The sequence below is a fragment of the Amborella trichopoda genome, chromosome 1 (genome assembly GCF_054954075.1).
Source record: "Amborella trichopoda isolate Santa Cruz 75 chromosome 1, AtrichopodaSantaCruz75HAP2 v2.0, whole genome shotgun sequence".
Classification (NCBI taxonomy): Eukaryota; Viridiplantae; Streptophyta; class Magnoliopsida; order Amborellales; family Amborellaceae; genus Amborella; species Amborella trichopoda.
Window position 1 is genome coordinate 51,413,146 of NC_142336.1, and position 144,179 is coordinate 51,557,324.

Here is a 144,179-nt window from a genome sequence, read left to right on the forward strand (position 1 = left end):
GTCGTGCAGTCGCATGAGAGGTCTCCGTCGTGCGGTTGTCGAATCCTCCTTGTTAAGATGGGTCACAGGAATAATTAAGAAAGGTTATCTTCTATTTAAGGTTCAAATCAGACTAAATGAGCACTTATCCTGTTGTCCCTACATATGTTTCAGTTTTAGTGTCTCTCTCACGTGGGATGCATATGTAATGTGTACATTAAAGTGGAAGCTTTTATCTCACATGGGCTGTATATGTTCATATTTAAGTTGCAATGTTTCTCTCACATGCTGACAATGCTTACAAGAATTCTTCTTAAAGGAGGAAATGTATGAGGCCACGTCTCTCACTGCAACAAGGAAATAGCAAGTTGAAACAATTGTTTTAAACTTTTCTTTATATTCAACCATTTCTTTTGAGAGTGAGAGTGAGAGAGATCTTATCCCTTGCCCTTTTCCTTTTGCTTTTCTACCGGTCCCTATCTTACGGACGGTTGAACTTTAATCAAATTTCTTAAGGACCGAGTTTCTATAAGGCCCGGGCCCTATGAAAACAAAGTAAAGCCTCCTTTTGTAAACCTCGTTCAGAAAAAAAAGAAGAAAAAAACACTTCGGGCATTGGAAAATCCCTATGGTGATTCCAAAGTCTATTTCCACCACCGATTACAAAATCTATAGCTCAAAAAATGGTTAAGATCCGGGAGATATGTGAACACTTAAAAATAAACTGTCTAGTTCATATATTACATTATCTAAGGCTTGAGATCCATTTTTTTTCTCACAACCACAATGGTCAAGGTCGAGATGGTCGATCTGAAGCTTATCTAGAACTGCAATTTTTTGTGACTTTCGTTATGACGCCTCATTTTTTTCCATAAAGCCTAGGCCTTCTTTTAACTTTTTTTATTTCTAAAAATGGTGTGGTTTGTATAGAGCTGAGGCTTTAAACAATCAAATTAGAGCCTACCTTCAAATAATGTCGAGAAATGTGGTTTCAATATTGGAAACCTTTGGGATAGCCTTGAAATATATTTTCATATTTAATTATCAAAATTAAAATATTCAAAAATAGTGTGGATCAAGTAGATCTATGAAAACTTGAAAACCTTGAAAATTAACGGTCAAAAAATGCGTTACAAGATGCACTATTTTTAAAACTAGAAATCTATTTCTTTTCTTATGTCCATGCATCTTGATATTGAAATGATCAATTTGAGGATATTTAAATATCAAAACAACTTATTCTAGTGAAATTTTTTAGGTGAGCTTCAGCTCTATGTAAACTTTTTCCTTCTAAAAGACATTAATCTAAGAGAGAGAGGAGAGAGATATATTATGCTGGCCTTTTGCTTTTGTCCAAATCCTACCTTCGATTAGTGACTATAATACTAACAATTTTGACCAGTCTCTATCTTAGAGACGGTTGAAGCTTGATCAAATTTCTTAAAAAGATTAATCCAAATTTGACGTTGGTAGGTGCCATGTGGTCAATAATGAAACTTAGAACCATGGCATAATACATTTCTTGTCCAATCTTTGAATCCCGTCATCTAATTTCCACTAATTAATCATAAAGCTACTTTGATTATGAGATAATTGGGATCTTACACTAAGATGCGTGGATTAGAGAATAAAGTCAATTGGGATCATGTGGATAAGATTTGGATGATGACTTTATTTGTGTTTGTGGCAAATTTGATTCGTTACGCTTTCATACAAATGAAAAAGAAACACGTACGAACATGCCAAATTTTGAGAACTTTTCAATTGAGTCATTCACACTTGCTAGGTGACGTGTAAACATTTATCTTTTTCCATATTCTTACAATTAATTTTTTTTGCGATACTTCCTATTTTCTCTCCTCGTGCAAAATGCCTCATCAGACCAAACATAGTTTATCACTGATGTGACTACATCCACGAACAAAAATAATCAATAACTTCGCTATCACAAAACTCCAAAATACACATAATGCCTTATGCGATAAACAACTTAATTACATAACGTAAAGCACACAAGACTTTATATAATGTATCAGACAAGAACTTAAAAGAAGGGCATTCGCGTGTCAAAAATATATTTTGCTGCTTACATAGTTGCACACAATACCTCCATCCTTTTCTCAAAATATCTTTTGCTGCTTACATGTTCTATATATAGAAAGAGAGTTTTTCTCAATGTATATCCACCTAGAATTTTGGGGCAGTGATGAATTCACAACCAGAGAAGGCCCTTTTTGGGGTCCATGAGATTGCTCCCTCAAGAAGAAATGGAATTGTAAAGCTAAGAAAGAGAGAGAAACCCATCCTTGTGTTAAAAAAAGAGAGAGAGAGATGACCATCCTTCAATGTATTTCGCATCAAACATGCCTGTAAATGTCAAATGGATGGTTGTTGGCCCCTTAGTTGCTCAGACTTTATAATCTTCTTAGGTGAAGCTGCTAAAACTTGGGGGTGGAGTCCCCCACCACTGACTGGATTAAAAATACGATCTATTGTTATCTTGACACTTCGACAAGTTACGGGGTCGGTCGACACGTGATGACACATCACTGTGTTCGACACACTTGCAATGTATTTTGCATCAAACAGGCCTGTAAATGTCAAATGGATGGTTGTTGGCCCCTTAGTTGTTGGATGGTTGTTGGCCCCTTAGTTGTTCAGACTTTATAATCTTCATAGGTGAAGCTGCTAAAACTTGGGGGTGGAGTCCCCCACCACTGACTGGATTAAAAATACGATCTATTGTTATCTTGACACTTTGACAAGTTACGGGGTCGGTCGACACGCTGTATTTGACACACTTTCAATACAAGTCTGTCTCCCCATTTTTTTTAATATGGCATCGACACTTTCAATACAAGTGTCATATTGTATAACTTGGGAGACTTCCCCCCAATTTATTTAACCTAACTTTCTTCGTGGGGGAGTCGAACCCTATCCATCTTGAATAACACCATCATGTCTACCATGACACCTTCATTTCTTGGGTGTAATGAAAAGCGGACTTATAATCTGTGTTATTATTAATTTCTATTTATTGCTAACACATAAATGTGAAAGGACTCGAACACCTACAGCACTGAGAATTTCCTAACCACGGTGATGTCAACCACCACCCCACCCAGATCTCGTGTCTGGAAGAGATAAAACTTTATTATGTATACTACAAATACAAAGTTTTTTAAAAGTTAAATATATAGACATGTCTAGCTATATTAGGTTTTTACACCAATGTGCTAGACACTTGCGATACTCTTAGACACCGACACTCATGTAGGCATCCATTTAACACTGACATGGTCATATATTGCAACAATACCAAATAGTGGATTAAGCTACTCAAGCACCTGCTAATCCGAGTTGGCATGTCGCGTTGCCCTGAATAGTGAAAAAATCATGAAAAGATAGAAAAACATTGCTTGAGGATTTAAGAATTACCCGAGTCCCTACAGTGAACTAGGTAGTGCACTTCAATGAACTGCCCTACTTCTGGATAATCTAGGTGATTCCCCTAGGTGGAGCCATCCACGGCTGAGGACCCCTCAAGTCTGAGCTAATTGGAGCATTTCCAAGTCGCCTCAACGATCTTTCAACCATTGTACTTGACACCTTTGCTTGATTGCTTTCATAAAATATGTGGGAGAAAACCAAAGATTAAGACCCCTCAAGTCTGAGCTAACTGGAGCATTTCCAAGTCGCCTCAACGATCTTTCAACCATTCTACTTGACACCTTTGCTTGATTGCCTTCATGAAATATGTGGGAGAAAACCAAAGATTAAAACCCTCTACTCTTGTAAAATTTAGTGAAACTTTTCAGGCTTTCTTCTAGCAGTTGGAGTCAAAAATTCCAATTAACATCGAGTGTAGTTTTGCACCACCTATGAATTTGGAGCATAAATTAGCACTTGTACTCTTTTGAACTCTATTTATCAAGGATTTATTCCTGCTTCATTGCTCATGATAAATAGCATATGCCTCATATCTACACATTTATCTCTGAAAATCACCCTGGCCCCCCTTTTATAGTGAATGATAATCTAGCAATATGAACATATGATTCAACTTGATATGAATTATTTTGAGTTATTGATAACTAAAGGAGGGGGGGGGGACCCAGCTTAGGGGTTGCATTTTCTAGGTGAAGAAATTTTATGGCGAAGAATTTCGATTATAGTACATAATCGCCAGTTTGTGGTTATCTAATAAACAAAAACAGTTCCATATGTGTTTGAGGGCTCCCTATTTAATGAGCTAGAAATTGATAACCTATCTATGTGTGAATCAAAGAGAATATTTTTAATTAATAACCAATCATAGAGATATAAAAGATATGCAAATTTGCAAGAAATTAAAAACCAACCACAAAACCAACATTTTTTGGAAAACCAATTCCAATGAGGGAAAAACCACAAAAGTAACTATAATGGTTTTTCTCAAGCTGATTAACTGTGGCTTGAGGACTTGGAAACAAGAAAATAAACAACACATGTTATCAATTTCTCTATCTTATTCCTCTTCTCAGAATAGTAGTGAACGCTTTCCTTCAAAATGGAGAATACAGATGAAGAAGTACAATCCTTCCTTTTGAGAGTAGTGGAAGATAAACTCTATAATCCTTCAAAAACTTAGAGGGAAAAACAAAGCACCTCAACCTGTCAATGCAGAATGAGAAGAATCAATGTACAAAACTAAGGATCTTCTGTTTGCCTGCACATTTTAGTATTTCTAATGAAGAAAACAAAAATTAATGGGACTTCAATGTGGATTCGATTGCCTTGTCTGTTGAACGAGTGATTCTTGCCTTTGTTATAGGTGCAAGTCCAAAGTGAAGTGACTATTTTCTGTGCTTCGTAGAAGAGATGTGTTTCATCGTGGTGAACTCTCAATTTTGTTAGCAGTCATAGTCATGGCTAAATTCAAAGTACACCAAACTCTTATGTATCGGAATTGCGAGGCACAAAAGTGCGCTCAAGAACCCTTGCACCGCGCACACGCTAGTTTGTATGTACATCACATGCTCAATATGGTGTCTTTTCTCTAATTTGGTTTCTTTTCTCTCATTTGTTTAGTGAAGGCAAGGGCATAGAGTGTTGCTCTTTGCATGCTTCATTCCCTTGTAATTCACCTCATACTTAAGAAGCTGAAAAACTTCCAACTGTTCCTTACTGTTTGAAAAATGTTTCTGATTTCTCTTTAGTTCATTTCCTTTTATTATATTGACATCTCAGTTGTGGATAAAGAAAAAACCTTATTGTCCAACCACTTTGTCAGCCATTATATTGATGCCATGCCTCTGCCATTATCACCACTACCTCATGTTATCTCATAGCTGTCACTGTCCCCTTTCCATTTATTGGATGATGACGAGTGAGGACTCATATGTTATTATATATGTGAATATGCTTTATCTTTTTGTTTTAAAATTAAAAAGCAAAAATATTTGCTGTTCTTGCGAGGGCATAATATGTATTTGCTCCGTCGAGTTAAGACTTTGGAACATTTTTTGGACCCCAAGTCATGGGAATGTAGCCTCTAGAACATAATAAACAACCTCACTCACCGAAAAAAGAAACTAAATAGAAACCTCTACGTCCCTAAAAAAAATTGATGTCTCAAGATTGACCAAGAACTGGGGTGCAAGAGCTGCATATTCAAGAACTTAAAATTATAATTTTTTTTTTTTCTTGAAAATAGTCATGTGAGGATACTTAGATGAATCCCAAAACTTTAGATCAAAAAATTCTCCCAAGTTACTTATTTGCCCAAGGGAGTTGTTGTGCTATAAGCGCTCATTTAAAAAAGTCCTTGGAAGTTTGTTTAGAGTGTAATTCATAAAGCCCTGGTTGTGTCAACTCAACTGAGAAAGTGTTTGTGACACTAAGGTTTATCCTAGGCGCTCCAACTGAACTATGTTTCTCAATCAAATAGGGACAACCCAATCTTATTTCTTCTCGGGTAATTTGTCAAATATTATCTTTTTAATATTTTACCAATTTGTTTTGATTTATTTACAAAATACCTAAAAAAAACACATGACTTTGACTTGGAATGGTAGAAAAAAGTAAACTACTGAATAGCTTAAAAGTGAGGTTTGTTTTGATAAATTTCCTTTTTTTTATTTGAGTGAGTACCAAGAGGATGCGAAGCCACTTTCTTATCCCTAAAGACCAATTCCTTTGAAACAAAATTGAAGTTTTATTAATGCTCCATCTTGATTATCATCTCAACTTGTGATTTGAATCGCCCCATTTCTATGGACTTGAAGGTAATTGAAACTGGAGGCTCTAATGAGCTCCAGACCCATTTTAGATGACATAAGTTGATTAGCAGTTGGTTTTCCAAATGACATAAATTGGTTTGTGGTGCTTTAGGGCCATTAATCCATCAAAAATGAGTTTGAGGTGAGGTGAAGCTACGGTTTCACTAAAACCACTCTCATTAAACAAGAGCATAATCGAGTCTGACCAAACAAAGATTGAGTCCCTTGAAATTAAATTGAATTTTTGGTTTCATTAACGGAAATTGTCCCATCTTTGCTGTGAGATAGTATATGGTATGTAGATCAATCATTTGCTGTCTGTACTCATCCGCCAGAGGTGGTGATGAGTAGTCGCTAGTGCGTAGTCCACCCTCTTTGGTAAGTGGAACATCCATGTTCGTTGACAAGTGCAAATGGTGGATGCAAGTTCTGAGTACCCAATGCTATACGCTCTAACATATTCTACAAACCAATTCATTGATTGGAGTTGTTCAGCTCCACTTTTCATAGTTAACCTGCTCATGAGCCAAAACCTTTATGTATCAAGCCAGAAAAAAGGCAAAAAAGCATTTTCCTCATTTATGTTTACAGTGTTGTTGGACTCGGCTGAGTTACTGGCCTCGGCCAAGTTTTTTGGAAGTTCTAACCAACTTGCCAAGGTTGAAAAGATTTAAAAAACACAAATTTTGTTGAAAATAACTATAATATGATTTAAAATACATCTACATATGGTTTTTATTATTACATTTAGAAAACAACCTGGTTTTCTTTGACCATTTGGATTAAAAAGTCTGATTTAGCATTTTCTTATCATTTTTTTTTGTGAAGAGGCATGGTTTTTTCCTACTCAATCCTCCTCGACATAGATTTCTCTCTTTTTCTTTATTCAAATCCATGCAAGCCTGATTCTATGTGATCTTGATTCAATCCTCTACAAGTGCCCCATAGTTTTTTGTTGTATCAAAAGCTGAAAATTGAAAGATTTGGGCTGAAAATCATTGATTCTTGTAAGGTTTTATTTTATTTTTTAAACCCTAAACAATCTGCTCCCTCATTTTTGGCACATACCTGTTGAAACTGGATTCTATAATTTCTATTTGATTGTGATTTACCCTCTGCAATAGGCCCATGCTAATTTGTTTGATCAGTGGCTGAAAATCGAGATTTTGTACCCAAAATTTCATGGTTTTTGATAAAAAAAATTAGCCCCACACTCATTGATGTAGTAGTTGGTACTTGATATTTTGCCATTACTTGGTTTCTTAAATGAGTTTATGATCAGGTGACCAATCAAATGAAATTAAACGATTTTGGTCACACGAGTACCCCAAGGCTCCGACCAGGTCTATGTGTTATGGCTGTCGGACCAAAACCAGTTCGGTCCCGTGATACCACCTAATTCTCGCACAATATTAAAATCATACGGTTTATAGGCGGCCGGCCGTAGAAATACGTATTTGGCAATAAATATATATTTTTAAATATAATTTGGTCGTAAGTTTTAGAGGGTATATAATGTTTGACATGGAGATTATGAATATGAATTATTTTTTAGAAAAATTAAAAATAATAATTATATTAAAAAAATATTTGGACTGTTAGTTACAATAATTTTTAGATAGACGTCTTATTTGTATCCATCCTTAAGATAGATGCTTTATACTTTTGGACGGTATATTGTAGAAATGCATTTTAGTTGGCATGAAACAATTTTTATATTAAAATCTCCTTGTTTTTTTAGGATTTTCTGCTCCCGCTGGAGCATATTGTTTGTTTACTCCCTAGATAACCCGCAGGAGCATATTGTCCATTCGGTTTTCCTTTTTTTCCCCCTACATTTATGAACGTAATCCACCTTTCTATGTATTTCTCATTCAGTACAATGGAAAAATCTTTGAAATTTGTTTATCGTGTTGGATAGGATATCTACATTTTAATTTGTTGGATTGAGGCCCCTTTTTGAAGAATTCTAGAGCGAAAGTTTTAGGATGTTTTTTACCCGATATTGAAAATCTTTGATTTTGCACTCAATGTCTTACTAAATTTCGTTAAACTTGTCTCAAAATGTTCTCAAGATATTGATTTATTAAAACCGTAGCAAAAATTTGAATCAAAACAAAAAAAATTATGATATCGATTTTTTAGTAAAATTTCTGCCTTTTTTTTAGTAGAATTTTCGCCTTCTTTGCCGCAATGTTTTTTTATTTTGATTTTGATTGAAATGTCCTATTAGATGACGTGAAATATTTTGTTTGGTTTTTATGAAGTTAAATAGTTTGATTTATTTTTTACTTCTGTAAAAATTTATTTTTTGTATAATTTGTTCTTTGTGTTAGGTAAATTTTAGATAAAGTTTTAATAAAATTTGCATTTATTTATGCTTTATTCTTAATATTTCAAGGAAATCAAAATTTTGCGTGCGCGCGCATACACACACATATATATAGGGAGTAACTGATGTACGCACATACGCGAATGGCCTACATTGAATCTAGGCCATTTTGTGGCCGATTTGACACTCACAGATGTCTGATAGTGTTTGAATTTTAATTTGTTTTCTACTAATCCAAATCATTTGAAATTTTAAGCATGTGTTCTTAAAAAATAAGTGAATCCACGAAAATATTAAAAAAAAATTTACACGATTGATCAAAATATTTCAGGGGGTATTTTGATTAATTTATTTTTTGTGAATTATTTTTTTTATATTTTTATTAGGTGCGTCTTGATGAGAACGCACGATTTCAAGTGATTTAGATTTGTATAAAAATAAAATAAAATTCAAATACTATTGGACATCCGTGAGCATCAGATCGGCCCAGATTCATTTTGAGCTATGGGCGTTTACTGTAGCAGTACGCACTTGGGCGCACAACATCATTTCCCATATATATATATATATATATATATATAATTTCATCACACGGTCACAGTTGTCCCCGTAGTGTTTCAATTTTCATTTTTTTTACTAATCATAATTATCTAAAATTTGTAGCATATGTACATCTTACTGAGGCACACCTGATAAAATATATGAAAAAAATAATTTGAATAATATAAGTTGACCAAAATACCCCCATAAATTTTCAGGGTTATTTTGGTCAATTTATAATTTGTGAATTATGTTTTTCATATTTTTATTAAGTGTGCCTTATTAAGATATACACAGGTTCTAAATTTCAAGTAATTTGGATTTATAAAAAAAAAATGAAAATTGAAATACTACCAGACAACTGTGACCGTACGATGAAGTTTTGATGGTGAAGAGGGTAGGAAAAATCACTGTTCATTTTCACCTATAGACATTGCGTAGTGTTTTCCATATATATATATATAGAAACTGTGACTGTGACCGTGCGATGAAGTTTGGATGGTGATGAGGGTAGGAGAAATTACTGTTCATTTTCGCCTATAGGCGTTGCATAGTATTTTATATTTTGAGAATTAATTTTTTATATTTTTATTGGATTCTTCTATTTTTGATGAACACACGCTTTGAATTTCATATCATGCCGATTTAAAAAAAAAATGAAAACTGAAATACTACCTGACAATCGTGACCGTAACTTTGGACGATGATCAGCATAGGCGAAATTACTGTTTATTTTCACCTATAGGCATTAGAAAGGTTATATATATATATATATATATATATATATATATATATATATATATATATATATATATATATATATATATATATATATATATAAATCATGTCCACCCAATGGCATACTGCTGTAGTAAACGCCAACGGCCCAGATTGAATCTGAGCCGATCTGATGATCCTGGATGTTTGATAGTGTTTGAATTTTAATTTTTTTTCTGCAAATTAAAATGATCTGAAATTTGGAAAGTGAATCTTTGAAAATTACAAAAAAAAATATTTTACATGAAAAAATTGACCAAAATACCTCTGTAAAGTTTTGAGGGTATTTTGGTCAATTATTTTTATGCGGATTATTTTTTGTTATATTTTTATTAGGTGCGCTGTGATGAGAAGAACATACACCTAAAATTTTCGATTTATAAAAAATAAAATAAAATTCAAACACGAAAAGAGGTCGTGATTGTCAGATCGGCCCAGATTCAATCCGGGCCGTTAGCATTTACTGTAGCAGTCAGCTAATAGGCGTATTGAATCCACTCCCATATATATATATATATATATATATATATATATATATATATATATATATATATATATATATATATATATATATATATATATATATATATATATATATATATTTCTGAACTATTTTGTTTTAGAGATTTTGTTCCTTGACTTTTAATTTCATTGGTTTCTCTGTTCTGTCCAATCTTTTTGACATTTTTAGGGCTTCCTTGAAAATGTTGGAAAAAATAGTAATTTTAAGTACTATAAATTTATAATTTTAAATATTATATAAACTTATTTTTAAGATTATGAATTTTAGACTATGAAATGAATATGTATTACTCTGGTAGGAGCTAGATTATTGGTATTCATTTCTTTTTTGATAATTTATCCAAATGTATAACAGGTTTGTAATTTTTCATAAATCAACTGACTTTAATTTTTAGAATTTTTCTTTTTATTTTTCAAAGTTTTCAACTTGGTAAGGCCAAATCAGTCGAATTGGTCTGAGTTGGCCGATTCCCTAGGTCAACTGAGACCCAATGGGTGGGTGGCTGGTTCGGCCACCCAATCCCGTTTTTCAAACCTTGAGTAGCTCTTTCACTCAAGGAAGTTATTATAGAGTATGCTATACATTCTATTAAAAAAAAGAGGAATTTAAATAGAATTTGTTTATAAAAATACTATTTACCTTTTGTACAAAGAAGTCACAACTATTCTCACTAATTAGATATCAAATTGAATGGCTTGGGGCGAGTCACAAAGTTCAAGAACTTGTTTTTGGATCTATATGTCTAGTTAATGATACTTATGTCTAGTTAATGATACTGTTATAACCACTTATTTTGAAATCTAAAAAATAAAAATGATTGTAACTTTCTTGTACAAAAAGATAAATGGTTTCAATCCCATTTAGAAAAATTTTAAATAAACCTAAGTTTTCCTGCAATTTAAAACTTCACCCTTTCTCACTATTTCAACTCATTGTCATGTGTATTTTGATAGATACTTCGAAACTTAATTGAAATATTTGGGTAAAAGATTAAACAATTGCTATCTAATGCATATTTATAGATACTTTGAAACGTAATTAAAATATTCGGGTAAAAGATTAAACAATTGCTATCTAATGCATATTTTGATAAATTTTAAAACAATCATTCCCTTGTAGAGAGTCCATGTACAATTTGACCCCATAGGAGCAAAGCGAGAAATCTTTTTCTCCATTTTCATTGTTCTTCTGCCAGACCAGTAGTCTGTGCGCATGTACGGCTTAGATGATGTTATCGGGGACTGCTTTTGATCCAAGCCGTCAAAACCATTCCTTGAGCGAGTGATGCGCAGTGATCTCGAGAGCTACACGCCATACCTATGCACAAACCGGAATTTGTAGCTTCAGTTTGATATAATGGCGCATCCACTTAGAGAAGTCGAAGACAAAAACCCTAATTCCTCCTCTAGTGTTGCTCAGAACCAGGAAACGAACCCAAATTCTTCATCTTCTTCCTCCCAAGGAACTGTTCAATCTCATCAAAACCAGTTGAAGAACAAGAGCTTCTCCATTCTATCCTCGCCTTCGCTTATTGGTCTTGCCATCGCTGTTCCATTCGTTGCCCTAATCCTCAGTATCTCAGAGAAGCCATTGATACCTGATGTGAGCTTCCTTGTTGGTCAGTTTTTTTATTTAAATATTTAACGTTTTTTTTTCTTATCATTAGGTTTATTCTCATGTGAGGTATAATTACTTATTCTGAATTTGGATTTACGTACTTGAACTGAAAAGTCGACATTAGTCAGGGTCTCCAAGAATGGAATTTCTTGTTTTGAGTATAACTTTAGATGGAAATGAAGGTTTCTGATAATGGAATAACTTGTTTATTCTGAATTTGGATTTACGTACTTGAACTGAAAAGTCGACATTAGTCAGGGTCTCCAAGAATGGAATTTCTTGTTTTGAGTATAACTTTAGATGGAAATTAAGGTTTCTGATAATGGAATAACTTGTTTGATACTTTGATTTAAATTTAAAAGGGTGGTTAGGCTTTGTTAATGATATATTCTAATTGGAACCTTCTAGAACTTTTCTTCTAGATTTAGGGATGCATCAGTTAATGGAATAGCTTCTTTCATTTAATTTATATGATGGTTAGCGTTTCTGAGAAGGGGAGTCTCAAAACTTTTCATTAACTGTAGTGCAAGTACTACATTTTGAATGTCAAGTTCAAGTATTTGGTGGTTAGGAAATTTCGTATCGGGATGGTTCTTAATTGAAACATTATGATATTTCCATTTTTAGCTTTTCTTCTGTTCTTTCTATTCATCATTGAATTAGTTTTTGAGCCGAAAATTATTATAGATGTGCTGCTTACCTGAACTGTTGGGAACCGAGACTTGCTCAATTGCCCTTTGTTGTGGTGATCCCCCCAATGCCAAAATTCCAATACCTCAAAACCAACTTGCTTATCACAAATTGATATCAAGAAACCCAAACAGCCAAAGAACAATATTTGGTGCAATTAACTTGTGAAAAATAAAAAGGAAATCATCATCATCAGCAATATTGGGGTCGGCTACACGAATTTTGGTCTACCATTTTTCTCTATCAATGATGAAAAATAAAAAGCAAATCAAGTTAAGCAAAATAGAAAAAATCTGAACTACAACAGCACACTGCAAACTACAATCCAAATACCACTTAGGCACAAATATACTTGGTTCATTCTAATCAGTGTCCCTATGCAATAGGAAAGGATAATATTTCATTATCACAGGAGAATTAAAAGGTTTGGGTAATAAATAGGTGAACCTACAATCGGCAGATTCCACTATGACAAATAAACCATTGAATTAACCTCCATTGTTAACTCGATCAGCAACACTCCACCTACAAGAGAAAATGCTGATGAAACCATCCAAAATGGGGCACAATGGTAGCTAGGGTTTTGTGCCAAAACCCTCAATCTCAACCTCAACCTCAACCAACCAATCCCTCACAATATCTCTACAAAATGGTTTATAAAGCCACCTCTTAAAGTGACTTTTTACAGTGGCCAAATTTCCCTTCTATAAAAATTCTTACCGTGATTTGGTATCAACAACCCAACAATCTCCACCTCGATACAAAATTGCACCTTACTATGCCAATCATATTTGGATATTCTTTGGTTTTTAGAACCTACAAAATTTATACTATGCTGCAAGCTCTCCATGCAAATAACCTCCATGAGCATGCCTCGCTCATCTTCCTTCATGCTTGTTCTTGTAATGCAAAGTCCATGTTCGTCAATTCATCCATCCTTGAGTTCTTGAGGCTATGCCAACTCCTCACATGCTTTAGGTGTAGCAATTCTCGTGCACCTAGAATACAACCAGTGTTTGATCTCCTGCCATCGAGATTTCTTGCATAGCATCTTTAAGAAGCCTTTCATGTGTTCAAAAGCTATCAATACTTGTCCATACTTCTCATTTTCTAGGGAATCAAATTTCACTCCATTCCATATTTTCCATCCTGGGCTAACGTCAAGCCAACTATAAACATGCAAAATTACCAATCTCACACTAAACATGGCAATTTTTATAACATTGGTCCAATCACATTGGCACTTTCTTTCACAAACTTTAATCATTGGTCCAAAGGAAAAGCAAAATGAGGTGCATTCGGCTTTACATCCCGTTGTGAAGGCCTCAAACCTCCATTTTCTACACCTTGCCAAAAATCTAAGATCTTGTGTTATGTCTCCAAGATCTTCCATTGTGATGCCATGTACCCCTTGCCAAGCTTTTTTCTTCTCCACAACTAAATTTGCACATTCATTTACAAATATAATTCCCAACAATTTATATAAGTTCCCTCTCGTGACTCCTTTTATCATAAGTAGAGCCTCTTTGAAATTTTGAGCACTTCAACTTGCCTGGTAAATTTGTAACCATTTAAATCTATAAAAGAAGGTGAGATTAAGCTCTTTTTTAAATCCTGCACATGCCTCCTCATATTTTCAAGTGTCGAAACCATCCCATTGTACGTCCTTATACGAACTGAGCCTCTTTTGCGGGTCTTACTCGTTGAATTATTCCCATTATCGCCTACCTGTGGCTATCATCGTCATCCTCATCAGAGCCTTTTCCCAACTATTAGGGGTCGGCTACACAAATCTTGGTCTACCATTCTACTCTATCAAGGGCCATACCCTTAGTGAGGCCATAAGTCCTAATATCTGATCCCACTACTTCCAACCATGTCCTTTTGGGCCTACCTCTTGTCCTTTTTGAGCCTTCCACTTGAACCAACTCGCATCTCCTAACAAGTGTTGTATTGGGTTTGTGCAGCACATGGCCATCCCATGTAAGGCTTGCCACCATCAAGAATCCAACTTGATAGTACATGTGTTCGCATCCCACCATCAGCATGTCATCTTTAATGTACCTAGATGTTGATTCTTTCACTTCGTGAGCTTTATTCTTGACTTCATCTTTCTGTTCCATTCTCGAACTAGAACCAGGAATTTGGCCTTTTCCTTTCCCAACATCTTTCTTTACATGGCTGGGTTTGCCACGAAACTAACAACTTTTGTCATAAGACTCCCTTGACTTTGATACAAAACGAGACATGTAATTGAGAAATTTCTGGATGAACTACCCCATAAAAACTGCCCTCTTGCCACAAGAACATCCATCCTTGAACCCATGGAACCATTTGTTGTTGCCTTTTGTGCAGTTCATCGGCAATTAGAGCACTAAACATCGAATTCAAGTTGAGGATTCCTCCTTGTTACAACTCAAGGTAGTAATAAAACTATCAAACTATCATAAGGTTTTGGTAACGAACGAGTAATGTCATTGCCATATCTTCCTCATCCATCTTGGCCCTAATACACTTGAGTGGACAAAATTATGTTGCTGAACACATCAAGTGTGCCGACACTTTCATATCATTGCATCCTCAAAATAATATTTTCTTTTTAAAAAAATCCTATTTGTGAGGGGTTTAGTTTGGTAGAAACTTTCTAGCTTTCCTTGTGAATCCACCACCTGTTTTCTTCTACCATATTAAATAATATATCATATGTTAAAGATAAGCTAATACTGTTGAGTGCGTTCTTATTCAAATCTTCTCAATGATTATCCTTCATACTCTCTAGGTTCTTGGATTTTCCTTGTAGTGTTTTATATTGACCTTGTTGCACCAACATGTAACTTTCAAATTCCTAAGTTAAAAATCTTTCCTCCCATATCAAACTTTTCTACTTGATTTTTGAAACTAACCATTTTCCCCAAATTACTGCACACGGATTTTGATTTTTAATTTTTTGGGATTTTAATCCCTACTATTTGGGATCTCAATGCCCACCTTAAAGACCAAGATATGAAACAAACATATGATATTTATTTATTTATTTATTTTTTAAAATTTATAGCTAGCTAGCTATATGCATCTCTATAATTTTAATAAGATCATTGCTTGGTGGCTTTGAATAAAGATATTCCTACTTCAAAGCTCTAGAGCAAGATCCCCAAAAGGTTTGGGACTGAGATCCCAAACATTTGAGATCGAGATTCCTAGAAGGCTGGAATTAGGCAATAACATTTCGAGATCTCAATTCCTAAGATATGCATAGTATAGCCTAAGCAAGCAACAATAAGGATCTTATAACCTTTTACAATCCCCCGCCTCGATCTTGGTCCTTATCCTGATCCCTACAACTATGAGACGAATATAACCCCAATCCTGATCCCAACAACTATGAGTCGAATACGACCCCAAATTGAGTGTAAGAAATAAAGCAAAAAATAGAAGCACACAACATCAATTTATGTGGTTAACCAAACCTAACATGAACTAATATAGAAATCAAATAATTCCGATTTTCTGTTTTTTGAAAGCCAATCTTTTTGTTGGATCATCATAATATGAATGGTCCTTACGGATCACATCCAAAGATTAGAAATCTGAAGTTTCTCTTTTTCCTTTGTCATCATCATTGTCGAATACGTTTCCCTAATAATTGGGGTCAGTACATGAATCCTGGTTCTCCATTATGCTCTATTAAGGGCCATACCCTCAGTGAGGCCACAAGTCCCCCTATCTTTTCGTACTACTTCCAACCATGTCCTTTTTGGGCCTACGTCTTGCCCTTTTTGAGCCTTCCACTTCAGCTAAATCGCACCTCCTAACAGGTGCTGTATTGGTTCTGCGCCACACATGGTTAGCCCACCTAAGTGTATTCTCATTTATCTTATTGCCTATTAGTGCCACTCTCTTTTTCCTTTGTAATTTTGCTAATTTTCTCTATTTTATCTGTGTCCGGATTAATTCTTAATTTTGAAGTACATGTTGGTTAAGCTCAAATGAATCATGGGATGTTGAATAAATCTAGTTTATTGTTAAATTGTGTACTACTCTGTGGATCCCTGAAATTAAATTGGGGAAATTTTAATTCAAACTTCAGTAAATACGTGTTAAGTGCAGTCAACCATTTGGCTTTTACGTTTGCTCTGTTCTATAATGAAACAGTTGTTCCGTTTTCTGTACACATGGTCAACCTCCATATCATGCAGAAGGAAGTTAAAAATATGCCCTGGGTTCTATGGACTACCTGAGAACTCTCTCTCTCTCCCTCTTTGGATCAAAAGGGTTCATAGTTTTGAGGGTCATCTGGTTTACAGTTTAGATCTGTGGACTTCCTAAGATGATCCACCTGTTTGAGGAAATGGCTATTATTTCTGTAGAACTCGTCTTTTTGGGATAAACAAGCATTCAGCAAACTAGAAAGAGTAAGACTTAATCAGTTGTAGGGATATGATGGATATAATTGCATTTGAAAGGAATATATAACAAGTTAGTAAGAATCAAAGGATTATCCTCACATTCTTTCTGCGGTTTTAAAAAATATACTCTTTATCTATTTAACAGTGAATTCCTTTCTTATCAATGGACGATGAATATCTCAAACTGTATTTTCTTTGGAAAATTCTGGGAGGCATGACATCTGTTGCTTGGGTTTTGGACCTTATGAAAATAAATTCTTGATGAGAATGTTATACTTTTATATCCATTGTTTGGTGCAAATTGATTTTCATAATTTATATGTGCATTTGTTATATACCAGGCAATAATATCCCTGACATTTGTGTGCAAGATTTGTTAATGCCTACAAGAAATGTTGTCTGCCAATATATTTCTAAAATATTTGGATTACTAAAATTCTTTGAAGACTGGCTTTGTTGGAATATTGTGTTGAACTGTGCAATCACCAAATCACAATCAATGCTTCTTTGTGTGAATGGGTTATTTTCCCTGAGCCTATTGAATTTTTTTTTTTGAAATGGAGTCTATTGAATATTGACAATGTGAGTTTGTTTTTTCAGAAGCTTTGGACTGAAACTGAGCTGGATAGGTACAACGGAACAGATGATGGATTGCCTATCCTTTTAGGAATTCTAGGGTAGGGGTTTTTATTCATTTTTTAGAGTTCAGATAGTAGGTATGCCTCCATCATTATGCTATTTTTACTTTGAATTTTTTCTTTGACCAAGCTTAGCACTGTGTTCGATGTGACAAAAAGAAGAGACCATTATGGATCAGGAGGGGGTTACCATCATTTTGCAGGAAGGTTGGCTTCTTCTGAGAATCTTTCTCATTTTATGTTTTATTTTTATGCTGGTTTTCCAAGTACCTGTTATTTTTTTGATTTTTACTTGTTTGAATCTTTGGGCTTGCATTGTCCTATTCTGTGCTATGTCCCTCCTGGGATCTCAGTCTAGTGCCTGGTGCTTCTGGCCAGGTGAACCTGCTCTTTTGATTGCCTCAACTATACCTCGAAATATACTTGATTGGGGCATCTATTTAAATAGAATTTTTATTCTAATTTGCATTGGATTTTGCACTTTTGGTTTTATTTCAAGTTGGTAACCCCTCATGAGGATGTGCTGCAGTGATTTCATTTCCTACTCACGTGATTTCTTCTAAGATACTTCCTTGCATAGATGCCTCAAACAAATAGTTTCTTCTATGCTTAATTCATGATTGAGCATGAGGTGTTTTCAGTTCTTCAATTATGTTGACAATGGACATTCGTCAACCATTCACTTACAATTGTTGCATGTAATTTCCAGGGATGCATCTCGTGCATTTGTTTCTGGAAACTTTACAGGTAAAGTAGAAAATTTGTGATTATTTTATGCATTTATCTGTGTATTGGAGTCCCATATAATATTTAAGACCTCAAAATTGAACAAACTCCCTCTTCATATTAAAAGAAAAAAGAAAACCAGTTCGTGCTCTGTATATAAAAAGGACCATAACCGCCATTACATCATTTATAAATCCATACAAATTATGGTCCTTCAATGTTTTTGTCCTGTGATAGTATTTACCACATAGAGGCTTGCTGATGTTGGTCCACTGTCTTGTTTTAGCAAATGTTTGTAGAGTTGATGTTTAAGGTATTCTTGGATGTTCCTTATGATCATTTTATAAATACCAAATCCATGAATCATTTCAGCATGTGGGTAACTAAATTCATACATAGAAAACTATGCAATTTGGATTGTTTGACTTTTAATACTTCCCTGGCATTCAACTTGTATGTTAGTGTCTGATTCATATGGTTACATTCTCTTCCAATTGAAAACTATGTCATCATCTCTGGCAAATCTGTATTGTATGCCAACTCATAAATACTCATGGGAGGGTGAAATTGGTCAATTGTCTGCATGTTCAACACATTGAGACCATGTGTTCAAAAGTCCAAAACTTTTTGTTTTGTATAGTACTTACATGTATTGACATGTCAGTTAGAAGCGGTGTTTGAAGACTCAGCTGAGTCCACTCGGAGCCTCAGCAGGTTGCTGAGGCGAGTTCCCATGTACACACTTGGTTACATGGGAACATGTAGTGTACTTGGGCAAGTACAATACGGACTTGCCCAAGTACTAAAGAACTCAGGCAAAACTTACCTGAGCTACAATACTCGGGTGAGTCCCTATACTTGCTTGAGCACTATTTCCTGAAAAATAAAAAATAAAAGGGGATCAGAAATTTGCATCCCTTTTCATTCCTCTCTTTCTAAAAGGGTGGTGGAAATCTGCTCCCCTTTTTCATCTCTCTCAAAAAAAGAAAAATTTATTTCCTCTTTTTTCTATTTTTTGATTTTTGGGGATTTTAAGGCATTTCCATGCCTGTACAGTACTCATGTGAGTCCACTTGGACTTGCCCGAGTTACTTGGCTCAGGCAAGGACTGAGTCTGGAGCCGAGTATTTCAACACTAGTAAGAAGTGTTGCTAAATCTCTCTAAGGATTCAAACTTTTGCGAGCTGAGTATTTCAACACTGGTAAGAAGTGTTGCTAAATCTTCCCAAGGGTTCAAACTTTTACTTGGAATTGTCAGTAGTAATGCATATACTTTGACTCTTTTTGATATTTTATTTTCAGTTTATTTTCTTTATCGAATGGATATAACTTATATCAAGCTTTCTTCTCAGCTTGAGGTTTCTAGAGTAATTCGCAGAATGTAAATTGCAGAAATTTTACGCTGCTATGTTGGAAATTGCATCATCTTTGTTCTTGCAAATTGATTGGTGGCATCCAAAATTAGTAGTTTGAAAAGAGATATTCAGCTTCTGTGACATTCGGCAAAAATCTTGGGCTTGTTTCCTGAGAATTTTTTGATTTCTGAATTATTAGGGAAATTTGGACTGTGCACTGGTGCATACTTTTGATTTCATGTTAAGAGTCTTGTGCTAAGGGTGGTTTGTGGCCATATGGTGGCCCCTTATGTCTAGTCTTCTTTTGAGTTATGCAAAAAATCAGAAAGTAAAAAGGCTTAGTTTGGGATATTCAGACATTCAAGTGAAATATTTGGTTATTGGATTTGGAATTGTGATGGAATATCCACAGAAAATTGCCTTAATATAATTTTTCTAAAATTTTCTATCAATTATGAGTCTTGCTTTATTTGATTGTGAGATATTTTATTCAATCGTGAGTTCGTATTTCATCATTTACTTCTTTGTAACTTGTTTGATACAGGGGATGGTCTAACTGACTCAGTGAAGGGCTTGTCCAATGTGGAGGTAATGTAATTTGAGAGGCATTTGTGTTAGCTACTGCAAATGAATATAATAACACTATATTCTTGACTGAGACTAGCTTACTTTCTGGTTGTATTTCCATAACTCGGTGCAAGCCATGGGAGCCTAACATGGGGGCACGAGTTTACATAAAGCTTTAATGGTAGTCCTATGACTAGAGCTCATAACTACTTTTAGTTGGTTAATAGTGGTTTATAAAAGGGGGCACAAATCCAGTTGTTTCACCAAATCCATGACATTGTTCTGGTGGTAGCACTTCTCTTGTGGCCTCTATTACATTTGTATGGTCATGCAAAATGCCGCTAAACATTCTGTCTGGGAAGGGGTCCGAACCCCTTTCAATCCTGATTGTATGGAGCGTCACGTGCTGGTGCTAACCGATTACCTTCCATCACCTATGCCACGGCCAAATGAAGCCTAATTTTATGAAAATTTATTGTTGATACTCTTATTCATTTATCTCAGCCATTGAATCCCAATGATTCTTTCAGAAGATTCCAGATTAGTAGGAAGCACATGGCTGGAATTTGAAGCCATTATCTTTATGTCCTTATGATCTATAACTAACAATGAAGCAGCAAGTGAAAAACTGACATGTTTTATATATGATTTCCCCCACACTTCTGGTCATCACACAAGGGCATGAGAGATCAAGATTTGTGTATTGTATATTCTAGATTCACAAAGGAAGTAACAATTATCTCACTTCTCTTTTCTAAGTTCTCTTCTATGCTGTAGGTGAAAAGTATAGTGGACTGGCGAGATTTCTACTTGAGAAACTACAAGTGAGTCTCATGTCCATTGTCTCTTCATGGTATTTGCTGTAACATATGCCTCAGATACCTTTAAGTTAACGTCCATTTGAAAGTTTAAGAGTGATCAATATTTATTTTCTGTCTGGAGTTTTCCAAGTACAAATATTTATAATCTTTATTTCTTTGAGGGGAACAGATTTACAATGCAACATCCATTTACCTGATGAAATTTGTGCGTTAACTGTTTCGGTGTAATCATGATGAAATGATGAAGAGAACAGTTTTTGCCCTTTTCTATACAAAATATTAAGACATCCATTGATCAGTGTAATGTTGCACTGCACTGTACGAATAAATTCGAAAAGTACAATGAGCACAAAGAAAATGGAAAAGCTATAGTCCTAAGGGTGATCACAGTCCATTGAAATGATTGACAGTGATGAAGAGTGAGTGGGACCATGCAAAAATCGACACAACCCTAACTGTGGGTCCTACTCTTTCTACATAGCGGATCTCATTTCTTGTCGTTGCAATTGACACAGTTTTGCTTGTTCACAGAGATTGGGGGTTCTAATATGCTTCCACCTCTTGAATTTCAGATGCGTTGGTAAATTAATTGGTCGCTACTATAATGGCAATGGTGAACCAACAAAATTGTTGAAGGGAGTTGAAGCAAGGGCAGCTCGTGGGGCCCAACTCTTAGAGAAACAGAAGGCTGAAGAGGCCAAACTACCGAGCTGCAATTCTCAATGGAGTCAACAGGAAGGGGGAAAGGTGAGAAACCTATGAACTCCTCCTGATACTTGTTCCTTTTATACCAATATGATTGGATAATTTTGTTCCTTATATTTTTTTGTTGAGGGGGCATGCCACTTTGCTATTTCATGCTAAAGAAGACAGTAGCATGTTGCCAATTTTTACATTTGCTATCTCTCTCTCTTTGAGGTGCTCAGGTCTGGTGTGAATCTGGATACCCGAGATTAGTTCAAAAGCCGGGAGAAATAGCTTTGACAGGACGAATGAGCCAGAGATGTGCTTGCTTTAAGGAAGAGGAGCTGGAGAAGCCTGGGTTAGAGGTTTATAAGGGATGTGACCGGTTGTCAAAGGTGTGTGTGGTTTGATGGCCTCAAGTGTCTCTCTCTCTCTAGGCCAATATAAATTAAAATCACCCTCAAGGCCATTGTTATTAAACCTCCCTCTCCCTCTCTCTCTCTCTCTCTCTCTCTCTCTCTCTCATTTTATAAGTCTATCTGCAAGCCATTATAAGTCTAGCTCTCACTCATTCTCTCATTTTATAAGTCTATCTGCAAGCCATTATAAGTCTAGCTCTCACTCATTCAAGATACACATGATGTTCAACATTTCAGAACCACTTTCTTTAGGGGGTCTTGTGCATTCTTCCTATTGTATTTAAAGTCAGATTTTAGGATTTCCTTACCAGGATGTATTTCAAATGGAGACATGGATTAATTTGTAATTTAAGAGGTTTGCATAATTTCTTAAGCCTGGCTTGATGTGAAGGCCATCTGCCGGAAACAATGATTATGGTACCGAAAATGTTGATCAAGGGCATGTTTGACAACGAGGATTCTAGGGTTTTGGAGGTTTTCTAAACGAGGCCTAGTTTCGATGTCAAGTAAAAAAACTATCATTTGGAAAACTTGCAAGTTTTTTGAAGGGATATTTACCTAGTTATCCCCTATATTTTTTGGAAGTTAAAAAATTATGTGGTTATCCCCTGTACTTTTTGGAAGTTAAAATGTTCTCAGTATTTTATATTTTATGTTCGTGCCTTACTTTTTAAGACTTTGTCTAGTATTTTTCATTTTATCCTTTCTTTAGTATATTATATTGAGCTCAAATTTCGTGTTTCTCTACTTTTCATCATAACGCATTTGAAAAGAAATATAAAAATAAATGGCCAAAAATTCACACAGTTTTTAGGGTATTAAGTCATTCTTGTCATTTTATTTATTTAAAGTTATTATTATTATTTTATGAGAGGATAATGGGAAGAAGTATGGACATGCAAAATTTGAGCTTAATCTAATTTGTAGAAAAATTAAAATTAGAATATGATATAGACTCTAAAAGTAGTATATGAGCGTAAAAATAAAAAATTGTGGACAATTTTTATAATTCCGCATAATATGAAAGTTATTTGTGTCGTACATAGAATTAGAGATTGAGGAAGATAATTAAAAAAAATGGAGACGTTGGGGAAGATGACGCATATAGAATTAGATTTGGGTGGGTGAAGTGGATAAGTGTTACTGGAATTTTATATGATCATCGCATACCAATGAAGCTGAAGCGTAGCTTTTTATAAGACAATTGTGAGATCAGCTTTGCTTTGTAGGGCATAATGAGTGTAGTCGCGATGTGGATGTTGAGATGGATGAATGACAAGACAAGAATGGATAGAATATGAAATGAATCTATTTAGAAAAGCTTAGGTGTGGCACTAATAGGCGATAAGATGAGAGATAGTAGACTTATATGAGCTGACTATATGCGAGTTAGTTCAAATGGAAGGATTGACAAGGGTATGGGGTAGGCCAAAAAAGATGTGGTTGAAAGTGGTCCGAAAAGATATGGGGATTTATAGTTTCACTGAAAGTATAAGAGCAGAATAACATACCAGGATTTGTGTAACCAATCTCAATTACTTGAAAAAAATTTATGATGATGATGATGATAAAAGATATTAATGTAAATCTCCATTGTCCAAATACACATCTAAAAGACTTTTTAAAGTTGTATTTCTTAACATTGTCATTTGGCTGGAAGATAGGATCTGAGAAGGGAGTAAGTAGGCATGTGTTCTAATAGGAGGGCATTTGAGCACACGACTACCTGGGGTGGGGCGGGGCTTCGACGAGGAATCATTGGAGCTCTGCTAGATGAGGCAACAGGAGCCCTACTTGATGAGCATTGAGTATTTACAGTTGGAACTCCTCTCCATGAGCTTTCAAAGCCCTACTTGATGAGCATTGAGTATTTACAGTTGGAACTCCTCTCCATGAGCTTTCAAAGCCCTACTTGATGAGCATTGAGTATTTACAGTTGGAACTCCTCTCCATGAGCTTTCAAACTCCGATTGGCCTCTTTAAATTTCCAAAGACGATTTTAGAAATTGCATCTTCGGAAAGAAGTGGATACCGCTGGTCCTGGAATTCGTGCAACCCACTTTTCAACGTTATCTTATTCTTAAAATAAGAGGTTACCTCAAGTTCCATATTTTGCGTATCCCTTCCCATTATCGAATAAGGAAGTGCTTGCTTCCAAAATCAAATGCCCACAAGTTTGAGAGAGGGGTATTGGGGACTTTTGATAATCGGACAGTCGAGAGTTCACAACATAAATGGTGCTTGGGTCAATAAGATAAGGAAAATTGTTCCATACGGCGGGGACCGCATTTCTATATTTGTGGTCCTCGAGGTATGAAGCATCCATCTTAAAGATGGATGCAAATAGGTGGTCCATCTAAAAAACGATTGAAGCTAATGACCCAAATGTCTTCTTAATGAAATAATTATGTTTAATTGTCAAAATTTATTTATGTTTTTCAAATTCATGATCTCCATGTTAGTGATTATATGTCTTTAAAAATTAAGTCCAAAAATCCATCTCAAAAATAGATTTTTAAGAGGTGACTCATTTCTACGTGGACTTATAGAAACCGTGTCCATAAGATAGAGACGCGGTGTTGGTGAGTCAGCCTGACCTATTACCTTGAGGTCACTTGTCTATCTAACATCCATCTCTAAGATAGACGTAAAAAAATGATATATCCACTAAAAGTTAAAGTGGGTGCTGTTTGTAAAGAGCTTAGGTTCTAAACAATCAAATTAGAGCCTACCTTCACAAAGTATTGAGAAATGTGGTTTCAATACTGAAAATATTTAAGATAGCCTTAAAATACATTTTCATCTTTATTTATAAAGTTTAAAGCTTCAAAACTAATGTAGATCGACAGATCTATGAAAACTTGAAAATTTGAAAATCTTGAAAATTGATAATCCAAAAATACATTACAAAATACACTATTTTCAAAACTTGAAATCCATTTTTTTCTCATGCCTATGCATCTTGATGTCAAGATAATCAATTTGAAGCAATCTGAGCATCAAAACAACCTCTTCTAGTGAAATTTTTGAGGTAGGCTCAAATTTGATTGTTTAGAGCGTCGGCTCTATATAAACTTTTCACTAAGTTAAAATGTATGGTGAAGAAAGGAATTCAAAACATAATATTTATATTTTTGAATTTGTTTTGTTTTTTGTTTTTTTTTTTTTTTTCAAATTTTAGATCATTTTCATGGCTGATGTTATTGAGCTCTGAAATTTTGAATCGAACATACATGTTTCAAATGTTTTTTAGAGCGAACGCACAAGAATAGTATGAGTTGGCCGATTAACCAAGCAACTTTTCCATGGCATAAAGGGGATTTGAGAATTGAGATGAGCAAGAAGAAATTGTGTTCATCTCCTACTTGAAGCTGTAAAATTAGAGGTAGCGCCATCCATAGCGGGAGAATTACGGTATCTTGGGGAGAGCGCTTCCTTGAGGTTCACCATAATCAAAAGTCCAAAAAAAATAAGGATAAATTTATATTGAATAAAATAAAAATACCTCAAATGATACAACAAAATATTATTTAGAGAGTTAAACCTCTTAACAAATTATTAAGAGGTTAAAAGATCTCAATTAGAATGGGAGGTCTTAACAAATTATTAAGAGGTTAAAAGATCTCAATTAGAATTAGAATTGGAAGGCTTATTTTTTAAATTTTCAGTTCACTTATGTACCTCAAAAAAAATCTTCAGAGATGTCTCAATTTTCCCCTCTTCACAGGTAAACAATGGGGGTATTTTAGTAACTTTATCCATCTCTCTATAAATAGGGTTACTCCCATAATTTAGTTGAGACATCTTAGATGGCTCAAATTATGGAAATGCCGTTGCTTGATCAGGTTCCCAACTATGAACATGGGCAACTTATGTATTTTGAAGACATTATTTAAAAAAGTTCTTGAGTGAAATGAAAATTAAAGCACAACACCTCAATGTTTATTAGGCTCTTTTGAACATTTTTAATGATTTTATAAGTAGTTGTAACCCCTTAAATGATATTTTTCTCTTTGCCAATTAAAAATCAAACAAAAATTCTATCAAAGATAATTTTATTTCGAATGCTAACCAATGACAAATAAACAAATAATTATAACGATAATAATGAGAATTTCTATATTAAACGTAAATTACTAATGATAGAAATTGCATCCAAAATGGGCCGAGAAGGGACAATAAAAAGAAACCTATACAATAAAATAATTTAATTTTGGTATAAAGAGGTAGCAATCATTACCGATCATTAGATATTAAGTGGATTGGTATGAGCCATTGACCGGACACAAAGTTAAAAAATGATGTTTTTTTAATGTTGTTACACGCTGTGTAGGATTTCATATCTAATGATTAAAAATAATTGTAAACTCTACGTATTAAAAGTAAATAGTACTATAATATATAATCCCATAATAAAAAGTGAGTAGAAACTTGTACGTATATACATATAAAAAAAGAAAAAAAGAAAAAAGAAAAAATTGGAAGCATCGCGATTTCTAAAGCATTAAATTGAGATGCTTTATATGCTGCGCGACTTTCTTTTACTTTCATTCAAGCCACACTTTATTTGAATTTATTGTTCGAATCCGCCGACTTTTATGTGCAAGTGAGTCCCATCTCTAAAGTTTATCTTCGATTTTGGACCCAAATTGTTAGATACATCAGCCGACAAGATTTTCAACGGATGAAGTATTTATAAGGTCTAGGACTAGGCTTTATAAAAATAAAGTAAAGCCTAATTTAAAATTTACTTTTAGAAAGCATTTTGGTCATTGAAAATCTTCAATATTGTTCTAAAATCAATTTGCAATATCAATTATGAAATTTGAGATTAAAAAAAAAAAATACAGATCATAGGTATTTATGAACACTTATTTTTAGAACAAAATAGATAGCCTAAATAATGTGTTACAATATACCTCGTTTTTAAAGCTTGAAATCTTAATATTTTTTTATAACCGTAATGGTCAAAGCCGAGATGATCGATTTGAAGGTTTTTGGATATTAGAACTATTATTTTTAGTGAGTTTTGAGGTGATACTCTGCTTATTTTCATAAGGCTGCAGCCTTGTCAAAACATATTCTGTTTTTTAAATCCACAAATATTTTTTCTTTTGTGAAATTGTTTTGGGAAAAGTTTATTTATGGATGCAACCTTATAATGTAGAACTATGGATGTACCTCAAAAATCTATCGAAAAAGGTAATTTTAATGTTGAAAAACCCTTTGATTTATCATCTCGACATCGATATGTATGACCATGAAAAATAAAAAGATTTTAAGTCTAAAAAATAATATATTTTACAACATATTATCTACACCGTCCATTTTTAAGATTTTCATATATTTATAGATCTACCTGATTTTAACCAATTTTTAAATTTAAAATTTTATAATTAAATATAAAAAATAGATTTTGAAATAATCTTAAAAACATTTTAGAACAAAATTATATACCATTAAAGGTCCACCTTACCTCACCTCTACAGCAATGGCTGCATCGGTACGCCAACTGCAGCCTTGGTTTATACCGTCTATTTTGGGTGCCCTTTTCGTAGCGTCCACCTTAAAAGACGTTTGGTCCCCTCACGGAAAACTTTTCCTTTATTATTTGGGACCACCAAATGTATTTATTTCACATTTGTCATGTTTCAGGGAAATTAAATTTGTCAGTGTCCTCTCACGCATATGTATTCACATTTATGGAATTGGTGGCCTTAAGGTCGACAGTGGGTCAAGGCAGTTTTTTTTTTTTAATTAATTTTTTCTATTTTTTCTGGAAAGTATCAATTTTTGGAGTTTTAACCCCTTGCAGAATAATTAACAGGGCAAAACGCTTATCTTTTTGGGAAAATGTTTTTATATGACTCCAACAACAACAATATATATATATATATATATATATATATATGTTGGTTGTTCCTACCACAATGTCACGCCAAATATTATTTTATTTTTTAGTTTTTTTATAAAATTTTTTGGATGGAATTTTGGGTGTACCATCATAAAATTATTGTGAACCAGAAAAAAATAAAAACATATGTTCTATGAGAAAAAATAAAAAAAATATGTTTTGTGAAAATAAATAACCAAAATGCCCCTAAAATTTAAGGGGATATTTTGGTATATATATATATATTAGATTTATGCATGTCCCAAATTCTACTTCAAAATTATTTATAAAATAAAAAATAAATAAAAATTATGAGCTGTCTGATTAAGATCTAACAGTTAAGAGTTAGCTTGTGACAGTCATCTCAATCATCTACTCAGATCTGATGATTGAGACCAAGGGTCACATATATTATATATGTGGGTGGGGTCACTATTATAGGGTGTTTTTGATTGACTTAGCCCCCAGCACAAATAAGGAAAGAGCCAGTCACGACCTGGTTCCGCCAGTATAAAAACTGTCTGTAGACTACGGAAGCACTGATCAAATAAAATCGTTTTTTTTGAAAAATGGCAGAATAACCCCAAAATTTGTAGGATGAAGATGAATAATATGAGGTAAAATTGAAGCGATGATGGGTCTACACGAAGAAATTTGCCGGAAACACGGTGGATTGGTCTACATGAAGAATCAAAAGTTTCCATGTTCTTGAAAGTGGTCAGAATTTCTATTGCTGTCATAAAGTATGATTTGGGTGTCGAAATGGATATCAAAACGACCGCAATAATTCGAGTGTCATTTCTACCTCCACCGATCGTTCGAATGGCCATCGAAAAGCCCCCAAATTGCCCCCGGATGGTGTCCATGGCTTATGCTTTCTTCAAAGGGACCAATTGGCCATTTCTTGCATTCTGGGATGGGGCATTTTGGTCATTTTTACTAATATGAAATTAAATTTTAATTCAAGAAAAATGGTTTTTTTTAGTAAATTTAGTCCACTTTTGAGCATCCACTCATGTTTTGAATGAGACTTCAATTTGTGGCTTTATTATTTAAAGGAGAGAAATGTCCCCTTGAGTTCCAAGCTCATCATCTCATTTAGCCCACTAAATGGTCCACATCGAGCCAATCCAAGGACTCGAGCCCACCTAGGTGTACGGTTCACTTTCCCTTTCTTACTTTCTTCATCTTCTTTTCTTTCTTACTGTCTCTCTCACCCTCATAGACCCACAGTCGAGGCTGCCGGCCCAGTCACTTCTCCCCTTCTTCTCTCTCTTACTCTCTTTGTTACCCTCATGGGCCTGCAGTCTAAGCTGTGGGCTCAACCACTTCTCCCCCTCGTTTTCTCTCTCTCTCTCTCTCTCACCCTCATGGACCCGTGGTTTAGGCTGCAGCCCCTGCCATTTCTCCCCCTCTTTTTCTCTCTCTCTCTCTCACCTTCATGGGCCTGCAGTCTAGGCTACCGGCCCAACCACTTTTCCTATTCTTCTTCTGTCTCTTACCCATTTTCACACCCTCATGGGCTCACAGTCTAGACTGTAGGCCCAGCCACTTCTCCCCTTCTTCTCTCGCTTACTTACTCTCTCACCCTCATGGGCCCGCGGTCTAGGCTGCCAGCCCAGCCACTTCACCGCCATCTTCTCTCTCTCTTACCCACTCTCTCACCCTCATGGGCTCGCGGTCTAGGCTGCAGGCTCAATCACTTGTCCCCCTCTTCTTCTCTCTTACTCTCTCTCTCACCTTCACAGGCCTGCTGCAGGCTCAATCACTTCTCCCCCTCTTCTTCTCTCTTACTCTCTCTCTCACCTTCACAGGCCTGCAGTCTAGGCTATGGCCCAGCCACTTCTCCCCTTTTTCTTTTCTCTCTTACTACTCTTTCACCCTCATGGGCCCGTGGTCTAAGCTGCAGGCTTAGCCACTTCTTCCCCTCTTCCTCTCTCTCTCTTACTCTCACGCTCATGGGCCGACGGTCTAGGCTGCGGGCCCAGCCACTTCCCCCTCTTCCTCTCTCTCTCTTACTCTCACCCTCATGGGCCGGCGGTCTAGGCTACGGGCCCAGCCACTTCTCCCCCCTCTTCTCCTCTCTTTCTTACCCTCTATCTCACCCTCAAGGGCCTGCATACTAGGTTGCGGGCCCAACCACTTCTCCTCTTCTTTTTTATCCACTCTTACCTTCTTCTTCTTATTCTTCCCCTCTACTTCTCTCTCTTTCTCTCTCTCTCAGTCAATTCTATATCTCTCTCCTCACACAACCCATCTATCTCTTTAATTCACTCTCTTTACTCCATCTCTATTTCTCTCTTTATCTCTCTCACACGAAAACTCGCCCTTCTCGTATCTCTGTCTCCCTCTCCCTCATAAATCTCTCCAACTCTCTCTCCTTCCATAAAACTCTCTCGATTATTTCTCTCTCTTTATCTTTCACCCTCACTCTTTCACGCAACTCTGTCCATCTCTCTATCACTCTCTTTTTCTCTCTCCCCTCTATTTCTTTTCTCTTAACTGCAGGCCAACTCCCTCTCTAATCCCAACTCCTTCTCCCCTCACTCTTTACTCTCTCTCTCTCACCCTCACGTGCCCGCAGCGGGCCTAGCCCATTATCCCGTTATCATTTACTCTTTCTTACTCTCTCTCTCTCATCCTCACATGGCTACCGGCCCAGCCTACTTTCCCTACTCTTTCCCTCTCTCCCTCTCGACTTTCTCGAAATTCTTCATGGGTTGCTGCCCTCTTCTCTCCTTAACTTAATCCCTCTCTCACTTTGAACTCTCTCTCTCCCACCCTAATTCTCTCTCTCATCTTTTCTTTCTCTCCCTCTTTTTCTCGCTCGCTACTTTCTTTCTTTCTCTCCCCCAATATCCCTTTCTCTCTCTTTCCTTTAATTTTCTCTTTTTCTCTCCCTCTCGTTTCTCTTTCCCTTTTTCCGACATCTCTCTTTCACAATTCACTCTCTCCCCACACCTCTCTCTCTCTCCCTCTAATTTCTCTCATTCTTTCTCTCTCCCCCATCCTCATCTCATTCTCCTTCTCTCTCAAATGAAAGAAAGACCTATGTAATCTTATACCGGGAAAATACAATTTTTTTAAATAATAGTCACCCCTTATAATTTTGACAACAAGATCACTCACAGGCGGTCTTATTGCAAACAATAGAAATTTAAAAAATAAATAACACATCAATAAAATAAATCTCAACTACTTGATGCCATTCATACAACTTAATACTGTGCTTGAGAATATATAAAATAAAAGAAAAAACAATTAAAAGAAAATATGCCAGATATTACCTCAACCGGGCTCTTTACAACTCATACTGAGTCACCACATTCAATGGTGTCGGATCAATGGTCCAGCTTCAATATCGAACCGAAAAAGCTAATTTCAGCCAAACTAGGTAACCACCTTTAAATCTCTACAAAACCCTAACTCCAAAATAATTAGGCTCAAATCCTAATTTTTTTTCAACCCTTAGATTAGATCATGAGAGAGAGAGAGAGAAAGAGAGAGAGAATAAGAGAGTAAAAAGAGGGGCGTGGCCCCTAGGGAAGAGAGAGAGAGAGAGTTTATGAGAGAGAGGTGTGTTGAGATGGGGGGAGAGTACCCCTATTTATAGTGAAATTTAGGTCTAGGGTTTCTTGAGAATTCCCATAGTTTGCCTCTTTCTTGAGATTGGATATGGACCGTTGATCAAGGTGACTTGTGGGGTAAGAGATCTGAATCATCCATTCCATAGATATGCCATCAACATTATGGAAGGTGCATGAACCATTATCCCCCTTTCTTTAAACCATTTTCCCATCAATTTATTTAAATAAATTAAATCCATTAAAGATATAGAGCATACCATAAATTGCATATTCCATCTTATATTTTCCATAATAATATTTCAATAATATCAAGTTAAGATATTCCTTCAATAATCAAGATAAGATATAGTCAATATTTCCTAATCAATATTTGACCACATGCTACAAGATGTAGTTACCATAGTTAACAAACTTGAAGACAAAGCAACAAGATAAGGTATCCAAGGGTGGGGCGTGCCACCCATGTATGGCATGTGGGGCCCCACCTAATACCCACATGGGCCCACTGCACTATGGGCCCCCATGTATTTTTTTTAATAAATATTTTAAAATTTAAACAAAATGAATTTTAAAATATTATAACTTTGTAAATCAATAACTTCATTTTTATAGGTCAAAAAATAAAAAATAAAAAATCAAATGACTTACAAAAATTCAAATAATAAATCTAAAATAATTTAATAATAAAATCAACACAATTAAATTAATATGATGGGAAGTGAATCTATATGGTTCAAGAATTCAATCAATGATCACGGGGTACTCTACCTTGAACTGTGGACTACATACCACACTTGCTGTATCGAACCGACCCAATGTTTCTCATGACCCGCAATCTAAATAGGGGCTCATTAGCGGGTCACCAAAGTCTGATCGATGAGCCAAGGAGTCGCAATCCCAGTATGTGGATTACAGGTCGTCCCCTAAAGTCATGTCAAGGTCACCACGACCTGATGCGACCATAACTCTATGACGCATAGGAGTATCCCTCGCACCTCGCACATGTATATGCTTCACCCAAAGGTGGATATATAGCTTTTCCGAATGATATATCTATATGCATGCCGTGTGATGGAACAAGGATGAGGTTTTCGTCCTCGTCTCTGTAGGCTTATTACCATTACATACAAGAGTCACACAGTCCCTCCACTCACTCATCTAGGCATAAGCTCCGACCTCATCAAAGGCTAATCCAAAAACCCTTCTCGATTTATTTTTTATGCCCAGGTACCTTGGGTTTTCCAACTGACTGGCCTAGATCGTCAAGCACAGTCCGTTATTCGCAATGATCATTTGCTTAGTATGGTCTTCGAGGGACCACACTCCCACTGAGTTTATGTTCCACTATAGTAAATGCTTTTCATTACACACTCATAAAGCCTTTAAAGGCCACATAAGCCCAACATCAAACCCATATCTCTCTTTACCTCTCTCTCGTCTCTACCTCTTTCTCTCTTTCTATCTTCCCTATTTTCCCTCTCTCGAAATTCTCTCTTATATCTATTTCTTCTCTCCAACCCATCTCACTCTCTCCCTCTTTCATCTCTATCTCTTTACCTTATCCTCATATCTTGATATCTCTCTTAGTCACATTCTCTCAATCCTTGTATATCTTGATATTCTCTCATTCTTACATCCATTCTTTTTATTCAAATGTATCTTCACTTCTTCGCATTCTTTTATTTCGTATTAATTCTACTCTTTTTTGAATATTCTTTGTTTCTTTATCATACATACATATAGACACCATTTATCATCATCATTCGCAAAAAAAAATGGATATCTTCCCTTTATCATACATAAACTTATTGTATTTTTCCATTGGCACGTCATATTAGTTTTCATCAATATATTCGATTCATTGTCACTTTATGCAAGCCTAAAATCCCATCCACTACATAGTCATCACCATCTTTGTCTATGCCCCTTATTGCATTTCATAATTCATTATCAATGTTATGTATATCGCATAAGGGGGCTCTTCGAAAATGATTCGTGATGAGCCCACAGACTCCGTTTTCCTGAATCATTCGGGGTACTTTGATCACAAGTCAAGTACCTTTCTCAGTTAACTGGTAATACCTCTTGGGAGAGGTGATACCAGAAGGCTGTCTGTTTTCCGTCAGCTTTATCTTTTGCAGTTCTAAGACTAATTTTGCATTTTCCTTTAATTCATTCTCTTTAAATTGATTTTATCCTATCAAGCCTAATTAAGAAGGTGCTTGAAAACTAATCATACAGGAATTTAAAGCAAGTAGAGCAAGGAAAAAGAAAAGGGAGTTGAGCTCAGACCAAGCTGCCGAAGCTTGGGAGACTTCTTCCAAAGATCTAAGATGGTAACTTTTATTTGGACGCGTCCTACAAATTCAAGCAGTAAGGTAAACATCTTACACTTCACTTAATGTGTTAAAATTCCCTAATCGTTGGTACCTATCCTCATGCATCGCGTGTGGTTGTTTTGAGGAAAGGTCCTTCTTGCCGAACCCGCGTCCCCGACCCGAGACTCATTCGGACCCGTGGAAAACCCTGGTCCACCAGTCTTCCTTCTGTTTTTATCGTTTCAAAAATTCAATTTAAAAAACTTTTGTATTTTCAAATTCAAATTCTTTTAAGAGTGGTTTGCCCAAGGCTGCAACTTTAAACAACCAAAGTAAGCGCACCTCCAAATCTTATCATAAAATGTAATTTTGGTGACAAATATTCTTATGAGGGCCTGACAATATATATTCATCTCTGATTATAAAATTTCAAACTCCATAAATGGTTCAAATCAAATAGACCTATAAACACATGAAAATCTTGAAAATAGACAGTACAAAAATATGTTGTAAGATGCGCTATTTTTTTTTTAATTTTCATACATCTCGATGTCTTCCAATATATTTTTTTAGCTTCACTTTAATCTATTAGAGGGTTTTTCCTTGTTTTACTTCCTTTTATTCAGTTGAAAATTTATAAAGGGAAATTTATCATATTACATATAAGATATGAACAATTTAACACTTTACCTATATCTTTTTTATTTAGTTTCAAAATACCTATTTAAAAACATGTGGTGTTAAGTTGGAATAATTTCAAATGAGAAATTTTTTAAATAATTTACATCTTATCCTTGAAAATTGTATTTGCAAAAATGAAAAACAAAGTAGACGATCAATTATATAGGGAGGGAGAGATTACAAAGAACATCATTATAGAGAGGCAGAGAGAACTATAAATGAGAATACAATAGAAGATATTCAATCGCAACATAAGTTCACGAAAAACATATAAGGAGACCATTTACTTTTAGTAACCATTATTGTCCATCAAATTTATAAATGTACTTTGTGACTAAACCCAATGCTCCAATAAAATTTTTTTTGAAGTTCATGACACACCTCAAACCATCTAATTGGACATCTAATGATTAGAATTAATTGAGACCTTGTTGTACTAAAGATAAGTCGTCTCATAGTATTCAATCTCGTTTTGAAAATTACAGTGAGGCTCGAATCTTTGATTATTTTGGAACTCATATTTATTTTTATTGATTCCACACCTTTAATTATTGTTTACGGCGGCCTAGTCTCATACTTCAAATCCAGGTTTAGTGCAAAGGAGATCTATTGGTATTTCGGTCAGTATAATAATGATTTATTAGTTGAATTGTTTTGATGCCTTAATTTGGTTTTAATTTTTAGAATTGGTTCTTATAGCTGGCTATGTTTCTCTCTTTACAACTAAGGGGTTTAGCACAAACATTTCTGGCATGGTCTAGTTTTGGCACTTAATAGATATGGGTGCAGTTGGCATACGGATGCATATGTAGTTTTAGAGGTAAGGTGCACCTTCAAATTTTATAATGGTATATAATTTTGATGTAAAATGTTCTTAGGATTATCTCAAAATCTATTTTATATGTAATTATAAAATTTTAAATTTAAAAAAGGGCGTAGTTTCCATATAGACGCCTCCGTAGGTGTAGAGGTACGATGCATTTTAAATTTTATCATGGTATATAATTTTGATGTAAAATGTTGTTAGGATTATCTCAAAATCTATTTTTATATCTAATTATAAAATTTTTAATTTTAAATATGGTTAAAATCAAGTAAATCTATAAACATATGAAAATCTTGAAAATAGATGGTGTAGATAATATGTTGTAAAATGCACTATTTTTGAGACTTAAAATCTTTTTATTTTTTATAGCCATGCATCTCGATGTCGAGATGATCAATCATAGGGATTTTCAATATTAAAACTACCTTTTCAGATGTATTTTTGAGGGACATCTGTAGTTCTACATTGTAAGGTAGCATCCTTATATAAACTTTTTCAAAATCAAGTAGATCTATAAATATATGAAAATCTTGAAAATGGACGGTGTAGATAATAAGTTATAAAATGCACTATTTTTGAAATTTAAAACCTTTTTATTTTTCATACATCTCGATGTCAAGATGATCAATTAAAGGGTTTTTCAACATTAAAACTACCTTTTCCGATAGATTTTTGAGATGCATCCGTAATTCTACATTAGAAGGTTGCATCCTTATATAAACTTTTTCCAATAGATATCTATTCTCTTCTATAAGTTGTATACAATGAGACCATTTATCTTTGATATAAGAGGTCACAATTACTTACAACCAATGTGAAATCTAATAGCTTGGATGTATCACAAAGTTCAAGAAGAATTCTTTTGAACTTTGAGCCTGGTCAATGAAATAAATGCAGTCACCCAATTTCACATTCAATGGTCAAGATTAATTGTGGTGACTTTGTAACAAAGATAAATGGTCTCATTATATACTTTTGGTTCTCTTTATCCCTGTTCATTTAATTAAAATTAAAATGTTTCTTGTCATTATTGTTATGTATTTTTGAGTTAAAACGTTTTTGTTTAAAACATCTAATTCTGTTTATGGAAAGGGGTTATTTGCTTGGTTGATTAGCTTTGGGTCTAAGTCATTTATGGTTCATGATCATGGCTTAAGTTAGCAATACCACCCTATATTAGAAGTTGTAATTTACAGAAGTATCAGATGCTCATTCATCCAAGGTAAAGATAAGGCTGTGCCTTAAGATGGCATTCTACCTTTCTCGTAGAGATGGACCAGTATACAAAAACTCGGGCGAGCCAACTTGGCGGGTTGCAGTATCTCAAGGTGGTGGTCTGATTTTGGGATCTTAAAAAAATTATAAATAAAACCTAAAAAAATAAAAAAATTTATTTCTCGAATGTTTTTATATGCTTTTTATCATTTTGACAAAGATTGGAAAGTGTTTTGGCTTTAACTATTATTTTTTTTACAATTTTTTTGGATTATTTCTAAAATATCTCTGTCACAAATTGAATTATTTCATAATCTATTTTTCACTACTTTTTTTACCTCGTTCATATGTATTTTCTTTAATTTTACAGTAAATATATTTTTCCTTTTCCTTTTTTTTTTTTTTTTTTTTTTTTTTTTTTTTTTTTTTTTTTTTTTTTTTTTTTTAAGCACTCTTTGGCTTGCCGGGACCTGGCCATTCACGTTTATTTACCTTTAGCAATGGCCATGCAAGTTAGGGAACATCATAGAGGGCATTATCAAACAGCAATTTATGAACAGTGGTGCGCATACTAATTCATGAACAATGATGCAATTCATGCAGGTGCGCATATTAATCCATCAACAGTGATGCTCAAACGGATGTGATCACAAAATTTGGTTTTAGAGCATTACGAACATTGCAATTCATAAACATAGCAAATCAATGTTGAAAAACACGGATCGATCACTTGGATCTCGCCAATCCCAAAAACCGGTCCCGGCTGGTGAACTGGTGATGTGGTTGAGAGAATCGGTCAAACATATTAAAAAAATGGTGGTCGGATTCGTATATATGGGGGGAATCAGAATAGTCCCCTAATTCTTAATCTGGATCCAACCATTCTGATCCAAATCGATATTTTCTGAAACCCTATGGCAAATAGACAAAGTAATATGCCCCCATCAACACACAGCTTTACCTTTGTGAAAAAAATCTGAAGTAATACATGTGTTGGTTGGGGCACGTGTGAAAAATATTTCTCAATGATAAATAGTTAAAAATTTGGGTTTAGAGCACAATGCACTTAATTGAGCCTAATTTTCTTTAAATTGATTTTAAAAGCATAGCGCACCTTCAAATAGTTTCGAAAGATGTCTTTCAATACCGAAAATCTTTGTGAGGGCTTGAAAATTTATTTTCACCTCCAATCATAAAATTTAAAATTTGAAAAGTAGTATAGATCAAGCAGATCTATGAACACTTGAAAATCTCGAAAATTGACCGTCCGAAAATGCATTACAAGATGCACAATTTCTAAGACTTGAAATCAATTTTTTCTCATGTCCATATACACCTTGAGGTCGATATGATTAATTTAAGGATTTTTAGGCTTCAAAATAACCTTGTTTATTAATTTTTTGAGGTGCACCCTAAATTGATTGTTTTGAGCCTCGGCTTTTAAAAGGGAAAATTTCATATAAAACCCTAATTCCTCATATTATTTTATTGTAGGCATTCATTATGTTTTTCTTTCAACGGCATAAGGAAACCCCTAAATATTTTACTGTACCCCCTCATCTATTATTTTCCTCTTTTATTGACTTTTGACCATAAAAATTAACCTCAACAAATCTTTTTATACCATTTCAATCCAAGAACTTTTTTAATACTATGTTTCCTTTTCCACCCATTAAAAAAGTTTTTGAGTTGAAATGGTATAAAAATATTTTCTAGGGCTAATTTTTATGATCAAAAGTTAATAAAAAAATAAGATAAGAGATGAGGGGGTATGGTGAAATTTTTAAGGATTTTCTTATATCGTTTGAAAGAAAAACGGAAGGAGGATCTACCATAAAATAATATGAAGAACCAAGTTTCTATACGAAATTTGCCCTGAACTTGTTTTTCCCTTTAAAGAACTCTCTTTCCATTATGAAAGAAGATTGACTAATTTGTGCTGGATTTATTATGGGCTTTTTTTTTTTTGGCAAGTTCCATGGTTTGAAGCATGGTTATTAGGACCGGACAAGCCACTAAATTGGTGATGGGTTTTGTTCAATCAAAAATTTTTCAATAGCTGTTGAATTGGTTGGACCTGATTTTTTTTAAAAAAATTAAAAGGTACATAATGTCATAGCTATCAAGATTGCACCAAACCAGTAGTTCGACCGGTTGGACTGCTGACTAGTGTCCTGACCAATCTGGTTTAGGGTAAAAATTGGATATGATAAAAAACTAGTCAAAACCAATATTTGATTGGCTGATTTCAATTGTTTCAATAGGCCAAACAAAACGAGCAACTCTGTTATAATATAATACATATTTTTAAACTATTATTTATATTATTTTTTAATATTTTTAAATTCCAATCAAACTAATTCCACCGCCAGCCAAACTGGTTTCTATTGAATTGAACCCTTCGCCAGTTTGATGGTCAGTCCAATCCTAATACCACTTCTACAAATAGTAGCTAAAAAAGTATAAAATATATAAAAAAAAATTACCTAACTTTGTTTGACCAATCTAACACGCCAAAACGCACCGGTGTACTACCAAAACCTATGAAATATTAATTTTAACGAATTTTCCACTAAACCTAATTTTTACTTTGGATAAGGCTAACCAATCCAACTAGTTGAACTGGCCGATCGGACTAATAATTACAATTTAAAGGAAACTTTAACGTATACTATTCGGCATAGGACATGCCAAGGTTAATAAACTTTGATAGAAGCTGGCCTTATAGACTTAAAGAATCTTTGTATTTGACAAGAATAATGAAGCTCATTCATCAACATCAAAATTTTCAATATATATTGCTTGATCATTTGGTATGGGTTGTCAATGGAATGGCGGCTCTAGTTTAAGCGATCTAGCACGACTGAATATCCCAAAATGAAACTTTAGTTGATCTATAGTCCAAAAACCGATGTATCATGTATTTTTTAGCGGGCTTTCGTTAGAGGAAAAAGTTTATATAGTGGTGAAGCCCTAAATAATCAAATTAAGGCGCACCTAAAAAATTCACTAGAAGAGGTTTTTTCGATGTTCCAAAATCCTCAAATTGATCATCTTGACTTCAAGATGTATGAACATGATGATAAAAAATGGATTTCAAGTCTTGAAAATAATGCATTGTAAATGCATTTTTAGGACCGTCAATTGTCAAGATTTTCAAGTGTTCATAAATACGCTTGATCTACACTATTTTTGAAACTTTAATTTTTATAGTTAGAGATGAAAACAAATTTTTAGGCCATCACAAAGATTTCAATACCAAAACAATACCTTTTCCACTATTCAAAGGTGCGCCTTACTTTAATTGTTCAGTGCCTCAACGTTATACAAACCACACCCTTCATCAAAAGCTCCCCATATTTTGCACTTAAAAATGGGAGTTCAATTGACATTAAATATGCTTCATATTTAACAGAACCCATTGACACATTCTTATTACATGATCAATTCTCTCCCCCTTCCTTGAGCTCGATCCTAAAGAACCAACCCTACTCCAATCGATTAATTAAAGATTACAATGAATTAACTGGTGATTTTGGTGCCCCTTATTTCAATGGGCATCACAGAAAGCATTTGGTATAAATTTTGAAGAGAACATCCAAAAGATAAAAACAAAAAAAAAATAAAATAAAATAATAATACATTGTTATTTGATAATATGGTAGTAAAAAAATCAACAAAAGAATGATAATTTATCATCATACACTTGCACTTACAAGGAGGGGGGGGACCTAGGGCTCAAGCCCATAACATCAAATGAAAGGCGTTGAAGGGAAGAAGTCCAAGGGCCAAAAGAATGGCACATGTTCATCTCACAAGTGCCCTTATTAGTGGGCAGGGGATCGAGGGCCTAACTCATAAGACAGGCTCTTAATGTGGGTTCAAACCCTACTTATTTATAGAAAAGGTAAAGCATACTATAATTCCATGGTGTATGAGAATTGTAATTTGTTTGCCCACCATCATCTGGTCAATGGATAAATGGAGATGGGAAAGGCTAGTGTTCACCATTGGAGTATTTTTTATGATATGTCTCACTCTGGCTCCATCACCATCCATCTATTGATAGGGCAGTGACCATGATTTATGCATAGCCCATGGATCATAGTAAGATTTCCAATTAAAATAAAGTGCACCTTAGGATTGTCCATGGCTCTCCTGTGAGGGCCCTAGCTCTGCTCGAACACGGCGTGCCAATCGCGACAGCACAACATCTATGGCATCCTGGAAGCCCGGATCGCCGGCATCGGGGCGTGCATAAGTGATCCTGGGGATCAAGTCGATCACTGTGCTCCTCATTCTTGCGACCCGAGCCTTTGGGATCCTCATCAGTTGTTCTTCGATTCTACCGACCTTCTCTGGAGGAATGTACACGGAGTAACCCCCAATCTGCTCCGGCAGGTACCATTGATATTGCGTATACGCCGTGTGCGGTGAGAAGAAAACCGGGATGCATCCCGACAAAATCGAATCGAACACGGACCGGCGAGTGAAAGAGTCTCCTGGAGGCTGCAAACAAAACTCTGCAGTGGACAGAGCCCTGAGAACCTCCGGAGGCTCGTAGCATCCGCTCGCTCCAGGTCGGCACTGGAGGCTGAGACACCGACTGGAGATGTTGCACTGGCTGAATATATCAGCTCTCGCGGCAGCCTTCTCGAGACCCGGGGGCCGAGGCCCACCAACAAAGGCATACAGATGAGTCCTGGGTGCTTGTCTCACCTTTATCTGCCACTCCAGGATCTCGGAAAATTCAGCAGGATGGAAATAGGAGGGGTAGGGGACCCCTATCTGACGGCCAGGATGCCACGGATGGCGCTCGACGGTGAGGACCCACATATTTGCAAGAGGTGGGGTGAGGAGAAACCTATTGGCACCAAAATCGATCCCTTTGTCGTCTCTCATGAAATCCCACGAAGTTCTCCCGATTGCGACAAAGTGGTCCCTACCGCGGTGCCTCTTCCACATTGCCTGCTCGCTCAGGTACTCCACCAACTCTTCACCCAACCCGTCTCTCTTCCCCCAATTCTTCTCCCTAAACACGCTTGACGCGTGCAACCCACCGTAGAACGGGACGTAGAACAGAGTTGCCAAACCCGTGTCGTTCGTCCTACACACGTGCGACTCCACCCGTGCGTGCACCATCAAGTCCCCCAAGAACTGGTGGGTCGCGAACCAACTGGGCCCCATAGATTGGACCGGCTGCCCCATCCCCCTGTTTGCCACGTGCGGGCACATGTTGGTGTACATGCTCAGGTTCTCGCACCTGCGAAGGAGGTCGCCGTTAAACTTGGGAGGGAGGTCGTACACGTACACGAGGCCGTCCTTGCAGCCGTTTGTTGCCGTTTGTTGTCGGTGGTGTCCACTGTAAAGCCCCGAGAAATTGGTGGGTTTTTCCAGATTAAATAAATAGAAAATGAGGAAAAACCATAGCAGCAAGACTGAGATGAAGGTGAAGAGCTTGGTTTTTTTTGAGACGGTAAATGTCTCTTTGGGTTTCAATGCTTTTTCTCTAGAGGCCCCCATTGAAGTCATATGGAGTGAGACTGTGGAGATTGAAGTTATAAAGAGAGAGAGATCGACGCAGTACAAAATTACCGGCGAATAACACCCGGCAAAATAAATGCGGAGGAGGATTGGTTAAATTGGCGGAGATCTCCAATTTTGGAGACGAATTTAGCTTTGATTGGTAGGTGGGATTTGGGGATTGAAGTGATGAGAATGGTTTGGATGGATCAATGGAGAAGACATTTGTTAGGAGCTCTCAGTTCCACTCAGTGCATGTGAAGGCTAAATTGGAGAAGATGGGTCAGATTTGGAGGTGGTTTTCATTAAGCTGAATTGGGTTCTCAAAAGATAGGCCAAATTTGGAGTTGTTTTCTTCAGAGCTGCTCTTGGGTTGAAGCATATGACGAGTCAAGTGGACAAAAATGGAGGGATCTTTTGGTGGTTTTCAGGGTTCCAAACAAAATTGGTTTTTGCGATCAGACATTAAACACTGGTTATGTGGCTGAATCTTGAGAAGATGATCCAAAATTGGAGTTCTGGTGTCTCTAATGGGTTTCAAGGCTTCAACCAAAATGGGGTTCTTGAATTAACACAGAGAAGAAAAGAGGTTTTTGAATGGCCTGTTTCTCTACTTCCTCCATTTTAGTTGGGCAGAGAAGGATAGATAGAAGCATAAAAACATGGCCAAATTTGGGAAAGATCAGGCCAGGTCTTTTCTACAAGGGACGACTTGGAGCTCATTATGTTATATTGTAATTGCTACTTTTATTTGTGGGCTTGTAATTGAAGGAAGACTTGCTACGTGTTAGAATATGATGCACGTAAAAAGAAAAAAAAGAAGGAAATGATGTAACCATATAATGAATGGAAAGGTGCACTCACCAAACACGTTGAATCTCTGAAAGCTGCAACCCTGCAACTGCTCCGATTATTCTGAAAATCGTGACAAAACAAAATAATAATTAAATATGACAATAATAAAAATCAATGAAGAGTAGTGATTGCATTGCGACTTTAAGTTAACGTTTTCTTTTTCCTTTTTTTTTTCGTTATGGTAGTGATCAGAATGAGACTAAGATTCCTTGCTTCTTCTTCCTCCCGTCGTAGTAGTATTATTATTAATTTTTTTTTTTTGGAGTAGTTGTAATAGTACCCCTTATAATAATTGTTCTAAGAAATCTCCTCAATTTTCTATTTTATGCTGGTAATTCTGTTTTTTTTACTCTTTAAATTACTACCATTTTGGATTTTCAAGTTCTGAAATGATGAAAGTTATTTTATAAGTTATCACGATTCACTTCTTTTTTTAAAATTTTTTTTTTATCAAAATTGCCGCCACTTCGAATCTTCAATATTTAAAATTAAATTTTAGCTTAGATATAATATGGCATCAAATCTTAAAAATTCAAAATTGTTTTGAGAATAAAAGCAAATCAATGATCAAATCGTAAAATGGCTCTCACTTCCAATCTAAAGTAGTGGCAGTTTGATAATTAAAAAAACAAAGCGTAAACATGGAAAATAGAAAAAATTGAGGAAAAAAAATTAAATAATAATAATCTTGGGGAAATTTGCTAGGAGATTTATTTCTTTAATAGAAGTTACTTACAAAATAAGGATTTTAGGATTAATTCTGGTCACAATTTAGTGAAATTGAAAAAGCACTAAAAATTTTCTTTTAATATTTTTTACATATTATGCAATATATAGTCTAAGAAAAATGAGAATATTAAACTTTCTTTTAACCCATCCCATGTCCGGGTTGTCTTAAGTAGGAAGCATACGTAAAACTAGGTTAAAACTTATCATAAACCCTGAACCTACGTATTATGCAATATAACATTGGTGCAGTTTGCATATGGATGCATCCGTAGGTGTGGAGGTAAGGTGCACCTTCAAATTTTATCATGGTATATAAGTTTGATGTAAAATGTTCTTACGATTATCTCATAATCTAATTTTATATCTAATTATAATATTTTAAATTTAAAAAATAGTTAAAATAAAGTAGACCTATAACCATATGAAAAACTTGAAAATAAATGGTGTAGATAATACGTTATAAAATACACTATTTTTAATACTTAATTTTTTTTTATTTTTTATAGTCATACATCTCGATGTCGAAATGATCAATAGTTTTTCAATATTAAAACTATCTTTCCTGATGGATTTTTGTGGGGCTACGATCCTTATATAAACTTTTTCCATTTTCCATATAACATTTCACCCAATTCTTTAGGAGAAAAACCTGGAACTCAACTAAATGTTTCAAAATATTAATTTAAAAAATAAACGGGCAGGTGAAAAGAATCAGCGGACCCCACGTGACGAAGGCCAATTGATTCTTCCTGAAAACATCAAAACATTATAATATTGTTGGAGTAAATAAAAAAGAAAATGGGTGATGTTTTCCGGAGGCTGTAAAATTGACTTTTGTATCGGTGACGACAAATCTGTGTTTGTGTGGCTTTCATAACTCAATTATTGTATTATGATTTAGCCTTTTCACTGATAAGTTGTTTGTGAACATTAGGTTATTTAATTACTCATTTGTTGGTTCGGTAAGGAGCTTTCTCGCCAAAATACGCTATTTAATTGCTTTTGTTTGGGTGGTTAAACCGAGATTCCAGCCTTTTTATATTAGTACTTTCGAGCAAACCCATTCATTTTTTTTTTTGAGACAAAGATTCAAAAATTTTATTTTTAACTATGAAAATAAATTACATCATTGAAAACAGCGTAGCACCACCCTGAACCAAAGAATCCATCAAAAAATTAGCTTCTCTATATAAATGGACAAATAATCCTATTTATTTATTTTCTTAATCTATATTTGATTAAGGTAGCCTTGTTGCCCTGTACCTAACCTTTTTGGACGGGTTTCAAACATGGAAAAGTATAGAACACAGCTTTTTATATTTGGTACAAAGTGGTTACAATTAATCTTGATCGATGTGAAATTGGGTGACTGCATTTATTTCATTGACGAAGCTCAAACTTCAAAAGAAATTTTTTCAAATTTTGTAACATACCCAAACAATCAAACTTCACATGAGATGATTATAAATAATTATGACCAATTTGTATAAATGGTCTCACTATATACAATCCCTTCAAATATTTTTGTGTTTATAAATTTGTTTGCTTTGGTTTTAATTACTTTACTTTATTAGGCATCTCAACTTGATTTAGAGAGGAGAGGGACTGGATCAAATCCTAAAAGTCTCACATAGTGGGGTTATAACAGGGAGTTAATTCATTGTTATCAAGATCAAACCAAAGTTGATCTAACCAATTAGTTTTTTGGTTAACCTGGTCTTAGGCAAAAAATTGATTTTGATCAAAAGTCCGTCAAGCATTATGTTTGATTGTTTTGGCCAATTGGACCCGCTTATTTTGACTAATAAGATTGACTAAATTATATTGGCTGAATTTGTTAATATATTTTATAGTTAGAAATTATTGTTTCTCATTTCTAGGGGATTGTAAACTATGAGACGAATCATTTTTTGTACAACGATGTCACAATCACTTTTTGCCATTGGATGTGAAATGCAATAGATGAAAATGTGTCATAATATTTGAAAAATTTTATTTTGTACTTTGAGCCTAAACAATGACATATCGTCAACTATCAGATTTCAAACATCTCAACCATCATATTTCAAATATGACAGTCAACGATAACAGTGACTTGTTTTTGTTAAAAAAATAAATGGTATTATGTACATTTCCTATTTTTAATTATTTTATAAGATTGGCCCAACTGGTTCCGTCAGTAGGGGGACTAGTTTTGATAAATAAAACCCCGGACGAAATTGTAAAAGTGACTCTAATGCATGTGCAACGCTCATTCCCATAGAGTTTAAATGTAATTTGTTCTTTTAAAGTTAGGGTTTACTAGTTTTTCGTTCGGTAGAAACTTTTTCCATACGAAATGTAGCATTGCTAGAGATTTACCTTCTTATTATTGTTTGGAATTCTGTAATGTTTGATAAATCGGCAGCGCGATCCGGATCGGGTATAGCTCAAGCTGTTTTGGATAAAAAAAAAACGAGATTCTTATTTTATTATTACAAGGTTTTCATTTTATTATTAAAAAACCTCATTCCATATAGTTTAAATGTAATTTGGACTTTTAAAGTTAGGGTTTACTAGTTTTTCCATACGAAATTTAGCATTGCTAGAGATTTACCTGGAATAGTGTAGAGTTTGGGAAATTGGTTGCCCGATCCGAATCGGGTCCAGCTCAAGCGGTTTCAGATCCAAGAAAAAACAAGGTTCTCATTTTATTATTACGAGATTTTCATTTTATTATTAAAAACATAAAACGGGATTCACATCGCTAGGTTGATGTCAGCTTAAATCGTTCGTCCATTACCATTTTAAATCATTCGTCCATTACCATTTTATTATTATGTCATAGTAAAATTTGCTTGCGTGGACCCTGCACGTCACCCCACTTCGCTAGTTGGCATCAATGTTGTTGCAGCTCATTTTATATGGCTTTTGCGTCCCACATCTCTTCGATGTGTGACAATTCTCATAGCCCAATTGTCTCATTGAATGAGCATATAGATTAATACTTAGGTAGAGATAATTGAGCCATCAATAAAAGGGATGTGCGTCCGACATTAAATTACATGATAAAAAAAAAAATATATTAAAAATAATAATTGGGTGATAGAGCCCACCACCCTTATCTTTTACCAAAAAAATTTAAATTTACTTATCAAAAAATCAAAATAAAGAGACTAATATTATTAGACTGTTATCTCATGGGATTATTTCACTATATGACTAATATTAGGTGTAATAATTCTAATTTTTTTTTTTTTGTTAAAAAAAAGAGAGAAACTTTTAATAAGTGATGGTTGGTATGAGCATGATGGTCCTTAAGGACCATCACTATTTTCAAAAAGCTTTTGCTGCCTTGCTCTTGCCATGTCCACTAAAGGACTTGGGCTTTAAGCGTTTAAAGTGTAATTTAATGGTAACTTAATAAAAAAATATAATTTAGTATCCTAAGAATTTAAATACGAGAGGTGAGGACTCCCACCTTAGAAAATTTTGAGATCTCTCTCTCTAGCCGAATTTTATCAGAAGCTCCCTCTCAAATATTTTAGGTAAGTGACTTCATTATCTTGAAAAATAATCCGTTCTTTTTAAAAATGAAATGAAATAATTATTTCTGCTTATTATCATGAATTTTAGGCGCGATAAATTTTATCTGCAAGTGACCTCATTATTTTGAAAAATAATCTTTTTAATAAAATTATAATATTAGAAATTTAAATGCTGTAAATTCTTAGAAATAAATTTATTTATTTATTTTTCTTGTCTATTGTTAGAAAATTTTAGAAATAAAAGTGTTAAAAATAAATATGATATTTCTGCTGTTAGTAAAATTGTGAGATTTCTTTTTATTGTTTTTGAATATTTAGACATTGTAAATTTCATGTGCAATGATTGGCTTATTATTTAAAAAATTGATATTTTTGCAATTGATTATAGCATTGTTGTGAAATGTTTAATTGCGAATTGGCATCCCATAAATTGTGATAATTTTGTATTCGTGAATTTTTATACGAGTTTTTCTATCCATATTAGATTAGCAATTATGCTAGAATGTCTTTACGAACTGCTACCTTTCTAAATTTGAGCCCAAAATATTTGATTGGTTATTTTTGAAATGTTATTGAAAGTGACTGTTATTAATTTTAAGTGAAATTCATATTAATGATTTCAGTGATATGTTGAGTACATGATATTGTTGCTTTCGAATGTTTAAAGAGATTTAGAAATACTTTAAGTATGAAAGTGGACTCATCCGGTTTGCCGGTGAGGTTTAAGTAGACCTATCCGAGACGCCGTTAGAGATTAAGTGGACTCATCCGGTATGCCGGTGAGGTATAAGTGGATCTGCAGGGATTAAGTGAACCTCTCTAGGATGCCGATAGGGATTAAGTGGACCCATCAGGACGCTGATGGGGTATATAGGTGACCTACTTGGGACGCCAGTAGGGTAATTTTGTGGAATCTTTTAAATTATGCACTGTCGTTAAAATGTTATATGCATTTCAATCATTTGGATTATGTTTAATTGTGTATTTCTGAAAATAAAATTGTTATCTATAAATGCTTGTGCTCGCATTGTTTTTAATTGACCTCCATTTTGAAAGTTTGTTTATATCTTTCATCGATGATTATTTTTAAGATTATGATGATCACTTACTGAGTAACCAAACTCATCAAACTATGGTAAACATTTTTCAGGATAACTGTGGTTTCATTTGAGTGCTCGTCAGGATCAACTTTGGAAGATATTGTAGTTGTGCCTAAGCTTTCTTTTATTACTTTGTAAGAATTCGCCACTGTAAATTTGTTCTATCAAGAGATGTATATATGTTTTGACTGTTTCATCTCAGGAATAACAGTATTGTAAATTATTGGTGTGACAATTATGGTATCAGAGCAATAGGTTTAAGATTCTTAGAAAATTTAAAAAGAATATACTTAAAATAATATTTATTGTTTGTACAGACCTGGACGAAGTTAAGATCCAGAATAGCTGAAGCTATTATGGAAGGAATTCAGAAAGCCTTGGAAAATATGGTTGCTCTAATGCAACATCAGATGGAAAACAACAATCCACCCAGGCAGTCTGTTACGGGAAATGGTGGGAGTGATATCGAACAATTTAAGAAATTGAACCCACATTCTTTTAAGGGTGTTGTAAATCCATTGGAAGCCGAGGGATAGATTATGCAATTGGAAAAAATATTCGAGGTAATGGAATGTCCTGATGATAGGAAGGTGGCCTTGGCATTTTTTATATTAGAAGGAGAAGCACAACATTGGTGGCGAATGACAAAAAGAGTATTGGCCAAAGAAAATAAACCCTTGACTTGAGAAGTATTTATAGACGCATTTAATGAAAAGTATTTCTCAGATTTTATTCGAGACAAAAAAAAATGGAATTTTTGGAATTAATCCAAGGAAACCGGACAGTAGTACAGTACGAGGCCACGTTCACTGAATTGGTTAGGTTTGCACCACATATGATTAACAATGAGGCAAGAAAGGCGAAGAAATTTGAAAGGGGTATCATACTAGCTATTAGAAGCATAATATCAGTCTTAAAATTGAGAACTTATGCTGAAATAGTGGATCGAGCCCTAATTATTGAAAAAGATTTCGAAGATTACCAAAAGACAAAAAATCAGAAAGGCCATGTTAGACCCACACCATCTAGTTGACAACAGTTTGAAAGGGCAAACAAGAAGCCAATGCCCTTGCCACTTCAAAGCCCAATAGAACCATGTAAAAAATGTGGGAAAAACCATGGATCCAACCCTTGTTATTGGAAGACCAGAGCCTGTTTTAAATGTGGAAAATTGGGGCACCAGATTAGACAGTGTCCTAGCTTACAGATGCAACAGCTTCCAAAGCAGGGAGAGATAGCTCAAAAGCCTCAGATGAAGGGAAGAGTATTTGCGATCACCGAGCAAGATGCTTAGGCCCCAAAATCAATGATCCAAGGTACTCTTATTATTTTCTAAAAAGTAGCTCATGTTTTGATTAATCCTGGATCTACTCATTTATTTGTGTCACCACATTTTGCATGCCACTTAAAGGTAGAACCAGAACAATTAGAATACATTCTAGAGGTAGCCACACCGATGGAAAATTCAATTGACACCAATATACTGTACAAATCATGTGTAATAAAGATAGAAGAAAAAGAACTATTGGTTGATTTAATACTCCTAGAAATTCAAGATTTTGATGTAATCTTAGGCATGGATTGGCTTTCTGCATTCCATGCAAGTATTGATTGTTACAAGAAAATGCTTACCTTTTGTATCTCGAATCAACCAGTATTTTACTTCAATGGTATCAAAGAAGACTCCTCATCAATCTCCTGTATTCGAGCTAATCGCCTCCTTCAAAAAGGGTGTCAAGGCTTTCTTGCCTATATTAAAGAAGATAGGAAAGAAGAGATAAATTTGGATACCACTCTGATTATCTGAGAATTTTTCGACATTTTATTGGAAGAATTGCCAGGATTACCGCTTGACAGGGAAATTGAATTCTCTATTGAATTATTGCCAGGGGTAGCCCCAATTTCTAAGGCACCTTATAGAATGACACCTGCAGAACTTAAGGAACTGAAACAACAATTGGAAGAATTATTAGATAAAGGTTTCATCAGGCCTAGTATGTCACCTTGGGGTGCTCCGGTATTGTTTGTTAAAAAGAAAGATGGGACTATGAGTTTGTGTATCGATTATAGACAGTTGAACCAAGTGACAGTAAAAAATAAGTATCCATTACCTAGAATTGATGATTTATTTGATCTATTACAAGGATCACAAGTGTTTTAAAAAATGGATCTTAGATCTGGATACCATCAGCTTAAGATTAAAAGTGAAGATGTTCCCAAGACAGCTTTCAGAACAAGGTATGGCAATTATGAATTTTTAGTCATGCCTTTTGGATTAACCAATGCACCGACTGCATTATGGATTTGATGAATCAGATCTTTAAGCCCTTTTTGGTAAAAGTGAATTTTGGCTTGAACAAGTGACATTTTTAAGACATGTCATATCAAAGGAAGATTTATCAGTTGATCCTTCAAATGTTGAAGCCGTTGTTAATTGGAAACAACCAAGAAATATGGTTGAAGTTCGAAGCTTTTTGGGATTGACAGGATATTATAGAAAGTTTGTAGAAGGATTTTCTTGAATCGCAACCCCATTGACTCGATTGACACAGAAAAATGTCAAATTTGAATGGACAAGTGAATGTGAGGAGAGTTTTCAAGAACTAAATGTTCGATTAACTTCAACACCTATTTTAACTATTCCTGAGGGGAGTTGGAGATTTGTGAGTTATAGTGATGCTTCACATAAAGGCTTGGGCTGCGTATTAATGCAATATGAGAAAGTAGTGGCATATGCATCCTGACAGTTGAAAGAATATGAGAAAAAATATCCAATTTATGACTTGGAACTGGTTGCAATAGTATTCGCTTTGAAAATGTGGAAGCATTATCTATATGGTGAGCAATTCGAAATATACACAGATCATAAGAGCTTGAAATACCTCTTCTTTCAAAAGGATTTAAATATGCGGCAGATAAGATGGATGGATTTCTTAAAAGATTATGATTGTGCAATCCATTATCATTCAGGAAAAGCTAACGTTGTGGCCGACGCTCTAAGTAGAAAATCTACGGGAGTCTTAGCTCATCTAATGATCCAAGAAATGAGATTGTTAGAGGAAATAATAGATTGGCATCCGGCTCTGTCCATTAATGGTGTGGTAAGTATGATTGCCAACATTAAGGCAAAACCCCAATTAATCCAACTGATTCGATCGACACAAAAGAAAGACCCTCAGCTTATAACAATTGTAGAAGAGGTGAAGCAAGGAAAGAGAGACGAATTCTCTATATGTAGTGAGGATTTGCTAAGATTCAAAGGTCGAATTTGTGTCCTGAATGATGAGAGTGTGAAGAAAACTATATTGGAAGAAACACATCATTCTCGTTATACAATACATCCCGAAAGTATTATAATGTATCAGGACCTGAAGAAAACCTTTTGGTGGAATAATACGAAAAAAAAGGTAGCGCTATTTGTGTTTAAGTGCCTAACACGCCAGCAAGTAAAAGCTGAGTATCAAAAGCCCACTGAGTTGTTGCAGTCTTCACCCGTGCCAGAGTGGAAGTGGGAGCACATCTCTATGGATGTTGTCTCTGGCTTGCCTAGAACAAATTCAGGTCATGATAGCATTTGGGTTATTGTAGACCGGCTGACCAAAGCTGCCCATTTTTTGCCAATTCGCACAACGTACACTTTGGATCGACTGACCCAGTTGTACATTAAGAAAATAGTGTGGTTGCATGGAGTTCCGATCAGTATTGTATCGGACAGGGATACTCGATTTACTTCTAAATTTTGGGCTAGGCTACAGTTAGCCATGAGGACGAGACTTACCTTTAGCACTGCCTTTCAACCCTAAACTGATGGACAATCGGAGAGGACCATCCAAACTTTGGAAGATATGCTGAGGGCCTGTGTCATTGAATTTACAGGAAGCTGGGATGACCATTTACCCCTAATTGAGTTTGCTTATAATAATAACTTCCAAGCCAGTATCCAGATGGCACCATATAAAGCTCTGTATGGAAGGAAATGCAGGTCACCCATCTGTTGGGACGAGGTTGGTGAAAAGAAACTTTTGAGACCAAAAATTGTCCAGGTAACCACAAATAAGATAACATTAATCGAGAAAGGCTTTGGACAGCTCAGAGTCGGCAAAAGAGTTATGCCGATAACCGAAGGAGAGATCTTGAATTTAAGGAAGGTGATCAGTTTTCTTAAAGATCTTACCAATAAAAGGCATTATGAGATTCGGCAAGAAAGGAAAGCTCAGCCCACGTTACATCGGACCATTTGAAATCCTGAAAAGAATTGGAGGTGTCGCTTATAGACTTGCCTTACCACCCGAATTGGAAAAACGTCCATAATGTCTTCCATGTATCGTCACTGCGAAAATATCAGCCTGACCCATTCCATATCTTGAAATATGAACCTTTACCGATCAAGAAGGACTTATCCTTCATTGAGCAACCAATTTTGATATTGGATAGAAAGGTGCAAGTGTTGTGCAACAAGGAGATTCTTTTGGTCCGTCTATTATGATAGTACCATTCAAGAGAAGAGTCGACTTGTGAACTAGAAGACGATATCAGAGAAAAATATCCTTATCTTTTTCAGTAATCAGGTACACAAATTTAGAGGATTAAATTTCTTTAAGGGGGGAAGAATGTAATAATTCTAAATTTTTTTTAAAAATTTAAAAATAAAAAAGAGAAATTTTTAATAAGTGATGGTTTGTATGAGCATGATGGTCCTTAGAGACCATCACTATTTTCAAAAAGCTTTTGGTTTAAAGCTTTTGCTACCTTGCTCTTGCCACGTCCACTAAAGGACGTGGGCTCTAAGCGTTTAAAGTGTAATTTAACAGTTACACCTCATGTGTGAGGTGTAACTTAATAAAGAATATAATCTAGTATCCTAAGAATATAAGTACGAGAGGCGAGGACTCCTACCCTAGAAAATTTTGAGATCTCTCTCTCTGGCCGAATTTTTATCGGAAGCTCCCTCTCAAATATTTTAGGTAAGTGACTTTATTATCTTGAAAAATAACCCATTCTTTTTAAAAATGAAATGAAATAGGCGCGATAAATTTTATGCGCAAGTGACCTCATTATTTTGAAAAATAATATTTTTAATAAAATTATAATATTAGAAATTTTAAATGCTGTAAATTCTTAGAAATAAATTTATTTATTTATTTTTCTTGTCTATTGTTAGAAAATTTTAGAAATAAAATTATTAGAAATAAATGTGATATTTCTACTGTTAGTAAAATTGTGAGATTTCTTTCTACGGTTTTTGAATATTTAGACATTGTAAATTTCATGTGCAATGACTGCCTTATTATTTAAAATATTGATATTTTTGCAATTTATTATAACATTGTTGTGAAATGTTTAATTGCGAATTGACATCCCATAAATTGTGATAATTCTGTATTCGTGAATTTCTATAGGAGTTTTTCTATCCATATTAGATTGGCAATTATATTAGAATGTCTTTACGAACTACTAGCTTTCTAAATTTGAGCCCAAAATATTTGATTGGTTATTTTTGAAATGTTATTGAAAGTGACTGTTATTAATTTTCAGTGAAATTCATATTAACGATTTCAGTGATATGTTGAGTACATGATATTGCTGCTTTCGAATGTTTAAAGAGATTTAGAAATACTTTAAGTATGCAAGTGGACTCATTCGGTTCGCCGATGAGGTTTATGTGGACCTATCAGGGACGCCGGTAGGGATTAAGTGGACTCATCTGATACACCGGTGAGGTATACGTGGACCTGCAGGGATTAAGTGGACCTACCTGGGACGTCGATAGGGATTAAGTGGACTCATCAGGACGTTGATGGGGTATATAGGTGACCTACTTGGGACGCCAGTAGGGTAATTTTGGCCAATTCTTGATCCGAAACACTGATTCACCGATCCAGATAAATTTTTGGAGTACCTTATCTGAGGTACCGATACGATTTTTAAACCACTGATTTGGAATATACATTCACATAGAGAGAGACCTTAGAGAGAGCTTTATTGTATCAATGTTGCATGAACACTGGCACAAAGTGTTGGTGTCTAGTACGTATTGGAGGGTTCAATATGTGGGCCAAAAATCCTAATAATTCCCCGATATGACCGTACCAATATTTAATTATAAAAATTATAAATTATTATAAATATTTATAAATTAGAAAATAGAAAATAGAAAAATCTGAAAATGTTTTCTATTTTATTTTGGTTGTTAATCAATTTTGAAACTTTAGCCATAATTATTATGCGGAATAGGTGGTAAAAAAACTACCATGCACATGAGTCTTGAGGTCGTGGGTTCAAATCTTAGAAGTTTAGTGAGTATGATTTAGATGTCAATTATTTGTTGTATGAAATTTATATGCAACCTCGTAGTCATATATACAGGGTCTTGTATTCCAGCTCCTGTGGAGTGAAAAAAGCAGGTCTTGTGTTATTGCAACCCCATTGGAGTGGAAAAAATGCTTTTTGCCTTGTATTAATTCTCCAAAAAGATACTGTCTAAAACGTTGACACTTCCTTGAGAGGTGTTAATACCTATTAAGGGGACATAATATAGCTCGTTACTTTGGAAGAGAGTGCCGGCCGGTGTCGACATGCGACATAGAGAAATTAAAAAATTGTCGATGTGAGATTGGATTGTATATTATGAGACCATTTATGTTTGTTACAAGGAGATCACCATTACTCCTAGTCATTGAATGTCAAATTGATGAAACATAATATAGCTTGATACTTTGGAAAAGAGTGTCGACCTGCGACACAGAGAAATTCTAGAAGAGTCGATGTAACACTTAGATCGTATACTATGAGACTATTTATGTTTGTTACAAGGGGATCACAATTACTCCTAGCGTTGAATGTCAAATTGATGGCTTGGAGTATGTCACAAATTTAGGGCATTTGTTTTTGAATTTTGAGTCTAGTCAATGACATTACTACAACAATCCGATTTAAAATCTGACGGACAAAAATGATTGAGACGATCATTTTAAAAAAATTGTTTTTGAACTTTAAGTCTAGTCAATGACACTACTACAACAATCTGATTTGAAATTTGACAGACAAAAATAATTGTGACAATCTTTTTGTACCAAAAATAAATGATCTCTGTGTATTTTTTCGTCAATATAAGAGTAAGTGCACAATAATTTAAAGAGACTGAGGTGCACGATACCCTTCTAGGGATATTCACCATATGTAACTAATGGCGTGCAGTCGAGGTTAATCACAGCGGCATCGCTAAGATACTATGGTTAATCTTCATCTTTTGTGTCAAGGACAAACAATAGATGTCCCTTTTAGGAGTACCATTTATTGAAATAAAAATTGTATGCTAAAATTGTATGCTTTAGAATTGGCAAGTTCCCCATATAGTTAGAAATCAGTACGATCCCATCGATTCCCGATCAAGATCGAGCGTCCGGATAGATGCTTTTTAAATCCCTAATATTATCTATTGAGATGTTGTTAGTGATGGCATACTGGTTTCTACTATGCTAGTGAAGTACAAATGAGGAATTTAAGTCTGTGTATCAAAATTTATAAGCTGGTTTCTGGCTTGAGGGTAAATATGGAGAAAATCATTCTAGTTAGTGTGGCTTGTGATGAAAACAGTGAATGGCTAAATAGGATGGATTATAGAGTGGACTAAGTCCCAGCGAAAAATCTTGGCCATCGGATCAAGTAGTTCGGGTTCCTCTGCAAAGGGAACTAAATATTGTAGGCATATATTACAAAGAACTATTAGATCTATGACAAAAATAGCCGGGAGATGTCAGTTTTGGTCCCTTGGATTGTTCTCAAAAGTCTCAAATCCGTTTCACAGTTAATGGAGGCTCTCCTAAAAGTATGTTATATGGAAATGTATACATTGAGGTACAAGGAGTCACAACTAATATTGATCATTAGATTTGAAATGAGATGGTTGAGAATATGTCCAAAATAAAATAGAAAAAGTTTATGTAGAACCGAGGCTCTAAACAATCAAATTGGAGCCTACCACAAAAATTTCACTTGGAAAGGTTGTTTTGATGCCCATATATCTTCAAATTAATCATCTCGACATCAAGAGGTATGGACATGAGAAAAAAAAATGGATTTCAACTTTTGGAAGTAGGGTATTTTGTAACGCATTTTTAGACCATCAATTTTCAAGAATTTCAAGTTTTCATAGATCTGTTGATCTACACTATTGTTTTAAGCTTTAAACTTTAAAAATAAAGTTGAAAATATATTTTAAGGCTCTCACAAAGATTTCCAGTATTGAAACCACATTTCTCGATACTATTTGAAAATAGGCTCTAATTTGATTGTTTAGAGCCTAGGCTTTATACAATCCGCACCCAAACAAAATTTATCAACATACTTCAATCTATTAAATATTATATCCAATGGCTAATAATAATTGTGACCTGGTAGTACAAAAAGCAAATGATCACATAATATACAATCCCTTATTATATCCTAAACAAAGGAAATGAGGTGATGGGAGCGAACCCCAAAAGACTCATTTTCAATTAGATTACTAAATAGCTTGTTGTTCCACGGCGGGCCGAGATGGTTGGCCGCCCATCGCAAGTTCCAGCATGTACTTGGCTTTTGAAAATGAATTACTTTTAATGATATATCTGTCATATTTTTGTTTTGAAGCTATTTCAAAATAATAACCTTTTTGTTCCATAGTGTTTTGATAAATAGAATATCTTAGGTCCAACAACCTCTATAAGAAGCCTGAGCCTAGCTCATGTCGGGCCGCGCGTATGAGGCCCACTGAGTCGGCCGTGCCCTGTCTATTTACACCCTTTAACTATCAATTTCTTTCAACTGGTACTGAATTTTTCCATGTGTTTTCTGTTTTATTTTTTTGACGTCAACATATCCCTCTTCAATTTGGCGATGAATTTTTCTATCTTTTCCAATCATGGGTAAATTTCGTATTTGTATTTTTATAAAGATTAAGAGTGTATTTGACAACTAAAAATAGGAAAGGACCTGGTTTCTATGCTGCCAAGTCCACATATGTAGAAAAGCGAGCCTGTTAATACGTCTATTTTTTAGATGGATTTGACGGCTTAATTTTTAAGGACATGTAATATCTAACATGGAGATCATGATTATGAAAAAATAAATAAATTTTAAAAATTAAAAATAATAATTCTAGTGAGAAAACATTTAGATCGTTAGTTTCTATAGTTTTTAGATGGAACATTTACTTGCGTCTATCTTTCGGATGGATGCTTTACACTTTCTGGACAGCATATGTAGAAATGAGGTCCAGCCCGCATGAAACAATTTTCCAGTAGGAAAATTGGGAAGTTTTGCAGCTTAGAAGTGCAAAGATTTGTATTTGGATTTGTAAAATGCTGTGTTTAATAGCTTGTTTGGAATTACGGATTATGGAAACTTGTGCGTGATAAACTTGGAAGTTTTCAAACATGGAGTATTTCAATTTTGAGAGCATGTATCGTTTTCTATATATCATATTGAACTAAAATTTACGTTAATCAATACTTCTCACCTACACGTACCTGTAAAACGTCTATCAAAAAAAATAAAATAAAATGACCCAATTACTCTTGACTGTTATCGGTATTTTGGTCATTTTATTCTTTTGCCAATATTGTTTTAAATTTTTATGTATATGTCAAATAAAGTAAACTCGCCCTCAAATTTGCATCTTGTGTTGATTTAAAAAAAAAAAAAAAAAAAAAAAAAAACTAAGCAATGATCTTGAACAAGCTTCCCATGAGAAGTACGCCCTTCTCATTCATTTGATGAGAGCCTAACTCTCTGAAACTACCTGTCGCCAAACACGCCATAAGACTCTTGTGTTGAAATTCTTTTAGGATTATACTTCCATGTATATTATTTGGATTACATGCATTGCATGTAGAACAATTGAAATTTTTAACAAATAACAGGAAAAATGTATAAATTCACAAGCAAAAAGAACATAAATTGAAACACATTGTTCCCTCCACTAAATGTTCTGCGAAATTTAAAGTTCCATCTAAGAGTTGCATTTGTCTCTCCTACTATTGTTTCCTTCTTTTAAAAAATTCCAAAAAAAAGCACCTCTCTCTTTTTAAAACCACCAATAAACTCAACCCAACCCACCTCTCTCTCTCTCTCTCAAAGACAACCTACATACGAATTCTTTGTATGAAAAAATATATTTCTTTTGGAGGCTCGAGTACGATCGAGTTTTCAACAACTTTAAAACAACACAGAAGAAAAACACCAACTAACCATATACAAAACAAATAATAATCATCAACAACAAAAAAAAAAAACTATAAAAACAAAGAAACCATAACGCACAAGACCAAATGCACAAACCATTAACAATAGTGGATCATGGAAAAAATAAACAAAGCACATAGAAACAAGAGAAAAAATAAAGTTAATGTACCTCTTGGATGAGGAATACGGCCTAGGAAGTACATGATATGCATTTATACATTTTTTCAAAACCTATTTCTAATATATTTAGAAAGAGACAGAGACAAACTCTTTTTTTTTTTTTTTTGTAGTACCTCTCATAACCTGTTTCTAATATGTTAATAGCACCTACAATTTCATGCCTCTCTAAAAATATTCCGTGCAATATTTTTAGGGAAATACATGGTATGAATCTATATCCTTCTTTGATTTTCCTTTTAATTTTTAATTTTTAATGTTTTATCTTTTCATTAGGATATACAAAAGATATTTCATGCAATATTTGCAAGAAACACATGGTATGAATATATATCTTTCCTTATTTATCATATCTCTAGAATATACAAAAAAGAAAAGGACCATCTCTCTAAAATTTAGAATTACTCTGGTGTTTGTTCCAATATCTGTATACGCACCCTTACAAATACTCTCTCTAGTTTCAATCTCCCTCTATAGCTTCCATAAAAATCTCTCCCCCTTAAAATCTCCTATCTCTATTTCTTTTGGCTTTCTATCTATGATTTAGAAGTTTTTTTTTACCATGATTCATGCCTCTCTCAGCCCTACACATTCTCTCTCTCTTCTATAAAAATACCTCTACCTCTCTTAAAATCTCCCTATCTCAAACTCTCATGGCTTTCTATCAACTATTTAGAATTTTTTTTTATTTTTTGTTTTTATTTTTATTATTATGGTTCTTGCCTCTCGCACCCCGCACATACTCTCTCTCTAGTTTCTATCTCCCTCTTAGCTTCCATAAAAACATCTCATTTTCGCATAAAATCTCTCTATCTCTATCTCACATGGCTCTCTATCTATAATTTAGAAAGTTTTTCCTACGATTCACCTCTCTCTCTCTAAAAAATATTGCATGCAATATTTTTAGGAAGTACATAGTCATGGCTTTTAATATGCGATTTAGAAGTTTTTTCTCCCTCTCTATCACTCATGGCTTTCTATACCCCCTTCTAAATATATATTCCCTAACTCTAACCTCGTTACTATATATTCTTTCTCACTATAGGGTCCTATTTTATGCTTGTGACATGTGTCCACCCATTAATCTTAGCTTAATAATATAGAATAAATAATCTTACCTCTCAAAACTATGCTCTTGAGCACATTTGGAATTGAAGTTAATTAAAGAATAAAACTAAATATGTTTTTGGTGCTTTGTATTTGAATGGAAAAAACAAAAAAATTCGTCGATGGTGCAATAAACATAAATATCAATGGTGACATCATTTTTATTGGAGGGCAAACTTCTTTGTTTTCACTTTTTATTTTATTTTATGGTTTTGAATTTCTCTTCTTTTTTGTTTTTTTATATATTTTTATTCTTTGAAGGTTTTGATTTTATATCTTAGAGTTTTCTCTTTTATTGAGTGATAAGAAATTAGTTTCACCTCCATTATATGCAAAAAGAACCTAAACTTACATTTCCTTGATCGTAAAATAGACGATGGGCAATCAAGGGTAAATCAGGGCGCATTTATTAAGTTCTTCGTTTTTAATCATATATACAACTTGGAAAAAGTTTATAGGTGTCAACCTTATAGTGTACAAGTAAGGTGCACCTAACAACCGACTGGAGAAGGTTGTTCCTATGCTGCTAAGCTTTCAAATCGGTCATCTCGACCTCAAGACATGAATAAAAGGGAATTCTAGTCCTAAAAATAATTCACATTCTAATAAATTATCTGGACAATCTAATTTCAAGATTTTCAAGTGTTTATAGATTTACTTGATCGTCCCCATTTTTGAACTTTAAAATTCATAATTGGGGGAAACAATATATTTTCCTATCATTGCAAGGCATTGTAGTGCCGAAATTACATTTTCAAAATATTTTTGAGGTATACCTTACTCCAATAGTTTAAGATTGACACCTTATACAAACCTCACCCATAAAACTCCCCCTGTAGACGATTCAAAACAATGGGCAAGTTACGCATATGATATGATATGCCATATGTTTTAACAATATGAGTTTTGAAACTTATGACCATATATATACATATAATAGAGATACACATGTGTATGTGTGTAATGGAAACCACAATATGGTGACTAGAGTGCTGGGTACTACCACCACGACCCCAACCCCGTTTCTAGGGGAATGTGGTTTTCAGTTTTGCTTTTTTTGTTTTTATCTTTTCTTTGTATTAAAAAAAAAGTTAAAACTCCCATACAAAATAGAGGAAATACACCGATATCACACAAAAACGAATGCGTTCAATGTAGAAGATAGTAACTATTTTTTTCTTGAGTAGGAATTTTACAATTGACTCTATTAGTTGGAAAAAAGCTTTGACGATAGTGAGTAGGAATTTCAGGATAATGAATCCGTATATAATTAAGTGATGGAGATGGTTTTAAAGAGTCGGCTGACATTTTTGAGATAGTTAAGTCCGCACATAATTAAGTGATGATGAGTAGGAATTTCGGGATGGTAAGTCCATACATAATAATTGATGTGCATTCCTTCTTCATGATCCAATTTTTAGATGAATTTTAGAGTTAATCTTTTAGGAATATGTAATCTGGAACATTGAGATCATTAATATGTTAAAGGGATTTTTTTTAAAACAAAAAATGATAACTTTTTGAAGTAACTTTCTAGACCATTGGACTTTATTTTTTCTTGGAGGAACCACCACTTTATATTTTTCTTTAAAATGGATCACCACTTTACATCCATCTTTATACCTCTTTAATATGCCAGCAGCTTTATGCACAGAACCAATCCATTGGTGTTTGGGGCGGGGCCAATTACTACAGCATGTAGGCTCTGCTTGCATGTAACTTTTTGGTATTAGGCCAAATTAATCGAAAATGTTAAAATAAGGATTAGGCATATTATGAAAATAAATAGAGTTGTACCTCAAATCTCACTAGAATTTGTAGCTCAAAACCCTCAAATTAATAATATAAATCTTAACTATCATGAATCTGAAAAAAATAAAAGAATTTCAAGCCATAAACATAATATATGCCTCATTTAAACAATTCATTTTCTAGTGTCTATAGACCCACAAGATTTGTACCATTTTTGAAGCTACAAGTTTCATAATCAAAAGAGGAAATATATTTCTAGATCTTCCTAATAAATTATAACACTCAAGTTGGAAGTTGCACTCAAATGAATGTAGTAAAATAAGATGAAGATATGAAAGAGGAAGGGCAATGGACAGGTCCGGCCCGGCCTCCCAAAAATAGGGCATGGGTTGGAATGTCCCTGGCCGGGCTTATGCCAGCCCTATGGGGATAAGGGCCCCGGCCCAGGCCTAGCCCGTTGTCACCACTAGTTTGGGGCATGAACTTTAACAAAACAGAGTCTATATGAATTAAGTACCTTCAAGGACTCCAAACTTTTGCAATTAGAAACTAGGAATTCAAGCCCATTTCAAGAGAGAAAATAAACAAAAGAAAACCCTTTAAGCCAATTGGGGGTTTGTCTCTCATCTATTAGGGAAAAATTCTCTGATTTCCATGCATGGGAAATATAGAATGTGGGGGCCTTGTAGTTTGGCTTACCTAAACAAGTGTGTTTCCCAAAAAGATGGCTAATATTAGGAATGTGAGGTCTGTTTGGTGAGATGTTTTTCTATAGGCATTTTGGAATTAAATTAATACATACAGGTAAATTGTTAATTTGTGCCTCCCTGACGAGTATATGACACATTTCCCACTAAAAACGATTAATCCTCTTCAATCAAAACTACAATAAAAGATCGAATTCTTGTGGTCCCTTGTCTATCTCTAAGATGGATGTCTAAAAATGTTATATCCAGTAAAGTTAAAATGGATGGTGGAAAAGGAATTCAAAAAATGATATTTATATTTTTCAAAAGGGAAATTACAAATTTAGATCATTGTCAGAGTCAAAATTATTAAACCCTCAAATCTTGGACATTGTTGTTGACATTGTTTTTTAAACGAAATTTGTCAAAATACATTTAAGATATTGACTATTTTATATTTTTCCCATATCTTGATTTGATTTAAAGATGCCCATCAAAATACACATTACTTTGAGTTGGAATGGAAGAAAAAGGTGTAAATTGTTCAATAATTGAAAAGTGAGGTGTATTATAAATTTCTCTTTTTTAATGTTAACATGCTATTGGCGAGAATGGAACTCTAATCCACTTCTTTGGCATTATAAGGAGAAAAAAAATTATTTACAAATAGACCATTTATCTTTTGTACATGGAGGTAACAATCATTTACACTCATTATATATCAAATTGGATGGCTAGGGGTAAGTCACGAAGTCCGAGAAATTTTCTTTTTTGGAACTTTATGTTTATTCAATGATACTATTACAACCACTCAATTTGAAATTTAATAGACGTAAATAATTGTGACCTCCATGTATAAATGATAAATGGAATTTTGTTCCACAATTCATAAAAAATGAGAAGGGTCAATCTTGCCAAATATGGAGTTACAAAACCTGTTTTTCATCTTCTTTTGATATGTTAATGGTGACATTAAAGGGTGGGATGTTGTGTTGAGACCTATGAGTTTTTTTTATTTTGTTTTATTTATTTTTTTGTTGGTGGCATTGCTTGGATTCGAAAATGAGACTTCGTGTTGCAATTGTCCACATCATTATCATCAAGCCGGCTACCCAATTCCTTACCTAGATCTCCTGGTTCACAACTTTCTTTAATATATTTTTTGATGGATACTCATAGATGAAACTTCCTCTCTCTCCCTCTCTCTTTCTCTTTTTTTTTAATAATAATAATAATTATTATTATTTGAAGTTTTAACCGTGAAAATGGAGCCTAGGATGTTATATTGGGGCACCTGCACCCCTAACCACCCATGACCCCGATCCCAGTCCATAAAATGTTTTAATCGTTATGCCTAGATACTTTCACATATGTTCCATAAAATCTTTATTGATATTATAAATATATTCTGCCCTGGATTTTCAAATAGCTAACATATCCTATGAAATCTCGCCTAATTCAGTTCTTATTTTTTCCATGCCATGAGTTGTTTTCTAAAAATTTTACCAAAAAAAATTAGGTCATGAGAATATCATTTCGTTGGTTGCATAAGTTTGCAATAGATGAACAAAGATCTCAAATTAAATGAAAATATGATAAAAACAGACAAGGGTCCTGACCCTGAGGGGCACATTGTTCACTATCGTCTCTAGTCGTCCAAGTTGGAAGTGGATGGTTCAGATGCTCAGTATGATGGAAACAAGCATGTGCCTAGACCAGGAATACCCTCGTTTTCATGGAGACGAATCCGATGAACCAGGCCCAAGTAAATCTCCATGGGATTGGCTCATTGAACAAGTTCCCTTTTCTAAATTTAGACCATTCATAGTGCAACCTCGTGTGTATAGCATGCATCAGGTTGATGTTAAACCTGCAATACATAAACTTAACTCCTCCACACTTCCTCATGATATAAATGTGGGTGCCTCTTAAGCGTAGCAAAAATGCAAGGCCTCCAAATAATTGGGCTGAGAATGGGTTGGATCGGGTCCGGATCCATTGGGATCTATATTCTGATATGAAAAGTATACATGAGATCCGGACCAGATCGAATCTAAAAAAATTTATTGTATATCTATAAAATAATATACAATAAAAAAATACTATATAGCATATATGTATATATATATAATAATATATAGTATATTAATAACTAGATCGGATCCACATCGGATGCACTTGTACTCAGATCCGATCTGAATTACTATTTAGATCCAAAATTTTAGATCAGTTTCCGACCCATCAGATCCAAATCTTTAATCCATACCCAGATCCGGATAGGATCGAAAATTCGAGTTTTGGATCTAAACTTTATAAATTCTCAGCCCTACCATATAACACAATATAGTCCCAAAGTTGTTGAATGATATATAGGGATGACTGGTTAGATATATATTATCAGACTTCAATTGATTATTTAGTTGCTCGATTTGCTATCTTTTCTATTAAAAAACTCAAGCAAGCAACCTTTCTTGACCGAGAGTTCGTATTCTAGGGGTGACAATGGGCTGTGCCGCTAGGCCCACAGCCCGGAATAGCTTAGGCTTGGGCCACTAAATTTATTCCAAAGGTTCGGTCCAGGCCTGGATTAGGCACTGTCCATTATTTTTAAAGAGCTAATTTCTATTGGATTTGTCCCATCTTGAACCATTAATAGAGCCATGCAGAGCAAACTGACCAGGAGACAGGCGGGCCTGGCTAACACCCTTTGGCTTGGTCCAAGCCAGGCTAGGCCAGGGCTTAGCTTCGTCTTGGCCGTGCTTATGCACGTCCTGTAGTTATCACCCTTATCCCATCCGAACCCATGCATTTGGTTGATTGTTTCAATTGTTGATTGTGGTAGAAGTTAAAGTTACATGTTTTGTTTACGATCACTAGAAAGAACTAGGATAGGGGTGCCATAAGAAAGTTATTCACAGGCCGTGTGTGAAAAACTGCCATAGGATAGCGGTGCCCTAGGAAAGTTATTCACAGGCGGTGTGTGTAAAACTGCCATAGGAAAGCTCATAGCGGTGGATTATATTGTTTATTGTGGTACAAAAACCTATAAAAGGGGTAGAGGAGTTGGTTGAGCATGTAAGAATTAAGGGTTTGAGTAGTGAGTGTGAGGGTGTAAGTTTTGAAGGGTGTATTTTGGTTGGTTGAGTGTTAGAAATATGTTGTAATAGAGCCTAGGCTCTAAACAATCAAATTAGAGCCTATCTTCAAATGGTGTCGATAAATGTGGTTTTAACACTAGAAATATTTTTGATAGCATTAAAATATATTTTTATCTTTATTTATAAAGTTTAAAGCTTCAAAAATAGTATAGATTGATAGATCTATGAAAAATTGAAAATCTTAAAAATTGACGGCCAAAAATGCATTACAAAATGCACTATTTCCAAACTTTGAAATCCATTTTTTTTCTCATGTCCATGCATCTTAATGTCGAGATGAACAATTTGAAGATATTTGGGCATCAAAACAACCTCTTCTAGTAAAATTTTTGAGGTAGGCTCTAATTTGATTGTTTAGAGCCATATAAACTTTTCCCTATACATATATATATATATTAATAATAAAAATGAGTGTTTCTCCCTCTTAGTTGTTGTGACTGCCAAATAAAATGGACAATATAGACTATGACAACTTTATTCCTATAAATAATGCTGCAACCTTTTATAAACGTTTCCTATCGTACATGAGCCTTGAGAAAATTTGTTGAAATATTCATGTCCCTGCACTCCTTGCTCTATCAAACTAACAATAAACAAAAGAGATAGTGGAGGCCACCCATGAGTTTCATGTTGTCCAGTCAACCAAGTATAGCATGTGGGATTGCAAAAAGTCATTTCTATCGAACGCGTCATGTTGCACCTTAACCTAAAAATTATTTACTCTTAATTGCAGGCCAGTTCTTCTAAACTGTAAGGTAATATATACTGCAAAATTTGCCATAGTTTTTTCCTCTATTTCCTCCACAATTGTGAAGACATAATCACCTATGTTTTCTCACCGAGTACCACAATTTCATGCAGAAACCTCGCAATCAAAAAATTCTATTTTTTCTCTTGAAAAGAACGACTTGATATGTGAATTGTATCTAAGTCATACTTATGCGTGTATATCATGCTCCTGCTAGAGCATACTGTTTGTTTACTCTCTTTGGCAACATAACTACCTAGTGGGAGCTTTTTGATTCGAGATTTTAGGATCCACATTAGAAGCACTAGATGACTGTATATAAAGAAAAAGGATTTTCAAATTCTTAATACCTAAAATCTGACTTGCCAAGATAAATTTTTTTGTTTTTTTGTTTTTTGGGTAATGGGAAAACAAGTCCCTACCCATTTTTGCATATAGATTAGGGAGTTAGGAAGGTGTTAGTGGGTGGTGTTTGTACGATTGGAAACAACAACATGGTAACCAAGTATGGGGTGCTATCACCACGATCCAGCCCCTTTCCTACAAGACAAGAATTCGAAAATCATTGTTCAATCAAAGGACATCAGTTTCCTTAGGTCCCATAGAAAGTTGGTACTATTTATTTCTTTTTATTTATTTATTTATTTTTAAGTTGGTCACTAGCATGAGGAGCTTAGTGCCTCAAAATTTGGAGTCTGAAAGTATTCTTTGACAAATGTTTTCTCGAGGGAGTAAATGCTTGAAAATGCTCCCACAGGAGCATTTAATCCTTTGGTTCATGCCTAATATCACTTCTAGATGCCATCAATTTGGACGAATTATGACTATTTGGAACTCAACTTATTGGAAGATTTTTCTGTATCAAATGCATCTAAATAATGCATATCTGATGTCAAAGATCAAACAACTCCGCAACTTCTTATTGAAATTAATGTTCTTAATGTTGAGAGATAGGGTGGCACATCTTGGTGTGGATCCATGAATCAACTGCCTTTTCTATGAGTCACCAATTACCAATCCAGAGGATGTTTTAAGTGAAAATGTTTTCAAATTTTCCAATTCCCATAAAATATTGGATTTTTCATCATAGAAAATTCATGGTCAATTGGTAAGCTTTGTCAGTAACTCAATTAAGAGAAAAGAAGAAGAGAAACCAAAGATCATCTATGTTCTTTAGTCCTAGAAAAACACTGATCGGGTTAATGGAATTGAAATCATATGCTTATTTTTCGCATAGGATGCATCTTATACACCAACTCAAAGTCTTCTAACTCTAATTTTCTCTAGGATAAGCTTGCATCCAAAGTTCATTCCTATGATTTATAATTTAAATATCAGTTAGTAAATCCGTATCATTCAAAGTATTAAACAATCCTTGGTCTGACTTGATGGTGGTTCTATCGGCTAGATAGTTTGCTTCGTCTTGAAGAAAATTATATCATGTTAACAAACAAGAAGCCAAAAACAATTAAAACATGCATTGGAACAGCCTACTGTCACTCCTCTCTGTCATAATTCAATGTGAACGTTTCAACATTATTTGGTTCCGGATTCCGTAAGCAACTTAGATTAATATCTCTATGCGCCAAACAAATTCAGTTAGGGCGGTCGACTTATGATTGGCAGTATGAATTTACAAATAGAGAAAATTAACAAATACATGGTCACTTGATCTTAAGACTTTATCTCTTTGAGTGTCCTAAAAAACAAACATTTGTGTGTTTAACTCACGTTCTATTACCTGACCCATATATGAGTTCAATTATTTCTGTTGTAATACCTCATTTTTTACCGTAATAGAAGCCACTAAACCCATGCTCACTGCAAGCTAATAAGCCTATTTTATTAATAAGAATAATTTGAATTTTTGTTTGGGCAAGTAAATAATTTGAATAGTGATTTTAATATATCTTTCAAACATACCCATTTTGCTTTTCTCTCTAAAAGCGCATTTTACCATGTCTAGTAAGCAACCTAGATCAAATACAACATATGGGACAATAAGCTGCATTTGATCCCTTTTTATAACACATTGGCTTCATATGGGGTAAGAAACAAACAAATAACCAAGAACAAGGAGACTACATGTAGGCCAATGAAGTTCATAAAACATGAAAAAACATTTGAAATTCCATGTTGGAATAGAAACAAACATACATCCAGGATAATGGGTGTCTGTTTTTACTTCTATTGCTTTCCATCTATGAAAAAGCCTGAATAGATTGTAAAAAATTAACCATAGAATCAAGATTTGGTAAGAAATGCAACAAAGGCATTACCTGACAAGGGAAAAGTACTGCAGGCTTTTTAACTTGTTTCTCCGTGAAAGAGGAGTGCATTTTTTAAGGGGTTATTGCAATATTTAAATGGTGTGAAAGATAGGAAGCACGAAGGACGTAGGAAATGCAGTTGAGACTTGTTGGTGCATTGAAATTTGGGGGTAAATCCCCACTACTTCCAAGGGACATTGCACTGAAATGTAGGCGAAGAAGGAGGGTTTTTGACGATTCATTAATCTCTCTCTATCTCTAGGATGGCGCCGCTTTGGACCGCCACCCAAGTGTTGATTCATCCACTCTACCTTTGTACGTACCCTAAAGGAAGACTAGGACTATGCCGGTCTGAAAATTTGGACTAAAACCTAAAATCACCTTCACACTTTAGAGGAGAAATTGTCTTGGTTTGTAATGAGAGAGAGAGAGAGAGAGAGCTGGTAGGGACAAGATTACTCGGGCGAGCCCCCTTGGACTCGTCTGAGTGACTCGGACTTGCCACCTTGGCGAGCGTGAGTATCAATTTTGGGGATCTCGAAGAAAATTGTAAAAGATCCAATTTTTTTTTTTTATTGATAATATATAGATAAGTTTTATATTTTCTATCATTTGAAAAGATTGGAAAGTGTTTTGGACATAAATACTTATTTTTATATATTTCTTTTTTTTTTTAGATTATTTCTAAAGTACCCCATCACAGATTATTTTTTTGAAATCCATTTTTATCTAATTTTTTTTAACTTAATTTAGATTTGTTTTGTTTAATTTTACTTTATAAATATTTTTATTAATTTTGTTATTTTTTTTTGTATTTTTTTAACAAATTTGTGACTTGGGCGAGTAATTCGAGTCGTGGTTTTAGTAATTAGGTATAAACCTACACAATAAACTCAAAAATGATCCCTTAACATTATTCATTCATTAGTTGAAAGGCTGCTCATCTTCTCTCTCTATTAGCGTAGAGAGAGAGACAGAAGTATTCTACAGATAAGCATATACAATAAACTAAAAAAAAAATCCATTAACATTCATTTCATTATTTTGAAGGGCTCTCTCTCTCTCTCTCTCTGTGTCAGCGTGTTGACTGGGGTGCCTTGAGATTGCGTGGGAATCCCTTCGGTCAAGCATTAAAAGGCAGGTCTCAAAATGAAGCCCATTTTTGGGATTAGTTTAAGGAAACCAAGACAAGGTTTGTAGCATATAACGGAGGCCTGGATGGGCGTGGAATGTAAATTTCCACATGCAAGGGCCACAGATTTTTAGGGTTTTGTTTTCAACAACTGGCTCTCCTCACGTGCGAATGCCCTTTTTTTAGGTCATCCTCAAATCCCTAACAAATAAATAAGTGAAAAGCTAGATGAGTCCATGGTTGTATGGGAAGTAAGCCCTAACTATTCCGATTATATCGTTACTGACCTTGTGTGTCGTCTGTGGCCCTTGTGGTCAGCTACTCAGCTCCCATGTTTAAACGGTTTGGATTTTCAATCATTTAGAGTGGATGGCCCGGATGAGCCAACAACTTGCTAGTTAATCTCGAGTGCCTTTTCGCAAGAGAGAGAGAGAGAGAGAAGGGTCGTGAACTACTTGCTAAGTTAATTTGCCGTAATTTGTAAATAGTGTATATGTGATTGTTGTCAGATTTGTTTCAGAGCTTTTTTTTGGTTTGGTGAAAAAAACGAAACAATTCGGTGCTTCGGCCGATTTAGGAGAAGACTTTGTACTTTTTTTTTAAAAAATAATATAAATAAATTAGATATTTACATATAAAATCTATAAAAATAACAAAAAAATAGAAATAAAAAGTTCAAAAAATATATTTTTATATTGATATTTCTTTACTTTAGTCGAAAAGGCCAAATCGAACCCGAATCTGACTAAAGTATTAGCACCAAGCTTCACTTTGCTTCCATCTAGGCCTCTAAAATCCAAAGAAAAAGAATTTGACAAGACGGGTATATGGGTTCAACAAGTTGTTAGTGAATTGAGAACATCTTGTAAATAGTGGGTGGGGAAAGAGAGAGAGAGAGGGAGCTTAGCTAGTCGAGTTGGTAGATCTTCTATATACGGTGATGTGGACATTTGCCAAGTAGAAAGGGCATTATGGATATCCACTCAAGTAATTAGGGTTACCTAAGACAAATGTAAAAATTATAAAAATGTCCTAACTGGATAGGTAGAATGGAATGAATAGTGAATATGTATATTCCTTCATTCCTCTGACTGAGCAAAGGAATGGTATGATCCTCTTTGACAGACCCCCTTTCTCCCCATTAATTTTTTCCTTTTTTTATTTTTATTTTTATTTCATTTTATGAGCCGATTTTCTGGTAGGTCTCCAAATCTATAGACAATCCCATTCTTCACATTCCTATTTTAAAATATTTAAAGGTAAATAATCTAAATATACAAGTATTTTTAAATTTATAGATACATGCATAGATCTTTTCATTTTCACCTCATGTATCCTTTTTTACTACTTATTCCACTTAAATTTTTTTTCCCTCAGTCTGTCCTCACATATTGTTTCTTTATTACTTAATTCTATATGATATTATGTGTCTCTAGGGTTTAAAGGAGTGGCATGGGTTTCACTCTTTTAATGTTTTAAACAGAGTCTTGTGAAAGAAGGCAAGGGTTTTGGGGTGGATTGCTGCTTCTGGTGTTTTGTTAGTTCTCTGTGCAAAGGAATCTTATAAAGAAGAAAAGGTTTGTGTCTCTATGGTTTTGAATTCTTTCATAGTGGTTTCAGTTCAGGGGCTTAGACGGTGGGTTCCATTGTTGCTTTTTTAGGGTTTATTTCAGGATTTCCGAAAACAGTGCTGGTTTGTTTGTTTCCCTTCGTTGGGTTACAGCATGCATGATGCATGCTAATTTCCTTGTATAAATTTTTTATGGATTTTCTTGGAGGATTTAGGGTTTGTGATAGTAGGTGGTGCTTTACCTTTTCTCTTTTTCTCTGTCTTGTTCAATTCTTTTGTTTGTTTCCTTCTGCTTAGATTCATTACGAACGGTTTTTTATCATTCTTCTCCTGTAATTTTTAATGTTCAAGATTTTTTTTCAGAATTTCTGATGATGGGTGGTTCTTTTTCTTTTCGTGTTTTAGTGCTGAATAAGTGAATATGTTATTTTGAGAGTTTCCGAGGATCTCTTTCCCTCTGTCTGATTCAGACAGACCAACATTACACTATCTTTTCTTACTCTGTTTTATGTTTCTTTTCTCATTATTTTGCTCTCACTAAAGTGTTGATCTCTCTCTCTCTCTCTCGCTCTCTCTCTCTCATAAAGCCAGACAACATTTCACTTTCTTTTCTTTCTTTCTGCTTTATGTTTCTTTTCTCTTTATTATGTGATCATTAAATTGTTCATTTTCTCTTTTTCCTTTAAAGGATGATACTTGAAAACAATGGATGTTGTTTTCTCTCCTTAATATTTGAAACCCTGATTTTCTATGTCATTAACATTGGCATCTCTACAAGCAAGAAGAACTCAAGTACAATTGGGTCGCCAACTTCTTAATCTTGAATTCAGAATGCCTTCTCTGTGAGGGAGACTTACGAGTATGAGTGCTGCTGCTTCTTCATTTATTCTTAATATTGTTTTTTTTACCCTTTCATGTCGAACTGTTTTACTTTTTGAAATACAGTAGAAACTCAATGTTCTGTTTTGTTGCTCCGTCCTCTCTCTCTCTCTCTTAGGAAAGAGATCAAATTCCTGTAGATTAATTTCCTTTCATGTAATCTATCTTTAGCTACATCTTCTTTTTCATGGTTCTCCCTCCATCTGTCATCTGATCTTTAAGTCATTTTGCTTCTAATCAGCAGAGATGATTACCGGAAGTGGACATGTGTCAGTTCCTCCAGGATTCAGGTTTCATCCAACGGATGAGGAGCTACTGTACTATTACCTGAAGAAGAAAGTGAATTATGAGGACATCGATCTTGACGTTATAAGAGATGTTGATCTCAATAAACTAGAGCCTTGGGATCTAAAAGGTATTTTTCTTTTTTCTGTCACATTTTTCCATTATTGCATTTGTTTTTCCTATCATATTATTCTATTTTTCCTTTCTATTCTAAGGATTGTATGCTATAGGCTATTTGCTTTTGGTACAAGTAGGATACAATTACTTATAACCATCCAATGTGAAATCAAATAGCTTGGATGTGTCATATAGTTTGAGAAATTTTTTTTTAAACTTCAAGCTTGGTCCATGGAATAAATGCAGCTAATCAATTTCATATCCAATGGTCAAGATTAAATGTGATCACCTTGTATCAAAGGTAAATAGTCTCATCATACACTTTTCCTTCTCAATAAACTTGAATTTTCCACTTTTTGTGGTTCGTTTAAGGTTCCACAGACGATATCACTAGCCTTGCTGAAAATGAACCAAATGTAATTTTAATACATTTTTGTAATTTACATTTTTTTTTTCTTAAGTTTTCATTTTTCTTTCTAATTTCCAAATTTTCTAATATCTTTCTTCTTTTTTTTAATATTGTCGGTTATTTTTCTTCGGGTTTCCTCTGAATCTATGTTGTCCTAAAATTATATTTAATGAGCATAGGTTTGAAAACGTAGAACACTGGGGGGTTTTCTAATTAATGGATGGTGAACTACGGTTTTCTTATTTTAAACTACTATTTAACTCTTTGTTTCTGATATTCATTCTCGTCACTGATTTATTCATGAGGTTTCATGCATGCTTAATCTACCTTTATTGATAGTTATTGAAAACCAAAATTCCTGGTTTCATTTCAGTTAGAATATTGGCATCTACAGAGAGAAATAGTGAGAGTGTTTGTGGGGGGGATGCTATGCCTTTCATGGTTAAGAATTACAGACACATTCATACACATTATCACGTGGAACTCACGAGAGAGAGTGTGAAAACGCATGCATACACATGGGCGCATGGGACGAAAGAGAGTGAGAACGCATGCATACACATTGGCGCGTTGGAACGAGTGTGCACATATGCATACACTTTGGCGACCTTCATAGTTCAGCATCCACCTACATTGGTGAACACATGCATGTACATTGTTGTATGGGAACGCATGTGCATGTGGTGAACACATAGACATTCATTTTCATAGTGAAGCTAGACGAATATGATCTTGCAAAGCCTGTTACAGGTAGTGTTAGAATGCTCAACTTGGCCACAAGGTGCCGAGCCGAGTAACTCTTATTCGGCCCGAGTTAATATGCCTAAGTCATGCTGAGTTCGGCCAAGCAAAAAGTGTTAAAAATAAAAAATACAAAACAAAACGTAAAGAAACAAAAATATGTTTTAGGTAAAATTAAACTGAAACACATCTACATGGGGTTAAAAAAAAGCAATGAAAAAATGGATTTTGAAAAAATCAATTTATTTGTGACAGGGGTACTTTAAAAATAATAATAAAAGAAGGGAAAAACGTAAAAAAAGGGTATTCATTTCAAATCACATTTATTGCAAATAAATTTCTTATTCTTTCATTTTATTTTTAAGATCCCCAAGTCTGACCAACTCAGGGATACTCAAACTTGCCAGGTTGGTGACTCCAAGTTAGTTGGGCGAGTCCTAGTTGGCTCACCCGAGGTTCGTTTTACTAGTTACAAGTTATCAAGAAAACAAGAATTAAATGACCTAAGTTTTCAAGGTGTACAAAGACATGAAAACACAGTGGCCAACTTTCCACTCTTATTATACAGATAGACATATAGAGAGCGATTCATGCGGACATACATACATGATGCATTTAAACATGCATTACCACGTGCATGCACGCATACATATATATACACATACATTAAGGCACGTGCCAAAACATCTTGTGGTTTAATATCGTTTGCCTGATGTAATAGAAATCTGTTTCTTTTTTGGTACATGGATAAGAAATTTATTAAAACATAAAAAAGGCAAGAAATTATCAAGAATTTTACTGAAGTAATCCAAATTGAAGACCAATACGCATGCACTGATTTGTGTATGCTGTTGTACAGATAAATGTAGGATAGGAAATGGCCCTCAAAATGAGTGGTACTTCTTTAGTCACAAGGATAAGAAGTATCCCACTGGTACAAGGACTAACAGGGCCACAACTGCTGGATTTTGGAAGGCAACAGGTAGAGATAAAGCCATCCATATGAGCAACTCTAAGAGGATTGGAATGAGGAAGACCTTGGTTTTCTACACTGGTAGAGCACCCCATGGTCAAAAGACAGATTGGATCATGCATGAATATCGTCTCGATGACGACTTCTCAGACACCCAAGTGAGTGGATAATAAATAACTAAAATTTCATTAATGATTTATTTTCCATTTGATTTTTTGGGTTAATTTTCTGTCCCATTTAGAGAGACTTTTCTGTCCCATTTAGAGAGACTCAATCTCCTGTATCTTTTATTTCCATTTTGGGGGACAGATTTTTCTTGAATAAAAAGTAATATTTCTTAAATCACAGGATTTTTCTTTCTATTATGAGTCATTTTTTGCTTGAGTAGAAGACTATCAATTTTCCTTCGTGAAAACTACTTTTAAGTCCATCTGCACATTACAGTTATGAGTTTCATTTGTAAGTGTATTAATTCACAAAGGAAAAAGGAGTATACCATCGAAATTTTTTTGGGTGAAAGAATACCATTGAATTGTTTATAGGTACTTCAAACTACTTGAGTGTTAATTGTAATATTTTAGTAGAAACTTGTATCCTAAACATCCTGTACCCTAACCTTGTTTTTGCAGGAAGATGGATGGGTGGTTTGTAGGGTTTTCAAGAAGAAAAACCAACAAAGGGTCCTCCATTTTGAAAACCCACCAGAAGATGAGGGCTTGTGCCCTAACTCCTCAGCCTATCATGAAAAGCCACATGGCCCCCACTCATTGGACCAAAAGCATGCCTTTCATATGCACCAAGACTTCCCTTATGATCATCAAAGCAATACCCATCATAATATTAACAGCAGTGATCACCATCACCCCAACAATTTCAATAATTCCATGCACCTCCCCCAGCTGCTTAGCCCTGATAATGGAGTCACACCCTACTTAGCACCAAGTGTCTCTATAAACATGGTTGACATTGAGTGTTCACAAAACCTCATGAAATTGACATCAAATGGTGCAATGCAACAGCAAGACTGGTCCTTCTTGGACAGACTTTTGGCTTCTCATCCAAACTTGGACCTCTTCTCCAATGGTAAAACTACTCCTCCTCCTCAACTATTTGATGCCAACACTAGCATTCAGAAGTTCCCCTTCCATTACCTTGGATGTGACCCTGATGCTTTGAAGTTCTCCAAATAAAGACATTGGGTATTTAACCCCTTTTTGGATTTCTTTTGAGTGTTCTTCCAGTTGTGGTTATGAAAGTTTGAGAGTGTAATCCATTTTTCATTATATAAAATATCCATTTCTATATTATTATCTTGATGAGAGAGAGAGAGAGAGAGAATCTCAATGCGTGTATGGGGGGCACATGCATGTATTTGCCACTATGAGTGCGTGTGTATGCAACACTACGCATGCATTTAGGGGGTGTCAATGGATTCGGACCCGACTCGGTATGGGGGTACATGCATGTATTTGCCACTATGAGTGTGTGTATGCAATACTACGCATGCATTTAGGGGGTGTCAATGGATTCGGACCCGACCCAGGACCCGAGAGTTAGATCCGATATGGGTTTGGGTATGGGCCCAAAAAATGGACCTGGTGGGTCGGGTCCGGGTCCAACTCTTGGCTCGAATACTATTCGGGTCCTAGGTCTAGTTCGGATTGAGTCTGGGTTACATTTGTATTTGGGGCACCTCAAAAATTATATCGAAAGATGCAATTTTGGTATTGGAAAGCTTTGGGCGGTTACCTTGTATTATGAAATTTGAAGCTCAAAAAATGATGCAGATTAAGTAGATCAACCATTTAAATTTTTGAAAAATAGATTTAGATAATACATTATAAGATGCATTATTTTTATGACTTAAAATATTTTATTTTTTTGATTTATTTTATATCTATAAATTTTGAGTTTAAGACTATCAATTTGAGAATTTTTTTAGTGAACAACCTTATCTGATGGGTTTTTAAGGTACATCTACCTTCAATAGTATAAGGTTCAAATTTGTATGAACTCTTTCCTAAATTTATATATTGCTTTACCCTAGTTTTTTTTTTTTTTTTTGTGATATTATAGAGCGAAGATATTTGTTTCCATCTTTCATATGGGATGAAATTTCTATATGGCCTGGGCTTCATGAAAACAAAATAAAGCCTCATGTCAAATCCTCGTATGAAAGTATTTTGGCAACGGAAATCTCCATAATGGATCTGAATCAATTTCCAATACCGATAATAAATTTTGAAAATAAAAAAATAGTATAGATCTTGCGGATCTATGAACACTTAATTTTAGAGTGAAATGGACTGTCTAGATAATTTGTTACAATATACATGATTTTTATAGCTTAAAATCCTACTTTTTTTCACAACTAATATGTTCAGGTTTTCCAATACTTGAATTGTAATTTTTGATGAATTATGAGGTGAAGCTTTACTTATTTTGATGGGGCTGCAACCCTATCAAACCATTTTCTTTCATATATTGCTTTATCCTAGAAATTTCTTTTTTTTTTTTCTTTTGATATTATCAATGAACGAAAGTAGAGAAAATATCTTCATACCCCATGTTTTTAGGCTTCATTTCACAATAGACCCAAGGTTTCAAAAGATATCTTGGGACATAAAACTTGTAGATTTTATTAACCCCCTGAGATAATTTAAACATGTTTTTTTAGGTCAAAAAAATCTTAAAAAACATGTCTTTTCTAAAAGCCATCATCCCAAACTTCTGGAGAGAGAGAAGGGCTTCATGGAGGTGAGAGATTACCAGGAGGAGTGAGAGAGGATTTGGAGAAACGTGGAGGAAAGGGAAAGTAAGAGAGACACATGAAAAGAGAGAAAGAGAGAGAAAGAGAGAGAAATGATTACATTTAGAAATAGCATGTCTCTCTCACATTTGTTTAGGTTAAAAAATACTTTTAAAGTGACCGGGGGGGGGTTAGACGATACCTTTCGAAATATTGGGTTGATCAAGAAATGAAACCTAAAAATAAGGGATATGGAGATATTTTCCCAAGAAAATATTTGTTTCTAGATCTTTTCTATGTATTCTTCTATTCTATATAATGTATTGCAAATAAGTTATTTCATTCTATTTGTAAACCCCTTCTATTTGGAACCTTGGAATGGAAGGAGATATTGTCCGGAGAGATGGCTACCTTCTTGGCTTCTTAGTTAAGATTGGGTATTGTGGATGGATAGGTTTGTTTCTTTAGACTCACTAAACCACCTTAGTTCGCTAAACCACCTTACTTGATGTTATTTTGATGAAGAAGCCTTCAAGACCCTTTATGATAGGGTTTATGACCCTATTAACTCTTTCGCTCCATTTTATTATGACAAGCGCCGTTTTGTATACTATTTACTTGCATCGACTTTTGTTGTATGATTCACCATTTCCTTTCCATCAAGTCATAGATGTTTGGAGATAACATGCATGAGAATTTGAAGTCTTTCTTGTCAATTTTGAAGGGAGGATAGTGTTGGCTGGAGACTGGGCTGGACCTTAGTCATAGTGAGCCTCATGAATGAAGTTTTGGACTCTATTCTCACTAGAGGATAGAGGCCCAGATCCCCACGGATACTAAACCAAAGAGGATAATGCCTGTTAGGTTAGAGGTGATAATCTTGTTATGTCAACGGCTATCCTGGTCTGGGGTCTAGACTCTAGTAAAGGACCAGGTGTGTCGGCTTACTCTCCAGTAGACCTAGACCCTACTTAATCCGGCTCTAACCCATACTTAAACAGGTCAGGTCTGGGTCGAAGTTGACCGCTCTAGCAGATACCTAACTAGTTAGGTTTGGGTCCATCCTTGGGACAGGACCTGGACCCTGAGAGTGCTTATCCACTCCAAGCACTGATCTTCTGTGATTAAGAAATAGCACTCAAACCCAAATTTAACCCAAAAAACGAAACAATGAATTGTTGAGATTTGAGAGGAAAGGGAAAGGAAAAGTGGATAAGATCAAATCAGCTTGGCAAAATCGACCTATCCAACTTGGAATCGGTTGGTCAAACCCAAACTAGCCATTGGCCGATCCAGTTTTGGTCAATTTTAGTGGTCGGACGGGGTACTTTAAGAAAAAAAAAATAGTTTTGGTTAATTTTGGTGGTTGGACTGGGTATTTTATATATATATATATATATATATATATATAGTTGATCATGTTTTATATCTGTTAGGCCGGCTGAACCGGTTGGTTTATCGGTTACTTGGATGCTACCCTTGGCTAGTTTCTAGGGTCGGTTTGATTTTTTGAACACTGGATCAAACGTTGTTACAACCATCTCAACGATCCTGCAAACACAGTTTCAATCTAGAGGTTCTACGATCTTGGAAGCGCCACCCTAGGGTTCCGGAGCTGGGATCTCGCTCAGAATCTGCTCTCATTTTTTCGGGATCTCACTCCAATTTTTAGGATTCTCGATCCTATTCACAACGGAGCTCGCTCCCCTCTACTTTAGGGATTTCGCTCCCTTTCACAATGGATCTCGCTCCCTATACCTCATGGATCTTGCTCCCATTCTCAACGGAGCTCGCTGCTGCTGATACACGGATCTCGATCCCATTCACCACGGAGTTCGCTCCCTCTTCTTCAGGGATAAAGTACTATATAATTCTCAAATGAGTTCCCAAATTTGTATATATATATATATATATGTATATATATATATATATATATATATATATATATATATATATATATATATATATATATATATATATATATATATATATATATATATATATATATATATATATATATATATATATATATATATATATATATATATATATAATTAGCTTTATTTTTATGATAATAGTTTTTTTTTTAAAAATTTTGAATAAATTTAGTTTACCATTTTATACCTTTCTAAAAAAACTTCTTAAATAAAATTAACATTTAAATATAAAAAATTAATACTTTTAATTTCATTTTCCTATCATATATGCGAATTTGAACAATATTAATACTAATTATTCATAGCATTAAAATACTTTATTTCATACTAAAATAATGGGATTTAATGAATCAAGGACATATAGGATTGGTTGTGCATAGATCTAGCTGCATAGGCCATTGATAGATAGAACATTTGTTTTAAATTTAACCAAATTGAGATCGCATTCGTATGGAAATGGTTTGCTGTGCTTAGTTGGTACACGAAGCCATGTGTAATGGAATTGGATTCTTCATACAAGTGGAGTTTTGTGTGGGTGCGCAGACCATTATTGTACGAAACATGATCCTACAATGAATGGAGCTCAATCCTATCCAAATAAGATCATGGTATTCTTTAGATTGGAGGGAGACCCAACATTAAATGAGATCTCATTCTTGTTATCGACGGGAGTGCGATCCCATTTTACATATATCCCGTTCCAGTCAAATAGGGATCTAGATCCATATTTCTCAAGATCTTGCTCCTTATTCAAACCGGATATCACTCTCTATTCAAAAGGGATCTCGTTCCGTAATTACATAGAATGCGTTCCATTTAAATAGGGATCTCGATCCCAATGTATCGGGATCTGCTCCCTGTTCAAACGGGATCTCAATCCGTGACTTCTACCCTCACTGGATCTCACTCCCAGAGCTCCGGAGCATCAGGCAGCCATCGATCCCACGCTCTCGCTCCCGCTCTTGGAACCGGAACCGTTCTCGCTCCCACTCCCGATAACTATGCTTGATACTAGTAGTGGAAATAACTGCCAAAAGCCATCCTACCCAAAAATTGTCCATAGGCAATACTAAAAAAGAACATTCCCATCAAATCAATGTGGTTCAAACCGCAATGGTAATTCAATCTTTCAATTGGCTGACTCGAACAACAACTCTTGCTAATGGTAGATTCAAATCCCGACTCGAATCATAACATTCAATTGGTCGAGTCAGATTATGAGCTAGAGAGAGGAGAATGATGGGCTGTATTATGCACTCTCATCAGATGACTTTGAAATGGAAAACATTTGGTTTCCGAAAGTACTTGGTTCTGATGGTCTCTGTTTCCGACTCGAATCATACCATTCATTTAATTTATTTATTTATTTTATTTTTATTTTTATTTTTGGAGTTGGTTGCCTGAGGGGATTACAGGTCCAAAATTGAGGATCCTAAAAATACTGCTAGACAGGTTTTACCCTATCAAATGAATGGATGATACGTTCATGGGGAATCATACAAACTTTTGGCTTAAATACTTTTCATACTCACCATCTCAAAAAGGTTTAGCACCAACTAGTGCTTAAACAATAAAAAAAGTAGGTTGAACCGATCATCGGTTCTAAATCAAACCGGCCAACTCGACATATTTTTTTACAAAAAAGTAATAACAAAATTTAAAAAATTTAGGCAAGTTTAGTACTAACTAGTGCTTATTAAACACTCGAATAGCTAGGTTGAATCGGTCACCCATTAGTTATATATCAAACTGGCCAAATATTAAAAAAAAAGGTATTTACGAAGTTTAAAAAATTTAGACAAGTTTTAAGAACCTCAAATCGTTTTAAAAAAATATTTTTATTACATTAATTCTTTAATATGATTTTATAGTGATGAGTCCGATATATTAAAATATAAGTTATTGATAGGAATAGATTTAGGAGAGGGAAGATAAGGTTCTAGGTTATGTTTTTTGAATCTTGGTGGATCAAAAAGATCGATGGCTCAAATCTCTCATCCCACAAGTATTCTTAGATTGACGGTTGAGATTTAACCCTACGAATTGAGGCAAAATCTATATCATAGAAAATCTATAAAAGGAGGTCTCCCATGACATATGTATTCTCTACTCTCTCTTCAACAATTCTCTCTCCCAACCCAAAATTTTGCTCTTTCAGGAAAGGGCCTTAGATTACCAAGGGAGGCACGCCCTAATTTTATATCTCTCTCCCCAAGTTGTTTTGGGTGTCCTTTTCTCTTTGGGGAATTCTCTTTGGGTGGCACGCCTAAATCCAGGTGGTGTTTATATTTATGGGTGGTAAAGTGCAAGAACCCTTTGCTAATAGATCTCTCCCTCTCTCTTCATATTCTTCTCTCATCTCTCTAAAATCAAGCTGATGAAAAGTTGATTTTTGTCATAGTAGAGAAATCAACTTACCGATGATAGATCCCGAGCACCATCGAAAGAAGGAGACTCGGCATGGCGTGTACTAAGCATGGTTGAGGTAATCTCAGGCAATTTTATCTTTTTAAAATATTTACTTCTCTTCCCATAAAGCAATAAATTCTAGGTTTATTTCTTGAATAAATAATTGTATTTGAAGAAGTAACAATTGAGAACCGATTTTATTTTATTTTATTTATTTCAAGAGTGGTTTGATTATAATTGGACATTGTAAGTGATCTTGTCGGTGTAGAAGTAACGATTTTTTTAAATATACATATATCGTGCTTTATCATAAAGTCCTTTTAAGATCAAGATGTTCAATGACTCAAAATCCAAATCTTTTTTTTGAAAATAATTGTCTAGTGATATTTAGATTGACCCAAAAATTTCAGATAAAACAATTCTCCCAACTAGCAATGTTGCCAGAGGGAGTTGTTGTACGGTAATGCCCGACGATGGAGCATGCTACACATGCTCTTTATTCATTTTTAATCTCTCTTATTTTCACCTTGTATCATTGTTATCAAATTTACTTAGCTTCGGGCGAAGAGACTCAACCCTTCGGCTTTTAGACATCAACTGAAGTGAATCGACGCTTAGTGTTGCTGCTTCGGTCAAATTCGGCCTGCTTTGGATAGCTTCAGTCATATTCAGGTATGCTTCTACCAACAAAGAAATAGCTATATAAAATTATTTATTTATTTTAAACTTTTTTCTATTATTTATATCATCACACAAATGCATGAAACATGGTTAATGTGAAGCGGTTGTGGCGACTGGGGCTCTCTCTTATCGATTGCGGTGATATAGCCTCAGCCTAGGGGTGCTAATGGGAAGGGTAAAGTTGGCTCGACTCCAACCCCGACGGGATCCTAGCAGGACCCATATCAAAACTAGACTCGTGTCCTGTCCAGGTCATGGGACACAGGCTTCCAGGTTAGAGAAAAGAAAAATAAATTTTATATTTAGCATATAGGACCCAAGCTAAACCTAATCGAATTAGGTCCGGGATGGACCTGGACCCAACTCACCAAGTTGAGTATTTGGGTCTAGATTAGGACCCATGTCAGGTCGACCAGGGTCAGCCGGTTGTCTTATCCCAATTGCCGCCTTTCCTAATGTCCTGGGTTCGAATTTGATTTCTTGACTTACCTAAAACAGAAAGAGAAGAAAAAGTAAAAGATAAATTTATGCATAGATTGGGGAAAAGATGCAAGTTACCACTTAATCCAAATTTTGTGCCATGTTACGTTGAGGTCTACTCTTTTAGCATTTTATTTTACCCCATTCAAGATTAGACTCTTGAATCGCCCAACTAGATCAATTTTTTTTTCATGTGTTTAGTGGTTTGGGCGATTCAAGAGTCTAATCTTCGAACCACCGAGACTATACTTGGGAAGTTCAAAAGTCTAAACTTAAGAACCACCCGGAACATAAAAAGATTAACGTGTCTGGGTTTATTCAAAAGTTTTTATTTTTTTATTTTTTTTTATTTTTTAGAGTGAGTAAGTGGAGAGAGAGCTCCTACTCTTGATAGAAATTGAGCCTAAAATGTGGCGTTGTAAATTGTTAAGCGCTAACCAATTGAGCCTAAGATGTTTGGGTTTATTCAAAAGTTGGACTTACGAACATACAACACAATTTTTTGGGTTTATTCAAAAGTTGGACTTACGAACATACAACACAATTTTTTTTATGTATGTGTGTGCGCTTTGGACCATGTGACAAAAAAGAGAAAAAAAAAGAAAAAGACTTTCAAACTATTTAACCACCCGTTGGCACCCCTACGCAACATTCAACTTTGGAACTATTTTAGATGGAGCACTACAAAATCATTGGCTAGAGGTCGAAGTTCTTTTCGTAACTCCAAACACACTGTCAAACCTCCTTGTCCCTTGAGAAAGCGTACTCCAATGATGAATGAGTGTATGAGGCATTCATCATTGGCCTAGTCCTAGAGTTGTGAATTGAAACATTGGTAAATTGAGGTTCTCATCAAACTATCATGTTGCTCTTGTGGGTATATAAGTTAGAAAGTCCAAGTTTGTTTGGTATGTTCAAATGTCCAGATACCTAAGACCGCTCTCTAGACTAAGCATAAATCAGTTCCCGGATGGTCCTAAGTCCTCATCTTCGGATCGTTTTTTTTTCTTATTGTTTGAGAAAAATAGCGGTTTGAGGGTGGGGACTTGCGATAGCTCTACTGGGAGTTTGCTTTGTTTGTCAGGTGGTCTGAGGATTCTAACCTTGGAATGCTTGAGTACTTCTATAAAATCCTTGGATCGATGGGTAATTTTGGAAAAAAAAAAAATGTGGGTTAATCGATCTTCTTTGTAATTTCCGCCTATAATCGGATTATTTTGTATTTTAGATAATTACTTCGGGTACATACATAATTTACTCTATATAAACTTGTGTATGGGCACTATGTTTGCTTCTTTATTATAGTATAGGAATATGTTTTCGCCAAAATTACAATGAGCACACTCCCTGCTGTGGCCTTTTTCTTTTTCTGCAACTGCTCACAACTACATATGAGCCTAGTGGCTCAGATTCAATCTGGCCGATCTGACGATCACAACCACATTTCGTACGTTAATTTTCATTTTTTTTACAAAGTCAAAACACATGAAATTTTCATCGTCTATTATTTTCATCATGACATACATAATAAAAATATTAACAAAAATATAAATTGATCAAAATACCCATTGGTCAAAAACTATAAATTGATCAAAAAATAATAAAAATTATTTTTTTAATATTTTTATTATATTATCCTATTTTTAAAGAATACATGGCCAAAATTTTAAGTGATCTGAATTTATAAAAATAAAAATAAAAATTCAAATATGAATTGTAATTGTGATAATTGAATCAGTCCAAATCGAATTTGGATTGGTAGGCTTATATGTATCTGTGTGCTATATATATATATATATATATATATATATATATATATATATATATATATATATATATATATATATATATATATATATATATATATATATATATGGAAGATGCAACAGTACGCCACATGGCCTTGATCGAATCTGGCCCGATCTGACAATCACAGATGTCCGATAGTGTTTCATTTTTTATTTCTTTTTCTACCAATCTGAATGATCTGAAATTTGGATTATGTGTTCATAAAAAATAGGTGAATCTACAGAAAATATCAAAAAAATATTTTACATGAAATACATTGATCAAACTACCCTCAAAAAGTTTCAGGGGTTTTTTTTATATTTTTATTAGGTGCGTCTCACTAAGATGTACACACGCTCCAAATTTCAGTTCATTCCGATTTGTAGAAAATAAATTAAAATTTAAACACTTTCGGACAACTGTGACCATCAGATCAGCCCATATTCGATCTGGGCCATTGGAAGTTTGCTGTAACGGCACATACATGGGCGTACAGGAACTTTTTCCTATATATATATATATATATATATATATATATATATATATTATGGGAAATGACCTTGTGAGACCCTGCCACACTTAATGGCATGGGATCCCTAATCTAGGCCGTTGGATGTGTCTCAATTCTCAATGCAAGATCGAGGTATTACCGGGTAACATGTAAAGAAGGTTAAAAACGAACATCTGTACTCTCTTAAAACTCCCGTCTTCTCTTCTCTCTCTAAATACTTTCTCTCTCTTTGAATCTCTCCTCTCTCTCTCTCTCTACAAACAGATAAGACGTGAATCTATCTTCTCGCTCTTTAAAAACAGATGATGTCTGAATCTCTGTCATCTCTCCCTCTAAGAATCACTAGTTGGAATGGAGTCCTGCAATAATTTTCACTCTCTAACTCTCTCTTTCTTCTCTCTTCACTCACATGGCCTTTTCTATTTTCTCTTTTCTCCCCTCTCCTCTTATATGGAGTATCCAATTTTTATACTATGTTGTTTTGTAGTTCTTTCCCAAATCTCATTGTGGTGCCCATCCACCCTATTCTTTTCTCACTGGTGCACTTGTTTTTAAATCATTCTCACTCAAGAATAAAACCCAAACCCACCTAAGTCTAATCTCTAAAAAAAAAAATCAAAACAAATCCTAATCTCCAAGGGGGGAAATCATCAGTCAGAGCTGAAGAATCTCCTCTTCATGAGCAAAGAGAAGGCTTTCCTTACAAATAATGGAATGTATGAGGTGGTATTTGGGTTGACCCAAGGGTTATTTGAAAGTTTTAGATATTAATTTTGTGGGGCTTTCTCTCTCTCCAATATGAAAGATGGGACCAATATGGAAGATGGGAAACAATGTTTAAGCTTTAATTGTGAAGCGGAGATACCCATATTTTTATTCAGCAAAAATATATGAGAGAATGCTTTAATTGTGAAGCATTCAAGGTACCCATATTTTTATTCAGCAAAAATATATGAGAGAATGTGGGCCAATTGCTTTCTCTCTCTACCCCTTGAAAGGGTTTTGATTAAAGTGAAAAATCGAATATTGGATTGAAGAATTTCATAAACTTCACCATGTATCTCCATATGAAGACTCCTTCGATTTGAATCCAAATAGTGATATTTTACATAAGAGAGTTGTTGAGATTTTGCATGAATTGCTAGTAAGATAGAGAAAAAAATTGCTCTGTCTGAAGAAGCAGTTGGGCTTGGCTGTGAAATATGGCCTCTTTTATTTTTCTTATAGTCAAAAGTCTGAGCTGTTTGTCTATGTGACCATGAAATTTGGAGGCGAGAGTGTGAGGAGGAAGGGAGAGGAGGGTTTTCTTCCTGTTTAAGTTAGGAGAAGCTTGCTTTTCTTCCTCCACCCAGAGTTTCACATACTCTTTCGACAAATCCTCATCTTCCCCATCCTCCGCATTTCTCGGCACCCGGCTGGTCTGCCTTGTTCCCGCTAGAGAGTACAAAGAGAGACAGTAGGAATGAAGGAAGGGAGAGAGAGCGGTTTGCAGGTGACGGTAAAACCTACCTCGAGATATGGAGTAGAATCCAACGATGGTATATTGGGGTCTTATGGTATTGTACGTAGCAGGGTCCTATATATATATATGGGTTTTGTTAGGCTACATGTTACATTAATAATTATGTTTAGCGATGGATGTGGTTTCTATAAGGAAGCATCCTTAAACAATCCAATTAATACCTTAAAATTTTATCATAATATGTAATTTTATTATAAATTTTTTTTAATATTATCTTAAAATTTATGTTCATACCTAATTAGAAAATTTTAAATTCCAAAAATGGTTAAAATCAAATAGATCTATAATATATGAAAATCTTGAAAATGGACGGTCACATACTATGTTGCAAGATGCAGTATTTCAAGGACTAAAAAACTCTTTTTTTTTTTTTCATATTCATACATCTCAATGTCGAGATGATCGATTAGAGGGCTTATTCAATATTAAAACTACATTTCCGTTAGATATTTGAGGTGCATATGTGATTCTATATTTTAAAAATTGCAACCTTATATAAACTTTTCCCTATATATATATATATATATATATATATATATATGAAAAAGAGTGGATTAGCCCACTAGGTCATATGAACATATGAGCCCAACGGCTCAGATTGAATCTGGGCCGATTTAACGATCACATATGTCTGGTAGTGTTTGAATTTTATTTATTTTTCTACAGATTCAAATCACTTGAAATTTTAGGTGTATATTCTACTCATCAAGCTGCACCTAATAAAAATATAAAAAAAATTATTCGAAAAAAAATGTAATGATCAAAATACCCCCCAAAATATTTTGGGGATATTTAGATCAATTTATTTCATGTAAAATAATTTTTTTATATTTTTTGAAATTACTCACTCCTAAAATTTCAAGTGATTTTGATTTGTAGAAAAAACACTAAAATTCAAATACTACCATACATCCGTGATCGTCAGATCAGCCTAGATTCAATTTGGAACGTTGGGCTCATATGTTCATATGAGCTAGTGGGCTAATCCCATCTTTTCATATATACATAAGGATTTTCTAAAGTTAACAACCACTAAAATTACATAGTTTCAAGTTAGAGAGCCTTGTGAACCATATTTTTATTTTTACTACACCTATATTACTTGAAAACCAAACAATATAGAATGACATTTTGGACTTTTTACTTGAAATTTAAAACTCTCTCACACGCCTTCTTATTCTTTCTTTCTCTCTCCTTGTTGTCCCCCATCCTCTCTCTTTATCTCTCTCTTTTCCCTCCCCCATCATTGCTCTCTTTGACCGTAATCTCTCATATGGGATCAAGAGAGAGAAAGAGAGAAATAATAGGAAGGGAGACAACAAGAAGAGAGAAATAATAAGAAGGGAGGCAACAAAGAGAGAAAAATAATAGGAAGGCGGATAACAAGGAGAGAGAAATAATATGTAGGGAGATAACAATGAGAGAGAAATATTAGAAAGAGAGATAAATAATAAATAATAGGAAGGGAGATAACAATGAGAGAGAAATAATAGAAAGTGGGATAATAAGGAGAGATAAATAATAAATAATAGGAAGGAAGACAGAAATGACAGGGAAATAAAAAGAGGACAACAAGAAGAGATAAATAGTAAGAAAGGGAATATGAAGGAGGACCGCAAGGAGAGAGAAATAATAAATAATAGGAAGGTGGACAGCAAGGGGAGAGAATTAATAATAAGGAGGACTGCAAGGAGAGGGAAAAAAGAAATAATAAGAAGGAAGACAACAATGAGAGGGAAATAGGAAAGAGGACAACAATGAGAGGGAAATAGGCAAGAGGACAACAAGGAGAGATAAATAATAGGAAAGGGAACAACAAGGAGAGATAAATAATAGGAAGGGGACAACAAAGAGAGAAATAATAAGAAGGGGGACAGCAAGAGAGAGAAATAATAGGAAGGGAGACAACAAGGAGAGAGAAATAATAAATAATAGGAAAGAGGATAGCAAAGAGAGAGAAATAATAAATAATAGGAAGGAGGACAGTAAGGAGAGAGAAATAATAGGAAAGATGATTACAAAGAGAGGGAAAAGAGAAATAATAGGAAGGAGGACAACATTGGCAAGGAAATAATAGGAAACGAGACAGCAATGGCAAGGAAATAATATGAAAGGGGACAACAATGGGAAGGAAATAATATGAAGAGAGACAACAAGGAGAGAGAAATAATAAATTATAGGAAAGAGAGAGAAATAATAAATTATAGGAAAGAGAGAGAAATAATAAATTATATGAAGGAGGACGCAAGGAGAGAGAAATAATAGAAAGGTGGACATTATGAGAAGGAAATAATAGGAAAGGGGACAGAAAGGAGAGAGAAATAATAAATTATAAGAAGGAGGACAGCAATGAGAGATAAATAATAGGAAGGTGGAAAGCAATGTAGGAGCAAGGAAAGAGAAATAATAGGAACAGGGATAGGAGAGAGAAATAATAGGAGCAAGGAGAGAGAAAAATAAGAACAATAGGAGCAAGGAGAGAGAAATAATAGGAAAGGGACATGAGAGAAAAATATATGAAGGGGGTAGCAAGGAGAGAGAGCAAGGAAAGAGAAATAATAGGAAGGGGGACAGGAGAGAAAAATAATAGGAGCAAGGAGAGAAAAATAATAGGAAGGGGGACAGGAGAGAAAAATAATAGGAAGGGGGACATGAAAGAGAAATAATAAGAAGGGGAACATGAGAGAAAAATAATAAGAATGGGCCTACAAGGAGAGAGAAATAATAGGAAGGGGACAAAGAGAGAGAAAGAGAGAAATAGTAAGAAGGGGGATAAAAGGGGAAAGAGAAATAATAGGAAGGAAACAAGGAGAGAGAAAGAGAGAAATAGTAAGAAGGGGGATAAAAGGAGAAGAAAGAAGATGAAGGAGACAACAATGAGAGAGAAAGAATAGGAATGAGCACAACAAGGAGAGAGAAGATGGGGGACATTAAGGAGAAAGAAAAAATAGGAAGGAGACAATAAGGAGAGAGAAGATGGTGGACAACAAGGAGAGAAAAGATGGAGGACAAGGAGAGAAAAAATAAAGAGGACAACACGAAGAGAGATGATGGGGAACGACAATGAGAGAAAATGGAGATAAAGAGAGAGAGAGGATGGGGATAACAAGGAGAGATAAATAATAAGAATGCGTGTGTGAGACAGAAGAGATTTAAACTTTAAAATTCAAATTTTTACAAGGTTGAAAGTAAAAGGTCTTCAAGTAATATAGAGGCAGTAAAAGGAAAAATACAATTCACAAGGGTCTCTAACTTGAACCTATATAATTTGGGGTCCAATTAACCCTAGAAAATCCCATATATATATATATATATGATCCTATGAGATCCACTCAAAGCCACATGTGTAAACCCTAAAGGACCATCAATAAATTTGTCACAGATCTTTGAAAAAGTCAAGTCTCACATCCTTTGATAACTTTTCTAGAGATCTATACCAAATTTAATGGTGATCCTTGGAAGTCCTACACACATGAGTGTGGGAGGGTATCATAGGATCATTACTTATATATATATATATATATATATATATATATATATATATATATATATATATATATATATATATATATATATATACATATATATTGATTGGATTTTTTGTTGAATTGAAGGATTATTTATTTGTTCTTCAATAGACTTATATTTAAGTTCTTGTTTTAAGGTGCAAAGAATTCTTTCTTTATTTTGTAACTGGCTTTTGACATTATTCAATTCTTTTAATTTTGGTTTATGGATAAAATTAAAATGTATTGGTATATTTTGAATAGTTGAAGATATTCCTGTTTGATCTATGGTCAAAGGATATAGTAAAGTAAGGAATGGGACTCCAAGAATTACCGCTTGGCTTAATCCTTTTACCATAATAAATGGTGTATCAAGGCATTGATGATTATTACAAACAGAAGCATTAGACAATTTATACTTGATAAATAATCTACTTCCATCTGCTGTATTTAATATTTGAGTAGTCTTATCAAAATATTTGGAAGTTATATTTTTTTTTTTTCTTATATAATTTGTTAGGTATATTTTTCTTATCTAGATAATATCCAAATTGTTCACAAAAGTCACCAAGCTCTTTGCGCTTAGTATTCTTTTGTTTGTCTAGTTGCCTTTTGACTTTCATATCTGTGCATAAGGCTAATCCCTCAACACATAAATTCCCTGATCAAATACTTGATAAAAAAGAACTCCAAAGGTTCTTAGGATGTTTAAACTATGTTAGTGATTTTTATCCTAATCTTGCTATCGATTCTAAGTCTCTATATGATAGACTCAAAAAGAATCCTCCACCATGGACCAATATAAATCCAAAGATAAAAATGAGAAAAAATATTATAAAAAGTGTAAAAGAAAACTAATCAATAAATTTTCTCCCAATACAAAAAAAAAGAGAAAATTACCAGTATGTTATAAGTGTGGTAAAGTAGGACATTATAAACATCAATGTAAATTAAAAAAGAAAATAGAATCGTTACATTTAGATGAAACAATAAAATCAAAATTATATAATATAATCAATTATGATTCAACCTCTTCTACTTCTACTGATTCTCATATCGATCAAATTCAGGATGATGATCTTATATGGATAGAATCTTCTGATTCTTCAAATTCTTCTGATACAGAATCATCTAGTTCAAATAATGTTAATACTGAGCTAATAAAACTTGCTCATTTATATTTGCTCAATCATCTTAACCCTTCCAATGGGGTTAAAACCAGAGAATACTTTGAAGCCATCTTGATGGAAACGGGATCCATTTCCGTTGTCCACTATTATCAACAGAACACAAGGACCATTGCATATTCAAAGGTTCAAATTAAAAACTTACTTTCCTATGAAGAGTGGGGTTGCAATCCCGCGCAAGGAAAGAAACTTCACAACCCAGACTTTTCTTATAAATATTATAAGTATGCCGAATATATTGAAGCATGGCATAAGTTATTCTATTACCAAAATCCCAATAACACACACAGCTGGAACATCTAGTTCCGGCTCCCTATTTTCGAAAGATTTCCCACATGGTTTAAAAATTGGTTTTTTGTGTGGGGTTCAACGTCTCAAATTTTACCTCCTGCTTTCAAAACAGTGCAGGAACAATTCAAAGAATATAACCATGCTGATAATACTATTGACATCCACCTATATTTCATGGCCCTATACCAAATTCCATGGATAATGAAATGGGATTATTCAATCTCAGTTGATACCACTGGTGATTATTCTTATATCCCCAGGCTTGGAAAAATTATCTCTGTCAAGTGGTGGGACATATTCAATATAGACCCTACAACACTCACACCCCTGAGAAACAACCAAGCCCAATTACCAATACTTCATTTGATTTCCCAACCTACCTGAGAAATATGCTCTAGTCAAACCCTAATGCCTCAAAAGAGACATTAGAAAAACAAATGAGAGAAATATTTGTTGAAGTTGGGAAAAAACCAGTTTCCTCTGAGGAGACCGTACAATCATCTCCTTTACACACCAACCAATATCTTAATCTCCCTACAGAAGATCCGGATGAAGAAACTGATCCAGACGAAGATGACCCGGACGAATTCAGTCAAAGACCTTGAAGAATCTGCATTATATATATATATATATATATATATATATATATATATATATATATATATATATATATATATATATATAAAAGTGATACACTGTCAAAACAAATTACAACAGTAGAACTATTCCACAGTGGAACTGTGCAAACAGTTACGACTGAAGAATTTGTAAAACTGTTCTTTTCACTCCATAGGTTAAGATAAAGATACATTTTACCTTAAGAAACTAAGTGAGATTGACCACCAAGAAAGTTGGTCCGAGAGTTAAGACAAGAGACAAGTGAACGCCGATGCGAAAAGTACCGCCAAGGCCAGGAGAGCCGCTTAGGGAAAAAAGCTAAGGCCACTGAATGTCCAGATTGTCATTATCCGCAACCTACGGATGGCTAATCTCATAAAGAATCTTACCGGTAAATCTGTACCTTCATCTTCAAAACTTAGAATCAAGAATAAAGAACAAATTATTATAAATGATATTGAGGAAAATATTCAAAACTGGAATATTCCTAAGGTACCAATTCATGATGTTTATAATAAAGGATCATTTAAACTAAAGATGGGTTATGCCATCAAGACTGTAGAAGAAAGTCTATCAGTAACACAAAACCAAGAAGACTTTCACCTACTCTCGAAAAAAGTAATAGAAAAACATAAAGAAAATAACTACAAATATTTACACATTGGCCTTATTCAAATAGCCGTAAAACCTTTGACCCGTTTAGGGTTGAACACTTCTGTGCTTGTATGCCTAAGAGATACAAGACACAATATATTCACAGACTCTCTACTTGGCATGGTTGAATCCAGCCTTTGTAGTGGTCCAATCTATTTTAACTGTTTTCCTAATTTTTCTGTTTCTTTGACCGACCCAAATATCCTAGATATCTTAACAATAAATCTCAAAACACATGGATTCAATATGATCCATGGTTCACAAAATCTGGCTATAGTATATCGAATATACTATAAAGTCATGAATACGTTAAGCCCCAATACCTTAAAACTTGATCAAAAAGATCAAACAATCTTGTTCCAAACAAATATAGAAAAATCTAATATGATTGTTCCAAAAACCATAAAATGGTCCGATATTATATTACCTCAATCATGGGCATTACAAAATGCTAATCAACCACAAGAAATTCCTCAACATCATATTCCCAATCATATAATAGAACATACAGATGGTAATGTAGAAATTCAATTTCAAACTCTACCTAAAAAGTCGCAATCCCAGGATGATATTAATATAAATAGGAAGAGCAATAATAAACAAAACATACCAAGTAGAAAATCATATTCACACAATCCAAATGTTATTATATTACCTCCTCCTAATTACCCTTCTTCATCCAATTCAGATATGCAATTTCAAGGAACACATAGAACTAGAGATAATATTGTAATTCCAACATACACATCTAAAACTCATCCCACAACTTCTAATACTGAACCCAGTATAGAAGAATTACAAGACTTCCAAGTATGTACACTACAAATAGAGGATGATACAAATGATAATACTCAATATTCAGAAGAATATATAGCAGCCTATCTAGCAGCTAAGCTAGAAAGGAAATGAAGAAAATTAAATAAGAATTTTCTCAAACAAGATTATTTATCAGAAGAAAATAAAAATATACGAGAATGGTATTTAAAAAGATTTCAACCACCCAGACTGCTGGAATTACTACATAAAAAATATAATAAATTTCTACACAAAGAAAGATTAAATATAGGATTCTTTCAATGGTTAAGAGATATGTGTTCAGAAAATAATATTAGTATTCCTTCATTTGAAAAAATTCAAACATTAGAAGAAAAAACATATATAAGTACTGATGGTACTACAACAGCTAGTATACATCCACCTGAAAAAAGTATTATACTCAAGGCAACGATTCCAAAAAAGAATGAGCCTATCCAATCTCAATCAGTATATGATATTGTGGCTACACCATATAAAGCCATACCTAAAGAAATAAATAAAAAGCAAGAGTATATACCACATATTGTGGAACAAAACAATTATACAAACTTATATTTACAATCTATAGGAAAACAAACAGAAAGAATAGTATCCAAAGAAAAGGCTATTATACCTTCTATTCCTAAATCAGTATTATTCAAACCACCTCCTGAGTTAAATAAAAATAAATTTCATATTGGAGAAAATAATAAATCTATTATGGATCAATTAATTTCCAAACTATCCCAGTTAGATATCAAAGGAATACCTTCATCCCAAATTAATATTCCTCCATCAACCGTTATTCCTCCATCAACATTTACTTCTCAAACACCTGAAGCTTCTGATAAAGGAAAAGCTGTAATACCTGAGCATGAAACAATGATGCTAACAGAAGAAGAACCCATTATAGAGGATACAATCCAAAATCAAGAAAAAGCATTTATGGATACTACACCTCTAATGGACACCATCAATAAAATAGCTTATAGAAAATATTGGAAACCCATAACAGCCTTACCCTACCATAAAAGACCTACCCCTGTTGATATTCAAATGGAAGAAGATTCAATACAACAGGCAGTATCTTATTCATGGAGATCAATAGTCAACTGGCAAATTGATGGACTATTAGAATTAAAAATACTAGATGTTATGAGACATATGACCATGTATGCCTCTGCAAATAAAATGGCAGGCAACCATGATCAGGAAGTTGCTAAAGCAATAGTAAATGAATTTACAGGATGGTTATATATATATATATATATATATATATATATGGGATTAGCTCACAAGCTCATATAAACATATGAGCCCAACGGCTCAGATTGAATTTGAGCCGATCTGACGATCAAGGTTATCCGGTAGTGTTTGAATATTAGTTTTTTTTCTACAAATCCAAATCACTTGAAATTCTAGGCATGTGTTTATAAAAAATTGTTGAATCTTTGAAAATATCAAAAAAATATTTTACATGAAATAAAATGACCAAATATTACCGGACATTTTGGTCATTTTATTTTTTTTGAATAGTTTTTTTTATATTTTTATTAGGTGTGCCTTGATGAGAATAATACATACCTAAAATTTCAAGTGATTTGGATTTGTAGAAAAAAAAAAAAAAATTTAAACACTACCGGACATCTTTGATCGTCAGATCGACCGAAATTCAATCTGGACCGTTGGGCTTATGTGTTCATATGAGCTAGTGGGCTACTTCCAGCTTTTATATATATATATATATATATATATATATATATATATATATATATATATATATATATATATATATATATATATATATATATATATATATATATATATATATATATATATATATATATATATCTATGGATTTTCTAAGGTTAACAACCTCTAAAATTACATAGTTTCAAGTTAGAGAGCCTTGTGAGCTGTATTTTTTTTTTTTACTACCCCTATATTACTTGAAAACCAAAGAATATAGAATGATATTTTGGACTTTTTATTTGAAATTTAAAACTCTCTCACACGCCTTCCTATTCTTTCTTTCTCTCTCCTTGTTGTCCCCCATCCTCTCTCTCTTTATCTCTCTCCTTTCCCTCCCCCATCATCGCTCTTTTTTACCGTAATCTATCATATGGGATCAAGAGAGAGAAAGAGAAAAACAATAGGAAGGGAGACAACAAGGAGAGAGAAATAATAAGAAAGGGGACAACAAGGAGAGAGAAATAATAGGAAAAGGGATAACAAGGATAGAGAAATAATAAAAAGGGGAATATCAAGGAGAGATAAATAATAAATAATAAGAGGAGGACAACAATGAGAGGGAAATAGGAAAGAGGACAATAAGGTGAGATAAATAATAGGAAAGGGGACAGCAAGGAGAGAGAAATAATAGGAAGGGGGATAGCAAGGAAAGAGAAATAATAAATAATAGGAAGGAAAGAGAAATAATAAATAATAGGAAGAAAGACAACAAGGAGAGAGAATTAATAGGAATGAAGACTGCAAGGAAAGGGAAAAGAGAAATAATAGGAAGGAGGACAGCAATGGGAAAGAAATAATAGGAAAGGGGACAGCAATGGAAAGTGTGAGAGAGAAGAGATTTGAACTTTAAAATTCAAATTTTTACAAGTTTGAAAGTAAAAGGTCTTCAAGTAATATAGAGGCAGTAAAAGTAAAAATACAATTCACAAGGGTCTCTAACTTGAACCTATATAATTTGGGGTCCAATTAACCCTAAAAAATCCTCTATATATATATATATATATATATATATATATAGTAATGATCTTATGAGATCCACTCAAAGCCATATGTGTAGACCCTATAGGACCACCATTAAATTTGGCACAGATCTCTAAAAAAGTCAAGTCTCACATCCATGTGATAACTTTTCTAGAGATTTATACCAAATTTAATGTTGATCCTTGGAAGTCCTACACGCATGGGTGTGGGAGGGTATCATAGGATCATTACTTATATATATATATATACATATATATATATATATATATATATATATATATATATATATATATATATATATATATATATATATATATATATATATATATATATATATATATATATATATATATATATATCTGGGAAAAGCTGGGATTAGCTCACAAGCTCATATAAACATATGATCCCAAAGGCTCACATTGAATCTGAGCCGATCTGACGATCAAGGATGTCTGGTAGTGTTTGAACGTTAGTTTTTTTTTTACAAATCCAAATCACTTGAAATTCTAGGCATGTGTTTATAAAAAAGAGTTGAATCTTCGAAAATATCAAAAAAATATTTTACATGAAATAAAATGACCAAATACTACCGGACATTTTGGCCATTTTTTTTTTTTTTAATAATTTTTTTTATATTTTTATTAGAACACATACCTAAAATTCATGTGATTTGGAATTGTAGAAAAAAAATAAAATTTAAACACTATTGGATATCTTTGATTATCAGATCGGCCCAAATTCAATTTGGACTGTTGGGCTCATGTGTTCATGTGAGCTAGTGGGCTAATCCCAGCTTTTTCCTATATATATATATATATATATATATATATATATATATATATATATATATATATAGCAATGATTTCATGCAACGGTTGTATAGTAATATGATGCAACAACCTTAAAAAACCATCTTATGGCCATTTGTTGGATCCAAAATTTGAAATATGCACTCTTTTTATTTTAATGAACAATCACAAAAAATAAAAATATGAATACACAACCTAAAAAGTAATTTTTTGGCCTAATTAACATAGGCCATTCATTTTGGTGAGATGTTTAGATCTAGGACTTTGAAGGATTTTTTCATTTCCAAATTTTTTGAATGGCTTTATTATCATTAGATGAATAATGTTAAAAAAGGAAAAAAAAAATTGAGTATATAAAGGCTAAGATCTTGAAATTAAAAAAATGAATGGTCTAGATTTGTTTTTGGAGGTAACTCATTTTGACCATATCTAGGGTTCAAATTGAAATTTTCTTTTTAGGGGGATTGATTATTGAAATAAAAAGAGAGTGTGTGAAAAATTAGAGTTATAAAAATACCACAAACATGGTTTTCTTGAAGTATCGTTGCATTATAATATGATACAATCGTTGCAATAGATCATTGCTTATATATATATATATATATATATATATATATATATATATATATATATATATATATATATATATATATATATATATATATATATATATATATATATATATGCTAGGGTGAGCCCACTAGCTTACAGAATGGTATAAGCCCAATGGCTCAGATTGAATCTGGGCTGATCTGACGGCCAAGAGTGTTTGAATTTTAGTTTTTTTTATACAAATCCAAATCCCTTGAAATTTTAAGTGAATGTTCTTCTCATCAAGCCTCAACTAATTAAAATATATTTAAAAAAAAATTCATAAATTTAAAAATAACCAAAATACCCCCATTATATATAGGAAAAAGCTAGAGTTATTTTGGTTAATTTATTTTATGTAAAATATTTTTTTGATTTTTTTTTAAGGTTCAACTATTTTTTATGAACCCAAGCTTAAAACTTCAAGTGACTTAGATTTGTAGAAAAAAAAATTTAAACACTATCGGACATCCGTGATCGTAAGATGGCCCCAGATTCAATCTGGGCCGTTGAGCTCATATTAGGTAGTTCGCTAACCCCAGCTTTATATATATATATATATATATATATATATATATATATATATATATATATATATATATATATAAAATAATGAAAGAGAGATATATGCATGCATTAAGAGAGGTTATCATGCTCTTGAATAGAAAATCCCCTTTTAATGAAAACAGTGTTAGATATGTGTCCAAATCTTTCTCTCTCTTGAATTTGAGTTTGGGATAGGCCTATTCTAAAAAGTTTGAACCAAAAAATATGGGTTGAGATTTATGCTCTTAAATGGGTAATCCCTTAGGATATGGAAACAAGTTTAGATATGTGTGCATATCTTCTCACTCTTGAATATGAGTTGGGGATATGTACCCATTTTAGAAAGTTTGAACCAAAAAATATGGAAATAAAAGATGTTTTATTTCTCAGATTAAAAGATGGAAACAATCTCTTCATCTTCCTAAAATATCTCTATAAAATCTCCTATCGTCCTAAAATATCTACTTCCTCTCGGTCTCTTCCAAAAATCTCTACTTTAAGATCTCCTATCTTCCTAAAATCTCTACTTCCTCTCTGTCTCTTCCTAAAATCTCTGCTCTTCACACAAACCATCTTAGATATGCATGCATATCTTTTTCTCTCTTGAATGTGAGTTGGGTATAGTTGCCCATTTTAGGAAGTGTGAACCAAAAAATTGGGTAAAAACTATCTTATTTCTCAAATTAAGATAGGAAAGCAATCTCTTACTCTCTTCCTACTTTCTCTCTCTCTTCTTAATAATGTAGTATAGATAAAGAGTTGTAGTTTTGAAAAAAGATATACTTATTGGAAGGTTATTTGAATTTCTATATTGAATATTTAGGACCCGATCCCTGGATTTTTCAATCCTGGGAAAAGTTAATCCTGGAATTGAGATTTTCTAGAAATGTCATTCATGTGGTAGAAATCAAGAAAATGCAAATTCGTTCTTTGGATTGTCTGGAATATCTTTTTCTTGGAAATGTGAATTCTTTCTCTCTCTCTCTCTCTCAAAATTTTGAGATAGTTTTTCTCACTAAAATTTTTATACATTCTCTTTCAAAAACTTAAACTTTGATATAGTTTTTCTCTCTAAAAAATTTGAGATAGTTTTGCTCTCTAAAAAATTTATATGTTTTATCTCTCTAAAATTTGATATAATTTGTCTCTAAAATTTTGAAATATTTTCTCTCTCTGAAACTTAAAATTTGAGGTAGCTTCTTTCTATACAAATTTTGGGATAGTTTATCTTTCTAAACAATTTCAAATAGTTTATCTCTCTAAACAGTTTAAGGCACTTCATCTCTCTAAAATATGATATGATTTCTCTCTCTAACTAATACTTAAAATTTGAGATAGTTTCTGTCTAAAATTTTTAAGATAGTCTCTCTCTAAAAATTTTAGGTACTTTCTCATTCTAAAATTTGATATAGTTCCTCTATCTAAAAATTGAAGATGCTTTCTCCATTTAAAGCCTAATTTTGATATAGTTTCTTAGTTTAAAATTTTTAGGTAGTTTCTCTCTCTAAAATTCTGATAGAATTTATCTCTCTAAAATTTTAATATAATTTCTCTCTAAAACTTAAAATTTGATATAGTTTCTCTATCTAAAGTTTTAGAAATATTTTTTAAAAGGCAGGTCAACCCACTTTTTTTTTTTCAAAATTTCCTTTAGGTCAACCTAAATTTCCGTTAGTAGCGCAGTCCCCTAAGATTTAAGGTATTGCCTTACTAATAAGAAAACTAAAAAAAATAAAAAAACCCAAAGAAAAATAATCAAAATGCAGGTTACCCATAAAATAAAAAACACAAACACATCAAAACAAGACTGTATACTATAAAATCATTTACTTATGATTTAAGAAGGTCACAATTATTAGAGTATGTATATCTATATTGATATATATCATTATGAATACATAATGAGATATGTATATGTATGGATATATATCTCTTAGGTATCTCTTAATTATGATAAGATTAGTTAGTACTTATCCATAACCGTTGGTATTTATCTTTAATTGTTATTGGCCGTTTATTTATACGGGTCCTATATATTCTTTATGAATCAATCAATAAACAGAGAGGTCTTGTATATTCTTTATGAATCAATCGATAAATCTTTATGAATCAATCAATAAACAGAGAGTTCTTTGCAGTATTCTTAAATAATCTTTCATGTGAGTCTAAGGCCCAAATATACAAAATACAGTTTCTAACAATAATCACCCTATCATAAGATGCTAAATAGAGTAGCTAGGGATGAGTACTCTTTGTGGACAATGTTTCGAAAAAATTTCTTGAATTTTCTACACAATTAGAAGCATATCCTTGTACGAAAACTAAATGGTTATATCGTACAGTTTCCCCTGAAAAGGTTATTCGTTGTTTACAGGAAATGTAAAATGCGTCCACTAATCAGAGATGTCATCATGTCCTAGATAATATTTAGATAAATTGTCCTTGTAGAAGGTTTATAACTTAACGGCGCATGCCATGCAAATCATGAACAGATAGATAATGTCTCAGGAGTACTTCGGATTGTGCAAAAGGCAATGAGAAGCACAGAGAATTCACCCATGAGTGATGCAAAGTTAAAGAAACAGGAACAGCAGACAGTACAAATCCACAATGGTAATGGCCCTCGTAATGGGAAATTGAAAAAATAGAGAGATAAGAGGAATTAATGAACAACTTCTGAGAAACCTCTTAAGCTACACTACAAATCCACAATGGTAATGGCCCTCGAAATGGGAAATTGAAAAAGTAGAGAGATAAGAGGAATTAATGAACAGCTTCTGAGAAACCTCTTAAGCTCAATTTCGATTATTCATAAGAGAAGATTAATTGATAGAGAGTAAAACAACCACCTCTGCAGTTTTATAACAAAAGCAAATAATCCTTGCTCGTAATGCTCCAAAATACCCACACCAACTGAAATGTAACAAGAGCAAAGCAGAATACAAATCATCGATGCTGAAAACGAACTAGGATCCCAGGTATAAGCGAGAGGGTGTGGACTATGCGACAGGGTACGAAGCCAGGTCTGCTATGCCGCATAGGTCATCTCCTCGCTTTAATTTCATGTACCCATTGTCACCCCAAGCTTCGCCCCAGGAGTTCTTGATTAGCCAGTAGTCGACGCCATCCTCAGTTCCGTAGCCGATAATTGTGACAGCATGATTCAATTGGGTGCCACAATCTCCTGTGAATACCCCCTCAGAATAATGCTTAAATCCGAACGCGCTACCATCAATACCAACAGATACTGGCTGGTTGGCAACGGCAAGAAGCAACGAGTCCTCATCAGCAGGAGGAACGTCATGGTAATCAGTAATTGTGGCTGCTTTAGAGGATGATTTTTGGGCATCGCATGTGCCGCCCTGGATTGACTGGTATGGGTAGTCGGTCTCTCTGGCGAGGCCACCGTTGTGTATGATGAACCGAAATGCCTCGTCCATGAAGCCGCCTAGACAACCTTTGCTGCCGCCACCAGTGCAGTCCAACACTTGTTGCTCAGACAAAGACACCAAGTTTCCAGTCTTCATCTTTGTTATGCTCTCCATGGCAGCCACGGCCGAAAACGCCCAACAACATCCTGTGAACAAAGACAGCATCTACTCATTTATGCCAAATGATGTCCGCATAAAGTTAGAAAGTTTGAGAAATAGTACCGCAAGTTTGTTGGTTCTTGATCGGAGTCACCACGCCTTGCTCCCTCCAATCCATGGTGTTCGGTGCGGACAAATTGGCATACATGAAAGGTTCCACCGGGGCCTTCTTACGAGCCGTAGCATCTCCCCTCAAGCCCAGATACTGCTTCCGGAATTCATCGAGACTCAAGTCAGCAAACGTGTTGAGGCTCAGCTTGTACGATCGCTTCTCAGCGTTGACAGACTCTATGAACCTGAGGTTTTCCTTGAAGACATTGAAGCGTTTCTCCTTCTCTTCGATGCTCTCATATTCCACCCCATGGTTTGCCATCCATTGGTCGAACCTTACGGACATGGTGTCTTCCTCTAGCTGGCGGGGTGCCACCGAGGGAAGCCAAAGCCCTACAAAGAGAACAGTTGAGAGCGAAAAAACAAGGCGTGCCATGTTAACTAAAGCTAGAAGAGATTAGGGGTAAGTATACATAGCGTGGCTTGAGACGCTGCCCCGTTTTATGAAATTTTTACCTACCCATTACTTATCTTGACGAATAGATTGGATGATCATCTTATGATTTAGAGATATATCACATTGAATATTTGAAACTTATATTCATAGGGAGGTCATTTTTATGTTGAGTGATATATATAGAGTTACTCCTCACTGCTATTAATTTTTTCTATACTGAGAGATATATACATTTAGAGTTTTAAATTTTTTAATATTTTAAGTGTATCCGGTTCATTTTATTTGCAACCCTATTTTTAGAAGTCACGTTGCAATAATCTATCGCATTCATTGTATTTGGACATGGTAGATTTTACATTATCTTCAAAAATGTGTCACAATAAGAAGTGGTTTGTCTAGAGTTAACTAAACCTCAAAATACAAAAGTTCAAGTTAGAAGGGCTTGTGATAGGTGTATTTATCAAAACAATAATTATTTTTTTATTAAAAATTTATTTAAATAGATAACTTTGTCTTTTATTTAAAATTTTAATTTTACCCCTTATGGAGATGACAAAAGTACCATTTGTATTGTAGTAGTATTTACAAAATTGCCCCAAATAACTTTTTTTAAAGAATAGACTACAAAATTAATAAATCCACCATTCACAACTCTCTCTAACTTGAACCTTTGTAATTTACAGGGTTCTGAAGTTTAGAACATCCCATATATATATATATATATATATATATATAACATTTTGGCAAAGATTAGAAAGCGCTTTAGCTATGTATACTTATTGAGCAATGATCCAATGCAACGCTTGTATCATAGTATAATGCAACGACACTTCTAGAAAACTATGTTTGTGGTATTTTTATGACTTCAAATTTTGCGTACACACTCTCTTCATCTCAATAATCAATCCTCCCAAAAAGAAAAAGTTCAATTTGAACCCTTGATATGGTCAAAATGAGTCCCCTCCAAAAACAAATCTTGACCATTCATTTTGTGAATTTCAAGATCTTAGCCTTTATAAACTCAAAATCATTTTTTTTCTTCTTAAACATTGTTCATCTAATGATAATAAAGCCAATCAAAAAAATCGAAAATGAAAAAATCTTTTTAAGGCCTAGATCTAAGCATCTCACCAAAATGAACGGCCTATGTTAATTGGCCTAAAACACTACTTTCTAGGTTGTGTTTTCAATTTTTTCTTTTTTGTGATTTGTTCATTAGAAAGAAAAGAGTGTACATTTCAAAATTTGGATCAAACAAATGCCCATAAGATGGTTTTTTAAGGTTGTTGTATCATGTTACCATACAATAGTTGCAAGAAATCATTGGCCATACCTTTTTTTACATTTTCCCCTGCTTTGGGATTAAATCTGAATTAGACCACGTCACAAATTGATATTTTTGAAAGACATTGTCTATAAAGAGACCATTTATATTTTGTACATGGAGGTCACAATCATTCGCACTTATTAGAAGTCAACTTGGATAGCTTGGGGTGAATCACAAAGTTCGAAAATTATTTTTTTTTTAATTTTGTGTCTTTTTAAGAACAATTTTATAACCACCCATTTTGAAATTTAAGGGGGAAAAAAGCACCTTTTTTTAATATGATTTACATATGTTTTGCTTAACTTTAATTTAAACATAATCCTTATATTTATATATTTTTTTATGTGTATAATTTTTGTAACACTTTTTGGTATGTCCAGACCCTACCCAGCTCAGGCTGAGTAGAACTCGGCCCTAGTTACTTGGCTATTGGGTCTCAAGCCATGGCCGAGTTCCGTTCCCCATTTATGGTGTCCAACACAGCGTGGAATTGTGTCGAAGGCTATGAGAGCACACAAAATGCACCCGTGAGAATGCAAAAATGTTTTTGGTAAATTGAGAGAGTGCAATGTTAAAAAGCCGGAATAGCAGGCGCTACAAATCCACAACCCATGTTCGCAAAACCGGCTAGGTTGTCTTGGACCCGGTCGGTTACTTGGGAACCAGCCACTGGCCATAGCTGGTTTTGGACTGTTAGGGGGTGAACCGACTTGACCACCCTAAATTAAAAGCAAAAAACTAAAACTAAGAAAAAAAAAAAAAGTTTTAGTGGGCGTTTTTAATGATTTCTATTGTTTTAAAAAATATTGGAAGTATTTAGGTTATAAATACTAATTTTTTATTTTTTTTAATCTTCTATTATTATTTCTAAAGCACCTTTGGGCACGAATTATTATTTAAAATCCATTTTCCACGACGTTTTTTATTTTATTTGGATGAATTTTATTTAATTATACTTTAAAAATATTTTGGTTTATTATTATTATTATTATTATTATTATTATTATTATTATTATTATTTATGAGATTTTGATATTTTTAATACTTTAAACATACTCCGGGATTGCCTCGGAGTATCTTTGGGAGTCTCCGCACCATCTCCTACGTTTGGGCCACACAACAATAGCAAACACTTGTTTACATTTTTTTGTTAATGCCTTTTACATTAATGCTTTCTAACGTGATACGGAGTGGGCATTTTGTAGGGTTTCAACTTCCTAATGAAGGTCCTTGTGTCTCCCACCTCCAGTATGCAGATGATACTTGTTGTTTTGTGGAGCACTCAAAGACCAGGTCTCTAATATTGATATTTTCCTGAAGTGTTGTGAAATAGCTTTGGGGTTAAAGGTAAATTTTGGAAAAACAAGCATGGTGGGCCTTAATTGCTCATAGGAAGAGGTTGCTTTACTAGCTCAAGAGTTTGGGTGTAAAGTTGAGTATTTCCCTATCATATATTTGGGAATGCCTTTATCTGATGGTAGATTTCCCATAGCGGTATGGGATAAAATAATACAGCGTATCCAAATCAAGTTAGATCTATGGAAATTCAAATATTTGTCTTTTGAGGGGAGGATTACACTTATTAAGGCATGTCCGTCGAATTTGCCCATTTACCAAATATCTATCCTTCATATTCCTACTTCGGTTGCTAGGACAATTGAAAGCATAATGAGGAACTTTCTATGGGGTTCGTCGGTAGAAAAGAAAAAGTTCCACCTTCTTCGTTGGGATAGGGTATGTAGGGTCTAGGCATAAGAAATGTTAAATTGGTCAATCAGGCTCTTCTATGCAAATGGTGCTGGAGGAGTTTGACTCTTAAAAACCACCTGTGTTATCAAGTGGTTGCTTCAAATTATGGTATGGATAGATTTGGGATGTGGGTTGGTAATTGGAGAGGAGGTACATGATTGTTGGCTTGTTGGAAGGCTATACAGTCATGTAAAGGCTTTATTCAAAGGGACATTAGGTGGTGTGTAGGTAATGGCAAGAAGATCTCCTATTGGTACCACGAATGGGTTGGGGATTGCTTTCTAAAATTACTTTTCCCACTCGTTTTTCAAAAGATAGCAAACCAAGAAGCAACTATTTCAGAGTATATTGTGTGCAGGGCTGATTACCCAGTTTGGAATCTCAACTTCCCTTATAATAGGATTTCGGATTTACTCCTGTCTCAGTATGCTTATCTAGTACATTCCTAAGGATGTGGATGCTTTTGATGAGGTGGTTTGGGAAATTGTCAAAAATGGGATTTACTCGGTCAAATCCATGTAATACTTGTTGTTCAATGATAGAGTTAGGTAGTCCTTGCCGGTACTTGCCTGTTTGTGGAAGTGGCCTTTACCTCCTAAAGTACAAGGGTTCTTGTGGTTGGCAGCCCAAGATAGAGTGCTAACTATAGACAACCTTCTAAAGCGAGGAAAAATTTTAACTAATATTTGTTTGATGTGTAAGGAGGATGGGGAATCTGAAGACCATATTTTCCTTCATTGTCCTTTTGTTTTACATATCTGGACGTGGTTTTTTGGTAAGCTAGGGGTGGCTTTAGTCATTCACGGCCTTACGGTTGTTCTTCCAAAAATTGGGCTTATGGTGTGGCAAATATCACGAGGCATCATGCTTTGGGAGATTTGGAAAGAGAGAAATAGGAGAGTTTCTTAGGTGTTTGTTTGCCATTTGGAAAAATGCTCGATAGAATCCTACATGCTAGATGGCTTTATTTTACGTTATTCCGTGTGGTAAGGGTATCACTGAAGTAGATGTCAGGGGAAACTTGAACAATAATTTCCATTTGCATATTTATAAATGCCGGGTTATGGGCAGATGAATGGCTCTACCAGCAAGGGTGTACAAACTTAATTTCAATGGTTGTTCGAGAGGCAACCCGAGACAAGCAGGTTTTGGAGGTGTGCTACGAGACTAGTTGGGTAACGTGATTTTCTCGTATGCAGGGCCACTTGGGGTTAGAACAAAATGTATAAATCCTATTTGGGTTGCACATTATAGTAGAGAGGAAGCTAGGCACTGAGTTCATCATTGAGGGTGATTCTCTTAATGTGATTTTGTGGTGCAAAAAGGAACAACTTCCTCCATGGGACTTCAAAACCTTTTTGTTGCAGATTTTGGATCTATCCTCCTTCCTTTCTATTTCTTTGGTTCATATCTACAGGGTGGCTAATGTTTTGGCAGATTATCTTACCAAAAGGTGTTATTCCCTTCTTGTTGTTTCTATCTCGGACTTTGTAATTACATTTTAGTTCAATAAAGTTTTAGAATTTCTATCCAAAAAATAAAAAATAAAAAATAAAAAATAAGAAGGACCAAAGGAGGTCCTGTTTCATTATTCCTTTGTGCATTCTTTGGGAGGGGTCTGTCATTCATTTATATTAAAAGATTTCTTTCCCGCGGGAGCATATGCTGCATTTACTCCCTCAGCACAACGCCAGCATGGAATATTGTTTTTTGGCTCTAAATTTTAAAAGTTTAACATCTACTACTTAATGACCAATCTCAAAATTTTGAATTATCTATGTGCCTCAAAAAATATTTCCAGAGATCGAACACGAATCGTCTAATTTTTCGATGGCAAGATCAAGTCAAGAACTCAAAATCCAAATTTTATTTTCAAAATAATCATGTGGGCATCCCAAATTATTTAAAAAAAAATCCTCCCAACTCATTATTTGGCGCTAGAGCATGCTGTACTCTTTAATTGTTTGCTTTCGCTCCCCGTGGAATACTCATCGCGACAGCACTTTCGGCGTGTCAAAATATCATTACCCAAATGTATGAATAACAGATAATGTGGAGCAGGTGCAGCGAATTGGGATTTTATGTTGTCGTAAAAATACGGTTTTTAAGACAAGTTAACATATTAAAAATAAATAAAAGAAACAAAACAATAAACAGAAGAAGAAGAGAAAAATGAAGAAATAATACCAAATTTGGCCAGATGGCCTGAGATTCTCAAGCCTTTAAGGGCTCACCCATATCCAAACCGGTCCTTTTTGCCTCTCTGATTTGGATGTTGATCTCTGATGTGAATGGTTAGATCAAGGGTTGTGCTGCCCTAATTCTAGTTTTGATCTAGATTTTTTGTGACCTAAGTCTAAGTTTTCTTGGGGGTTAAGACTTTATGAGGCTAGGGTTTTTATGTTCTCTAATGTTTTCAATCTAGAGATTTTTCTAAAGTTGTCGGTCTTTTTCGGGGTCTGAAAGAAAATTTCCTTAGTTTTCTAAAAGTTTTGTAATATCGAGAGGTTGAATATGAATTATAATATTTTTTCTAATTTTTTGGGATTTTTTTCTAAATTTTTAGAAATTTTTTAAGGGTTTTTTCTAGTTTTGATATTTTAGGATAATTTTTTCAATTTTGAAAAATTGTAAGGTTTTTTATGCTCTATTTTTCTCCTTCTTTTTTAGGTTAGGGAGATGGGTATTTATAAGATTCAATTGGTGATTTTTCTTAAATTTTTTTTGGAATTTTTTAGAAATATGTTGAAGTTTTAGCCTTATCTAATTAAAGAAAACTAGTTTATGCATTATCAGATGCGTTGACTTTGTCATCAATATGCGTTTGGGCCTGTCGGGCCCGTTACAGCCCGGCTTGCAGCCTGACAATTGGATCTCACAGGGACTAGATTGTCATTTGTTATATCTTTTTATCCGTAGGTCCAATTCACATGATTCTTGGACCGTTGAAAAGCTCTTGGGCTCTACTTCAATGTGGGATAGATTTGGGTAGTTTTGGGGTAATTAAATTGGATCTACTAAGATAATGTGATCTTAAAAGTTCAAAAAACCATAGAATTTGTCAGATTTAAAATGGGTGTCTACAAGTCTCTTTCTAAAAAAATTTAGCTACTTTCTCATTCTAAAATTCGATATAGTTATTCTCTCTAAAATTTTAAGATGCTTTCTCTATTTAAAACTTAAATTTTGATATAGTTTCTCTCTTTAAAAAAATTTAGACAGTTTCTCTCTCTCTAAAATTTTAATATAATTTCTCTCTGAAACTTAAAATTTGATATGGTTTCTCTATCTAAAATTTGGGAAATATTTTTTTAAAGGTCGGTCAACCCATTTTTTTTTTCTTTTTTTTTTTTTTTCAAATTTCCCCTCGGTCAACCGAAATTTTGATTTTTTTTTTTTTTAATATTTTGTTTTAGTCATTTCGTTAGTAGGGCAGTGCCCTAAGGTTTAAGCCACTGCCTTACTAACGAGAAAACTAAAAAAAAAAGCCCAAAAAAAAAATTAAATTGCAAGTTACACGTAAAATAAATAACACATGTATACAAGACTATATACTATAAAATCATTTAGGTATGATTTAAGAAGGTCTCAAACATGTCATAAGATGTGAAATAGAGTGGCTAGGGATGAGTACTTTTTGTAGACAATGTTTGAGAAAATTTTCTTGAATTTTGTACACAATTAGAAGAATATCCTTGTACGAAAACTAAATGGTTCTATCAATGCACTTTCCCAAGAAAAGGTTCTTCATTGTTTACAGAAAATGTAAAATCCATCGACTAATCAGAGATGTCATCAGGTCCTAGATAACGTTTAGATAAATTGTCCTTGTAGAAGGTTAACAACTTAATGGCGCTATACTTGCAAATCATGAAGAGATAGACAATGTCTCAGGTGTACTTTGGATTGTGGAAAAGGGAATGAGAAGCACGGATAATTCACCCAAAAGTGATGCAAAGTTAAAGAAACAGGAACAGCAGACACTACAAATCAACAATGGTAATGGCCCACGTAATGAGAAATTCAAAAAATAGAGAGATAAGAGGAATTAATGAACAACTTCTGAGAAACCTCTTACGCTCAATTTCGATTATTCATAAGAGAAGAATAATTGATACAGAGTAAAACAACCACCTCTGCACTTTTATGACAAAAGCAACCCAAAAAGATAATCCTTATTCGTAATGCGCCAAAGTACCCACGAACAACTCTACTCATGAAAGACCCAAATGAAATGTAACAAGAGCAAAGCAGAATACAAATCATCGACGCTGAAAACGAACTAGGATCCCAGGTATAAGCGAGAGGGTGTGGACTATGCGTCAGGGTACGAAGCCTGGACTGCTACGCCGCATAGGTTCACTCCTCGCTTTAATTTCATGTACCCTTTATCACCCCATGTTTCGCCCCAGGAGTTCTTGATTAGCCAGTAGTCGGTGCCGTCGTCGGCAGTTCCGTAGCCGATAATTGTGACAGCATGATTCATTTGGGTGCCACAATCTCCTGTGAATACCCCCTCAGAATAATGCTTAAATTCGAACCCGCTACCATCAATACCAACAGATACTGGCTGGTTGGCAACGGCAAGAAGCAATGAGTCCTCATCACCAGAAAGAATACGTTCGTAACCAGTGATTGTGCCTGCTTTAGAGGATGATTTTTGGGCATCGCATGTGCCCTGGATTGACTGGTATGGGTAGTCGGTCTCCCTGGCGAGGCCACCGTTGTTTATGATGAACCGAAATGCCTCCCCCATCAACCCGCTTATACAACCTCTGCTCACGCCACCAGTGACGCAGTCCAGCACTTCTTGCTCAGACAAAGACACTAAGTTTCCAGTCTTGATCTTTGTTATGCTCTCCACTGCAGCCACGGCCGAGAACGCCCAACAACATCCTGTGAACAAAGGCATTATCTACTCATTTATGCCAAATGATGTCCGCATAAAGTAAGAATGTATGTTTGAGAAACAGTACCGCAAGCTTCTTGGTTCTTGATTGGAGTCACCGCCCCTTTCTCCCTCCAATCTATGGTGTCCGGCGGTGCCGACAGATTGGCATGCATGAAAGGTCCCACCGGGGCCTTCTTACCGACAGCAGCATCTGCCCTCAAGCCCATGTACTGCTCCCGAAATTCATCCAGACTCAAGTCAGCAAACTTGTTGAGGCTCAGCTTGTAGGATCGCTTGTCTGCATGGACAGACTCTATCAACCTGAGGTTTTCTTTGAAGACATTGAAGCGTTTCTCCTTCTCTTCGATGCTCTCATATTCGACCCCATTGATTGCCATCCATTGGTCGAACCTTATGGACATGGTGGCTTCCTCTAGCTGGCGGGGTGCCACCAAGGGAAGCCAAAGCCCTACAAAGAACATGGCCGCACAGAGGGAAAAGGAAAGGCGTGCCATCATGTTAACTAAAGCTAGGAGAGACAGAGAGAGAATGATTGTAGTGAGTATATGTTGGAGAATGATTGTGGGGATTGGAGTGCAGGTATATATAGCGTGGCTTGAGACCCTGCCCTGCCCCATCCCGTCCCGTCCCATATGGTTTAAATTGGAATAGTCGGCCCGTGCCTCACGCTGCTGCACCGCGACACAACAATCACAATCGCTTAAACATCATTTTGTTTGTTGGCTTCGTCCTCCACTCTGTTTTTGTGCAATTGAAGCTTCAAGGTCCATGTTGGGGGACCTATTTCATTGTCATTGTGCGCATCCAGCCGCTTCCCTTTCTAAGCCGGTTCCTTGATTTCCATGATTTATATGCAATAACTTTGGTTTCGTCTGGTTGTCGGTGTTTTGGGGAGATGACTCGTCTAGAATTGATATCTCTTGGACTTAATAAATATCAAGGAGCACAACAATCACAAATCACTTTTACTTCATTTTGTTTGTGGGCTTCATTCTCCACTCTTTCTTTTTTGTGCAATGGCAGCTTCCAAGGTCTATATGGGGGACTTATTTCGTTGTCGATGTGAGCGTTCAGCCGCTTCCATGTCGAAGTTGGTTTTCGTGATTTATACAAAAGCACTTTGGTTTCATTTGGTTTTCAATGTTTTGGGGAGATGACTCTTTTAGAATTGTTATCTCGTAGAATTAATACCAAGGTGCACAACAATCACATTCACTTCTACTTCATTTTGTGTGTGAGCTTCGTTTTCCACATGTTTTTGTACCATTAAAGCTTCAAAGCTCCATATTGAGGGACTTATTTCGTTGCCATTGTGAGCTTTCAGCCGCTTCCATGTCCAATTTGGTTTCCATGATTTATACGAAATCACTTTGGTTCCATTTGGTTCTTGGTGTTTTTGGGAGATGCCTCTTCTAGAATTTGATTTCTCCTAGAATTCATGGAAAATTATAAATACATCTCAAAATTATCTTGCTAGACATCCTAATCCCAATGCTTTTTGAGAAAAATTATAGATACCTTCTAAAATTAACTTTCTAAACATCCTATCCCCCAATACCTTTTCTCTCATACCCAAAACCCCAAAACTATTTTTTCTTGTATTTATCCCTCCTTAATCAACAAGCCAAAAAAATTAAGACTAAAATACCCCATTGTAAATACTTTCCTGAGCCGCTATATATATGTGTTATCCGGAGCTGTGTTTATGCGTACAGGTCTTAAATACACCACCAATAAGGCGTGCCCTCGAGGAGGGAGATCAAAAGGTCAGCCTTCTTCCCATTGAGTGTTAAAACAGATCCGAGTTCCTATTTTTGGACCCTTTTCACCCAAACCAAGCCTTCAATTTGATTGCAGCCACCCATGCTTACGCTGGCACCCTCCAGCCTGTATTTCCTAATGTACAACAACTCATTCAATTTCAACCTTGAAATAAGAAAGACAAATTTACCAGCGCATAATAAAATTACCAATTTGGTGGGATTCTCTCCCTTTGGCTCTCATGTTGCAATCAATTCAAACTCTTTCTTTCTATATATATATATGGGTATGGTTTCTATAAGGTTGCAACCTTAAACATCCAATTAAGGTGCACCTTAAAATTTTATCATAACATGTAATTTTGTTGTAAAAAATTCTTAGTATTATCTTAAAATCTATTTTCATACCTAATTAGAAAATTTTAAATTCTAAAAATAGTTAAAATTAAATAGATCAATAAATAAATGAAAATCTTGAAAATGGATGAACTAGATAATGTGTTGCAAAATGCACTATTTTTGGGGCTCAAAAACTTTTTTTTTTCATATTCATACATTTCGATGTCGAGATGATCGATTAGAGTGTTTTTCCAACATTAAAACAACATTTCCGATAGATTTTTTAGCTTCATCTATGATTCTACATTTTAAGGTTGCAACCTTATATAAACTTTTCACTATATATATATATATATATATATATATATATATAGATATGAGACCCTCCCACACCCATATGTGTAGGACCCCAAATGATCATCATTAAATTTGGCATAGATCTCTAGAGAAAATCAAGTCCCACACCCATGTGATAACGTTTCTAGATGTATGTACCAAATTTAATGGTGATCCTTTGGGGTCCTCCACACTACACACATGGGTGTGGGATTACTACATATATATATATATATATATATATATATATATATATATATATATATATATATATATATATATATATATATATATATATATATATATATATGGGAAAGGTTTCTATGCTTCCTCTACAGCATAGAAGTTCTATCCTCCCCCTACCATCCAACCGTGCAATTTTGATCAAGAGAGCCACTCACTGTTTGACCTTAGATCCGACATCTCAAAGTATTTTATTTTTAGTTTTTTTTTATACAAATTGTATGAATATGAAATTTGGTACATGTCATCTTCTCATTGGGACGCACCTATAAAAAATATTAAAAATATTTTTTTGATAAAATATAATGACTAAAATACCCCTTGAAAGTTTCAAAGGTATTTTGGTCATTTTATTTTATTAAGAATATTTTTTTTAATAGAGGAATGGATGTCCAAAATTTGGTGTCAAAAGAATTTATTGAAAAAAATAAAAAATAAAAAACTATAGAGACGTAATATTGTGATTGGGACAATCTTAGCCCTCCATTCAGAATGGACGGTTGGATAAGGGGAGTGATAGAACTTCTATGCTATAGGGGAAGCATAGAACGCTTGCCCTATATATATATATATGTATATATATATATATATATATATATATATATATATATATATATATATATATATATATATATATAAACACACTCAAAAAAACTAGCATAGGCCCACTTGCTCACAATTACATATGAGCCCAACGACCTAGATTCAATCAAGGCCAATCTGACGGTCACGATCTTATTTCATATTTTAATTTTAGTTTTTTTCTACTAGTCCAAATCACATGAAATTTTTAGTGGTCTATAATTCTCATCAAGGTGAATCAAATAAAATATTTAAAAATAATCAACAATAAATAAATTAATCAAAAAACCCATGTAAATTTTTGGGGGTATTTTAGTCTATTTATTTCTTACAAATTATTTTTTTGATATTTTTGTTAGATTATCATATTTTTGAAGAACACATAACCAAATTTTCAAGTGATTTAGATTTAGAGAAAAAAAATTAAAATAAAACTACAAAATAGGATCGTGGCCGTAGGCGAAAATGAACAGTGATTAGGCCTACCCTTATCACCATCCAAACTTCATCACACGGTCACAGTTGGCATAGATATCTAGAAAAGTACTCACATGGGTGTGGGACTTGACTTTTCTATAGATCCGTATCAAATTTAGTGGTGATCTTTTGGGGACCTGTACACATGGGTGGGGGAGGGTCCTAAGATCATCTCTCTCTCTCTCTCTCTCTCTCTATATATATATATATATATATATATATATATATATATATATATATATATATATATATATATATATATATATCCAGTCAGCCCATAGGATGATAGAATAGTGTAAGCCCAACAATTATGGTGACACATTTTTTAAGATAATATAAAATCTACAATGTCCAAATAAAATGAATGGGAAAAATTATTGGAACTTGACTTCTACAAATAGGGTTGCAACCTTAAATATAATTTTAGAAAAAATTTATACGTTGTTGCAATTCCGCTAGGAGTGTATGGTGCATTTGGCAAAACTCCAAATTGAAACATTTTTTGAACTCCAAATTTTAGAAATTTAACATATAAAACGTAAAAAAACACCATCAAAATTTTCAGTGTGCCTCCAAACAAAAGATATCCAAAGATTTAAGAGGACCCATACAATTTTTTTTGAGGGCAAGATCAAGATATTCAATAACTCAAAATCTGAAGATTTTTTCGAAAATAGTTATCTACTGATACGGAGATCGAACCAAATTTTAGATAAAAAAATTTCTCCCAACTAACAATTTTTCCAAATGGAATTGTTGCACAGTAATGCTCAGCGTTAGAGCATGCCCATAGTTAGCCAGTCGGGGATTATTGATAAATCAGCTCACCATGAAATCGAAAACTAATCGTTTTTATTTTAAAAAGTCGGATAAAAAAATTGGGTAAAATACTTCATGAAAAGAGATCACGAATATATCAGAAAAAATTGGAGTCAAAAAATCGGATATATTTTAATTATTTTAAATTTTAAAACTCTAAATATATATATCACTCAGTATAGAAAAATTTAATAGTAGTGAGATGTAACGCTTTCAATCTATATATATCACTTAGTATAAAAATGACCTCCCTATAAATATAAATTTCAAATATTCAATGTGATATATCTCTATATTATAATATGATTATCTATTCTATTTATCAAGATAAGTATGGGGTACGTGAATTCAATTTTCATCTTTCTAGAAAGAAATTGTCTACCCTATACTTGCTAACTATGGTCTACCCATAACCACCAGAAAAAATACGCACCACATCCATAACAGCGAACCAAAATAGAAATAAAAATTTCATAAAGCAGAAAAAAGATATTGAACTTTCAAAAAAAAGAGAAGTAAGAATATATTAATAGGAAAGATTTTTTCACAGCGATTTTTTCAAATTTTGAAAAATCACGTTTTAAACTTCTTTCTAAAAAGATGGCGTATTTTTATCGATCTATTGAAAAAGTCACATATTCAAACGTTTTTAAAAAGAAAACACGGTTTTTTTGAAAAACTAGCAATTAAATTGGCGACTTGTTGACTATGATCATGCCATACATGCTCTGTATTCGTTTTTCAATCCTTCTCATATTTTGATAAAAAATATTCTCATATGCTAATGAATGCCTGGAAAAGATAAGACTTATATCTTATTAGGTCTATAAAGTTGCAGCCTCAAACAATCCAATTGAGGCGCACCTCCAAATTTTATCATAACATGTAATTTTGGTGATATTTTTTTAGAATTATCTCGAAATCTATTTTCATATCTAATTATAAAATTTTAAACTCCAAAAATGCCTCATTTTATTTATAGTACCGAAAAATATCTGAGTTTATTTTTATTAGGAAAAAGAACCTCAATTTAGTTTTTTACTAAAAAAATACTTCAAATTATTTTTCTTTACCTAATTTTATATTTTAATTGAAAATTACGACAAATTATTTTTCTTTACCTTATTTTATTTTTTATTACCTAAAAGTACCTCAATTTATTTTTCATACGAAAAATACCTCAGTCTATTTTAATTACCTAAAAGTGTCTCAATTAATTTTTTTTGTCAAAAAATACCTCAAATTATTTTTCTTTACCTCATTTTATTTTTTATTACCGAAAATTACATCTATTTAGTTTTCAAACAAAAAATATCCCAGTTTATTTTATTTTCCTATAAGTAACTAAATTCTTTTTTCTTACCAAAAAATAGATGGTTAAGATCAAGCAAATCTATAAACATATAAATATCTTGATAATGGAAGGTTTAGATAATATATTGCAAGATGCACTATTTTTGAGATGCAAATTATATTTTTTATTTCATATTTACAACGTTGAGATGAACAATTAGAGGTTTTTTCAACATTAGAACAACCTTTTCCCAATGGATTTTTGAGAGGCATATGTAATTCTACATTTTAAAGAACTTATATAAACTATTTCCGTCTTATTAAGCTCATTTTCCGAAGTAGTTAAGACTCATATCGGTATCGGTAGAAAGGGAACTAAATACTGTCTCCTATTCATCTCCAACCACCATTACCCTTGTATAACTCAAAAAGAGGATCCCCACTCATAATGCCCTAAACTTCCACCAACAAATCTAACGCACGAAAAACCACCTGAATTGTAACAATACAGACACGAGCGAAGTAGAATATAAATCACAAAACTCAAATAAAACCAGGAACCCCCAACAAAAGAGAGAAGGTGTGGATCATGCAACAGGGTAGGACGCCATGTTTGCGATGCCGCATAGGTTGACGCCGCTGTATCTTCATGTACCCTATATCACCCCATGTTTGGCCCAAGGAGTTATTGATTAGCCAGTAGTCGGTCCCCTCTTCAGTCGTTCCATAGCCGATAGCCGTGACAGCATGATTCATTTGGGTGCCACAATCTCCTGTGAATACCCCCTCAGAATAGTGCTTAAGCATCAATACCGACAGATACTGGCTGGTTAGCAACGGCACGAAACAATGAGTCCTCATCACCAGAAGGAATGTCTAGGTAACCAGTGATTGTGGGTGTTTTAGAGGATGATTTTTGGGCATCGCATGTGCCGTCCATTGCCTAGTATGGGTAGTCGGCCTCGCTGGCGAGGCCAGCATTATTTATGATGAACCGAAATGCCTCGTCCGTCCATCGAGCCGCCTTGACAACCTCGATTGGTGCCACCAGTGATGCAGTCGACCAATTCTTGCTCAGACAAAGACACCGAGTTTCCAGTCTCGATCTTTGTTATGCTCTCGACTGCAGCCACAGTTTGAAACGCCCAACAACATCTGTGAACAAAGATATTATGTAGTCATTTATGTTAATGAAAATAAATAAATAAAAACAATAAACAACTTATTCGGATCTGTCCTTAAATCACACGAAAGATTTAACGTACCATACTAAAACCTATAGACCAAGTCATTCGGTGACAAGCTACCTTGAGAGTCTTTTTAGTGAATCACCTACACCAATTTTTCATCATTCTTTATCTTATATTACTTGAGGGGTTAACTTCTTTGTATAGAGAACCATCTTTTGTAACTCTCATATTCATGGTTTATAGGAGTTGAGATCTAAATATAACTTCTGCTTTAATTCTCTTCAGTGCAGCCAATTAGGATTAACAAGTTGTCACTAAATTGTTAATCCTATATAATGAGCTAAACGTGTCATTAGTGCACTAGTGACTCACATAATAGGATGTCATCCAAGCATTCCTACAATTTGATCAAAGATATTTAAGAATTAAATAATTTTGGTACATCAATAATAAATAATAATAATTCTTACAAAGAATCCAAACACATCACTGGGTTTTCCCTCCAGTGACATTGGGTTTTCCTTCGAGTGCAACATCCTATAAAAGCTCCAAAATAGATCCTAGTATATGGCATTGTCTCATGTCAACCACATGGGATTTCACATATACTATACAATATGGCTATTATACCATTATTCAAAAATAAATTCCGGGAATAAAAGGGCCTGATAGGCCATATTTCCAACAATTTATACTAAATAATGTCTGCATAAAGTAAGAAAGTTTGAAAAACAGTACCACAATCTTGTTGATCCTTGATTGGAGTTACTACGCCTTCCTCCCTCCAATCCATGATATCATATGCTAGTGTCGGTGCCAATGCCGATACATTGGCATACATGAAAGATCCCACCGGGGCCTTCTTACGAGTAGCAACATCTACCCTCAAGCCCATGTACTGCTCCCGAAATTCATCCAGACTCAAGTCAGCGAACTTGTTGAGGCTCAGCTTGTAGGATCGCTTCTCTGCATTGCTAGACTCTATCAACCTGAGGTTTTCCTTGAAGACATTGAAGTGTTTCTCCTTCTCTTCGATGCTCTCGTATTCGACCACATGGTTTTCCATCCATCGGTCGAACCTTACGGACATTGTGGCTTCCTCTAGTTGGCGGGGTGCCACCAAGGGGAGCCAAAGCCCTACAAAGAACATGCCCACACATAGCACAGTTGAGAGCGAAAAAGCAAGCCGTGCCATGTTAACTAAGGGGCTGTTTGGATACCTAGAAATATATTACTGGCGTAATACATTACCTGTAAATGGATTGTTACTGTTTGGGTAGTATTTAGACGCAACCTAGGAAATACATTTTTATTGTTTAGCTATGTCGGGATGAAATATAGGAAAGGCAATACCAACATTTTACCGGCACATGTCTATAAACTATCATTTCTATCTTTTTTGTCACAAAATTCTATTAGAATGCAGAATTATCATTTCTTTCTTTTTTGTCACAAAATTCCACCAAAATGCAAAATTATCATTTCTTTCTTTTTTGTCACAAAATTCCACTAAAATACAGAACTAAAATCACCATCACACTATTCCAAAAATATTTCTAATAATAACATCATCACTATTCCAAAAACATTTTCTAATAATAACTTGTACCATTTTACAGTCATCATGACACCGTTTCCTACTTATTTTACATGCCTTTGACACTAATATGGAATCGTATGGTTTCTAACATGACATTGGTTTCAACATGATAAGTCATTGGAGCAATATGATTTGAATAACATGATTTTATTATGATAAGTCTTATTTTTATTTATTTATTATAGAAGTCTTTCAAATATCTATCTATATAATTTCAAATAAACAATAAATTTATGATACTAAATTCAAAATGTCTATGGTGCGAGTTAAAAAATGGGAAGAAGTTTGATTAGTAAAGTAGAAGGTTTGGTACTTTCAGTATAAAACTATTGGAAGATACTAAAGAGATATATTATTTAAATTGAGATTTTAGTAATTTCTTGTGAGGATTATGTTGTGTGAAATTTTTTATTATGATTGTGTTGTATAATTTATCATTGATTATTGATTTTTATTTTTATTATTTTTGTTTATATAGATGATGCCTTTAGGGGACGAGCAAAAAGAAGGGATCGCCTATGCTAGTTATTATGAAGTGAGAGGGCTTACGAGAAAATATTTTTTTACTCAGGAATAGGATAGACAAACACATAAACGATTTCTCAAAATTATCTGTCACTACAGGAATAGATTTTTCACCTATCAATGCGGCTAATGGATTTCTTGATTTTTGGATAAATCTCAGCCTAATCTCTTATCAGTTTCTTATGATTATGTGTGCTCAAAATAAAAATGTCATATTTGTTTATAATTTATTGTCATGTAATAGATTTTCAGATATCCACGGCTGTTAAAACTAGGAGAGATTGATTGATTGCATAGAGTATATATCGGAGATTGTGGGGATTGGAGTTGCATAGAGTATATATCGGAGATTGTGGGGATTGGAGTCCAAGTATATATAATGTGCCTTGAGACACGGCCGCGTCCCATACGCTTGAAATTGGAATAATCGGCCCGTGCCTCACGCTGTAAAGCGACACAAGAATCACAATCATTTTGTTTTGTGGATTTCGTTCTCCATCCTTTTTTGTGCCATTGAAGCTTCCAGGTTCATCGTGTTCAAACAAGCTTGCCCTGGGCTTGTCAACACGGTTACCGCATCGTGGATGTCGCCCTGATGGCTATCTGAGGGTGGCAATTGGGTCAGGTTGATTCGCCGACCCAACGGATCGATTTGAACTGGTTTCATGTGTTGGACACTTTGGGTCAGGTCCGCACAGGAGTTTAACGGGTTGGATCCAGGTCAAGCTTGATTCAACTTAAGCCTACCCAACCTTTGAGATATAATTTGTATCTAACATTTTGTATCGAAAATTCGTTTTTGAGATATATTTTTTATTTTTTAGGGAAACCGCACAAGAATGGTGTGAGTCGGCCGACTCACCAAACATATTTCTTTTATATAAATATAATTTATATAGGTAATATTAATTCTATACAATAAAATATTTACAATAAAATTTTGGTTTTTATATATGTAGCCGAACTCAACCCAACCCAAGCCAGTCGGTAGGATCCATGTCGGGGTTGACTTCAACCCGATTTAATCCATTTACACCCCAAAAATCCTTTTGAATTCCTTCGTTCCTATAACCAAAAGAAAAGAACTCTTTGGATATTTTTGCACGCATGGTTATCACACATGGATACATAAAATTAGCAGGAAAAACAAAAACACGTGTAAATTTAAACTATAAAAATTTTCACTACAAAGATCACAATTACTTTTAGCTTATAAAACAAGAAATCAAGTGACTTCCAAATTGTCTTTTTTTTAGGATAATTTATAAGACTATTCACTTAGATTTTTAGCACAATCAAGGGCACATCGCTAGCCGTATGAATTCAGATCTAACAGCTAGAGATGATGGATATCCTTGTTCAACAAAAATTGTCTTATTGTATACTTTCATGTAAATTAGTGTTTAGAGGACAAAAATGTAGAACATATTGGTTGATATCAAGCCCTAGATAATAAAGTCTATTGGACAAATGAACCCCATGGAACGTTAACTTAACCTGCAACTCATGAAAAAGAGTGATAAATGTCTTTGGAAAACGTTGGATGAGTGTTCGACACTGGCTCGCCCCAGTAACTCTCCGTATTACAAGTTTGGTGGTCAGGATATTAAAAAGATTATAAATAATAATAATAATAATAATAATAATAATAATAATTTGGTATATGTTTCCTTATATTTTCTATTATTTTGGCAAAAAGATTGGAAAGCACTTCAGCCGTGAATACTTATTTTTATATTTTTTTATTATTTCTAAAATATGCTAAGTCCCAAATTGATTTTTTTCCAAAGGTGTCTTTGTTTAATTTTACTATACACGTATTTTTTTTATTTTTTGTAATTTTTTTATTTTTTAATACTTTTTAGCCTGGTCAAACCCTAGGCAACTCAGGCTGAGTAATTCGGATCTTGGCCCTTGTTACTTGGCAACTCAGGTTGAGCCCATAGTCGAGTTCCGTTCCCAGTTCGTGGTTTCCATCTGTGCGTTGGATTGTACAAAAGGCAATGAGAGCATAGAAAATAGAGAGAGTGCAATGTCTTTTTTTTTTTGGTAAATTGAGAGAATTCCATGTTAACGAAGCGGGAAAAGCAGACACAACATATCAGTAACCCATGAAGCCAGCCCAGTTGTTCCGGAATGACCGTGGCCGGTTTTTGGTCGCTTAGGGTGGTCAACCGGCTAGACCAGCCTAACTTTAAAAAAATCATAAAAAAGTCAAAAAAGAAAAAAAAAAGTGTTCTAATGGGAAATATTCTCGTCATGAATACTCACTATTATATTTTTTTCCCATATCTTTTAGATTATTTTTAAAATACCTCTAGGTACAAATTATTTTTTTTAAATCCATTTTTCAATCCTTTTCTTATCTTATTTAACGTATTTTTTTTGAAATTTTCATATTTTAAAATGAAAAAAAAACACTTTACATCTTTTTTTTGTTAGGTCGGGACCTTCCCAGTTAGGGCCGGTTAGTTGGACCGGTTCTTGGTTACTCGGACCAATGTTCGCAAAATCAAACCGTAACGGTTAACTGGACATGGGCCTGGAAGCGGTTTAATCGGCCTAACCAGTAAATCGGCCGATTCAACGACTCGAACCGGGCAAGTCCCGGGCGGTCAAAGAAGTGTTGAAAAAAATACAAAAAAAAAAAAAATCTACTAAAATATGAAAAGCATATAAAGAATGATTAAAACAAAACACACTCAAATGAAGTTGAAAATCAATGAAAAAAATAGATTTTAACTCATTTTATATTTTCTAAAGACTATTTTTTATATTTTCTAAAAATATGAGAAAATATTAAAGTGAGTATTAATGACCAAAACAACTTTTAATCTTTACCATAATGTAAATAATATTTAAACATGCATTACAAATCAAATTTCCTATTTTTGAGAATTTATATATATATATTTTATTTATTTTTTAAATACAGATCGGGCGATTTTGCGAATAATGACCCGGACCTAGCCCGGGCACGGGTTGTGGTTCGTGGTTTCTAACACTGCCCGTAACAGTAATGGGGGAAATCAAACAACTTCCGAGAAGGAGAGAAAATGCAGAAAGAGTGAGTGCCAAAAAGTTAGGAGAGAGTCCGAAAAGTTTCTCAAAAGTCGTCCAATTTGTGAGTTTATCTTCGGGCACCGTCTCCTACGTTTCCGCCACACAACACTCGCAACCACTTTTTTACAATTCTTTTTGTTAATGCATTTTACAACACTAATTATGTTTAGCGATGGACTTCTTTCTCCACTTTTTAGTCATTGAAGCTTCACAGTTCATATTGGGATGACCTTACTTCGCATTTGGAGGTCCCGTTTCATTGTTGCTTTGCGCGTTCTTTGCGGAGGGGGTCTGTCATTTATTTATGTTAAAAGATTTCTTTTCCGCGGGAGCATATGGTGCATTTGCTCCCTCAGCACTGCTCTAGTACGGAATAGGTTTTTTTGGCTAGCCCATAAACCTACGGATTCAACCCTTCTAATAAAAAACAGTGTTGAAATATATTAAAAAAAATATAAGAAAGATCTACTATAATATAAAAAGCATATAAAAAATGATGAAAACAAAACACATTCAAATGAAGTCGATAATTAATGGAAAAAATGGAATTTAAAGAATTGATTTATGCTTAGGGGTATGTTTAAAATTTACTAAAAATGATAGGAAAATATAAAACATAATCCTAATGACCAAACCATTTTTAATCTTTGCTATAATGTAAATAATATTTAAAAAATACATTACAAACCAAATTCCTTATTTTTGAGAATTTATATATATTTTTTTGAAATTTGTTTTTTAAATACTGGTTGATCACCAAAACCGCCCAAAATTAGAACCGGCTACTTTCGATCTAACCAGGCGGGTAGCAGTTAGATCGTCCATTTTTTCCAACAGTGAACCGGCTAGACCAACCTAACTTCAAAAATAAAAAATGAAAAATAAATTATAATTTTTTTAAAAAACATTTGTGCTAATTGGCTTTTTAATGATTTCTATTGCTTTGGAAAATATTGGGAAGTGTTTCAGCTATAAATACTCATTTTTATATTTTTTTCATCTTTATAAATTATTTCTAAAGTGATTTACGTATGGAGATTTTAGGTAAAATACAGAATGACAGGCTGCACTTCTAATGAAAAAACTAAATAAAACTAAAAAAATAATAATCAAAATTCTAATTAAACAAGGGAAAATTTTGAAAAAAATTAAAAAAATATAGGTTGACCTACCTTCTTTGTAATTTATGCCAATCATTTCATATTTAACGTAAAATTTTAAAGTCCATACATAAATCATTCTTATTTCTATAATAAACCTAGGCAGAAATTATTTTTCAAAATTTATTTTTCACTACTTTTTCAATTTCATTAGTATGTATTTTATTTCATTATACTTTAAAATTACTTTTCATTTTTTTTTTTGAGATTTTTTTTTATATTTTTTTAAAAAACTCTTACTCTTTTTTACCCGGCCAGGACCTGCCCAATTAGGGCCGGTTACCCGGACCGCTTCCAGGCTACTTGGACGGGCCATGCCTGGGTTTTGTTCTGGTTCGTGGTTTCTAACACTGTCAGCAACTGTAATACCACCCTCGCAATGGGAAATCGAACAACTTTCGAGAACAACGAGAATTAGAGAAAGGGAGAGAGATTGCAAAAAGAGTGCTAAAATGTAAGGGAAGACTGCACAAAGTTTCTCGAAAGTTTTCCAATATGTGAGTGTGCTTGGGCAGTCTCCACACCGTCTCATACGTTTCAGCCGCACAACACTCGGCAATCACTTTTTTCACATTTGTTTTCTTTTTCACAATACTTATTACATCGCTGTCTATGGTCTTCTTTCTCCACTTTTTAGCCATTGAAGTTTCATAGTTCTTATTGGGAGGACTTAGTTCGCATTGGGAGAACCTCTGGTTGCTTGGCACGTTATTTGAGGAAGGGGACTGTTATTTACGAAAAAGTTTAAATAAAGCCGATGCTCTAAACAATCAAATTATAGCCCACCTCAAAACTTTCACTAGAAGGGGTTGTTTTGATGCTCAAATATCCTTAAATGAATCATCTCGACATCATGATGCGTGGAACTGAAAAAACAATATATTTCAACTTTTGGTAATAATGCATCTTGTAATGCATTTTTGGACCGTTGATTTTCAAGATTTTCAAGTTCTCATAGATCTGCTCAATCCACACTATTTTTTAAGCCTTGAATTTTATAATTAAAGATGAAAATATATTTTAAGGCTATCACAAAGATTTTCAGTACTGAAACCACATATCTCGACTCTATTTGAAGGTGGGATTTGATTGTTTAGAGCCTCAGCTCTATAAAAACCACACCCTTTAAATTAAAATATTTCTTTCCCGCACGAGCATATGGTGCATTTGCTCCCTCAGCACAACAACTTTGTTGTGCTCTGAGACCACTTGTTGTGCGCCGAAGCTCTAAACCCAACCAGTTGATTTTTGGCAAATAAAATGTGATAAATAAATCATAAAGCATATAACACAAGAATACAAAGATTTACGTGGTTCACCTCAGAAGGGCTACATCATCCATAGATACGGCAAACAGAAATCCAATGAAAGTTACATCAAAGATTTTGGAACAAACCTCGACAAAAATCCAAGTCGAGCAAACCCTATTAAACCACTCTCCATTCCTTCTCTTTACTTTTGGCAATCATTTTCGACAACACATGATAGAGACGCGAGAGCAACGAGAAACTTACTTTATCTCTAACTAAAAGGGAAACAACCCAAAATCTATAAGGGAACCACTTCTCTATAAGAAACAAACAAGCCGCTCAATCTTTGGGCGTCTAAAAGAGGAACCATCACAGTGTTTCTGTCCAAATGAAGCTTTCTTCTCTCTAATAGAAAATCACATCTTATGCATGACTCTAGCTCTCTCTCTCTCTCTCTCTAGAAGAACCACGATTCCCATATGATGACTCGAATAAGGCACAGAAAAAATATCTGCACTTGCATTCCATATATATAAGATTAGTAGTCCACATAAATAAGAAACTCCCTATTGAGATTACATATATCTCAAAAGACCAAGAGATATATCCATTCAAGAGCCTTAATCTTTTTGGATTTCTATTTCTTTTAGCAAACTTATCAATATCAATCTCAATCCCACATAATATAGGAATATCAAAATCCTAGATCAATCTTAATTAATTCCACAAAATATGAGATTTCCTTATGTGGGTGATTTTGGATAGCACCAAATCTAACAATCTCCACCTTGATATCAAAATCACCTACTCATCATGTCAACATCTACTGGATAGCTTCACAAATTATTCAAACCAATTAAATTTTTTTCATCATTATTGCTGAAAAAAAAGTGTTTCCATCAAATTTTTTTCATCATTCTTACTAAAAAAAACCTTGCATTAAAAAATTTTTTAGCTGCCCAATCTTTTTGGCTGGAATAGCTTCTCAACTCCACCGCCTACGTACGCATAGAAGGTTGATACCGGCTAAGACTACCCAATTATTGTACTCATAAAGAGTATAGTACCATGCAGCATCACCTCCACATGTTACACCCTTCAAACCATCTCTTGAGCTAAACTTAAAAGCCTTCTATCACATACCTTTTATTTCATGGAGCCTAGTTGCTCTGATACCATTGTTAGCAAATATTGATGAAGCATGTATAAAATCAAACCCGAGATCAGATAAGGGGTGCCGTGAGGTTGGTGATTATAGAGCCCAGATTTTCTATCCCTTCGCCTTTCAGAAAGATGTACACATTTTCTTTTAACTTCCTATTTTATAGGGAGAAGAAGGGGCAACCGTTGTAGTTCTCCAACGGGTATTTAAGAAACAAAGGAATTCCCTAATCTCCAATGGGAGTCAGAGAAAACGAGGGGTTACGTCCATATGACCGTTGGATATATTTGATTCCCACAAATGTAGGCTAAGACACGTATGGCCGCATAGCCATACGTGTCAACAGTTCATCACATGGTCACAATTGTCTGGTCATGGTTCAATTTTAACATTTTTTTACTCATCATAATGATCTCAAATTTTGTAGATGTGTTCGTCTTAGTGAGATGCACATGAATAAAATATAAAACAAATATCGAAAGATAAAAATTATGTAAAATACCCCTATAAAGTTCAGTGGTAATTTTATCATTTTATTTTATGAATATTATTTTTTTAATATTTTATTTTTCTGCGACTTGGTTATATATACACACGCTCCAAATTTTAGATAAATCCGATTAGTACAATAATTATAACAATTCAAATACTACCGGATAAATGTGATCAGGTGATGAACTTTAGACGATGATGAGGTGCTGGTGAAGTACTATAGAGCTTCACATATAGGCATTTTGTAAATACTTTATATATATATATATATATATATATATATAGGGCAATGATTTCATGCAACCAATGTCTAGTAATATGATGCAACAACCGTAAAATACCATCTTATAACCATTTGTTTGATCCAAAATTTGATATATACACTCTTTTCATTCTAATGAACAATCAAAAAAAAATAAAAAATTGAAAACACAACCTTAAAGGTATATTTTTAGCCCAATTATCATAGGCCATTCATTTTGGTGAGATGCTTAGATCTAGGTTTTAGAAGGACTTTTTTCATTTCCAATTTTTTTGGATAGCTTTATTGTGAATAATGTTATAACAGAAAAAAATGATTTTGAGTTTATAAAGGATAAAATATTGAAATTCACAAAATGAGTGGTCTAGATTCAATTTTGTAGGGGACTCATTTTGACCATATCTAGGGTTTAAATTGAACATTGTTTTTCGGAGGATTGATGATTGAGATGAAGAGTGTGTGTGTGCAAAATTTGAGGTCATACAAATACCACAAATATGGTTTTCTAGAAGTGTCGTTACATTATACTATGATACAACTGTTGCATTGGATCATTGCTTATATATATATATATATATATATATATATATATATATATATATATATATATATATATATATATATATTCAAAGAGGATCTTCTCCCATCTAGAGGAGATATTTGTTTATTTAGTATCGGGCCTTCTGTAGTGGTCATATCAATTTTACTACGTCATTTGGTAATTCCTTTCGGTTATCGTCTTGTTCTTGACGATCTAAATATAGGTGTTTCTCTATGGATCGCAATTTTCAGTATTTCTCCAATTGGACTTCTTATGTCAGGATATGTATCATATAATAAATATTCTTTTTCAGGTGGTCTACGAGCCTCTGCTCAATCTTTTAATTATGAAATACGGTTAACTCCATGTGTGTTATCAATATCTCTACGTCTGATTTGATTCATTAGATCATTAACTTTTGTGTCTTTTCATGTGTGTTATCAATATCTCTACGTCTGATTCGCTTCATTAGATCAATAACTTTTGTGTCTTTCTTTATATATATATACATGAGAAATGATCCTATAGGACCCTGGCCCACCCATGTGTGTAGGACCCCAAAGGATCACCATTAAATTTGGCACAGATCTATAAAAATGTCAAGTCCCACACCCATGTGATAAATTTTCTAGAGATCACTATTAAATTTGGCATGGATGTTTAATAGTGATCCTTTGGGGCCCTACACACATTGGTGGGGGAGGGTCCTATAGGATTATTACTCTATATACATATAGAGTTTGTCTAGAGTTAACAACCCCTCAAAATACTCAAGTTCAAGTTAGAAGGGGTTGTGATGGGTGTATTTATCAAAACAATCATTATTTTTTATTAAAAAATTATTTAAATAGGTAACTTTACTATTAAGCAATGGTAAATTTGAAATTTTCATAAAAGTACAATGGCATTTTGGAAGTTAGTGTCCTGAAACATTATTTGTAGAGTGCTCTTGTCTTTTAGTTAAAATTTCAATTTTACCTCTTAAGGAGATGACAAAAGTATCATTTGCCTTGTAGTAATATTTAAAAAATTTCCCCATAAAAGTAACTTTTTTAAAAAAATAGACTACATAATTAATAAATCCACCATTCACAACTCTCTCTATCTTGAACCTTTGTAATTTAAAAGGTTGTGAAGTTTAGAATATCCCATACATATATATATATATATATATATATATATATATATATATATATATATATATATATATATATATATATATATATATTTTTATTTTTATTTTATTTTTAAAGGTACTCATACATATGAGTATTCTTTCCATGTACTAAACTTTTTTGGACACTCATATACCTTTGTTTTGTGTACAAAAGTTTTTGAGTGGAGGTATTTTTCGTCATTTGTAGGGGTATGATAGATATTTTTTTAAAAAAGTAGTGGTACTTATTAGTTGTTAAGAAATAAACATTGCTCCATGTATTTGGATGTCACGATGATGTCATCATCTATTATAGTTAGTAAATACTATTATTTTTATAATAAATTTTTAGTTTTTTTGTTGAATAATTACCTAAAATACCCCTAAACTAAAAGTTATTATATTATGGGGTAAGGGTATTAAACACCCATAAATATTGAGTACATTAAGTAATACTAACATGTATGAGCATCCTAACATAACCCAATATAGGTTGGGTTGGCCCGTGCCCGACCAAACGAGTCAAATATTCAGATGCAAAACAAGACCGGTGTTGGTTCGATGTATCGGTTCAGTAGGTTGACCCGACACACCCCAACCCCCACCTAATGTCTAGAGTTCGAATTTGATCGTTCGACTTACCTATAACAAAGAAGAAGAGAAATAAATAGATAAATTTGCACAGAGATTAGCGAAAAAATGCGGAGTTACCCTTGGTCCAGGTTTTGAGTCATATTATGTTGATGTCCTTTTTTTTTATTAGCATTCGAGCCAACAAAAACACGAAAGAAATTGATCCATTTGGGTGATTCAAGTGTCCAATATTCGAACCACTGAACCATGGGCTTAGGTGATTTAAAAGTCCAACTTCGGATCACCCAAAACACAAAAAGATGGTATTTGGGTTTTGGTTAAAACGTGGCTGTCGTACCATTCAACACTTGGTTTTTTTTTTTCTTGGTATGCTTTAGGCGGTTTGAGAGTGATTTTTTTTTTTTAAGGTTTTAGGCAGTTTGAAAGTGATATTTTTGAACCACGCAAACACGTTAGTTTTTTTAATTCTAGTAACTATTGAACAACTAAATACAACAAAAAAATTTTAGCACTTTGGATATTTTGAAAGTTACACATTCGAAACTTGAGGTAAAATGTGAGCAGTAAATAAACTAAAAAACAAGAGAGGACCACAATATAATATGGCTCAGAATTCGGACCAAGGGGTAACACCACATCTTTTCCCTAGTCTATATGTAATTTTCTCAAAGGAAACACTTATTTGGGTATGGTACTTGTGCATGCATGGCGACTGCTCACAAGCATATAAAAATAAAAGAAAATAAAGAACACATGAAAACAAGACCGCGTATATAAAATCATTTACTTCCGATTTAAGTAGATCTCAATCACCCTGGCCATAAGATGTGAAATAGAGTGGCTAGGGATGAGTACTTTCTATGGACAATGTTTGAGAAAATTGTCTTGAATTTTTCACACAATCATAGGCACATCCCCATCCGCTCGATTTTAGATTTGAAAACTAAAGGTGACTGTAACATCCTTTTACCAAAACTAAATGGTTCTATCATACATTTTCCGATGAAAAGGTTATTTACTGTTTACCGGAAACGTAAAATGCATCCAGTAATCAGAGATGTCATCAAGTCGTACAAAATGTGTAGATAAATTGTCCTTTTGGAAGGTTAATAACTTAATGGCGCACGACATGCAAATCATGAACAGAGAGATAATGTCTCGGGAGTACTTTGGATTATGCCAAAGGCAATGAGAAGCTCGAGATAATGTCTCGGGAGTACTTTGGATTATGCCAAAGGCAATGAGAAGCTCAGAAAATTCACCCATGAGTGATGCAAAGTTAAAAGAAACAGGAGCAGTTGACACTACAAATCCACAATGGTAATTGCCCTCGTAATGGGAAATTGAAAAAACAGAGAAATAAGTGGAATTACTGAACAACTTCTGAGAAACGTTTTAAACTCAATTTCGATTAATCATTAGTGAAGCTGAATTGATTCACAGTAAAACAACCACCTCTACACTTTTATGACAAAAGCAACTTAAAAAGATAATCTTTATTCGTAATGCGCCTAAACACTTTAAAGTACTCAGCAACAACTAACTTATGAAAGACCCAACTGAAATGTAAGAAGAACAAAGCAGAATACAAATCATCGATACTGAAAAGGAACTAGGATCCCAAGTATAGCCCCAACAAAAGAGAGAAGGTATAGACTATGCCACAGGGTAGGACGCCATGTTTGCGATGCCACATAGGTTGACGCCGCGCTGCATCTTCATGTAACCTTTATCACCCCATGTTTGGCCCCAGGAGTTCTTGATTAGCCAGTAGTCGGTCCCGTCTTCAGTCGTTCCATAGCCGATAGCCGTGACAGCATGACTCATTTCGGTGCCACAATCTCCTGTGAATACCCCCTCAGAATAGTGCTTAAATTCGAAGCCACTACCATCAACACCGACGGATACTGGCTGGTTGGCAACGGCACGAAGCAATGAGTCCTCATCACCAGAAGGAATGTTTTGGTAACCGGTAATTGTGGACGTTTTAGAGGATGATTTTTGGGCATCGCATGCGCCGTCCATTGCCTGGTATGGGTAGTCGGCCTCACTGGCGAGGCCACCATTGTTTATGATGAACTGAAATGCCTCGTCCATCAAGCCGCCTTGACAACCTCGGCTGGTGCCACCAGTGACGCAGTCGACCAATTCTTGCTCAGACAAAGACACCGAGTTTCCAGTCTTGATCTTTGTTATGCTCTCGACTGCTGCCACAGCCGAAAATGCCCAACAACATCCTGTGAACAAAGATATTAAATAGTCATTTATGCCAAATAATGTCTGCAGAAAGTAAGAAAGTTTGAGAAACAGTACCACAATCTTGTTGGTCCTTGATCGGAGTTACCACGCCTTTCTCCCTCCAATCCATGGTATCATATTCCGGTGCCGGTGCCGGTGCCAGTGCCAGTGCCGACACATTGGCATACATGAAAGGCCCCACCGGGGCCTTCTTAGGAGGAGCAACATCTCCCCTCAAGCCCATGTACTGCTTCCGGAATTCATCGAGACTCAAGTCAGCAAACTTGTTGAGGCTCAGCTTGTAGGATCGCTTCTCTGCGTTGACAGACTCTATGAACCTGAGGTTTTCCTTGAAGACATTGAAGCGTTTCTCCTTCTCTTCGATGCTTTCGTATTCGACCCCATGGTTTGCCATCCATTGGTCGAACCTTACGGACATGGTGGCTTCCTCTAGCTGGCGGGGTGCCACCAAGGGGAGCCAATGTCCTACAAAGAACATGGCCGCAAACAGCACAGTTGAGAGCGAAATTGCAAGCCGTGCCATGTTAACTAAAGCTATGAGAGACAGAGAGAGATTGATTGTAGTGAGTATACGTTGGAGGATTGTGGGGATTGGAGTGCAAGTATATATAGCGCGGCTTGAGACACTGCCCCGTCCCATGCGCTTGAAATTTGAATAATTGGCTTGAGACACTGTCCCGTCCCATACGCTTGAAATTTGAATAATCGACCCGTGCCTCCCGCTGAAAAGCGACACAAGAATCACAATCGGTTTGTTTTGTGGGTTCGTTCTCCACCCTTTTTTTGTGCCATTGATGCTTCAAGATTCATCGTGTTCAAACTAGCTTGCCCTGGGCTTGTGAACGCGGTTACCGCTTCGCAGCTATGGCTATTGGCGGTCGCGCTGTGATGGCAATTGGGTCAGGTTGATTCGCCGACCCAACTGGTCGACTTGAACTGGTTTCAGGTGTTGGACACTTTTGGTCAGGTCCGCATAGGAGTTTAACGGGTTGGATCCGGGGATTCAACAACCTTTGAGATATAATTTATATCTAACATTTTGTATCAAAATTCGTCTTTGAGATATATTTTGTAGGGAGACCGCACAAGAATAGTGTTAGTCGGCCGGCCGACTCACTAAACACTTTTTTAAATATAAATATAATTCATACATGTAATATTAGTTCTATAGAATAAAATATTTACAATAAAATTTTTGTTTTTATATATCTAGCTGCACTCGACCCAACGCAGGCCAGTCGGTCGGATCCATGTCGGGGTTAACTTGGAACCGATCTGATCCATTTACACCCAAAAATGCCTTTTCAATTCCTATGTTCCTATAACCAAAAGAAAAAAACTCCTTGGACATTTTTCCAGTCATGGTTATTACATAAAATTAGCCAGGAAAAATAAAAACATATGTTAATTTAAACTATAAAGTCTTTCACTAAGGAGATCACAATCACTTTTAGGCTTTTAGCTTATAAAACAAAAAATCAAGTGATTTGCACGATGTTTTTCTTTTAGGATAATTTACTAGAATATTCACTTAAATTTTTAGCACAATCATGGGCACATCACTAGCATTATGAATTCAGATCTAACAGCTAGAGATGATGGATATCCTTGTTCAACAAAAATTGTCTTGTTGTATACTTTCATGTAAATTAGTGATTAGAGGACAAAAATGTAGAACATATTGGATGATATCAAGCCCTAGATAATAAAGTCTATTGGAAAAATGAAACCCACCATGGAACGATAACTTGACCTGCAACCCATAAAAACAAATTATTTTTTTCAAATCCATTTTTCACTTCTTTTTTAATTTTATTTAGCTTGTTTTTCATGGAATTTTCATATATTTTTTTTTTTTAAAAAAAAAAGAGGACTTTACATCCTTTTTTTGTTAGACGAGGACCTTCCCAGTTAGGGCCGGTTAATTGGACCGGTTCCTGGTTACTCGGACCAATGTTCGCAAAATCGAACCAGAACGACAACCCCGCAATGGGCCTGGAAGCGGTTTAACCAGCCTAATCGGTAAACCGGCCGATTCAACCGCTCTAATTGAGCAAGTCTCGAGAGGTCAAAGAAGTGCTGAAAAAAAATACCAAAAAAATCTACTAAAATATGAAAAGCATATAAATAATGGTTAAACCAAAACACATTCAAATGAAGTTGAAAATTAATGAAAAGAATAGATTTTAACCCATTTTAAATTTTCTATTGCCTATTTTTAAAATTTTCTAAAAAAGATGGGGAAAATATAAAAGTGAGTATTAATGACCAAAACAATTTTTAACCTTTACCGTAATGTAAAGAATATTTAAAAATGCATTACAAATCAAATTTTTTAACTTTTAGAATTTATATACATGTTTTTTGAAAAAAAATTTTAATACCAGTTAGCGAACAATGACTCGGACATGGTTCTGGTTCGCGGTGTCTAACACTGTCCGCAACAGTAATGGGCTTGGCAATGGGAAATCAAACAACTTCCGAGAAGGAGAGAAAATGCAAAAAGAGTGAGTGCCAAAAAGTTAGAAGAGAGTCCAAAAAGTTTCTCAAAAGTTGTCCAATTTGTTAGTTTATCTTCGGGACTCTCCGCACCGTCTCCTACGTTTAGCGATGAACTTCTTTCTCCACTTTTTTTGTGACAGAAGCTTCATAGTTCATATTGGGAGGACCTTAATTCACATTTAGAGGACTTCTTCCATTGTTGCTTTGCCCGTTGTTTGCGGTCGGGGTCTGTCACTTATTTATGTTAAAAGATTTCTTTCCCGCGGGCATTTGCTCCCTCAGTACAACTCTAATAGGGAATAATTTTTTTGGGCTAACCCGTAAACGAACTATTCAAACCATTCTAACCGGGATAAAAAAAGAGTTGAGAAATATAAAAAAATATATTAAAATATGAAAAACATATAAAGAATGATTAAAACAAAACACATTCAAATGAAATTGATAATTATTGAAAAAAATGGATTTTAACGAATCGATTTGTGTCTAGGGGTATTTTTAAAATTTTTTGAAAATGATAGGAAAATATAAAAGATGATACTAATGACCAAAAAAAATTTTAATCTTTACTATAATGTAAATAATATTAAAAAGGGCAACCAAATTCCTTATTTTTGAGAATTTATATACATTTTTTTGAATTTTTTTTTTTTAAATACTGGTTGATCACCAAAACCACTCAAAATCAGACCCGGCCAGTTCCGATCTAACCAGGTGGGTAGCAGTTAGATCGTTCAGTTTTTCCAACAGTGAACCGGCTAGACAAACCTAACTTAAAAAAAAAAAATCAAAAAAATTTAGATATATATATTTTTAATTGTTCTAATAGGCTTTTTAGTTATTTCTATTGCTTTGGAAAATATTGGGAAGTATTTCAGCCATAAATACTCATTTCTATATTTTTTTCATCTTTATAAATTATTTCTAAAGTGATTTAGATATGGACAGTAAAATTTTCGGTAAGATACAGAATGACAAACAGAAATTACAAAAGAAGGTCGATCAACCTATATCTTTTTACTTTTCTAAAACTGCTCCTCTCTGTCAACTCGAATTTTGATTTTTCTTTTTGGGTTTTTGATAGTAGGGTAGTGCCTCAAGCTTTAAGGGGCTGCACTTCTAATGAAAAAATTAAATAAAATTAAAATAATAATAATCAAAACTCTGATTGATCAAGGGACAATTTTGAAAAAAATAGAAAAAATATAGGTTGACCTACCTTCTCCGTAATTCCTGCCTATCATTTCATATTTTACGTAAAATTTTAATGTCCATACATAATCACTCATATTTCTATAATAACCCTAGGCATGAATAATTTTTCAATTTTTTTTTTTCACTACTTTTTTAATTTCATTGGTACGTATTTTATTTAGTTATACTTTAAACTAATTTTTCATATTTTTTTTATATTTTTTAAATTAGTTTTTACTCTTTTTAACCCGGCTAGGACCTGCCCAGTTAGGGCTGGATACCGGGATCGCTTCCAGGCTACTTGGACAGGCCATGCCCGAGTTTTGCTCTGGTTCGTGGTTTCTAACACTGGCAACAACTGTAATGCCCTCACAATGGGAAATCGAACAAAACTTCACTGAATGAGAATTCGAGAACGACAGGCTTTCTTTGCATCCTTTCCGCATAGAAGTTATATTCCTCCCTTTTATCCAATCGTCCATTCTGAATGGAGGGCTAAGATTTTCCCAATCACAATGTCACGTCTCTACACTATTTTATTCTTAAGTTTTTTCTATAAATTATTTTGACACTATATTTTGGACGTTCATTCCTCTATTAAATGTAAAAAGTGATTGCCGCAGCTGAAACATATGAGACGGTGCGGAGACTCCCCAACACACTCACAAATTGCAAAACTGCCCAGTTAGGGCCATTAGTTAGACCGGTTCCTGGTTACTCGGACCTGGCGCATGCCCGGGTTATGGTTCGTGGTATCTAACACTGTCCTCAACAATAACGGCCTTCTCAGTGGGAAATCAAACAACTTCCGAGAAAGAGAGACCAAGGAAAAACGAGTGCCAAAGAGTCAGGGGAGAGTCCAAAAAGTTTCTCAAAAGTTGTCCCATTATTTATCTTCGGGAGTCTCCGCAACGTTTTGTACGTTTCGGCCACACAACAATCGCAATCACTTCTTTACATTTTTTTTTTTTTTTGTTAATACATTTTACATCTCTAATAATGTTTAGCAATGGACTTCTTTCTCCACTTTTTAGTCATTGAAACTTCATAGTTCATATTGGGAGGACCTTAGTTCGGATTTGGAGGTCCTTGTTTCATTGTTGCTTTTTGCGTCCTTTGCGGAGGGGGTCTGTCATTTATTTATGTTAAAAGGTTTCTTTTCACTCGGGAGCATATGGTGCATTTGCTCCCTCAGCACAACTCTAGCATGGAAATTTTTTTTTTTGGGCTCTAAATTTTAAAAATGTAACATCTAGAACTTAGTGAACATTCTCAAAATTTTGAATTATCTATGTGCCTTTAAAAAGATATCCAGAGATCGACCATGAATCGTCCAATTTTTTATGCCAATATCAAGATGTTCAGGAACTGAAAATAATCATCTAGAGATACCTAGATGGATCCCAATTAATTTTTTTTAAGAAATCCACCCAACTCACTATTTTTCCTCGAGCTATTTCTTGTAAAGTATGTTTAGCGTTAGAGGTACAAGGGCGCTTGATGGTGCACGTTGCATGCTCACATCGGCACATGAGGCATCCCTCACCCAAGTATGTTTGTGGGTCTGGCTCGAGGCTTGAAATCTTGTTGTAAGTGTAACAAGTATGTGAAATCCATCGATCTCTAGCCGTTGAAACCTTAAGGCAGAAATCCAAGGGTTTCTAGCCGTTGAAACCTCAAGACACCTGAAACTGACAGCAGTCTTAAAAATACAAGTAACAGGTCATCTCCAACAGTCACTAGCCATTAAAGAGATGGAGGCTTGTAACAGCCGCTGTCGAGATTTAAAACATGCATGTAACTTGTAAATATTGGTGGTGTACGTAATCAACCATACAGTAAATGGGCAGCCTCTTGCAGCCCTATAAAATGGGTTCTTCTTCCCATAGGAATGACACATTTTTCTCACACGAGCACTCATCTCTCTCTCTCTCTCTCTATTCGTTTTTCTCTCTTTCTCAACACTAAACTCTAGTGTCCACTGTGGGTTTCAAGTTCCAATATACTAGTTATAGAGCTTTGGAGCATCAAAAGGGACCCTTTTGTTTTTTTGAATCTCAAGGACGAATTGTCTTTTTTCATGCACACAATTTATAGTATCGAAAGGGGGGGGAAGGGGGCAAATATCATATTGAAATAGTGCTCCTTTGTGCCCAAAAATAAGAAGGATTCAAGTTATATTTTCTTAATTTGTAATATCTTTTTGCCCCTATTTCACCCAATCAACCCACCGGATTGGGTGGGATCTAGCTTTAGATAAGAGAAAAATAATTTGCATAATTGTATTATAAATATTTTATCATACATAAATAATATAGGTGTGATTTCTAGAAGGTTGCAATGTTAAACAATCCAATTAAGGCGTACCTCCAAATTTTATCATAATATATAATTTTCGTATAAAAACTATTAATATTATCTAAAAATCTATTTTCATATCTAATTATAAAATTTCAAAGTCCAAATATACTTAAAATCAAGTAGATCTATAAACATATGAAAATCTTGAAAATGGATGGAGCTGAGGCTTTAAACAATCAAATTAGAGCCCACCTCAAAATTTTCATTGAAAGATGTTGATTTGATGCTCAAATAACTTCGAATCGATCATATTGATATCATGATGCATATGAGAAAAAAATGGATTTCAATTTTTGAAAATAGTGCATTTTGTAATGCATTTTTGGGCTGCAAATTTTCAAGTTTTCATAGATCTACTCGATCTACACTATTTTTGAAGCTTTAAATTTTATAATTAAAGATAAACATATATTTTAAGACTATTACAAAGATTTTCAGTATTGAAACAACATTTTTCGACACTATTTGAAGGTGTGTTTTACTTTGATTGTTTAGAGCCTCAGCTCTATACAAACCACACCCTTTATATATAGGAAAAAGTTTACATAAGGATGCAACATTAAATGTAGAACTATGGATGCACCTCAAAAATCCGTCGGAAAAGGTAGTTTTAATGTTGAAAAACCTTTGATTGATCATCTCGACTTTGAGATGTATGACATGAAAATTAAAAAGATTTTAATTCTGAAAAATAGTGTATTTTACAATATATTATCTAAACGGTCCATTTTCAAGATTTTCATATGTTTATAGATCTACTTGATTTTAACCATTTTTTAAATTTAAAATTTTAAAATTAGATATAAAAAGAGATTTTGAGATAATCCTAATAACATTTTACGACAAAATTATATACCTTGCACCTTATCTACAGCTACAGATGCATCCGTATGCCAACTGCACCCATATATATATATATATATATATATATGAGACCATCTCATACCCATGTGAGTAGGACCTCAAACGATCACCATTAAATTTTGACACAGATATCTAAAAAAGTTAAGACATAAGTGAATGGGTTTATTGATAACTTCTATAGAAATCTGTGTCAAAATTTAATGGTGACCATTTACTCACATGAGTGTGGGAGGATCTCATAGTATCATTACTTTATATTTATACATATATATATATATATATATATATATATATATATATATATATATATATATATATATGGTCAGAAGCTTCATGTCGCTAAGCTAAATACGCCAACAGCCCATATTGAATCTGGGCTGATCTAACAATCACAGATATTTGGTAGTATTTGAATTTTAATATCTTTTCTACTAATCCAAATCGCTTGAAATTTTAGGTATGTATTTTTCAAAAATAGGTGAATCTACGAAAAATATTCAAAAAATATTTTATATGAAAAAAGTTGACCAAAATACCTCTAAAAAGTTACAAGGGTATTTTGTTCAATTATTTTCAGGTAAAATATTTTTCATAGATTCACCTACTTTTTTAAAAACACACGCCCAAAATTTCAAGTGATTTGGATTAGTAGAAAAAAAATTAAAATTCAAATACTACTGGAGGGACATTCGTGATTGTCAGATCACCCCAGATTCAATCTAGGCCGTTGGCGCTTTTAGCTTATTTACATGAGGCTGCTGATCATATATGTTTTCATATATATATATATATATAGTAATGATCCTATAGGACCCTCCCCTACCTATGTGTGTAGGACCTTAAAGGATCACCATTAAAGTTGGTACGGATCTGTAGAAAAGTTATGACATGGGTGTGAGATTTGACTTTTCTATAGATCCGTACCAAATTTAATGGTGATCTTTTGGAGTCCTACACACATAGATGGAAGAAGGTCCTATAGGATAATTTTTCATATATATATATATATATATAACATTATTTATTCATGATAAAATACTTATAATACAATTATACAATTTTCTCTTATCTAAACCTGGTCCCCACCCAATCTAGTGGGTTGGGACTTGGGACTAGGTCCCACGACCTCGACTTGACAAAGGTCTGTTTCTGGTATGGGTCGAGCTTGGATCCTAGTTGACGCAAACCCTACCCGACCCATTAGCACCCCTAGGTGGAGGCTATATCACAGTCTTCGCCATCAAAACAACAGGGAAGCCCATTCGCTACACCTGCTGCACATTAACCGTGTTTCATGCATAATTGGGTAATGATATTTTGCACACGAACAAAGAGCCTTGCTGTATGAACAAGTATTCCATAGGATGCCAGAGGAAAATAGGAGAGAGAGAGAGAAAACAAATGCTTTAGCGCTGAGCAAGTTAGATGGATTTTTTTGAAAAAAAAAAGGGGTTTTATTTTGAAAAAAAATTTGGATTTTGAGTTCTTGAACATCTTGATCTTCCTATCAAAAAATTAGACGAATCATGTTCAATCGGAATCTACAAAAATATTCCAAGCTAGAGTTGTGCTGAGGGAGCAAATGCACCATACGCTCGTGCGGGAAAGAAATCTTTTAATTTAAGGGTGTGGTTTGTATAGAGCCGAGGCTCTAAACAATCAAAGCCTACCTTCAAATAGAGTCGAGAAATGTAGTTTCAATACTAAAAATCTTTGCGGTAGCTGGCTTAAAAAATAGTGTAGATTTAGCAGATCTATGAGAACTTGAAAATCTTGAAAATCGACAGGCAAAAAATGCATTACAAGATGCACTATTTCCAAACTTTGAAACCCATATTTTTTCATCATGATGTTGAGATGATCCATTTGAAGATATTTGAGCATCAAAACAACCTCTTCTAATGAAAGTTTTGAGGTGGGCTTTACAGTCCCCTTCACCAAATAACGCGCAAAGCAGCGATGAAAGAGGTCTTCCTCCGAATGTGAACCAAGTCCTCCCAGTATGAACTATGAAGCTTCAATGGCTAAAACCTGGACAAAGCATACCATAAACAGTGATGTAAAAAGTATTGTCCAAAAAAACAACGGCAAGCTTTCTATTCTTCTCTTATAGCATAGAAGTTCTATGTTCACCTTATCCAACCGTCCATTCTGAATGGAGGGTTAAGATTGTCCCAATCACAATGTCACGTCTCTATACTATTTTATTTTTAATTTTTTTCTATTTTGATACCAAATTTTGGACGTCCATCCCACTAGTAAACTTACACTAGCGAAAAATATATAAAAAATATTTTCAATAAAATAAAATGACCAAAATACCCCTGAAAGTTTCAAAAGGTATTTTGGTCATTATATTTTATCTAAAATTTATTTTTAATATTTTTTGTAGGTGCAACCCAATGAGAAGATGGCACGTACCAAAGTTCATATTCACACAATTTGTATAAAAAAAACTGAAAATAAAATATTTTGAGACATTGGATCTAAAATCAAACGGTGAGTGGCTCTCATGATCAAAATTGGACGGCTGGATGCTAGGGGGAGGATAGAACTTCTATACTGTTGGGGGAGCATAGAAACCTTTCCCATTAGAGAAATAGAGAGAGATTGTAAAAAGGGTGCTAAAATGTTAGGGGAGACTGCAAAAAGTTTCATAAAAGTTTTGCAATTTGTGAGTGTGTTGAGGAGTCTCCGCACCGTCTCATATGTTTCAGCTGCGGCAATCACTTTTTACATTTAATAGAGGAATGGACGTCCAAAATATAGTGTCAAAATAATTTATAGAAAAAACTTAAAAATAAAATAGTGTAGAGACGTGACATTGTGATTGGGAAAATCTTAGCCCTCCATTCAGAATGGACGATTGGATAAAAGGGAGGAATATAACTTCTATGCGGAAAGGATGCAAAGAAAGCCTGTCGTTCTCTAATTCTCATTCAGTGAAGTTTTGTTCGATTTCCCATTGTGAGGGCATTACAGTTGTTGCCAGTGTTAGAAACCACGAACCAGAGCAAAACTCGGGCATGGCCTGTCCAAGTAGCCTGGAAGCGATCCCGGTATCCAGCCCTAACTGGGCAGGTCCTAGCCGGGTTAAAAAGAGTAAAAACTAATTTAAAAAATATAAAAAAAATATGAAAAATTAGTTTAAAGTATAACTAAATAAAATACGTACCAATGAAATTAAAAAAGTAGTGAAAAAAAAAAATTGAAAAATTATTCATGCCTAGGGTTATTATAGAAATATGAGTGATTATGTATGGACATTAAAATTTTACGTAAAATATGAAATGATAGGCAGGAATTACGGAGAAGGTAGGTCAACCTATATTTTTTCTATTTTTTTCAAAATTGTCCCTTGATCAATCAGAGTTTTGATTATTATTATTTTAATTTTATTTAATTTTTTCATTAGAAGTGCAGCCCCTTAAAGCTTGAGGCACTACCCTACTATCAAAAACCCAAAAAGAAAAATCAAAATTCGAGTTGACAGAGAGGAGCAGTTTTAGAAAAGTAAAAAGATATAGGTTGATCGACCTTCTTTTGTAATTTCTGTTTGTCATTCTGTATCTTACCGAAAATTTTACTGTCCATATCTAAATCACTTTAGAAATAATTTATAAAGATGAAAAAAATATAGAAATGAGTATTTATGGCTGAAATACTTCCCAATATTTTCCAAAGCAATAGAAATAACTAAAAAGCCTATTAGAACAATTAAAAATATATATATCTAAATTTTTTTGATTTTTTTTTTTTAAGTTAGGTTTGTCTAGCCGGTTCACTGTTGGAAAAACTGAACGATCTAACTGCTACCCACCTGGTTAGATCGGAACTGGCCGGGTCTGATTTTGAGTGGTTTTGGTGATCAACCAGTATTTAAAAAAAAAAAATTCAAAAAAATGTATATAAATTCTCAAAAATAAGGAATTTGGTTGCCCTTTTTAATATTATTTACATTATAGTAAAGATTAAAATTTTTTTTGGTCATTAGTATCATCTTTTATATTTTCCTATCATTTTCAAAAAATTTTAAAAATACCCCTAGACACAAATCGATTCGTTAAAATCCATTTTTTTCAATAATTATCAATTTCATTTGAATGTGTTTTGTTTTAATCATTCTTTATATGTTTTTCATATTTTAATATATTTTTTTATATTTCTCAACTCTTTTTTTATCCCGGTTAGAATGGTTTGAATAGTTCGTTTACGGGTTAGCCCAAAAAAATTATTCCCTATTAGAGTTGTACTGAGGGAGCAAATGCCCGCGGGAAAGAAATCTTTTAACATAAATAAGTGACAGACCCCGACCGCAAACAACGGGCAAAGCAACAATGGAAGAAGTCCTCTAAATGTGAATTAAGGTCCTCCCAATATGAACTATGAAGCTTCTGTCACAAAAAAAGTGGAGAAAGAAGTTCATCGCTAAACGTAGGAGACGGTGCGGAGAGTCCCGAAGATAAACTAACAAATTGGACAACTTTTGAGAAACTTTTTGGACTCTCTTCTAACTTTTTGGCACTCACTCTTTTTGCATTTTCTCTCCTTCTCGGAAGTTGTTTGATTTCCCATTGCCAAGCCCATTACTGTTGCGGACAGTGTTAGACACCGCGAACCAGAACCATGTCCGAGTCATTGTTCGCTAACTGGTATTAAAATTTTTTTTCAAAAAACATGTATATAAATTCTAAAAGTTAAAAAATTTGATTTGTAATGCATTTTTAAATATTCTTTACATTACGGTAAAGGTTAAAAATTGTTTTGGTCATTAATACTCACTTTTATATTTTCCCCATCTTTTTTAGAAAATTTTAAAAATAGGTAATAGAAAATTTAAAATGGGTTAAAATCTATTCTTTTCATTAATTTTCAACTTCATTTGAATGTGTTTTGGTTTAACCATTATTTATATGCTTTTCATATTTTAGTAGATTTTTTTGGTATTTTTTTTCAGCACTTCTTTGACCTCTCGAGACTTGCTCAATTAGAGCGGTTGAATCGGCCGGTTTACCGATTAGGCTGGTTAAACCGCTTCCAGGCCCATTGCGGGGTTGTCGTTCTGGTTCGATTTTGCGAACATTGGTTCGAGTAACCAGGAACCGGTCCAATTAACCGGCCCTAACTGGGAAGGTCCTCGTCTAACAAAAAAAGGATGTAAAGTCCTCTTTTTTTTAAAAAAAAATATATATATATATGAAAATTCCATAAAAAACAAGCTAAATAAAATTAAAAAAGAAGTGAAAAATGGATTTGAAAAAAATAATTTGTTTTTAGAGGTATTTTAAAAATAATCCAAAAAAGATGGAAAAAAAAAGGCCAAAATACTTCCCATTTGAACAAATTTTTTTAAAATTTTTTTAATTTGTTTAAAGATAAGTTGGTCTAGCCGGTTGACCAACCCAACGGGTTGCGGATATGTTGCGTATGCTTTTCCGGCTTTTTT

At 34.3% G+C, this 144,179-nt stretch overlaps 5 protein-coding genes and 2 non-coding genes across 11 annotated transcripts; 2 read left to right on the top strand and 5 right to left on the bottom strand.

Moving 5' to 3' along the window:
- Positions 1-11,562: 11,562 nt before the first annotated feature.
- Positions 11,563-22,707, top strand: MAPR4 (membrane-associated progesterone binding protein 4). 2 transcript variants are annotated; one of them, XM_006859021.4, is made up of 8 exons: positions 11,563-12,013; positions 17,725-17,801; positions 17,898-17,969; positions 18,472-18,509; positions 20,388-20,431; positions 21,188-21,234; positions 21,804-21,978; positions 22,158-22,707. In XM_006859021.4, the coding sequence occupies exons 1-8, from the start codon at positions 11,768-11,770 to the stop codon at positions 22,323-22,325; spliced, it is 867 nt and encodes a 288-aa protein (XP_006859083.1). In that variant the 5' UTR covers positions 11,563-11,767; the 3' UTR covers positions 22,326-22,707. The 2 variants fall into 2 exon arrangements, 1 of the variants encoding a protein (XP_006859083.1); XR_016059074.1 differs by lacking the exon at positions 21,188-21,234.
- A 17,772-nt stretch (positions 22,708-40,479) lies between these two features.
- Positions 40,480-43,526, bottom strand: LOC18448971 (Exostosin family protein). Of its 2 annotated transcripts, XM_006859022.4 has the most exons (2): positions 43,242-43,526; positions 40,480-42,216 (listed from the first exon to the last, which is right to left on the bottom strand). In XM_006859022.4, exon 2 carries the CDS (start codon positions 42,099-42,101, stop codon positions 40,992-40,994), a length of 1,110 nt encoding a protein of 369 aa, XP_006859084.3. In that variant the 5' UTR covers positions 42,102-42,216; positions 43,242-43,526; the 3' UTR covers positions 40,480-40,991. The 2 variants fall into 2 exon arrangements, with proteins under 2 accessions (XP_006859084.3, XP_088727755.1); XM_088871629.1 differs by lacking the exon at positions 43,242-43,526 and having other exon boundaries at positions 40,480-43,222.
- Positions 43,527-71,038: 27,512 nt separating this feature from the next.
- LOC18448972 (NAC domain-containing protein 76) lies at positions 71,039-76,116 on the top strand. Of its 3 annotated transcripts, none has more exons than XM_020676465.2 (4): positions 71,039-72,271; positions 72,533-72,706; positions 74,703-74,974; positions 75,446-76,116. In XM_020676465.2, the coding sequence occupies exons 2-4, from the start codon at positions 72,538-72,540 to the stop codon at positions 76,004-76,006; spliced, it is 1,002 nt and encodes a 333-aa protein (XP_020532124.1). In that variant the 5' UTR covers positions 71,039-72,271; positions 72,533-72,537; the 3' UTR covers positions 76,007-76,116. The 3 variants fall into 3 exon arrangements, with proteins under 3 accessions (XP_020532124.1, XP_020532126.1, XP_020532125.1); XM_020676467.2 differs by having other exon boundaries at positions 71,082-71,419; positions 72,536-72,706; XM_020676466.2 differs by having other exon boundaries at positions 71,083-71,419.
- Positions 76,117-101,622: 25,506 nt separating this feature from the next.
- On the bottom strand, positions 101,623-102,700 carry LOC18425573 (cysteine protease XCP2). The gene is made up of 2 exons (XR_016040440.1): positions 102,277-102,700; positions 101,623-102,200 (listed from the first exon to the last, which is right to left on the bottom strand). It is a non-coding gene; the product is annotated as a cysteine protease XCP2 (transcript).
- Positions 102,701-109,860: 7,160 nt separating this feature from the next.
- On the bottom strand, positions 109,861-111,470 carry LOC18425570 (senescence-specific cysteine protease SAG12). Its single transcript, XM_006830112.3, has 2 exons — positions 110,774-111,470; positions 109,861-110,693 (listed from the first exon to the last, which is right to left on the bottom strand). The coding sequence occupies exons 1-2, from the start codon at positions 111,339-111,341 to the stop codon at positions 110,113-110,115; spliced, it is 1,149 nt and encodes a 382-aa protein (XP_006830175.3). The 5' UTR covers positions 111,342-111,470; the 3' UTR covers positions 109,861-110,112.
- A 5,675-nt stretch (positions 111,471-117,145) lies between these two features.
- LOC18425572 (KDEL-tailed cysteine endopeptidase CEP1) lies at positions 117,146-118,943 on the bottom strand. Its single transcript, XR_016040444.1, has 2 exons — positions 118,487-118,943; positions 117,146-117,714 (listed from the first exon to the last, which is right to left on the bottom strand). It is a non-coding gene; the product is annotated as a KDEL-tailed cysteine endopeptidase CEP1 (transcript).
- An 11,994-nt stretch (positions 118,944-130,937) lies between these two features.
- On the bottom strand, positions 130,938-132,849 carry LOC18439152 (senescence-specific cysteine protease SAG39). The gene is made up of 2 exons (XM_006849322.4): positions 131,867-132,849; positions 130,938-131,790 (listed from the first exon to the last, which is right to left on the bottom strand). The coding sequence occupies exons 1-2, from the start codon at positions 132,450-132,452 to the stop codon at positions 131,210-131,212; spliced, it is 1,167 nt and encodes a 388-aa protein (XP_006849385.2). The 5' UTR covers positions 132,453-132,849; the 3' UTR covers positions 130,938-131,209.
- Positions 132,850-144,179: the final 11,330 nt, after the last annotated feature.

What these genes read in the sequence shown, in the direction of transcription:
- LOC18425570 (XM_006830112.3), bottom strand. Translation starts at nt 111,341, where the DNA reads ATGGGACGGGACGGGATGGGGCAGGGCAGGGTCTCAAGCCACGCTATA. An exon ending in CAAGAACCAAGAAGCTTGCG is followed by an intron (nt 110,694 to 110,773) that starts GTACTGTTTCTC and finishes CTTTGTTCACAG; the next exon opens with GATGTTGTTGGGCGTTCTCG.
- LOC18448971 (XM_088871629.1), bottom strand. Translation starts at nt 42,386, where the DNA reads ATGACTTCAATGGGGGCCTCTAGAGAAAAAGCATTGAAACCCAAAGAG.
- LOC18439152 (XM_006849322.4), bottom strand. Translation starts at nt 132,452, where the DNA reads ATGGGACGGGGCAGTGTCTCAAGCCGCGCTATATATACTTGCACTCCA. An exon ending in CAAGGACCAACAAGATTGTG is followed by an intron (nt 131,791 to 131,866) that starts GTACTGTTTCTC and finishes CTTTGTTCACAG; the next exon opens with GATGTTGTTGGGCATTTTCG.
- MAPR4 (XM_006859021.4), top strand. Translation starts at nt 11,768, where the DNA reads ATGGCGCATCCACTTAGAGAAGTCGAAGACAAAAACCCTAATTCCTCC. An exon ending in TACCATCATTTTGCAGGAAG is followed by an intron (nt 17,970 to 18,471) that starts GTTGGCTTCTTC and finishes TGTAATTTCCAG; the next exon opens with GGATGCATCTCGTGCATTTG. An exon ending in TTCTACTTGAGAAACTACAA is followed by an intron (nt 21,235 to 21,803) that starts GTGAGTCTCATG and finishes CTTGAATTTCAG; the next exon opens with ATGCGTTGGTAAATTAATTG.
- LOC18448972 (XM_020676465.2), top strand. Translation starts at nt 72,538, where the DNA reads ATGATTACCGGAAGTGGACATGTGTCAGTTCCTCCAGGATTCAGGTTT. An exon ending in AGAGCCTTGGGATCTAAAAG is followed by an intron (nt 72,707 to 74,702) that starts GTATTTTTCTTT and finishes GCTGTTGTACAG; the next exon opens with ATAAATGTAGGATAGGAAAT. An exon ending in ACGACTTCTCAGACACCCAA is followed by an intron (nt 74,975 to 75,445) that starts GTGAGTGGATAA and finishes TTGTTTTTGCAG; the next exon opens with GAAGATGGATGGGTGGTTTG.